Source organism: Myzus persicae, unplaced genomic scaffold (genome assembly GCF_001856785.1).
Source record: "Myzus persicae strain clone G006 unplaced genomic scaffold, MPER_G0061.0, whole genome shotgun sequence".
NCBI lineage: Eukaryota > Metazoa > Arthropoda > Insecta > Hemiptera > Aphididae > Myzus > Myzus persicae.
This window is the reverse complement of record NW_019103500.1, coordinates 71,627-215,805: the sequence shown is the minus strand read 5'-3', so window position 1 is coordinate 215,805 and position 144,179 is coordinate 71,627. Positions and strand designations below refer to the sequence as shown.

Here is a 144,179-nt window from a genome sequence, read left to right as displayed (position 1 = left end):
TGTGTACGTTATTGTACGGATTTGGCCTATCCTAGTCACACACAGATCTATTCACTCAAAATGGTCTCTTTGCGTGTAATAACTATACCTAATTTCAATACTTATAATAAATATAAAATATAAGTTGTTCGTTATAATATTATATAATATGGCTTTTACTTGTTCCATGGGTCCAAATGTACAATCGGAACGCATCGCTGGCCGCGAACGCACGTAGTTCATGCAGTGTTGCGATTCCTCTTTAAAAACTTTATCTTCATCCGGTATCGATATGGGCTTACAAGACTCTATGTTTTTTTTCAGAACATATTGAATACTGCTTTCTTCATGACAACATTTCACAGTCAAGTTCGTATTGCCTATATGAATTTAATATACGCCCACTTGCATTAGTTACGATCAATCATTATATACATATCTACGGTTATGAATATAATGTGCTTACCCAAGGTGGAAACCACCGTCTGTGATAGATCATGGCCTATGAAAATCGTCCAGTACGCCATCATCATCGTTTTTGCTGGATCAGTCAAGTTTTCGTCTTTGACAAGATTTATGCTCAGTGATCTAGGATTGGGCAATTTTTCTGACATATTGTAAATACCTGTATGAACGATTAATGAAATCATAGCATTAGATCCACAAGATTGTAAATTATAATACGTCGTATATAATTAACAAAAAGCTCGTGCAAGAAGGAGGAGTGTTATGAATATCTTAATGTTTTAATAATAAAAAGTGTGCAGATATAATATGTTACGTGCGATGTGTGATATTAAAGAAAAAATATTACCATCAGTATAGTTTGGAAACAGTAAACGTTTATATGGCGATGTGGCCTTTCCCAAAGAGGTACGATTCAAGTGGTTACAAGAACCGTCAGGACTCCGGTAATCTAAGTTTTTCCTAATGCACGAAGTTTTGTCATAATACTCAGACAAACACATATCACTCAAAGTTGTCCTGGTTAGTTTCACCTTCGTTAAGTCTTTGGCACATTCTATATCACTTAACCCATGCCTGAAATAATGATTTAATGTATGCATGTTATTCTAGTAAAAAATATTTTTTTTTATTGAAATATTTATAATATGCTTTACTTTAAACAATATGTATTCTTTAGATTGCGTGTTACTCCAAGAATTATTTCAGCTCTCCTAGATTCTGAAAAACTATCTTTGGATGGTTGAGAATCAATCAGTTGTCCATGGTTTGGACTTCCAAGTGTCCAACCACTGACATCCAATAGTATATTCTCCAAATCATATTTTTTTTCAAGTCCATTGACAGCATTTTGAATTTCTTCGTTTACATCAAAGATTCTGAGATTGGAGTACCAGTTTGTTGAGTTTATCTCCAATTCTATACAATAAAGGTGAACGCTATTTAGTCATTACAAAAAACTTGTTTTAAAAATATCAAAACTAATTTTGTATAATAATTTATACCTAGTTCACACAAATCACGAATTTGAGGATCTTGAGACTTACAAGGATCTTTTGATCCTGTCCAACATAATGGTACGAATACCAAGGTACAAATAAACAGTGGTACAATTTTCGGTATAATACGCATTCTGCCAATTATAAACTGTAATCACAATACAAAATATATAGTTATTAACTGCAACAGTAACTTTATTTATTCAACTATTTTAGATTTGTAATATTGATTGCATTAAAACCAATATATCAAAAATATCAGCAGGTACAATTTGTTAAAAGTAATCTATCAATACATTATGCGTGTGTGTGCGTGTGTGCGTGTGTGTGTGTGTGTGCGTGTGTGTGTGTGTGTGTGTGTGTGTGCGCGCGAGCGCGCGTGTGTGTGTGTACGTGCGTGTGTGTGTGCGCGTGTGTGTGCGTGTGCGCGTGTGTGTGCGTGTGCGTGCGCATGTGGGTGTGCGCGCGCGCGCGTGTGTGTGTGCAACAAATAAAATAAAAATATATACCTAATTAGTGATGACATCTAACGTACCTAGTAATAATTAAGTAATACTTTTAATGTTAAGCCCAAGAAACCGACAGTTGTAATGAATGAGTAGACATTAACAATAAGGGCTTAGAAGTCAAACCTAAGAATAGATTTCCATCCTCCATCCCTCGACCATAAAAGGAATCACAAGTTATGTTTAATTTAGCTATACACAAAGGTTAATCATACTAGTATCTCACAATTTATCACCCATCATACAAAATAATAAACTCACTCGTGAATAAGTAAATTTAGTACTGAGAAGGAAAACAATTTTATTATTTAAGTTATTTAAACCTGACGAACGACGAGTGTCGTTATAACATAGGTATAACTTATAAGTAAGTACCAACCTATTTTTATGTAAATAAACATATAGTACTTACCGAAAACTTATAAATAATTAACAGATTCTTTGCCAGCTATCTTGCAATTGAATTTTGATTGATCGTAGCGTTAAACACTGAAATTACTTATCCAATGGTTGTGAAAATGTAACCTCTCACGTCTACGTGTTATTGTCCCATGGTGGAGAAACGTACTATGTGTGCCTTTTTAGTAGATCAGCCGGACTTCTGTCTGGTGTGGTGGTATCACGCGGAACTACGGTCATCTATAGAATGATTTCAATGCTCAAGGAGATAGTCACTACTACCAGGGCATCGGATGAACGAAAATCCTATTGGTTGAACTGCACTCCCTCCCACCCTACTCCCTGATTGTCCTTCTGACCACCCACCCACCCACCAACCGGCCTAACAATCACACATGCATATATAACACGATATATATTGTATATAGTACTATATACAATTAATACACGGAGCACCTTATAGTATTATCTTATAATATATTTAATATTTGTCTTAAGGACTTTTCTGGTTGTTTCTTTTTTTATAGTTCTAAAATAAATTGATTAATTTACAGACAATTATTTTTCGTTTTTAATGTCACAAATGTATTTTTAAAGGCTGTTGAAGGCATCAATAACCGAATCTTAATTACTAGTATAAAACGACTAAAGGAATATTAAATTATTGAAAATCCAGAAATTATGTGTAGAACAACACTTGTGTTATTGAGTAGCATGTAATAAAATACTTTTAGATTTCTTAATGGAGTGATAAATTTATTGATTTCTAATTTTTTTTTTGTCTTTAAACACTTTTTATAGTAGAAAAATGATTTAATTATAAGTTTCTGAAGTTAGAATTTAGAAAAAATTTGCCACAATCGTGAAAAAGTTCAATTATTTTGTATTTACTCATAAGTTTTTAATTTAAAAAAAATTACCGGAAAATGACATCAATTTTTAATGACCCTTAAATATTTTCTAACTGTTATCATTGTTAACACATTTTTGCGGCTTTAATAAAAATTTCGTTGTTTTGAATATGATGTAATTGTTATCTTAATTTAAGGACTAGATTGTATTATGCTTTCAAGTTTTTATTGACAAATAAAAAATGTACAGTACATACATTGAAAAAACTAAATAAAAATGTCACTGAATGTCTGATTAGCACAAAAAGATGTTTTAGGTAGAAAATATTTTGAAGTTTATATTGTGTCCATAGTAAATTCTAAAATACGTAGATTTTCGTCGAAATCTAGTTTTTTCGAAGCTTTTCGGGTTTTTGTTTTTGCCCATTATTTTGAAATGTTTACTTTTGGCTTGCCATTGTACCAACTATATCTGATTTGCTACCAGAAAAAACATTGAAAATTAAATATTGACACAATAATAAGTAATAACACAGTTTTTTTAATAATTTATTTAAATTAATTCTAAGTTCAAATTTGGACTTAATCACATATTAAAACCAAGAATAACGATTCTAGCTATTTTGTTGTAATTTAAAAACATTAACTGTGCAAGTTACTTGAAACTTTTAGAGCAGGTATATTATTAAACTGTATGCACACAATGACATTTTAAAATTCAATATTTTTGACAATAGTGAATCTAACCTACTGTAGTAGGTACTAATGGATAATATTAAATATATTACTTGAGTCACAATAATATCATAAAATACCTCTTAGAATCGTTTTTCGTATAGAATTATTTTATATCACTAAATTCAAATTTAACTCGTCGTTAAAGTGAATCTCTAGGTATCTAAAGTATACTCGTCACCCACTTATCAGCTTTTTTTCTTTATTTGTGTTTGTCGTAGTATTTTGGAGCACTAAAATTAATTCAGTTTACTTTTTCAGCATATTTTGTAAAAATAAATTTAATCTAGTTGTTAATTTGGTAGCTGTATTTTTCAAAAGCGTCAAGAGAAACTAACAAAACTTATAGAGAACATTATATTGTGTACACACAATAACATTTTCAAATGTTATTTTTTTGGCAAAAATGAATTTAACCTACTGTAGTACTAATGCCTAATAGTAAAATAAATTAATATTTAATCACAATAATATCATTCATTTTACTTCGTAATATTATAGGCTCTCAGATGGTCTTACTCGGAATCGTTTTTCGTATTTAATAAATGATTATTTAATTCAAATTTAACAAATCCATTACAGTGACTTTCTTGAATAAGTAGACGCCTAATGTATAGCAGCTATCGTTACCATCTTACCTCCTTTTTTTAAATTTAACTCTTTATCCAAATTTATATTCTTATATTTTAAATACTAAGAATTTTAAAATGTTAATTATATAGATGTAACAAAATAATTTAAATGAAATATTCGTAATCAATTTTACTATTTTGTGAAACCAGAGGACACGAATACGAGCTAAATGCGAGTGTATAGGAAATTAACTTCTTTATGGTTTCTTACAATTTAGCTATACGACTAGAGATTAGAGTACCAGCCTAGTTTTTTTCATTCGAACAAAATCTCAATACAGAATATCAACACTACACTATATCAAATTGATAATCATAATGAATAATTTATTTTCTAATGTTTTTTTTTCTTAACTAAGAGAAAATATCCGATTTCAAGTTATTGTATTCACCACTGGTGACGTCTTAGTATAAAAAAAAAAAAATATTATTCCCTAGGAATTCGTCAGAACGTGTTTACAGGGGCGTACTCAGGAATTTTCAATGGGGGGGGTTGAACATTTTGTTTTTTATTACGGGGACTTTGTCACCTCCTTTTTAAAAATATTAAATATAAACATGGTAATGTACTCTACAGAAAATAAATTTCAAAAATGAAAAATGTTTATTTAAAGAACAAAATTAAGTTTTCTTGGTTTTTTAGCCAATTCATTTATAACTTCGTCGGCGGTAAGTGACACTTCTTTGTGTACTGCCAACATCGTCAAACCATTCAGACGAGTCTGAAAGAAGAAATATTTTTAAATTATAACAAGCTGTCCTTTAATCTTAAAATAAATATGGGAAGAAATACCTCTGTCATTGTGCTACGCTGATAACTTTTTAACCTTTTTAAACATGAGAATGTACGCTCTGGTGTTGCTGTCGATACTGGTAGAGTACATAAGATAAGCAGCAAACGATGAATATTTGGAAATAACTCCTGCTTGCACAGCCTCAATGCTTCCAAACTATTTTTTGGATCTTCTTCATTTTTTTTTAATATAGCACGCCACAAATGTAGTTCTGATAAAACAGTTTGTTCATTAGTATCAAGATAAAACTGTATGATTTCTCCAAAGTCATCAGAATATGAACCAGTAAACAAACTATGAAATCCTATAAAACGAATATTAATTAAATTGTATGTTATAAATGAAAATTAAATAACTAACCTTTAAATATATTTTTATGACACAAAAATCTCTCATTTAGTTGTTGAACAAACGAGTCAATGTACGGTATAGCTATCGTTACACGATAATATTCTTCAGGATCGTTGATATCAGGATTGGCACGATTTATACATCGTTTATTCAACCGTTTCATCGATATGCTGATATCTAATACATCGGCCATTTTCTAAAATAACAAGTGCATGTAATAGTTAATAAGTAACACATTTGTTTTTGATCTTTACCTCAGCTTCTCTAAATAACTTTTTGAACTCTTCACCTATATTTTCACGTACATTTTGCAAAGTAGTAATGCTGGCTTCACTACACGGTGTTTACGTATTTCCAAAGTACTGTATAAAGTATGTGTTTGTGGGCCCGTATCTACGGTGCTTTCAAATTGGAATTTAACCTTGGGTTCTGAGCGATGCGGTAACCAGTTATTTTCTCCGTCATTTTTGTCGCGGGGCGTACGACTCTTAAATTATGGTCGGAAATCGAGAAGACACAACCAGTTTTACGGTGCCGAGTACGTATTATGTAAATAATTTATAGTGCACGTGCAGCTGCATCGAACGCATAGATGACCAGAATAATAAACATGTTGACCTAGGGATAACGAGGAATAGATTTCTCGGTCCAAACTCGAAAATAAAACGTTCAAATCATTGTCGTACATTTTGATGAAGATTATGATAATAAAAATAATATAATAACTTTGCTCCCCGTGTGAAGATTTATTCGACAGGGAAGTGGGATAAAAAAAAGTACTAACCTGCAGGTAATTTATTTACCTACGCATAGGGAAAATATCCATCTATAATTAATTTTATGATAATGTAACAAGACCGAAGTTTCCCACGATAAAAACACTTAATGTATGATGTGTTAGAAACATATTTATAATAACAATTATATACTTCATACAGGTATCAATATAATAGGTACCTTACTACCTTACCAGACGTACCCGTTACATATTGCATTAAATAATTAAAAAACAAAAAATTTTATCATTGTTTTTCTTTGCTCACGGATCTCGTACCTACCTTTTAATATAGGTACTATAATTAGGGCCAGATTTAAGTGCCCTAAAAAGTAAAAACTATTAAAAACAATAAACAATTCCCTAAAACTTCCTATTCGACATAATAATAGCATTAAAAAATTACATTTTTTCAATGTACCTACATATTTTTTTTAGCTGTTACGCAAGGGATAGAAAAATGAATAATTTACTTTCGGCACTCGTAACGCCTTTTTATCATAACTTAACTAACAATTAAACAAAAACGAAAACTTAGGTTTGCAAAATAAATAAACAGTATATAATATTATAGAATTGTTGGTCAGCTTGTCTGTATAATTGTGTAGGAAAATTGCCTTCTCATTTTTATATTTTTTGTAATATTACCTATATTGTACCAAACGACCTAAATTGTCGCAATTCTGAATTTTTTTTACTACATATCACTCCAAAATTCCAATACTTTTACTTTAATATTAGTGTTGTGTCTGTCTAAATGTGCTAGGTGTGGAAAAGTAAGAGGTCGACGATCATTAATTGTAATTAATAATTATTATTATTTGTAATGCATTAATTTAATCAAAATCATTGAGTGATCATTATTATTAGATTATTTTGAGCCTTCGCCTTGGAATAATAATATTATTGTCATTTTACATTTTTTAATTGTATACGTACTGCTTATAATTATTTTATTTTTATTGTGTTAAGTATACTGATATTTGGGCTATTCATTCTTAATTCTTTTATATTATTGTAGCGGATCACATATGTGTAACACCATTACATATAGTGCAAACTAGGAAACATAAATATAAGTATTGATAGTAAATGAGCACCAAGACAATCGGAATAAAAAGAAAAACTCCATCACGTTATATTTGAAGCCCAAAAATGTTGTGGTTGTAAATATATATAATATTCATATTTATATTAAAATAATTATATCATACATATAATATGTTGAATTTTTTATCTATCACAAAATGTTATACTTTTAATATTTTATTAACAACCACCTCTACTGCCACAATTTTTGATTCATCGATATCAAACATATATAAGTACCTAACCTTTTTTAATGTGACTGTGTATACACAAGCAATTAAATATGCTCAATACGAATCCTAGACCAAAAGTTCTAGAAAAAAAGTCTGACAAATAGTCGGAATTCGTTTTTTTTTTTTTGGACAAAAAGTCCGATCACATTTTTATTGACAGACAAAAAGTCCGAAAATATAAATTGTAGTTCCATATTCAAATTTAAAAATAGAAAAATCGATGACTACAGTAATAATAATTCAAGACAATTCAATACAAACATCTTAGAAGTTTCGTAGAAAAGGTATACAGACAATTGTGCAAAAATAATTTTTTAGTATGTTTTGACTTCGGGGTGCCAGGCTGACCGACCTATGAACTATTTACGAAAACATTTTTAGGTACAACCATTTAATAAAAAAATCGATATCCAACTCCTATTAATTACATTCATTATAGTAATTACATATAATTATAGAGGAAAATTGAATTGAATATTTTAAATTTTCGGACTTTTTATTCAACTTTTTTTCAAAATAGAATTTTTGACCGATTACCACTCAATGCGGTAAACCGAAAAAAAGTCTCCGGTGAAAAAGTCCCCGGAAAAAAAGTCCCGCGTTAATAAAATCATACGAAAAAACATGATTGTACGTAATTATTACATTTATTACAACATTTAATAATTATATGATATAGGTATATTTTAAAAGTTACAAGTTAAGGAAAAAAATACATTTATTACAAATTTAATGAGATTTCATTCTTATGTCATGCCCTATATTTGTCAAGAAGATATCAATGCTCAATTTTCCCCTAATAAATTGTATCTGAAATAAATATCTGTTGGCTCGACAGGGTTATTTCCACTTCTTTGCATTCGGATAGTTCGTTTTATTGATTTTTCTGTAGGCATTTTCATTAAGACTTGTTTTGGTATTTTGTTAATTACTTCGTTGAAAATTTGACTAGGCGTAAAACCAGAAACCTTGGCAATTTCTTTTATTTCAGCTTTAGATTTTACGGCTTCGATATTATTTTGGTCGGCCGCATGGTTATACTCGTGATGAATACTTAGAACTTTGTTTTTGTTTATTGTTGTTTTTAATTCAGCTGGACACTTAAAAGTACTACTTTTTACGCATTTCCACCGAATAAAATGTGTACAATCTTTGTGTTTTGTATACATATAATCGTTTAAAGAAATTTTTAAACTGTTTTTATTAGACTTTAATATTTCCATCGCGAAGCACAAAACGAATAAAAACACGAATACCTAATTGATCAAATACAGACTAATAACGTACAAATAGTGAGCACATCAATATTTTCAATTTATCGATGGATGTTCGTACAGGCTCGTGAAATAGATAGATAAGTAAGGTGTAGGTACACTATTCACTACCCATACCTATTAGATAAAGTGAAAATATTATTTATATTACGTTTATTTCCTAAATTACCCAGGTAATATACTAATATATTATATAAATATATATAATATATATCAACTACTCGTTTTTGAAACTTACTCAATACCTATACCATGTAATACATTGTTGTCAAATATAGTGCGTTTATTTTACAAATACAATTAATAATTATGTGCAATCATGTTTTTCGTATGATTTTATTAACGGGTACTTTTTTTCTGGCATTCCTCAATGCATATCTACAATATTATATATGTCATATTTAAATACTAAACTATATAGTATAATATACTCATAAGCTCGTACTGTAATATCAATTTAAAACGAGTCTTCCTCAAAGGAATAAATATTTGCTTTGAATTACTTAAAACCTTCAGTAAAATATTTAGTTATTAAAATAATATGTTCTATGTTTTTATGATATTTTTTTAATCATGTCATCTCACATCGCCAGTTTATCGTAACTTTTTCACACCATCATTACTATTTTACATACACTTGCACTTTTTCAAAATAAGATAAAACTATAATACAAATTAAACAGTAATAATCTTCGTTTAAATTGTACAGGGTAACGATTAATTAAAATCATTTATTAAAAATATATCGAGAAACTTAATTAAAAATTGTAGGTACCTACAGCATAACGGGATTTCATACAGTTATTAGGAGTTGTATATATATATATTTTTTTTTATATTACTTTTGAGTCAGAGAGAATCACTGAAATAGATACCTTTTTCCCCTTACAAAACGTACATACAATTAATAAAAGGAGAAGGAGCATACACGGCGATAACGATCGCACTATAAGAAAATCAATATTTTAGGGCGTGTTGGTTTATGATTTAAAAGGTTTTTCTGGTAAAATAATCTCTATACTGGTAGGGTTTAATTGGTAATATAACTTATTAAATTCGGCCAGACGAACATAAGTACACCTAAAGTCAATTATAAAGGAATTCTGATCTGTACAGACCCCTAGATGTTAATCATTGTCTGTTCGGTCGTATATTATATAAACGCAGATAGGTACCTACATGACGTGTGCACCATAGCAAAGTCAGATTATCAGACCCCCCCCCCCCCCGGCAACCCGGAGCTCAACCGACGGTGCGACTGTACACAAAATGTATATAGTATTGTAATAGAACTGAGACGACTCCGGCGTCGGCTTGGCGCGTTTATCGTATACCTACAACGTACAATATTATAAGCGTACAACGTATACCTATATCCAACAGGGTGCAGCGGCGATGGCGAGAGGGGGGGGGGGCGAGCAGATGTATCTTAATAATAGCTATTCTAGCCGTCGGAAAAATGTGTACGGTCGTAGGTATAACATAAACGACAACCTGCTGGGTAAATCCATTACCAGGAAAATCGGGTAAATGAAATTCGTTCCAAACGGATTACTCCGGCGTGCTGGTTATCAGACAATTATCATATTACTGAGTCACGAGTTACTGAACGAGGGGTGGTAAGTGACCGATTTTAAAAGCATTGTGCTGTTTATAATATAATATTTTGTGTAGGTACCCGCCGAACCCGAAGACCTACAGATTATAAATCCGATTTCATACTAACTTTGTGAAATATAATAAACAATCGAACAGAATGGTCGTCGGGTCCGTTCACCATGAAACAGAATACTTCCAGACACATAATAGATAACGGAGGGTCGTGTCATAAACCAGAGTAAAACGTGACCATTTTCGAATGCCTCACATTATGTTATATTAGGTACAAGTATATAATATATGGTATGCGTTGTAGGTTTGTAACCGTCTGACGCCGACACCCCGCAAATTGTAAGTCCGTTTTTTTTTTGTCGTCGCACTGCTCTGAAAATATAACAAGCAACCGAACAGACGATTATCTTCGGGTCCGTTTACATGTATACAATACAACATGGACGACATCCGGGTCATGGCATGGGCGAGGGTGGAAAGTAGCCGATTTCAAATGCATTGTCACATATTATATTTTTGTATATACCGTATAATATAATAATATGAAGTAACCGACCGATGCCAACGTCCCGGAAAATCAAAAGTCCGCTTTTGTTATCGTCGTTCCAATATGCCATTATTTATATAATGCACCGCCGAACAGTCGATACCTTTGAGTCCTCAAAGAACATAATACACGTATAAAATGGATGTATATGATCTACCTACATGTGGTCAGTTCCGTCTCACACATGCCGTTCACATCGTCCGCTTTTTAATCCTATTATAATATACGTATTTTATCTAAGAAATTCAAAAATATCGATGCTGTAGGTCTATATTGTTGTGAAAAAGATACAATACTATCATTGGGGTCTCGAAAATGTATATTGTAAGTACATTTAGGGTTAAATATTTGTATGGACTGTATATTCTTTGAGCCCCGTTTCAATAGTTTCGACGCCACAGGTCATTGTGAAAAATATATTTAATAATAGACATTATTGGTGGCTCGATAAATGTTTATGCCAGAGTCATGGGCGTAGGTAAGGGGGGGGGGGGTGTTCAAACACCCTCCTAAATTAAATAAAACAATCTTGAGCTTTTTGTGAATTTGTTCGAGAATATTATTAACTCGCATATTATTTAGGATTTAGACAAAAACCCCCTCCGAAAATATTTCCTACCTACGCCCATGGCCAGAGTACGTTATTATAATAGTTAAAAAATATTTTTTCAACGTCTGATGATACGTATTTATGTTCTGTAGTTTTGTGAAAATATTTGCAAATTTAATTCGTATAACGTCATATTATATTATAGGTGATTCGTCGATATTGCATCCTAGCAAATCTAGTATTCCCAAACATATGCATTTCCAATAATAGAGCATAATTAATATATCTGTATTGCCGTACTACTTATAACTGGTTAGTTTATTCTGAGTTACAAGAAGGGGCTTTTTGCAAGTTTTGCTTGGTATTTGCAACTACTGGTGGTATATTGGAGAACCAAGTGAGGCTTACGCATCATACTTTCAAATACTTCCGAATTTTAATATGCCTGTCTGAAGTTATGTATATATGTATATTCAATAATTAAAATACGATATAGTTTGGAGTAACCTTTTAATTAATTTTATTAACGAAGTGCTATTAAACTCGATTTTAACCACGAAATAATATACAAAAATCGGAAAAACACAACGTGCAGTATAGTGCATGGTAAAATAATAAGATACATATTATAATTGATATTTCATTATTTCGAAACAACGCCAATGGAGTGTGTGAACAAAAATAATTGTAATGTCACTGTGGGGAAAAATATTCATCTGTCGCCATTCATTTTATTCTGTCTGAGTTCAATTTGCCGTGGGATTTATGTTATCGGGTATATATTATGTCAGTGTATACATAGTATTAGGTTAGGACGCATATGAATACTGAATAGTGTAGTTTGTAAAGTAAATATGTGTATACAATGTATATACATACTTATTGCAGCGTATACACTATAATATGTGCGTAGTAGGTATTATAATATATATATGTCCACAGTCTATGCACCCTTTGAGCAGGCGAGACCGAACATTTACTCTGTAAAGACCTGAGGGGACAATAATATGTGTATAAGTGTTATTTTGTGCTGTCAAATCTTAAACATACAATGGATGAGTGTAAAATAAATAATTCTTAAACGAATATAAGCATATATATGTATATATAATATGTGTGTGTGTGTGTGTGTGTGTGTGTGTGTGTGTGTGTGTGTGTGTGTGTGTGTGTGCGTGTGTGTGTGTGCGTGTGTGTGTGTGTAGTGCAACAAAGAATCCGAACATCTGGTAGAATTCGGGGTACACAATACGGTAGAGGAATTATAATAATATATAAAAAAAAAAAAAATAATAATAATAATAATAATAATAATATATTATGCTTTGTCGTACAAGCCACTGAGAAAAATATCTGTGTATCTGGGAGTTAAATACTTATACCCAAAGGATTCACTCCAATGGATGATAATAATATTTTATGTGTTTAGGTCGTTTAGGAATATAAGGCTGTGTGTACAAATTGTAATACTTTTATTATGGTCTTTTCAAGTTTACATAAATGTCGTTGCATAGATAGAACACAGAACCTATAAGATACATTTAATAAAAACTGCGTTAATATTCGTTTTATATACCTACTATTCAGGCGTCGCCAAGGTTTCCAACAAGTGAGCTACAATAAACATGTTAAATATTTATTAATTGTTCACTATCTATTTATGTGTATTAATATATTAAATTTTTACATGCAGCGTAATAATACATTTTACAATAATATTCTTATTTTATCATTTCTCCACGGAAAAATCTATTGTATTTTATGCCCTCGAAGATAAATGCTTTGCTTTGTATACATACTTATACTTATTTACATAATATAAAGCGTAGAACTGTTGAAGTGTGTTTGATATTAGGTACGCGGGTGATAAAAATATACCTAGCTATATAATTAGCTATATAATTCATTTTGTAATACGATCGACAATTATTCCTCCAGAGATCGACCAGTCGACTTGTTTTAGATCTATTCTTGTTTAATTATGCTGTTTGCAATTATTATTAATTAATAATATAATATATTTTATATACCTACAATATGCTAGGTATATTATTTGTAATACGTATACTTTACATAGCTGTATACGCATTTGATCTTATGACTTAGGTACCTCATAAACTATAACGTTAGTATTTTGTACGTTATCCAGTATTTATTATTATAATTTATAAGTCTATATGGTGTGCATATTATAGTGTCATAGTGAACAGGAGTCTCTTAGAGAAATATACCTAGACTAAAATCGTAAGAATAAAATAAACTATTTTAAAATTATCAAATTAAAAATATTATTAAAATAACTTTAAAGGATTGTAGTAAATAGTGATCGTATAATACAAAAAAATAAAAATCGAAATTATAAATTAATTAAAAGTTATTTACCAGTAGTATAGTATCTAATTCTTTTAATATTTTGTCATTTATTTTTTAAACAAACCTTTTCTAAAATTCATATAATGGTTCATGATTATGTGCCAAAATTGTTTTTTTTTGTAGAGTAATATTTTCGTTACCGACTTGGCCAATTTCTTATTTGAACCTTTCAATGTTTTCTTTAATCACTTTTTTTATTCATATTTTAATTTAATTTAAAATTGTTATTTTTTTTAACACTGTTAATTGTCCAGCACTCTGGCTATCGTACATTGTTTTAAATGTCATGTTATACCTAGTAAATCTGTACATTTTTTTCGATTATATCGTTGGTATATATTAATTCAGCCTTGTTTTTTCTGATTTACCGAAAACAAAGTAGTCTAGATATACCTATCATCGGCAACACTCACTGATGTTGTCCTGTTTTGCTAGAAATTGTGACTTTCAACGGCAATGGAATTATCATAGGCCACACCCGTTGCAGATGTTAACCGTTTCAACACGCACAGAGTGTAACAGGTACATAAGCTTTCTAGGGATAACATTTTCAAAACTGTGTTTTTTTTAAAAATATAGTTGTATAGAAAGTAATATGCAGCGTAATATTATGCCCTCAATTATGTGGTAAAAGAACTATAATTTCAGCCATGTTAAGAATACTTTCCAAATGTATTTATAAATCAAAATTCGTCATTTGTATTAATAATGCGTATTCGAATACTTCATTCTAAAAGTATTTAAATATAAATACAAATACTTTTAAATAATGTTCGAAATACTTTATCTTGAGTGCAATAAATTGGATATTTAAATATGTATACGTTATTCGTAGATAGGTAGGTACTTAACCTAAGGACTTGAAATCAATAACGTGATGATATGTACTAATTAATTAAACATTAAGTTAATCGCAGAAAAATGTCCTAAGTGCCAATCCCAATAATATTATATTATAGAACGTGCTAGAAAAAACTGACCACTAGATAGCGCGTGTGATATGAGATTTATTTATTCCGGATTTAAAAAAATAGTGAAAAACTGAAAATCGACTGTTCGACACATACGACTTTATAAATTTCAAGTCCTAAATTTATTTATAAATATTTGAATTAAAATATAATACATAAGTTAATATTACGTTATAGATAAGTCATACATTTAATAAATATTTTAAGTTCAAATTATGACGAAATTTGATACATAAAAGAAAAATTACGATCATAGTTATTTTGTTGTAATTTAAAAATAATATTATTCAAGGGTATTGAAAGCTTTAAAACTATATTATTAAATTGTATACACACAATGACGTGACATTTGCAAATGCAATGTTCTCACCAAAAATTAATTTAACTTACTGTATTCATAATAAAATATAAATTGTTTTTTTTTATAATATTACTTATATAGATAGTATTACTAATTACTATAAGGCTTAGATTATTATGCACGTATTATCAATGCACTCAAAAACTCAAAAGTATGCAAAAATATTATTTATTGTGTGTTAAAAAAAATTGAACATCTTAAAACAATTACAAAATTATATAGAAAAAATTACAATTTAAATATTAATTTTTTTTCTGCTTACAAATTTGTAAAAACTATCATACATTTATACCTAATGCTCAATTAAATAAATGCAAAATGAGTAACGAAAAATGTTTAATTATTTGGGAAAGAGCACCAACATGAAATTACGAAATGTGATTTTATTTTTTCAAATTCGAAGTTTCTACGATTGTTACGTAGCAACAATCGATTTATATTTTGAAAAAGAGTTTACTTTTGGCATTTTCCTAGGGAAAAATAAAAATTTGACACTAAAGTATATAAAATATTATTTTATACAAACACAAAGACTGCGGTGGTAATTTACACCAATAATTTACAGTCCCTAACTAATTGAAATACGCAAGCCGTGCATTGGGTGTATATTTAAGGTGCAGATTACACAAATACGTAGACTGTCGATAAAAATCGGCGATGGCAATTTCCCGATTAGTGATTAAAATAACTTTTATGTCGACAGCACACTCGCCTTATATATCAAAAAATAAAAAAATTCATCAACTATTTATAAAAAATGCAACTTCTATGCAATTATGTAGAAATGTGCAATTAATATGCATTTTCATTCAAGTATGCAAAAATTTGCAAAAAAAACTTAACCATAGATTCTACAGACCACAAAGTGTGGACATTTGTAATCAAAATTATTCTAAGTTAATTGGAGAAGAATATGCATTTGTATAAAAATATAAGCCCTATTAATTACTAATAGATTTTAAAATAAACTACTTTGACACTAACAATATTATCATAAAATATACGCTATAACACATCGTCTTCGCTCAGAATGATTTTTATCATTGAATTCAATTTTAACGCACTCATTATTGCAGTGACTCACAAGACATCTAATATTATACAGAAGAGAGATACTTACTTGACCGTCCAATTGAAATTATTTTATACCTTATAACACTTTGAGATGTCAAATGATCTATCGATTATTGACGAAACGTCGAAACGTCCGTTTACTATGTATGTCAATATGTCATACTTATATTTAATATTTCTAGTCATAAGTGTACATACCAACAGGCAATAGGTGCAACATATAATATTAATACTAATTATAAATAATAATAATAATAATAATAATAATAATAATAATACTGTTATAATGATTTTAATATTATTACATACGAACTAACACACCCGCCAAATCACACGTAAACGATCAGTATTTTCCCGAATTACCTACCCGAATATCGGTGATCCAGCCATACACACACACACACACACACACACACACACACACACACACACACACACACACACACACACTATACATCCCGCCCAAGCAATATATTTATGATTTTGAAACTCCAAAATATGATCAAAACCATACAGCAGGTGCAAGCGTATACGCTACAACATATATATATATATATATATATATAATCTATATGTATATTATTACTATCATTTTGGAATTTTGGATAGAATCGTGTGTGGGTGGCAGTGGGCGTGAAGACCTTTTCGTGCGGCTAACACGCACACACATATTACACACACAGAAACAGATATTTTTCTCTGTGCCTGCTAGCGTGTTAGTTTTTATGTGACTCGTTTTAAAAATACCCACGTCCTTTTGTACTCTGCGCAATATTATATTAAAATGTGCGGGGTATATACGAGCCGTGACGGTGACGAATTCAACTACCCGATTTTCGGAGTTTTCGTTATCCATTTGCGACGTTTATTATTACACTCGCAGATGTTAAAGTTTGTAGGACGTATATAGATAAACAAGCCGATATTTTTTGTGTGGACGATTTGGGCGTACAAAATAATATCCCACTACACTGCATTACTATATTGCACCCTCGACAGACAGCTGCACATGATATATAATGTTCGGTCCCCATGGTTGCAGGGGTGAAAAGGTTTGAAAATAAGGTTTAAATATAGGGGATACACTGCGCTGAATATTCTTCGCTCCGTAGTAAATGTGCGCCGTAATATAATATTATGAGTTCGGATTTTGGACACGAGCGATAATAAAATAGAATCTCATAAAGGTATGCCAGTGTAAAATATAATAATGCTGAAAAAGAGGGTCTGATATTATGTTTGCTCAACACCATTTTTCCCTACACTACATTTGCCCGACAATACATTTTATATATTTTTATTGTACGTATATAATAACATAGATTATAAATACTAGCATATAATAATAATATAATATCATATAATGCTAGTATTTAGTATTGCTTTATTATAGCATATTAATCAATAATAATACTAATGTACAATGTTTTATTATTATTATTATTGAAAAACACATTATATGAACAAAGGCCCACACAGACTGCAGCGGTGGCGATAAATTGTGTCCAGGCTCATTTTAACGTTCACATTGCAATGTCAAGAAATCTAGCTTCATTAACTTTCCCAGGTAACCCTCCTCGTCGCCTTAAGCGAAAATGGTGCAGAGACCTACTTAATCCCTAACAAAAAAAAAAAAAGGAATAAGGCTATAAACAAAATAATTAAAAGACGTAAGTGTCATCGGTGGGTGGCTTCTTCGTTCAAAATTTCATTCTTCCTTGTCATTAGCTCATACTCTTATTGTGCCGATTGCTTATACATTCTGTGTATATGAATAAAGAAAAAAAATCATTGCAATGCCAGTGTGTGGGACTGGGGACCTTAATAAATATAATTATTTATGATTTAATTAGGATTTTTTACACAGATTTATAATAAAACTTGATATTGTAATTTGTAGGACAAAAATATTATTTTAGTCTTATAATTTTGAATGTAACATTAATTTGTAAATAATATACCTAATCTAATATAATATGTTATTGCATTTTTTAATAACTGTTGACACCGATATTTTACTTATAATAAAACTTGATAATGTCGGGAAAATGTACTGTCGGACAATTGAATGTCGGGAAAGTGTACTGATCCCGAAAAAAGAAATGCTATAATAATATATACAGTACAATGCGCGGGTGATAATCTTAAATTAAATTACATAAATAAAATGTAAAATATAAACATGAGCAGGACACGTCGTGTTATTCCGATTAATGTACAATTGTTATGAAGAAAGTTGATTTTTTTTGATATAGTTCGATGGCATTTCCGGCGTCAACAAGAAGTGCAAAATATGAGTCAAATGAAAGTATGAGCAACGTAATAAAAGACAAAAATTATCTTTTCAACACCCATGTACACAAATAAATAATTACCTACGAATGTTTGATAATTTCGTTTGAATATACAAAAAAAAAAAATATTAAGTTTTAAATGTAAATTAATATATTATTGACAATAATTTTCATATAACCAATATATTTAGGCAAAAAATTCGTATTATTGTGTCAAACGTCGCTAACTTTAGTTTTTTGTTATCTCAAACTTCAAGGAAATAACATTAAAACTTCCATTACACTCATTATAACTCGGTATATAGTTAATAGTTTTTAGTTATCTCGAATAAATAATACAGATAATATCGATAATAATGAATCATTTTTTATAAATATGTTAAAAAACCAGAATGTCTGATTATGGTCCAAAAAATGTAATACCACAGACTATATTAAATTCACGATCATCGTGACCACTTTAAACTTCCCTTTTACATGCGTTTTCCGATTTACCTCCATAGATTTCTACGAAGTCTAAGCAGCATTTATACATGTCGAAAGGAATAACCGAGTAAAAAACAAACCATCGTTTATTATTCAAGTAATTACGCTCATTGAGATAATATTGTAATAGCCAATGTTATAAGGTAAAATCAATAATAAATGTGCAATTATGCAAATAATATTTAAAAATCGTTTAAGTCACCGTGGAGGCGTGGTTAAATCTACCCCGTAATTACAAGGAAAATTGCAAATACAATTTTTAAAATATGTAAGGCTCTGCTATACAGAAGTACAGTTGTGTCAAGAGTCAAGAGGATTAACTGTGATGGATGTCTTTAATATGAATTATGATGACATTTTTCAAAATTTGAAGTTAAGAATAATGATTTAAAAAATAATCATGCCGATATATTTTAATATTTTTTAACTGCAATAATTTTACAAAAAAAATGAGGAACTCTATATTACATTTTCAAGCATTTTGACCACAAAAAAGAAATTTAATAACATTTATAGATAAAAATAATAACAATTTATTTTACTATTCGGTATTCGTACCTACTATAGTAGGTTTGATTAATTTTTGCCAAAAAAAATGCATTTGAAAATGTAATTGTATTTTGTGTACACACTGCACCTATAAGCAATAAATTAATGTACTATAGAAGTATCTATGTACATATACCTATAGAAAATTATAAAATACAATTTGATGAAAATTGCAAATATCTGAAATAAGTAATTTTTGAAAAACAACAATATAAGAAAATCGTTGTATATGAGTTTGTTAATTTATGGGTGAGCACCAACGTATAACTTTCTATAAGTTATAACTATTAAACACTACCATCGCAGACAAGTATTCTATTAATTTAGTTATATTTAAAACGACATATAATCATTTCATGTATAGGAGAACAGCACCAGTTAGGATTATTATATTATACCTACCGATTTTAGTGTTTGATATTATTATTATCAAAGTAATTTATTTTACTATTAGAAATATTAGGTATTTCCGTATTAGCACTGGCGAATACGTCATATTTTCTGGAAAAATTGCATTTGAAAACATCATCGTGTGTACGATATACATAAAATAATAAACTTTAAAAACTGTAGGAGCCCATGAATAACATTTTTTAATTACAACGAAATACCTACCTCACTACCTTAAATCGCCATTCTTTTTTTAAATATCAAATTTCGTCAAAATTTAAACATAGAATCTATAGCGAAAAATATTATTTAATTTGTATACGAACTAGTAGATACACATCTTAAACGTATGTTGTAAAATCGATACCCATCAAAAAATTATCAATAATTTTATAATATTCGATCAACTATAGAATTTTATCATGTTGTCATACGAGGTAAGGTTCGGTTAGGTAAGTATTATAAAATAATGAGGACATAAATATAGGCATTTAGAAATACATGTATGTAGTCATATTATGACAATATGTTCTTAGTTTTTGTGGACAAATTCCAATCAAGTACTTAATACCTACTATTAGTGACCCACACATTATAGAACCTCGCACTATCATCATACGCGTATCCTAATTATTTAAATTGAAAACAAATGTGTATGTATGAACTCATTGACTGCAGTTCAAAGTTTCATTAATTAACGATATAGTTGCATGCCTAATAGATTTCTACTTTTTGTAAAACGCATATTTTGTGTCCTTCGCGCAAATTAAATTTAATATCATAGATTCATAGATACAATAAATTCCTATCTTAAATACAGTCACATTTTTAAGGACGGATGTGTCACATATAGGCTGTCCATTACATTAGTCGTTTGTAGACGAATGTTAAATAGCAATGATGTCTAGACGAGTAATTACTTTTGAAAGATATTAGGAAAAAAAAATGTTTTACGGTATGGTTTTCAGCAGTGGGCGGTGAGTTTGGTTACTCGGTGTTCGATAACAATTACCTACAAAATATTACATTATAATTTATGTTCATGGTTACGTTAAAAAAAAATTGTGCTCAGTACCTAAAGATAATACCTATATATTATATATTGTTATAACACAATATGTTACCACTGTATATAGATAGGTATTGTAGCAGTATAAATAAATGTTTGTACAATAATATGTATTATATAGACAAGTTATCATATTATTATATTATATTTTAACGAAAAAAGATGTGTCCGGTGGACGGGAAACAAATTTACCTTTAGACCTTACACTGTTTATTTTGAAAACTGCAGTGACACTTTGGACTTTGGAATTATATTATACTATATGTACTTATATCTCGTACCTACAGTCTAAAATGATGTATTTATATATTATAGTCACAGTATCATAATTTGTGATTCTCGAGGTTCTAAAAATGTTTTCGACCTGTGCATCCGGAAGGCCCTAGAATACGTTTTGAGTCTATATTATAATAATTTAATACCGGTATATACATTAAACAGAATGAACCAGAAATATCTGACACATTAAATAACTTGTTAGTTGCTGTATACTTGTATAGCTGCAGTATCAATATTTTTATTCATTTTTTATGTATTTTCTAGTTTAACCATAGTATTTTATAGTACCTATACAATTTGAGATCATATAGAGCATATTTTTTTGAGTAAATTAATTGGAGTACTCAATGTGAGTCAAAATATGGTAGAACCTTGTACTATTGTCATAAGTATCATTATCCCAATTAATTAATATAGAAAACTAATGCGTATGTATAAACTCATAGTCAGCAGTTCTAAAATACATTGATTAACAATATGGTAACATGCCTAATAGATTTCTTCTCATTGTAAAACGCATATTTCGACACAAATGTATTTTAATCGTGTACAATAAATTCCTATCTTAAAGACCGTCACATTTTTCCGGATGGGTGTGTCACTTATAGCATGTCCATTACAATCGTCGTTTATAGACTATAATGTTAAATAGTAATGATGTCCAGACAAGTAATTAATAGTGTTAACGTTTGAAGGATATTGGAAAAAAAATGTCTAACTATATAGGTAATACTCATTACTCGTGTACTTGACCACAACAATATTTTGCACTGTGTAAACTACAATATTATAAGTAATAGAATAAAGAGGATATCTCGAAGCCAACAAGACTTGATAATGCTTGTTTTATTTTAAGTTTTGACTATTGTCTATTGAAAACTACCACCGTAGACAGTTAATATATTAATTTAAACATATTTAAAATTACATACTAATCATCTGATAAAGGAATACACCAGTAAAGCCATTGGTTAGGTTTTCGTTGCTTGATATTTTTTGAGAATTATTAATACACCTATTTTAGCGCTTGAATATTATTTATATTGAAGACATTTATGTCAGTATAAGATATTAGGTGTAACCGCATTAGTACTATTAATGTTAAATACATTTTCGTCTGAAAAATTGCATTTGAAATCCACATTGTGAGTATAAAGTATAATAATATACTTTAAAAGATTCACGTGCCCATAGCCCATGATTAATATTTTAACAGTTTTCAGTACCTAGGTACTCAAGTAGATATTTGAAATGTCCAATAAATGTTTTTATAAGCATTTTTTTAAATAATTGAACTCATAATAATTAGGTATTTATATAATAAATGCAATGTTGTCAGCTAAAACTAACTCAACCTACTGCATATTAATACTAGAACTATATGTTACTGTATTATATAGCAATAGGTATAAATGTATCATAAAATATAGACGTCTATTAAAGTATTTTAGTGATAAAAGCCCACAGTTTGTCTCTGAATCGTTTTTTTGTATGCAAAGTGTTATCATTGAATGTAATAATTTTAACACAATTATACATTACAGTGAGTTGTGCAGTGTACTCAACGACGAAGTACACCCGACACTTACAACGGAATAGTTGGGCGGTTTCCTATTTCCCCCTTTTTTTGATTTGCCATAATAATATAATGATTCAAAATTAAAGTATTCCGATTATAGCCGGTATAATTGAGAATTAAAATGAGTAGGCACCGTATAGTGCGTATCATATAATTATGATTCATTTTAAATAATAATACATGCTATTCAGTATTATAAGTAATAGGATGACAGTCTTACGTGTAAAAGTACAGTGGTTTTCAACATTCACGATTATTTTTTAATCTGGTTTCATTTTATTTTATGATAACCAATTAAAAATGCAAATCTTACTTTTAGATTTAAATTCGGGCGTAGGTATTATCAATTAAAAACTTATTGAAAAAGGTACCTATATAGATTCATTATGTGTTGTTTAATTTAGGTAATACTTCGTATCATTATGCGTCAATCGAATAAAACGTTTAAAAAAATTTATATAGTTCATGACAACAAGTATAAATGATGTTTTTATAAAAATGTACCAGAAAAGAAAAAATAATTGTTTACGTTTGAATTCTGTCTATCATGTGCTGCGCTCTATATGTTTCGCTGCTGCCGCCAGGAGCTCGACGTATGTTATATTATTATTATTATTATTATTGTTGTTGTTGTTGTTGCGGTTGTTGTCGTTTGTCATCGCACCGTTTGAAAATAATACAACATTGGGCGCGGGCGGCGGCGGCGACGATCGGTCAACATTAACCGTTCGGCGATGGTGGCGCGGTGGTGGCATGGGACGGAATCAAGAGGACCAGTGACCGGCGGCGGCAGATCACATTCGAGCCGGTTACCGGTAGTGGCAGAATGCCGTCGGTACGGCGGTGGTGGCGGGGGGTGGTGCTTACGTTCGGTGCACTCCGACAACGATCATTGTAGGCGTGGGCCACAAGCGCGCTCTTGTCGTTGAACCTGGGCCCGAGCGCTGTTCCCTCCGTGGCCCAACCTGCGTGGACGTAACGCGCAGCGGGCCACTTATCGCGAGTAGGCCGCCGCCGCCGCCGCCGCCGCCGTGGAGCGCTCCGAGTGTTGGTCGCCGATGGGCCCGCCCGAGCTGCCGGTACCGTTAGGTGGCGCCCCCTATAGTCGGCGGACGCCAACTCAGCCGGCCGTCGATTTCGTCGACGGCGATGGTGATAAATAATAATGTGATAATTTCAGAGAAAACTGGTAAAAGTTTAAAAAAAAAAATACAAATTCAAGTATTCAACATCGACATTTTAAAATGATGTTACATTTTTTCCATATGAGTTCCAATTAATGAACAATAGGCCAAAGTATACACATTACACATCGCTGGAAATCCAACGTACTTATTAACAATTAAACGATGTTGTGAACTTGTGACCGAATATTTTATTATTCGGTAGTATAATACTGTAAATAAATACGATCGCGATGTACTCCAACTGACAAATTCATTGTTATTTGTTTGAGTAAGACACTCGCTTTAGTATATCTTGTACTATTATATACATGTTAGTAAGTCAAATAAATGTACTCAACAAATATGTTCTATTTAATGTAAAATGTTATATTATAGTCTATAGTTATGTGCAATAGCATCTTTTTATAGCGTGTTCTAAATCCTATAGAAACAAGCTACAAATCTAAATCAAGAAATGTAGATTACTTCAAAGAAAGTTTTATTGTGCACAAAATTGCACATTTTAGGTTTTTAATATATAAATGTACTATTAGGTAGTTTTGTACAAATATTTTTGTTCTATAATTTATGATAACGTCTTTTATTAACCGATGTACGAATTTATTTTGTAATCTATATTAGTATTATTTTATCATTTACTATGTTGTCGTAAGAAGTATTGGACTTTTATTTCTAATAATATACTATATTATTATGTATAATATTATATACATCGATATAATATGACGTACTTAAGATAATGAATGACAATACTACCGATATGTGAAGGGCTATTATTGACGAATATAGTATAGTTCTATGTATAGTCAATCCGCATCAGCCGTAGTCAACTTATATTTTATACAACATTTGTTCAGTTGATATTATGCATAACTTATGTGTAACGCAAGCGTCTGTGAAGGATATAAAAAAAAAATAAAAAACAATGATATGAATATATGTAATTTAATTTAATTTGTCAGGCGTGCGCACAGGGCGAGCCGATCTAGCCCCGGCTCGATCGAAATCTTTTAAGGGGCATTATAATATTGTATAGTTTCAAATTTATGTAGGTAAATATAAATATTTAATTATAACAATATGTTCTCGGAGATCATGACAATTTGACGATTTTATTTGTCGTAATAGTGAAATAAAATTAAAAATATTTGTGTACCACTAAATCGATTTTATTGATTTATTCATTTAACAAAAACGTTGTGCAAAGCAATATGTACTATGGTCTATGACTAATGACTATGGACATTAATAAGTTGGTTATACTTATACATAATATATCGTTTTATTTTTATAAACATTGCGTTTATTTAATACTAAGATAAGACGACCTGCACCAGAGGGCTTGTGGAAAACCCATACGTTTATAATAAGTTGCTTTCAAACGAAAGACCGTAGATTATTGGCTCTGCAATAATCTAATCGATTGACGATTGACGATTCACTATTTAAGGTTCATAGTTTTCAGTTTGTCACTTGTCTGCCGCTTGGTCAGTATTTTGTGACTGTTTACGGTGTTATTGTGTTAACTGTTTGGTAATATTTATATAATAGTGCCGTTAAATTATAATATGAGATATTGTTATAATTTATCATTTATTTTATTCTTCACAATATTGGGCATTTCATAAGTTTTTGTTCAAAAATGTCAAGTCAACGAAGTGGTTGTGAAAATAAGGTAATGTGTTTTCTTCTTTTTATACATAATATTGTATTTATATCATTTAATTTTTATATGTCTAGAAATTAGCTCATTAATGTTGAGTGCACGTACAACTTGATTTTATTTACTCAGTTTTTAATTCACAATTTTAATATAATTTAAAGTGTTTAAAAAAATATATATATAGGGGCACTATCCAAGTATTGGGGCATTAATTATTGACTAGGCTCGACCGGAAATAAGTCTGCGCACGCCTATGTGTATAGGTATATTGGTATTAAATTAATATAATATAGACTTGAAACTTATTGTTGGTCATTCCGGTCAGGTAGGTATACAAGTTTTATATACAGTAGACGCCACTTATAAGACTCACTTTGGGACCACCACTAAGTGAGTCTTATAACCGAATGAATCCTTTAGGCGAAGTGGAAAAAAAAATTAATTACGTATTTATACATTTTATTTTACTACATATTTTGCTTTAATTTTAATACTTTAACACATATTACATATTACATACTTTATTATTGAATAAATTTAATAATCCTGATAAAAAAAAACTAAAATTATAATAGGTAAATATTACATATAAAAATATTATAAAAATTATACATTAATAAAAAATTATAAAGGTTATATACGTATGTGTATTTATGTACCCGTAATTACAATAACTGTGCAGCCGCCAGATAATCAAATACCTCACTATAATAACAATAATCGTTGCGATAAATGTGAACTTTTATCTGCGATAAAAATTATTATACGTTATAAGGTACCAACAGAAACTAAGAATAATCAACACGAATATTATTTAATTTTTCAATACCAATTTATTTCTAAATTATAACCAAAAAAGTTTATTTTCTACTATTTATTTTACGAAATTTGAGTCTTATAACCGAAGCGTTGAGTCTTATACCCGATTTTTTTTTTTTAATGTATTTTGATGCGTCCGGTCCGTGCCAGACGATTTTGAGTCTAATAAGCGACTGAACCTTATATCCGTGAGTCTTATGAGCGGCGTCTACTGTACTTAATCAGACATCTTTTTTTCAATATCCTTCAAACGTTATTGCTATCAAATACTTGTCTGGACATCACTATTTAAGATTTAACATTCATCTATAAACGACTATGCTAATTTAGTATTTACAGGCTATAGCCTACAGGTGACACACCCATCAGTAAAAATGTGACGGTATTTAAGATAAGTATTTATTGTATACGATTAAAATTAATTTGTGTCGAAATATGCGTTTTACAAAAAGTAGAAATCTATTAGGCATGTAACCATATCGTTAATTGATGTAATTTAAACTGCTGCAGACTATGAGTGTATTCATATGCATTCGTTTTCTGTGTTAATTAATTAGGATTATGATAAGTGTGACAATAGTAGATAGGTACCATAGAGTCTATAATATGTGAGTCACTATTGAGTACTTTACCGGGATTCGTTCACAGAAAATAAGCACATACTGCCATAATATGACCACATATTTCTAAATGCCTGTATTTATGTGCTAATTATGTATACAGCCTGTATAATACGACTACACGATACAATTCTATAAAATATGATCGAATGTTATATAGTTATTAGTTAGCTAACCTAACCGATTTTACAACATACATTTAGGTATTAATACTGTAAAATCGATACTAGTTTAACATAATATTGTATTATGATAAAAATAATGAAAAATATATTGATAATAAATAATTTAAGAAGATTTATAATTATGTCCAAGAAATTCTCAAAATTAATTTTTTGGAAAAATTTTTAAGGTTTCAAATTAATTTACTCGACAAAAAAAAAGTCCGTTAGAATAAAACTCCGTAGATAAAAGTCCGATAAAAACTTATATTTATATTACACACCAAATTGACATGTAAAAATACAAACAAATTTAAAAAAATACATAAATGATGACATTACACTCCAAATATTACTCTACTCTATATTAAATAAAAATATGTCTTTAGCCTATGTGACTATAATGTTGGCCGTATCCTAATATTGTTATAACACGTAACTCCTGAACTTAACGAAATGTTCTCAGGCAAGGATGGTAAAAGCACCCACTAATAACAAGTTATTTCGTTTGTCGAATCTTTCTGGTAAACTCTATATTATGTATATACCAGTGTTTAATTAATATAATATAGAATTGAAACGTATTGTTGGACCTTCCCGCTGCAGAGGTTAAAAATAAAATTTCTAGGATCTCGTGTATTTCAAATTATGATACTAGCTGTGACTATAAATTATATAATATTATTGTAAGAAACACGACGACAATACATCATTGTACACCAGCTGAAGGAACTAGGTAAATATAAGTACCATATTATGTATTATAGTAATAGTTAGATACTGTAATATAATAGTATACTAAGGAAGTATTAGAATTTCAAATTCCAAAGTGTCATTGCAGTTTTCAAAATAAACGTTACAAGGCCCAAAGGTAAATTTGCTTCCCGTCGACTGGACATCTTTTTTAGTTAGAATATAATATAAGTTATAACAATATAATAATTTATATAATACATATTAGTATAATATTTATTTATACTGGTGCAATACCTATCTATATATAATGGTAGCATGTGTTATAACAATATATACATAATATATATATTATCCTTAGGTATTGGGCACAATTTTTTTTGCCGTGACCATTTATATAATATTATTTTATAGGTGATTTTTATACAACTCTAAATAACCAAGCTTATTGCCCGCTGCTTAAAACAGTCCTGTAACAGTCTATAACAGAAGTTATTCATAATAATGTATAATATGTGTTCTTATGACTTCCTGGTAATTGATTTAATACATTTATATTATATTATATTATTATAAGTATATATATTAGCTATATTTATAAAAAAAACCTGAACAATTATAAATTATATTAATAATTATTCAAAAAGCATCATTTATTGATCCAAGCATCAGTATTATAGTCATCGATCTCAATGATTATAATGCTGTTCAATTGCAGAGCATTCGTTGCTGCTCGTAGTCGTGGACACCAATAACGACTACTGAAAGCTTGCAAACGACATCTTGAGACCATGCTGTATACCCGTGTCTACAGTGGATACTGTCTAACGTGGAAACCCGTAGTAGTTGCATGTTTGACAATTCTTATGTGCATTCGCTCGAACAGCATGAACTACTGCCTACACAGCAACAATTCGTGAGAATGTAACCGGGTTCCGGTTTCCGAAACGGGAAATTAAATATTTTGTGGTTTGTTAGCAGTAGTTTGCGTTGTTCATATACCCCACACTCACACTAATAACCGTCTACACTACAACATACTCACAAGATCGTGCTACGGCGAAACGATATGTGAATTAGGTTGACAATATTTGCTCTTTAATAAATAGCCGGCACCGAGAGCCTTATATTACATATTTCTTGCCAATACAATCACCGTAAGTAACACCTCTGGCAGTCGAGGGATTCTGTCAAGTTTCCTTCGGCACAGCCAGAGGTATTATGCTACGTAAAGGGATTTGTATACGTCTTATATTTTTTGCCTTTTTTTAAATAATATTTTTTGTTCGATAGTAATACATTTTAGAAATGTATTAATTTATTAATTTATCTGTTTAAAATATTAATCGTAACTACTTGAAAATTATATTAAAAAGGAACACTACATTTTTTACCGATCGTTTCATTTTGTAAGTTCTTTTTACTTGACACAATAAAATATTTAAAATAATTAGATTAATTTTAATTCAAATTGGGTTTTTGCTTTTAAATATATAACTACTAGTCATATTATTTGAAATTATATAATACAATTATTAGTATACTATAAAATTATATGCAACAATTAGTTTACTAATGTATGATATTATATTTTTATACATATAATATTTGATATTCCATAGAGCTAGTTGGTTTCAAATTTCAAAATTCCCATTAACGTTCAGAGTAAAAATAACAATAAAAATGTTAAATAAGGAAATATACACGAAAAAAGGCGTCGGTGATTCCGTGTTTGCGAAGCCTACGTTGTAGCCACTAGTTTAGCGATCATCACGATCATACTCCTCTGTCACACGAGTGATTACGTCTCAGCATCATTTCTACTACGTCCCAACAATATTACAAAGTGAATTCTATTTCGATTTTTGTTCATGCTGTTTGAGCGGGTTCACATTCACTGGATATGTACCAGGGTCGCACGTGCTGGTCGTTACTGTTCTTCGTTTCTAGCGCCGGCGAAAACGGCATCAGTGGCCCTACGTTTGCGACGGCGGCATATTATGTTGTAGCCACTCGTTCAGAATTTAATTTTTCTCTCTTTGACCGTCTCGAGTTCACTCGCTCAAAGCATGTACCAGGATTGCACGTAATAGTCGTCACTGTTCGTCGATATTTGTGGCCGCGACGTCATCGGTGGGCCGGTCTCCTTCAAAATGAAAAAAAAAAACTGAAAATATTTATCGGATTTTGACCAGATGGGTCTACTTGCTTAGACCATGTACCAGGATCGCAAGTAATAGTCGTCACCGTTCGTCGATTTTTGAGGCGGCGGAATCGGTGTTGGCGACGGCGGCAGTAGCGACCGCCACGATCACCGTATATGATCCTATTACATTCGTTTAGTAATTTACCTCCGTCGTTATTTTACATCGTCCCTGCAACGTTGTTACTACGTCCTTGCTGTTCATAAAACATCGAATGAAACAACCGAAAAGAAAACAAACCGTCACACTCATCGTTTTCCATTTTTTTTTTTACTGTCCAATTTACGCTCATTGAGAACATCCAACACCACGACCGTGGCGCGAGTTTAAAAAAAAATATAGCTGCGGCACGTCAGTGCACTATATTATTATCTCAAAGCAGGAGTTGTCCTTTTAAACAGTGTTGGCTCTGTGTTTGCGACGGCGACATTTGTTGTAGCCTTTCGTTCAGCGGGGAAGTTTATTTTTCTTTCTTTTGACCCAAACGGGTTCACTTGCTCAGATGACTATATGTAAACAATAAACATAAGATTATGGTAAAAAATAACAAAAAAAACTATGTGCAACGGTAATGAAAAAAATACGAAATTCATTCAAAATACGAAAGATAGATAGATATGTATATTACTTTTCTACTGTAGAAATAAAATCGTAATTTAAATGACGGCGGTTTTATGCAACGTAATTGGATGGGTGATCGATTAATCTGTCTTATCTATATTTTTTACTTTTTTTTCATACAATTTTTTTTTGTTTGTAAGCAAAACGTTCTAGAAATGTAATACAAAATAGTTTATGTAGTAGCCCATACACGTATATAATTCCATAAATATTTTTTGTATGGACTTGAAAATTATATTTAAAAAAAAATACTTTTATACCAGTTGCCACACTACGTAAGTGTAAAAAACAAAGAAATCGAGATACGAATTTTTCCAACATTTCGATTTTGGAGATGCTGTATGTTGGGTTCACCAACACCGGGTATGAACGAGGGTCGCGCGTACGATTCGTTACTGTTATCGATTTTGTCAGCGACGACGGCATTGTTGGCACTGTGTGTGCGGCGGCGGCATTGGTGGCACTGTGTGTGCGACGGCGGCATGTGTTGTAGCCTCTCGTTCATCGGGGAAGATTTCGGGTTCATTTGCACAAACCATGTACCAGGGTCTCACTCGCTAGACGCTACTTTTTTCGATTTTTCACGGCGGCGGCGTCATCGGTTTCTAGTGCTTGCGACGGCGGCAGTAACGGGCATCACGATCTCCGTATATGATCCTATTACGTTCGTTTGGTAATTTACCTCCGCCGTTATTTTACAACGTTCCTGCAACGTTCCTACAACGTCCTTGCTTTATTATCACAACATCGAATGAAACAACCGAGTAAAATACAAACCGTCATGCCCATACGTCGTTCTTAACAACTTTGATTATCCAAATTACGCTCTCATATTATTTCCTTTAAAATATGAAATATTTTGCAGTCTTAAAGATTTTAAAAATTGTGCTCCTTACGGAACCAGATTTTAATTTCATCTATAATATTGTTCACAGGTGTTATTAGGATAAAATTAAATTCAAAATTATATAGTATACACGTACATATAAACATGTACAAAACTTATTTGTGGTGCTCGGTTATTTATCTTACACTACAGTGATATCCAATTTTCATCACTTACTGCGCACACATTTACAAAACCCACACGATCCAATTAGTAAATTGCCTATACTGAACTCCTTAAGAACTGTCCGTTTATAATCATGGCATGAAATATTATATTAAGAGGACGGAATACCCGAGTCCGTTGTCTCCGTCTTTCAAACGCATAACATAGCAAATTGTACGTTCTGAATAATTCATTTAACTTTTTTATGTTTGATTTTACCGTGTATTGTAAACTACATTGTATTATACTAGACCATATTGTGTATTGGTACATATACATATATATACATACACTAAGATGGTTGTAATATTATACGCATATCTTAATTTTTGAGCGTAATTCGGTTTGTAAGTTTGTAACAATTAAATATGTCTCTGCTGTGAAGTATAAAATACAATATATGGCATTACTTAGTCATCCCTAATGGTTTAATGCTTATTTACTTTTCTTTTTTCATCATTTTTCTACCTTTTGTATATAATACATATAAATTTGAACGTCCTTTTTTAAATATACTCGTGCTGTAATCTGTGTGTAGTATCTATATGAGTGTGGCCCTTTTCGAGGTACTAAATTCATCTAATCCTGGCCTATTCACACGACACCATTGAGGCACACACATGCATGATGCATTGAGCATAAAAATATAATGATAATCCCTAACCCGGAAGTTGTAGGTACACATCGTATACATCCTTACGAATAACCTCTATCAGATCGAGTCCGTTATAATATTAAAAGCTGTAAAAAAATGTGTAATTAAGACGTTCGAGCGTAAAGGTGAGTGCTTTATTATTTCACACGTATACACAAGTGTCCGTTATATATTATTCGGCGCGGTCAGCTTGGTTATTTTGCGTTCGATAAAAATAACCTATAAAATTTTATATAAATATTAAATAGTCACGGAAAAAAATTGTGCACAGTTCCTATAAATAATATGTATATTGTTATAACACATGTTTAGATAGGTATTGCAGCAGTACATATAAATGTTTGTACAATAATATGTATTACATCGATAAGTTATCATATTATTATATTATATTTTAACTAAAAAGATGTGTCCAGTCGATGGGAAGCAAATTTATCTTTAGACCTTGCACCGTTTATTTGGAAAACTGCAGTGACACTTTGGAATTTGGAATTCTATTATACTGTAGGTACATATATTTACATAGTACCTACAGCTGCATTGATATATTTTCGTTCTTTTTCGTATAATAATATAATATATATATTATAGTCGCAGTATCATAATTGGTAATACTCGTGATCATAAACAATTTTTTTTGACCTCGACATCAGGAAGGTTCAACAATATGTTTCAAGTCTATATTATATTAATTTAATACTGGTACATACATTATACAGAGTGTACCAGAACGATTTGACAATTGAAGGAACTTGTTAGTTGTTCTAGTCATATCAATATTTGTATTTATTTGTATGTACCTATCCTTTAGTATAACTATATAGCATAACATTTGAGACTATATAGAACATATTTATTTGCTCAATATAAGTCAACATGTGATAGAACCTTGTACTATTGTCATACTTATCATTACCATAATTAATTAATATAGAAAATGAATGCGTATATGTATAAACTCATAGACTACGGTTCTAAATTACATTAATTATCAATATAGTTACATCTTACATGCCTAATAGATTTACTCTTTTGGTAAAACGCATATTTTGTGTCATTCGCACAGTTAATTTTAATATCATAGGTACAATAGATTTCTATCTTAAAAACTGCCACATTTCTACGGATGGGTGTGTCACCTTTAGGCTGTCCATTACATTAGTCGCTTATAAATAAAATATGTTAAATAGCAATGATGTCTAAAAAAGTAATTAATAGTAAAAACGTTTGAAGGATATAGCGATTTTAGTGCTTGAATGATATTCCAACTAAAGAAATTTATTTCACTATCACATAGGCATAATTAGGTATCACTGCATTTGAAAACGTCATTGTGTGTATAAAATATAATCATATACTTTAAACGTTTCAAATGCTCACATTTTATGTGCAGCCACCAGTCAATATGTAAAACTGGAAATTAGAATGCAATATCGAAAATTGATGAAACCATTAATACCTTATTTGGGCCAAACTATACGTAAATTAAACATAGTTTTGAATAGCCGTTCCTAACTATTATCAACGAAGCTTTATTTATAACTTCGTAATAAACCAAAGATTAAATAGCAGCTAGTATAGTTCATTCACTGAAACGATTAAGTATGTATATTACTATATTGTTTGTATTATATCTCATTTATAATATTACTTAAACTCGGTGTTATTTCGTGCTAGGGAGCGACGATGCAACCTCACTTCCTTAGTACATATTATTTAAATACAATTATATTTTCAATTTCACTTCTTAAAGAACTAAATAGGAATCATGATGATCTATATTTCTTTCAGAATAATTTAAATGATTCAGAATCGTATGGTAAAATAATATTATTTGAAGAAAATTGTCATCTTAATCCAGCAATTATTCCAATACAATAAGAATAATCTAAAAATTAAACGAAAACAGAGCAACCAAAGCCTGTAGGCTGTAACAGTGTAATGTGGGTCACATAGACAAGGAAAATGGGTGGGTCACTTACTCGCGTGTATACCGTATACTGTATGGTGCGGCGGCCCTAGGCGCACAAAAATGTGTGTTGTACTTGTTTTATTACCTGTGTAATTTTTATTATATCGAGATGGGCCCCGGCGGTAGCGGCGGGACAATAATGTTATTTTAGTACGATAATTTCTCGTCGTATATTTTCGGCGGCGACCTGCGATTTTGTATTGACAGCTATACGAGTTCGATATTTTCGTCTAATAATATCTAAAGAAATTCCGACCGACAGCAATGATTGTGAAATACTTGTTATCTGTATAAATAAAATAAAAATATATTGCATTATTACTATTTATTTGTATAAATATTGTTTATCTTGTAATTAAATATATAATTTTATGAGTAGTATAAGTATTATTGCTGGTCAGTGCCCTAGGGGCGCCGAAGGCAAATTATAATCTATACAGGTATGGCTAATCATAGATTAGAGAATCATCTAAGATCGGAGGGGGTGTGAGGCTACTGCCCCTTCAAAAAAATTGTATCACACTAACATATCAAACTACCACGAGCCGTTATAGAGTTAAACTACAATTTATAATATTATTAAAAACATTTTTATTTACAGAGCGATTCAAGACGTATACAACCAATTTATCATATAAATATTCAAAGGGAGATAAATGTGTAATATGAACATTTTTGAGTAAGGGAAATCTTAAATTAATTATTCAATTTTTTTTTTCTATCTATTTTTTTTAGGTTATCGCAGTTTCAAAATTCAATGAAAATGTATCATTTTTGTGCAAACGTGCAAGGTCTAATTAAGTGTGTAAAGAACACAAAACCAGTGTTTTTACCAAAAGTAGAAATCTATAAGGTCTATTGACCGAAATTTGTCCACAGAAACGAAGCACATATCGTGTAAAATAATAAAGTCAAATGACTAAAAAAAAAATGGCTAAAATGAGGTATGTGCAAATTATTTATTCAAATCGTATAAAATTACAATAAGATTTAATTCTAAATGAAACGAATATCGGAATATGTATAATACAACAATTATTGATAGGTGATTGTTGTGTTTCAATCCATATATTAGAACTGTATAGTGCTCAACAAAACGTGATCGAAAATACATAATGTGGCTGTAAGCCCCATTGAGGAGTATGTGCCTCAGAATTGTTCGGTATTTCGTATATTTACAATCTACTGCAGTTCTATTATATTTATAGTTGTTTAAGAGCTGTTTAATTCATGTATAATGTTTAGAGTAAATTAATTAATTAGGTATTAATGTATTATAGCAGTTAGTAATATATAAACGCTGATATAATATTATTATAGGTAAGCCAGAAAAAGTGTTTCATTTTACAATAACCATAGTAATCTTTACGAGTATCTTTTTTGAATGCACAAATCTCTCATTGTTTTACCAATTATACGACATGGATGTGTGAAGTCAAATAAGTGCCTGACCCTCGAAAATCAATCATGGTACGCCACTTATATTGCTCACTTAGCATATTATACGATGAACCAGAATCATGGGAAATGTCACTGTTAAATGTTTAAGTCAATACGGTAGCCTGTTAGCACATTATTCATATAATAATTAATAATAACGCTTTTCGTGAAAATTTAACTTTCTATAAGTATGGTTAGAATTTACCGATGTTTATTGATTTTATCTGTTGTACATATTATACTATTTATATAAACTATATTTTAATACGTCATTTCAGCACATATATGTGTATGTGCAGGAACTGAAAATGAAACAAGGTGAACTGACCCTGCAACCACCTCCTAACCACCAAAAAATTCGATTGTGAAATTCTCGGTAAGCGACGTTTCTTGCCCTTTTCATCGAATAATAGTTATACCAGACGTGGCGAACTATCTCCATATAAATTGATGTGCCTTGTGCCTATACATATTCTATACATATTATAGGCCGACCAACCGTCGCCGCACCCCCGTTGCTGTCTTCGTATAATATGATGTGGTATAATGTGCACGGTGCGATAAACATGTCACAACGACGACAAGAATATAGTCGTCACGGTCACACAAATATATATCTTTGGCTGGGCAACAGATTAGTGACAAGGGTGGAAAGGGGATGATTTCAAAAGAGATTTTAATGTATATAAATGAACGTACCGCGTCGGCGCCGACGCCCCATAGATCGTAAATACGATTTAGTATTTTCATCTTACTTGTAGGTATGCTTTTAAAATAGGTATAATATACAACTGAACAGACAATTATCTTAGGGTCTTTTACCCATACAGAATAATATGATATACATGACATCCGGGTCATGGTATATGGGCGAGGGTGGTCAATGGCTGATTTTGAATGCGTCTAATTATATTGTATAAGATTGTCGTTCGTATAGTACGAATAATAGTTACCGGCCGACACCGATGCCGAGGCATATGAGCAGGGTATCCGCCGACGTCGACGCCTTGCTCATTGTAAATCTGCTTCGGCCACCGTACTTCCCTACTTTTGTAAAATAATATACAACCCAACACACAACTAATAATATCTTCGGATCCGTATAGTCTTCAGGTAGATACTGTGATGAGGGAGGCTCCAGGGTCCCTTGTCCTCGCGTATAAAGACTCCACTGTCAGGAATATTTGAGTTATCTATTGCAGAAATTATATTATACCGCATTTGAAACAGGCTTTTATACTGGCAATTTAATAAAACATTTAGTCTATACTATTACACCTCTCCGAGCAGACATTCTGATTTTTCAAATATGTTTGTAGAAAATGATTCATTACCTATTCTCGATATTATTTCTTATACATAACGAAAAACTCGAGTCTCGAGGAGCAAAATTACTCCACCATTCAGAATCGTTCACATTTGTTATCACTATTTGTGAAAATCATGTTTCTTATCATCCTTTATAACAATTATAATGTGATAATATAATAATCATCAATCATACAGGTTAATGATGGGTACTTTCAATTCATGTTAGTGAACTAATTCATGTGATTCAGCTCATTAAAATGTCATTGAATCACTGAATCAATTCTGAATTCATTATATTCACATTTTATAATTGTGACTAATGTTTCAAACCTAAGGGCTAATAATTATTTATATATAATTTATATTTACATATAAAATTAAATTGACAAACCTAAAGTATAATATTAAATGAAAAATGAATCACTTTCACTCTGTATTATTTATGTGTTAATATGTTATATTTATTTATATTGAAAATACTAAACATAAAATGTTTAATATGTTGTGGTTTTTTCCCTTTAATTATATTTAATAGTTATTATACCAATAATGATTATTTATTTATTTTTTATTTTTTATAAAATCATAAAACCAAACAACAGTATGATTTGTTGAGTACTAAAATGAGATTGAAGACAGAATATCTTTTTGTAAATTTATTTGGAAAATATACAGTACTAGAGTACTATAATATATATAGTTACATATTATTTTGAACCCTAAATCTCTGAAGGAAGGGTTGGTATTGGGAGAAGTACAAAACATACATACTTCCTACGATCATACTTACCAGTAATATATTTTAATATCCAGGTGATTTTTTTACTATGATTTATTTTTATATTTTAGGACTTAAGGTTTGACAAATATTTTAATGTATTTATTTAATTATGACATATTTGAATTTTACTGTAACTATTATAGATAGACTTAAGGTTGACAAATGTTATGTCATTTTTTTATTTACTTTAGGTTGACAATATTATATAAATCGAACTTTTTATAGCACACTTAGCACAATACTTGCCCAGTAACACTTGTCACTTATGCTTTATGATTATCTATTTATCTGTAAAAACCACGAATTAAGATATATTTTAATTCGTGGTAAAAACTAAAAATGTGCTTCTATTTTTTTATATAATATATTATTTATTATCTATGATAAGAAACGTGATTTTCACAAATAGTGATAACAAATGTGAACGATTCTGATTGGTGGCGCAGTTTTGCTCCCGAGACGCTCGTTCCCGAGACGCTCGTAAATATAATTATGATAATAGTGTAATCGTTGTTTTCCTACCCAGATAATATATTATAGACAAATTCTGTTAGCTTATATTTCTGTGTTGTTGAAAGACATGATATTTATCTGTCATTAATTCAGGATTCCTTTCATGAGGGATTGTCCATAAGTCCGTTGTCGTCTGTTGAAGGGATCAGTTAAGTCAAGAACTCGTTGATTTGTGATAACTGGTCAGTCTCAAAGTATCCTTGGCTATAGTCAGTTGTGGAGTCGCTAGTGTTGTAAAATTACCTAGTACACTTATAAATCGTCAAATCTAAAACGTTATAAGTTTCTTAAGTAACAAACTAACACATTGCTAAGAGCTTACTAGTGAATTCCTGTGATTCTAATTATTTCTCTATTATCATCTATACACGTTAAATTTGTTGCCTTGAAACATGAAACGGTATAATGACAAATTATTAGAAGATACCGTTGTAGACGATAACTCCAACCCAAATAAGGTAATGTTGTTTAATATTTTATCTTTACTATGTATCATATTTCTTAAACTACCTTATAAAATAATTTATTATAATATATACGGATTATACTGTATGCTTTGTTGATAGTGATTAATAACACAAATTGTAGTAAGTAGGTGATGTGCATTTACTTTTATAGTTTATTGTCGTTAAGGAGTAGATAGTTTTTACTCTTTTAGCTGGAGTAATAAGTTAAATATTTTATCTCTTCAATATAACTTTAAAAATACTTAAGGGGTCAATTTTTTTTTATTTTATTAGTTAGGTATATATTATTAAATAATATTATTTCAGGTATCTAATTTGTCTATGATTACTGATGTTTCAAAAATGAGTGTTGAGCAAAAATCTGACAATAATGTGACAAACAATATAATACCATTGCATTTGAACCATTATACTGAGCATTTTCAAGTAAGAATTGAAATAACCTTAATAATATTATTATTTTCAAGCTAACATTATATGAATTTTGCTTACAGACGGTAAGCAAGGACTTCTTATTTAATTACTGTGCATGTGGTTATTTTAAAAATGCTGAAACCATAATACATGAAGAAATCGACAAAATAAAATTGAAATTTGATACACCAACTAGAATTGAAGTTGTTAATATTATTAAAACTGAACTCATAGTAAAAAATATGAAGACAATTGTAGAGGTTAATATTATATTATTTTAATTGTATAAAACGTTATTCAAACCATTAACCATGCAGAATTCAAATTCTATATTTTTATATCACTATTCAACCATTATATCTTTCAGATGGAAAATTGTGGTGTTGTGTATATGTTGAAGAATAACCAAAATGATGATCTTAAATGGATGTATAATTTTTTGAGTTCTGTGAATGGTGGTGTAAAAGTAATGTTTGATGGTATGCGTCCATATTTTCGTGAAATAGGAAAATCAGTTGTACTTGGAACAAATAGAAATTCTGATGTTAATACTTGTATTCAGGTATTATATTTTTACAAACACTTAAATTTTAACAAATAAGTATTTTTATCAATTTATTAAACAATACAATCTCGTTAATCCAACACATCAGATCACGCTACTGCTGGATTAACGAAAACTGCGGATTAACTGGGGTTCATATAAAAACGCATTTTTACTTATTGAACTTTACATGTTTACTGATATAAACAAAAATGAATTATTATTATTTTAATTATATAATCTATATTATTATTTACTATTTATTTTTAACTAATTACTTAGTTTTATCATTAACGATAGTAATTGTATACATAAATACATATTGGTATGTATAGGTTAAAATAGCTAGATTACTGGACATATCAGACTATCGAGCGGCCGGATTACCGGGATTGTACTATATTTGAACTAACTAAATATGTTTTTATTTTCAGAGTTTATTGGATTTGAAAAGAAAGTTTAATAATTTAAAGGTGAATTTATTCAACAATGACACCTTGTTCGATGAAATTGTTGGTGAAGAATTTAATTATTTCTTAGAATTCAATCCTTTAGTACCTGAATATCTATCATTTTTCATTGATGAAAAACTAAGAAAAGGAAAGCATACGGTAAATATAATAATTCATTTATGATTATGTTTATATGTGCACTTAATAACACTTTTATGGCAATTTTATTGAATGAAAATTATAATCAATTTAATGATTCTTCTGTTACTAAAGGCTATTTATAATGCCATGTTGAAATCTTGGAATTCCGTTCCTCCCTGGTCATATTAAGAGAATTTCACGCCCGGGTGTGTTGTCTCCGACTTACAAGTGCGTAACATATCAAATTTACTCACCGCAGATCATGTTAACTCCATTAATTCAAAAATTATAGTGACTCAGCCTATACTGAAAGTTGATGGTAAAAGAATTTTTTTCTGTGTTCCTATTTTGGTTTTTTATGATAGTTCAATTTTTAGAAAGTTATGTGTAGGTATATAATATAGCTTAAATTAAAAATGTTCATAACTCACTTAAAAATTGACCTAACCTAAACAACATAGAAACACAGATAATGTTCTCACCATCAAGTTTCATAATAGCTCGATTTACGCTAATTTTTAAATGAACAGAACTAAATTTGCTGTGTTTTTGTAAGACGGAGACAACATATGCGGGTGTGGCGTCCTCTTACATATTTTCATATTGGCATAACGCTTATAACTAGAGTGCCTTGAAAGAAATAGTGTATCACTGTAGTCATACAGCCTAATTAGATAAAAAAAATTTAACCTCCTCTTGTATGGTAAACATTAGTACGGGAGGACCTCAAAATTGACATTGGCCCCAGTCTGGTTTTGAAAGCTGGATGATGCTCAATTGTTGCTGTTAAACAATTATTATTTATTGTTGAAAAAATAACTATTTTTTTTTTAAATATTGAGAAAATAATATAAAATTGTGAACTAGGAAATTATTGTCACAATGATAAATTGGTAATTAATAATTAATAATTAGAATTTATTAAATATGGATACGGAACGTGCATGTAAGTTGTTAGTTGAAAATCCTGGTCATTACAGTTAGTCTACAATATTAAAAAAATAAATTAATAATGGATTTGTCATTTAAAAACATTCAGTTCATAATAAAGATAAGGTACTTATATTTTGTACACATTTTCAAATAAAACCCATTGTTATGTTTGTTTATAGATTAATTTGTTTGGAATGTGTTTAATGTACATGTATAATAATACAATATTAATAATTGTATTGTAATTTAATTTATAATAATATTATTACAACATTTTGTTTAATCAGTTATTTATTGCTTATTGTATGAATTATTTTAGTACATTAAAAATAACCCGGAAGCTGATATTGACAATGTTATATACATGATAAAATATCTTAAAAACAAAGTCAAATTTGAACAATTTTATCGTATTAATTTAACCAATAGATTACTTCATTGTAAGTCTGTCAGCATGGACAATGAGAACAAAATGATCTCCAAACTTGAGGTAAGTTATACATTTTATGCAAGGTAATTTAAAAGAAAAGATGATCAACAACAATATAATTTAATTTCATATAGAATGCATATGCCAATGGCTATGGCAGATTGTTATTCATATCAAAAATAAAAGGTATGGTTAAGGATAAGTTTGTATTATCTAAAACTATCATGAGCAACTATAAACAATGTGCAAATGTTATCAAGTGTATTTTAGTAAGTAAAATTGTAATTTAACTTACAATGAATTAAAATAAATTACATATACATATGGCTACATTTTTAAATAATGTTTATTTCATATTTAGGGTACTACTGAATCTTATGCTTTTGATCTTAATGTGCAAGTCTTAACTTCAATCAATTGGCCAGTTGATCCAAAAACAATGCACGAAATTCCATGTTTTGGAAAAACTGTTTTTGATGAATTTCAAAAGTAAGCAAGTTTATATTATATTTTATATTATTAAAAAGAAATTTTTCTTACGAACCTTGAATGTCAGTTATATCAGAATAAACTCATATCCATCATATAAAATTAAAATAATTCTTTCGGTAGTTCTATTATGTACAATATAAAATAATGCAGTAGTTATCTTCTTATATTATATTAAAGGGATTCAATCCTGTCTCTATTTTGCCCACAGTAGACCCTTTTTTCATGTGGCATCACTACACGGGGAGCTGAACTGTTTTCTCATGTCTGTGTTTTCATATTTTTCGTACTTCTTGCACAAACTTCGTTCACGACCATAAATAAATAAATCTATAAGTAATTTGTATATGCTTATAAATAAGCAATTTATAAATAAATTACCTAATTTATATATAATATACTGTTTTCAATGATAATTGATCAATCTTTGTTTTCATTCCACAGACTTTACAAAAAAAATAACCAAAGTGGTAACAATAAAAAGTTAATACTGTTACCTCAATTTGGTACAGTTGAATTAAACGCAATTTTTTATGGCAAGCCTTGTTCACCTAAAAAATTATTTATTGATGAGTTACCTTCAATCAGCGAGAAACGTGATGCTCGAAAATTGAAAATCACTGTATCAACTAATCAAATGCAAGTCTTAGACTTGTTTAATGCACATAATACGTTGACTTTTAATGTAATTTATTTATCTTTATTTTTTATGCAAATTTTTTTTAAAAATTATTTTCATGATTTAATAATTTGTAGGAAATTCAAATTAAAACTAAAATTCCCAGATTGAGTTTAATCAATGCACTGCAAGATATGACAACATCATCCAATCATTTGCAGCATTTACTTGTCAAAGTTCCTATGGGCGAAGAAATCAAGCTCACCGATAAATTCAATGTTAACGAAACCTTTCAATGTATATAAGAAATCTTAGCATATAAGTATAATATTCATTATTCAAAAACAATTTTATAAATAATAATTTTACGGAAAAAGTTTAATTAAGTATAACTATATATTAACTATACTTCCATCACAGTTATAACTAAGAGAATTAATATTAGAAATAGTAGGATCTCCAGCCTTTTTACAAGGTCTAATAGTATCAAACCTGTATGATTCAAGCTCATATTCTTTTTAAAATGTTACATCAAGAAATGTGTACACAAATTTGATAAAATTAGCTCTTAAGTCCTAATAAACTAAGATTCATTAAAAACCAAGAGGTAGTTTTAAAAGTGTTTGATTTCAAATCCTACTTGCAGCATTTTCATGGCTTCATACACAACAGAAAATATACCAAATTGAATGTTAAGCTTACAACACATGATATATGTGTGCAATTATATTTTTGGTTTAAATATCACAACCTAATACCTATTATAAAATAACCTAATATCTATATAATTCTAATTTAAATTATTTAAATAAAAAAACTAAGAAACAACAATTAGTGATAGAGTAAATGACTAAAAATAGTTTTACTAATAACCAAACATTTTTATTTCTTAACCGATACATACTACTAAAAGGCAATGGTAGGAATGTAAGAAGTAGTAGTAATACTTTGTATAGTAATAGTTCTACTATATAAAGTTTTTTCATCAATTTTTTTTTTCAATTATGTATAAATTATGTTTTTCAACAATTTTCCGCCAATACCACCTACTTTGTATATCTACCATCTACCTTTAAAAAATGCTTATGAATACAATATATATTATTTGTTAAGTTAATTTAAGAGAAACAACTATTTTTTTTTTAATCGATGTCAATTTGTAGTTTTTTCTAAATTATTGAAACTTTACTAACTAAAAATTTAAAATATGAAGTAGTTAAAGAATTTGTTACAACCACTGTCATGCGAACACAAGGGGGTTGTTTTTGAAATGATATCCTACAAAATTTGCTTCATATTCTGTTGCATATCCTTTAATCTTGTTATTTCCATTTTTAAATAAGCCAAATAATTTAAAACCGTTTTTTTTGAAAATATAGCGAAAAGAATTTAATAAAAATTATAATTCATAGAAGTGTCAGATATAGGTACTAATTACTCTTTGAGCGGCCAAGCGGGGTTATTAAAATTTGGTATTGATATTGTTGTAATAAACTCTCAGTTAGGTCAACAGTAGGTATATGCCATTGTTGGGTGGCAGAATTGTGCAGTTAACAAGTTAATGACAGTTATTAACAGTTCCCACCTAACGAGTGTGATGTCCCAAAGACCTCTTTCACAATTAAAACATCCTTCTCAAATCAAAATAAACATTTCCTATAAAAAAAATAACATTTGGAGTAGAGGCCCCCGCTGCCGGCTATTTATTAAGTAGCATATTATTGGCAACTTAATTCTCAATCGTTTTGTCGTTGCATCATCTGATGAGCTTGTAGTATAGTGTAAACGGTTATTAGCATGAGTGTGGTGTACATGAAAAACGCACTCGGAAGTACATGTCATTAACTATCAATTAAGAACAAAATAGTTGGTTATCAGGCGTTTTGGCGGACAAAAAAGACTTCACGGTAATATGGATAATAACTCATCGACAAGTGCATATTTTTAGATAATTTCCTTTTTAGTTAATAAACAACGACATTTTACAGTCTACATTTAACTTAGATTTTTTATTTGATTTTAAATAATGTTCCAAAATATTTTGTAAAAAAAAGCTAAAATTGTCATTATTATTCAGTTTGAGATTAAAATAATGAAATTCAAAGAAAATATGCAAGCTATAGAATATTTTCCTCTATCAATTACAAAAAAAAAATAATCAAATTTGGTTGATTCTACAGGGCAGGATCATTATTCCTGTAAAGTTTGTTTTTGATGACTACGATTCAATCGAAATTCCTATTATGCATCTTTTTTTTATACGCTTTTCCTATTTTATTTAGTTCATCTATATTATACAGATTGTAAATTTTCTTTCATAAAAAATATATACATATATATTTATTTATATTTTGGTGGAATGATGAGAAAAATAAATTGTGTAAGTAGGTGCCTATGCTGTTTTATTTGCGCCTACTATATGATAACTTTATATAGTTATCTTCTATAATCCTACTTTATAATCGGCGTTCTTAATTCCATAGTACAGTTACAGATTTATCGGCATAGTGGATAATAGTTTAAGCCTGCACATCGCATTCACTCTCGCTGAAACGTCTGGCATGAAATTCAATACATCCATTATCTTTTTATCAATGCTTGAAGTATGTATAGCTTTTGTTTCAAAAATCATTTTAGCCACCTTTAAACAAAATGAGTAAGTAATATAATTGAATAAATAGAGTATACACGTATACATGGTAAATGTATTTTTTTTATTGGTTATTTAATTCCAAGTTAAAATAATTATATTATTATATAATTAAATCATTTTATAGTATTTTCATAATATCCGTGTTTAAACTGACGGTGAAAAAAATTTTTTTGCGAAAATCATTATTTTGGAAGTTATATCTTTCCAAAGTTTGAGAATTTACGTTTGTCCGCATACGCATTGTACTTATAAGCCCAAGGCCGAAGCCGGGGGGGGGGAGGGGGTCAGACCCCCCCTCCGAAATTTTTTTTTGAAATAATATTGAATAGTTTTAAATGCCTATTATATTTGATACGTGTCACTGTGATTACAATGTGATCACAATTTATATTGTGTTAGATAAGCGATAACTAATTTTAATGTACTTTTTTGTGAAACCTAATGTACAGCTCACATAATACCTACAGTAGGTATCTAATCTTAATTAAGATTAAACCCCTCCCCCCCCCCGCCGAAATATTTTTCTGGCTACGGCCTTGTATAAGCCCCGCGCGGCGATAATAACGAATTTTTTTTTTTACTACGTATTTTAATGATATAATATCTGTTTTAACGAACACCCTTTTTTTCAATTTTTGTTGTTGTAACGTACGTAGTTAAGTTTGCTGAAAACGACGGTGAATTTAGAATTCGACGGTCAGACTTAGTTTTGAAGTTTTGGCTACCTACCTGGTACCTAGTACCTACCTACCTATTTGAAGTCCTAGACCCAAGACGGTTTTACACAACAAACCAAGAGATGTTTTCGATTTTGATTGTCCGAGCGAGTGTAGAGAGCAAGGGACCCACGCCTGGTGTACCTATAATTGTGATTTTAATAATTTTGTTTTTACTTTGAGACCCACCCACGACCCACCCAAGCTGGATTTACATAACAAGTAAAGAAATGTTTTCGATTTTAAACTTTGTCCAAGTGAGAGTAGTAAAGAGTATAATATAATCCATATAATTTGTATAATATATATATATATACTCAACCACGGGTGTATATGAAAATACTATACATTTAAACTAGCTATACCTAACTTTAAAACTAAGTCCAACCGCCAAATTCTGACCTTACCAACGTTTTTGCATGCTTAACTGCATACGTCAAAACAACTTATTGCTGACTAGTGATTACTTACGAAGTGTACCTAAATAAATTATATTTAGATTAAGCCAGAAATTTGTTTATTTTTTAATAGAATAATTTAAAGTATTGTAGAAAAAAAATGACTCGCTGAATGTGAAAATTGTGATTTCTCAATTATTCTTGACTCGCTAGAACTGAAAATACGTATAAAAAAATCAAAAGTCGCTGTAAGCGTTGGGCGCAGTAGTAAAGTACAATGTTGTGAGCGTGAGGATAAAAGTAAAATCTCAAACTATGGAAGGATATAACTTACAAAATAATTATTTCGGAAAATGTTTTTGCATAATTGTCTAAAACTCGTTAAAGTACTTACGTTTAAAAAAAAAAATCGTAAAAAACGCTGGGCAGCTAAATTGAAATACGTTCCCAATATTATTATGAGTATACTGATTACTAACCTTATCCAAAAACACTATGACTCCCGGCACTTGAAGATTATTCGCAATTTCAATAGCTTTGTATAATATGTTACAACACTTAGGTTTATTGTCTAATTGAAATTCAATTGATACGAGTAAAATTAATGCATTCACAGTCCACGTATGATTATTAATTTCTTTAGCTAACTGTAAACATTTGGTGGTTTTATTTCGAGCTTTTTTAAGGTCACCCAAATCCAAATGACATTTAGCTTTTTCGTAGTATATGTAAATTTTTTCTATAATGGAATTCGTCTTTTCAACACGTGCACGTAATTTATTTATTGTTATTCTGTAAAATAAATAGGATAATGAATATTATATTATGAGTATAAAGAATTAACAAACTATTGATACATGTATGACTTATAGTCCATGAATTAAACAATTATTAAAGTATGATCATTTCGTTATTGGTGGATTATTTTAAAAAAATACAGCATTATGCTTAAATCTATCCTATAATTAAAAAATGTAAAGCCATAACTCAATAAATACATCAATTACCCAAATCTACGTATAACTCAAAAATAATATGCACATGATTATAAAGGATGTAAACTTGTTTGAGTAAGAGTAACAACTATTTATATATTTAAAATATCTTTTTTATTAAAAGTAAATCATGTTAGGTGTACTTAATTAATATTTTTAAGATTATAACGTATTATATCGTGTAGTATTAAGTTCTTATACTATAGAATCCTCACTAAATTTGTAATGTCTAAAAGCTATAAATAAACATATATTATAACAAGAGTATGAAGTCTAAAATAATTCGCTAAAGACTTATTATATATACCTAAAATAATATATAAGTTACTAATTACTATACAATCTCATATCCCTTTTGATAATTATATATTGCAATTAATTATAAGTTATAACCCTTGGATTTTTCATAATGCAACTATTTCATCACTTTTATGCTGGAGGAAAATCTATCTTAAGTACTATTATAAATTATAATCATTTCTTAAAAATCGTGTTATGATTTTAAGTTCTGTCATACTTCGGATTTATATCATATGGTCCAAATACAGATTCATGGAGTGGTATATTATTTTTAGCAGCTCCTAAAAAAATGAGCATTCTTTGATGATTATCTTTTATGCTCCACCGATTTATATTTTGAAATGATAAATATTGCGCTATTCCAAAACTTTGGTAAATCGCATCCAAAATTTTGTTGAATTTATATGATTTTTTTTCCATAAACTCTATCATTAGCTCTGTTCTTAATTTGGCTTCTTTTATTTCGTTTTTTGTTAGCAGTTGAATGATAATGTTTAAGTATTTGCAAATCATAAGATGTCCCATGTCTTTTACAAGTTTAGAATTATTGATTTGAGTTAAAAGTCGATCACCTTTCATTTTAGGCTCTTCACATTTATAAACAAAAATCTGTTTTCTTTTATAAAATTGTTCCTAAATTAAAAATTTAGAATTATTGACCGTCAAAAATAAATAATTTTATTGATAAATTGTACTTACGTAAGCTACATTTAGCGTGTCGACTACTCGTTTCATGTTACCTAACATTTTCTTTTCTGCCTCGTAAAACGGCCGCTTAGGACCACCGGATTTTAGTACTTTATCAAAGTACTTTTTATCTTGCGCTAAACGACCAAGATAAAATGATTGATTTTTTTTTTTGCACGTACGTTTTGTTTTAGAAAGTATCGAGTGCAAAGCTGCCACGTTATCCAAACCCCCTAGATTTGCCAACTTGATAACTGCATTTCCCAAACAAGGTTTTCTATATTTTTCTTTTTTTAAATTTGTCGAGCCGTTTATTATTTCCGACACCTAAAATTATTGTCGTTTATATATGTATACATTAACCTTATTCCACATTTTTAAAAAAAAATTCTATGGTACAATGCTTAATTTGTAAAACGAGAAGTACCTTAAGAACTCCCAATATAAAATCTAATGGCTGAATCCTTTTCTTTGCTCCGTTCAAATATGTTATTAAACTTTCTTCAAATTCCTCATTGTCTAGCATTATACTTGCTCTGTTCTCCAAGACTGATAATTCGTCAGGAAATTGAGCTTCTGCTAGCAAATGATTTGTGTAGGCCAATTTCGGTTGAAACAAGTTCTGTTGACATTTACTTAGAAGGATTCTAGTGCTTAAATCATTACCGGACACCGCCAATACTTTCTCACAGTATTGAGCAGCTAAAATATAATGATGAAGTTTTTAAAAATAAATCATAAAGTTATATTGTTAACAAATACATAATTAAAAAGTGGCAACAGTCATACACTATACACATACATGTAAAGTGTATACATACACATTATGTATTTATGTACCTGTATCATATATTTGTACAGCTGTTGTATACATTGATTATTATTCTTTATTTTCGTTAACGATTTTATGGTAATTTACCTATTTCATAATTATGCTTTTGAAATTCTCTTTTAGCTATAGATTTTGTAACCAATATTTCATTAAACCATAACTTAGGACCCGTAACTTCATTCCGGAACATTTTGATAAAATTGAAACAGTAATAAGATTAAAATATTTTACTTCAAACGTTTTTAAAACTGTAAATTTTGTAATTTTTTATAAGGACACAAAAATATTTGTATATATTGTTATTTGTCCATTGAATAACATGGCAACAATTTATTGTATATTAGATCACATAACAAAACTGTGTAGGTACATATATATATTTTTCAGATTTTTTAGTTGCAATATAAACTACTAATGAGTAATGAGAAACCTTCTCTTAGATTTTCAATCCTCAGCTATAAAAATTGAATATTTTATACATTTTTAGGTAAAAAATAATTTGCGCATTTTTGAAATGTTGATAGATTTTGTCAAGATTTTAACTTTATAAATACTTGTAAAAAAATGTTGCTTATTCGCCTTCAATAATTGCTATTTAAACAGCTTATAAGGAAAATGCATTACAATTTCAATCTTTTTGACCATCAAAAAGAAAAAAAAATTACTGTAGTCCGTTTGGTGCTCACAGAAAGTTTTGTAAATGATACTTTTTAAAAGTATTCCCTATTCAAGTACAGATACAAAATATTATAGTTATTTTTAAATTGAATTTATATAAGTATTTGAATCCAAATGCAAATAGGTAGGTACTTACAAAAAGTATTTATATAGATACCAGTGGCGTAGCTAGGATTTTTTTCGGGGGGGGGGGGGGGGGGGGGGCTCAATTTTTTACACAGCGGTGGTTTAGTTTTTGATCGAATACCATAGACCATTCAAATAATTTTTAAATTGTATTAACATTTCGGGGGGGGGGGCTACAGCCCCCTCAGCCTCCTCCCTGGCTACGCCACTGATAGATACCTATGTATACTTAACACTAGTTAACTTTTTTTTACAAAAACAATAAAATATCAATTGTATCGAATTTTATTTTGAATTTTTATGTTTTGTATTACTTTTATTTAGCATTGCGCACCGTATAATTTTGTGTCATAATTTCTCGTCTGTTTTCTTTGTCGATGTACTTATCTGTTTTAACTGAGCAATGAATGAAGTAACTAATTATTTTATTCAACGAAAAACGCACTTCGTAACTATTCTTTAGCTAATAGGTAAGAGTCCACATGGCATGACAAAAAAAGTGAATAATATAATACAGTTCAAAATCGTGAAACTCTGATACGTCACGTTGAGTAACACCTACGCGTGGAGAGGAGGCGGCGTCGGTGCGTCGGCTGACGAGTCGACGTCGACATCAGAAAAGAGAGGGGAACGAGTTAGGGCACGACGAGTGAGTACTGAATCCAGCTTTTATGATTTACAAGGAACAATATAACCATAGTATTTAATGTTATTAGATCAATAGCGTGCTAAGCTTTTATGACAGATGGGAGAGGGGAGGGGGAATGACCGATGAAGTTTTTATTCCAGGGCTTCAAACCGTTTACCGAATTTTCCTGAAAACCATCTAACCCGCGTAAATTGGAAGAACCATTTAGGTACCTCCTGGCTACCGATTCTATTGTTCAGCTTAGAAAAGGAATATCAGTAGCCGATAAGAAAAAGTTTATTAAGTCAAATACCAAAAACGAAGAAGCAAAATCTCTGAAATAGCTTTTTTAGCAATACCTGGTCACCGAGGATGCTACACACACATTAACTGTGGTTTTCGTCTTTCAAGTGCGTAACTACATAGTTAATTTACGTTGAGAAAATTTTATTTAGCTAGCCTCTTTAGTTTAAAAATTAGAGTAAATTGACTTATCATGAAACAATGATAAGAACACTATCTGTGTTTGTACTTGGGTTTTTTACGATACTTCAATTTTTCATCAAATTTACGTACATAATATTGTGCAAACAAAAAATGGTCATAACTCTATTGAAAATTGAATAAATCTTAAAAAAATCCACTTACTCACACAATTCATTTTCTAATCATTAAGTTTCATAATAGGTCCATTCACTCTAATTTTAAAACTTAAGACGGAGACACCAGATATGACTGGAGCGTATCGTCCTCTCAAATACTAATTGTACGATGTACTTATTTGATAACATTTGATAATATTAGGTTCACTAATTTTTATATCAATATAAAATTCATTGCGTATTACCTACCAATACGGCAATACCAATGTGTAATATCCAAAATATCGAATTATAATTTAAATATTATTAGATTGTAATAGTAGATATTAAACCAGTTCTAGGTAGTATAGGTATTTCTATGTACAGTTTATTGTTCAGTAAATGGATACTAACATTTTAATATTGAGCATTCTAACTATATTCTAAGCTACTTTTTTTCTGAAACAATTTATTCTTGTATTTAAATAGTATACAAAAAAATGTGTTTGAAATACATAGAGTGTCTCACCCCTCGAAAGGCGTGTTAATATTTAGGTAATATTATAATGTATAAAAAATTAGAGATTTTTATCTTTTCCTAAGATACGTCAGTAAGATGGAACAGCAGACCGTTATTAGAAAGTATGATTGTTATTACACCTATGTAAGGTATACCCATATAAGATGTCTAAAAGTCTAAATGTCTATAATTTTATTATCCTTATAAAATAAGCAAGTAGGTACCTATACGTACAATGCATATGCACGAAGTAAGTTTCAGTGATGGACTCACTTCCCCCTTGTTTTATTTCAAATAATTTAAATTGAGCAACTCGGAGATATTAATAAGACCAAATATGAATGAATATAGTAGTATGACGCGGTTTTTTTTTTATTATTTTCACGCTATATGTCCCAAAAATTACCTTTTTTGGGAGGGGGCGTACCATCCAATTAATCAAATATTATCATTATTATTTTGTAATCAATTTTGTAAGAAAACAATTTCACAATTTTATCTGTAGTTATTAATATTACATTGCGTTCAGTACGTTATCTACGATTTTAATTAACCTATAACTAATCATCTAATATTTTCTGAAAGACGTTAAAGATACTGAAAAAGTACTAACATTGTGATGTTATGTATAGTTAAAAATACAAATTATATAATATATATGATAAAAATATTTTAATTTTTCGCTTGCTCTCAAAATTTATTTGCTTGTCACTTCGGGTACGCGTGCCATCCCTGGCTTATATGTATGTACAAATAGTCTCCCACGTATTATGTCATATTTACATTTTTGTATTTCCTGTAGTTCAAATTTTATATTTATTCTCAAATTATGCTTCTTAATTTATGATAATGTTTTCAAAAAATTGAATCAATTATTTCCAATACGTTTCAAATAGTTATTCTCGTAATACTTAGGTTTATTACACTTTAAATTGTATAGGTGTACACAAAAAAGGTTTGACTTAGAAAAGGATTGTATCGCAGTTATATTATTATAGTACCTATACGTATTTTATAAAATAGGTTGTGGTCGTTCAGGCAGCGTCAATTGTTCGACTAAGAAGGTAGAAATAATTATGATATAAAACAAAAATAGGTACTATAAACTAATCAGGTGATTTATATATATGATGCCAGCTATTATAATTTATTTTGCACATAAAGTCGATACAATTACCAACACATTTTTAGCCATCACAGCTCTATTGAGACAGCCCCAAGTGTATACTAGGTGGCAAGGAATTTGTATTGTAAAAAATGGAGTACCTAGTTTAGAAATTGACTTAGGAATTTGTACAAAATGTGGTTGTTTGTTCACAAAGAGTATCGCCAAAATAGGCTTGATTTCATTTTGATTACTTTCGATACACACAATCTTATCGAGACAGTTTGTTACCATTGTTGGTGTATTAATTGTGTAATCTTGTCCATATGAGTAATGTGAAGATACTCATTATAGTTTGAGTACACCTTTAATAAATTAAAAACTTCCCATAAGTAACCCGAATAGAATGTTCACATTAAGTGTCATTTTTTTAATTTTGTTAACATCAGTATGCATATTATAACATATAAGCTATAGGTATGTAAGCATCTACAAACCCAATGATTTTAGTTAATTGTGCACCCACAAAACAACAAAATTATAAATTGTAAACAAAATAATAAATAATAAAACACATTTATTGACTAAAAGTATTAGGTACCTATATGCACTGCAGTACACTAATGATAATTCAATAGCATGCTTTAGTGACTTGGTAGACCACCGAGTATGAGTTCTACTCATAAGCCTAAGGGCTGACAAGCCCTTTTAATAAGTATATTAGTCATTATTGTAATTATTGCATTACTGTTAAATTCATGAAATACCTCTTAATTATTATAAGCAACAAATGAGTACACTTCAATATATATCTTTACATCTTAATTAGGAATGTTGAGTTAATTTTTTGATGAGGCATCTCAACCTAAATTATAAATTCGATTTTTTTTTATATATCGTTTTTTATATTCGATTTATTTTTAAGAATATAAATAAATTATACCATAAGTCTATTAGTAATTATTTAATGTTGATTGGTATAAATAAAACGTTTATGACTGTATTACAGTAATATATGGGGGCTCCTAATTATGTCGAGGCCAGCGTTAAATCCCCCCAGCCCCTCATAAGTATTACTCTTCACTTTGACCACATTTATCGAATAAAACGTATAAAACTAATATAAATCAAAATTGAATTAAAGTTTCTCTGTGTATCTCATTGAGTTCACACTGTAATAGATGTGTTAAATTTTAATCAAATAATGAATCATAATTGTTTATGAAAAAAAAAAATTAAAGACTTCAAATTGTCCGAAACCTGTATTTCTAAGAATATTTTATAATTTGTTGTATATTCTTATTTAAATTTCTATAATTATAATAATTATATTAGACTGCTAAATATAACTGAAATCTTATATGAAATCTCTATTTATATAAGACATAATATGTATTATTTGATAGATATTTTCAAACTTTCATACATTTTTATATTATTTAATTTTCTCATTTAAAACAATAAAAATGTTTTTATTTATTTATACAGTAATTGTATGCAATAATAACAGATTTTTTATTTTAGTATATGCTATATTATACTGTTAAAGATTAAGTGTTTTAATGGTTATTGAGCTTTTTAAGAATAAATATAATTTACGCTGTTTATCCTAATTTTTAAACATATTATGTATGCCAGTGGCGGAGGGATAAAATACTATTTGAAGCAATTGCTTCATAGCTTCATAACTTCAACATAGTGTCGTATATGCACTTTTCAAGTGGTATACCTTCACCGTTTAAACCTTAAAATCCAGATCGGATTTTAAAGAGTACGGTAGAATTGCGAGACTACTCAAACAGAACAAATAATTTTTGGGAGTCGGAAACACTTTTTATTAAAAATGAACATAAATAAAACACTTAGCAAATTCGGATCGCCTAGTCCGTATTACGACCGCCACACGGACGGTCGTCGTATTCGCGTCCTCGCCGAGCGACACCCAGCGACGACGGGCCTTGGGCCTGCGCTTACAGCGACGTTATATAGAAAATATTATTGCCACCTCAGCCAGGGCCGGATCTAGGGGGGGGGGGGGAAGTCAGGGATTTATCCCCGGGAGTATAATTTTCGTGGGCGTATCTTAAAGGTTTTAAATTTTAAAAATTAAATTTTTTAAATGCACTTTGAAACAAAAGTCATAGCCACAAAATTATATTTTAATAGAAATGTGTAACAATGGGTATATAAATAAAATAATATTATTTTTATTTTACATTTTAACAAGTAATAACAAAATTATTTTTAAATGGACAAATAGGTACGTATTGCAGTGGAAATACCCGTTCACGACTGTCGGCGGGATTGACTGTCGCTGCAGATCTAAAATAAAATAATAATTGTTCAAATAAGTGGGAAATTAAAATATTGTTGAATTTGATTTTATTATGATTGTATTGTGATTCATCGATTCGTGTGTCCGTGTTAAAGTGTTATTATTAATAATATAGCCTGTATTAGTTTATAAAATCAGTTTATTTTATACATTTTTGCTGAATTCCATTTTAATTTTGACCAGGGGCGTCATGCTAACGTCATGCTAACGCGTCAACCTAACCTGGGGAGGAGCATTGTGTGCAACAGCCCCACTAACTTCAAAAATGTTAAAATAAATATATTTAAAAGTGAAATGGCTTTAGCTGGTTGCTTAAATTACTTATAAACTTTTAATTCTTTGAATTGATAGCTATTTGAAAGTTGCATTTGTCGTTATGAGTTTCAATTATAAATTATAAAAGAATTATAAAAGGAAGGAAAGAATATTTACATATGTTTGCATAGGTTACCTACATTTATATATATAAATATATATATATTTCTTAATGGCCTGGTGAAATGTAAAAATTGGCCTGCCTAAAGTTTGCACACCCAGCGAATAAACTGAAATGACGCCCCCGATTTTGACACCGCAACAGTTAAAAGACGTCAGTGCTTAGTTAGGTTAGTAAAATCAAAATTAACAATATTAATAGTTTTAGTAATCTGTATGTAGACATGTAATCATGAGTTTTTTTGTTAAGAACATTTGTGAATATCTAGTATTTGTTATGGAAATTTATTAAGTCGCAGACCACAGGGCTACCTTTTTTTGGAATTTTTATTTTATTTTTCAATGTGTAAATGGCAATTAGTGATATAATGAAGTATGATAAATTACATTATTTTCTTGCATATAAATATGTATAATAAATATAAATACATATTAATAAATTATATAGGTATATCTTTTTTATGAATTATGTAGAAATTTAAAATTTAATATTAAATGGCTTCATTAATTGTAATTCATTGTTATGTAATTTTTAATTAACAGTTATTTATTTTTTAAATGGAACATTAAATGTTACTTACTACTGATTTAATTGTTTTAGATTATTTATTAAATTAAATATTTGTAGGTTTATAAAAGTCTTTATATTTAACAATGCCTTTTTACAAACTGAACTTTTTCATAAATATTATTATAGCCACTAGATAAATGAAAAAGAACAAAATTAAGCATTGTTACAGATACACCAAATACATTGTTATTTGCATTTAATATTTAAATACTATTTATTTTCTTGATAAACTTGATACTACAAAAGTACAACATAATTAAAACAAAAATACTATCCTATCGATGTTAAGCTTAAGTCAGATCGATCCACGATGAACCAAAACAGACTTACTAACTTGTCACTTCTATCAATCGAAAAATAAATGACTAAGACAGTTGATTTTGGTTCAGTTATAGTTAATTTTTCTGCAATCAAAGCCAGAAAAATAAAGTTTTAAATATTAAGTTTAACATTTCGGAAATTTGGAAAATGTAGAGTAATATATTTTATTTTATTATACATTAATTAATACATAAGTTATAGGTAATCATTATACTATTTCAATTTTCAGTACTAAGTTATATTTTTCTTTTATTGTAGTTTTTCTGTACCTAATAATTATGAAGTTTTGAGTGTAACAATATCAAAAATTGAAAATTTATAAATATTGTTCATTTACATAAAGCTTTTTTATGTTAAAACTTAAAGATAATCAATAAATAATTTAGATTTGTTAATAAATAATTTATAAATGTTATTATTACCAATATTATTATTTCTAAACCTGAAACTTAGAAATATTAACCATAGATCTTAGCTTTCAATCCACCATAATAATCTATGAATATTTTTTTGACAAACGGCTCTATAATATTGAATGTATATTAATTATATTAATTATAATATTATATTAATTTCAAAATTCGATATTTAGCCACAGAATATTGTTAAAGTGAATTATTGATAAAAAAATTAACAACAATTTTGGAGTTCTTAAAAATATTAATTTTGGCCATCTTAAATTGTTTTCTATAACAAGACTGCAGTAACGATGGTGGCCCGTATACCAACCGTACTGAAACTAACTATTATCATTTACCACTAACACAAAGACCAGGATCGGCGAAGGCAACGAGATTATATTTCTTTAATAATTGCCCCTTATTAAATAGGCAGACACTGTTCCTCCGTTGTACCTTATTGGGTACTTGAGACAAAATATATACCAGGATCCCATGATATGGTCGCGATTGACGCTGTTCGTGACAACCACTTTCGTTGGCGATCGTTGCTGATCCGATGGCTCTCCCTCGTCACCACCACGCCCCGTGCTAAAAATCGTAAATTAAAGACTCAAACTCAAAGTACTTCATAATTATTATCAATTATGACACTTACCTGACGACCACGGTCAGAGGAGGTGTTGAGATTAAATAATTGTACCTGAATATCAAAGCTCCTTCGCTTTACGCCGTTGTTGTGAACTGGTTGAGTCCAGGCATATACCAGGACCCCATGTATACGATTGACTCGGTTCGTGAAAACCGCACATTTGGCGGTCATTGCACATCACGCGCGCAGACCATCGTAGTTAAAAATTATATATAAAAATATTGACCTGATAATTAATACGCTTCATTAGACAGTTGTGTTTACAATATGTACATATTGTCGACACACAGTTACAAATTATTATTTACATGACTAACAATTTACATTCAATATAAAATTATAAAGTCCATGTCTCTCGATGACTCTTTCGATAGTAAACTAGTAAAATACGCAGTTCACAAACACACTTGATAATATTAACGGTAAAATATTAAAATGTCTAGTCATAATATTATAATATTCTCTAGCCATATTTTCAACGGGAAACGACAGTTATTATTTATTTTATTTTATTGCTTAGAATTGATGGATGTCGGCTTTTACAATATAGCATATTACTAGAATATAGAGTATAAATACAAAGATTAAAATTTAATAACAATTGTTTGATTCAAATTTAACTTGAACAACTAAATTAAAATAAAATAGGTTTTTAAATACTGTTACGAACCCTTGATTGTATTAAACGGACAATTTAACTTTAAGGTAGTGTCAGAAGTTGTAAGCTACGGCGTGTCTTTGGAAAAATAGAAATTCTCTGACAAATTCAAATTCTTATATAATGACCCTCAACTGAGTCAATACAGTATACAGCAAGGACAAGTCAGTCCATCGGTGACGAGAATAACTATAATAAATAAAAATCAGTATCATTTTCGTAAAATAAATTGTTTTAAATAAATTAGGTATAATGTAATCCTTAATTTGAGCAGTTTTTACTATTTAATTTTTTGTATTGTTGTGTTGGTTCATCTATTAACACAGTTATTTTTTACAGAAATCAAACAACACCACTGTGACTTTCACGATTTTTAAATATAATTTGCAAAATTTAATTATTTATTATAGATAATACGTTTTTAGCTATAAATATGATCGTAATAAGCATAAATTGGATAACAAAAATTGGTGAAAACAACGCGGGTGAGGGTTAATTTATTACTCAGTTCTTTCATTTGATATTATGATAATGTAGCAAGGAACGTTGCAGGAACGTTGTAAAATAACGGCGGAGGTAAATTACCAAACGAAGGTAATAGGATCATATTATACTGAGATCGTGATGCCTGCTACTGCCGCCGTCGCAAGCACTAGTAACCGATGGGCGATGACGCCGTCGTGAAAAATCGAAAAAAATAGCGACTAGCAAGTGAGACCCTGGTACAGTCACAGTAAGTGAAACGTCCCGGAAAATCTGATAATTATTATCATTTACCTTAAGTTTTTTTTCGTATTGAAGGAGACCGGGCCCGCTAACCCCCCCCCCCCACGAAATACAAGGTACAAAAATAAATTATCTGACCTACAAATGTATTACTAATAAAATTTCAAAAAAATTAAAATAAATTATCAGTTATTAAAAACTTTCCCTTCTCCTGTGGTTTGTTAATCAATGTCTACAGTAAAATTACCATTAAAATGTATGATAAGTATGACAGTATGTTATAATTTATTAATAACTGATCGACATCGGTGGCTGCCAATTGTACGTAATGTAGACAGATGACAAGTGTAATTTATTACTATCTACGGGAAATTCGCAAAAGACCCGTCTTATCTAGAATCTAGATAATTCTAGAAATTGTATCATTGTTCAATAATCAATATAATACATACCACACCACCAACGGACGTCAAACACGACATATCATACCGCATTCTCGCTGTACCTACCGCTATTCACTAAAGTTTTGATTGTCGACTGTCGTATTATACTCGTATTATATTATATTAAACGCAAATATTAAAAATGAGTTCAATTTTAAAGTTTTTTAAACCAGAAAATAAAAATGTTTCGAATGTTCCGATTGATGTAGATTCAGATAAATCATCCGTAGGCAGTTCACCAATAAAAAGACGAAAACCCGAGATGTCACAATCTGAAGCAAATCGTAATGTGAGTTTTTGACTTTTTGTTTACTATCTATATTCTATGTTATAAATAATTTATAAAAAATTAAAATCTATCTTTATGTTTATATCTATGATAATATATTGATATGTAATATGTATAATAAGTATAATGTAATGTGTATGGTGTAAGTGCCTAAAACAAATAGTTGAAGTGTAATACTGTATGAATAATTATGATATTAATGAATACCTACTTTAAATTTTTTCTTGCGTTCGCCCCTGTTTAGTGAGAATTCGTTTTTTACTCCGAAATGTCGAATTTCATCAAAATTTAAATTTCAGACTCATGTATAGTATTTATAGACTTACAAAAATGCTGTAATTTTGCAGAAAATGTAGCATTTATTATTACGTTATTAATATATAATTATTATAGCAGTATATATTTATATCATAATATACTAGACATTGTTATTTACTTTTAAATCCATTTGCAGACTTACCGTAGATCGGTGTAAATATATAGGTTTTTGATAATTATAATATAATATAATATAATTATTATTTTTTTTAACTGTCGATAGCTAAATTTTTTGCTTTGTCAAAATACTTAAAAATGTAATTCAACATTCTTCATACATTTTTGTAAGTGGAAAATGAAAAAAAAATCAGGGTTAACCCACAATAATTTTTAACAAAATACATTAAATTTGTGAAAATTGGAAAATTATTTTAAGTTAGAAATTTATAAAACATTGTATATTTGTAAATGCATTTTGAAAATTTAATGGCCCTATTATAGCTAAGGATTAAAAATGTAAAACAAGAATTCTTATAAATACTGTATCATTTAATATCTCGTTATTCGCATTTCACTTGAGCTTTACCGAAAACGAATTTTACAAGAGGAAATACGAATAAAGGCCTTTTATGTATTTTTTTTAATGAGCAAAAATATAGATATTTAAGAGAAATGTCCAATCGTTGCCTACTTACATTTTAGAGGTACACATTGATTCTAGTATACAGTAATCCCTCGTTATCCTCAGATTTTTAATCCTTGGTTTCGATTATCCGCGGTTGGGTAGGCGATAACATTTTCTTTAATACATACATAGGCGGAGATCGGGGGGAGGGGGGCTTACGGGGACTGAGCCCCCAAAATAAATAATTTGAAGTTAAAGCCCCCCTAAAAATTTAAGAAACAATAACATACTTGTATACAGATTACAGAATGTTCTAGGGATAATTTATTATTATTATTATTAAATAAATACCTAAACTGTAAAAAATAAGAATTTTACATCAAATTTATATGTAAATTTGTTTTTGTTTGGATCCAAAAACTATATTTAATAATTAATAAGGACTAGTCACTAGTATCTCACATAAACATGCTAAACGCTAAACGTCATACTAGGTATATCTATTCTGTGTACTAATCGAGTGTATTGGCGATTTGGCTATATTGCTACAATAATATACAATAACCTATTATACGGTTCCATAAATATATGGGAAAAATATTATTTCATTTCTTACTGTTGTTATTTCACGAGAAACGATAATAACTAGGCTGATACCTGATATCATAGTAAGCTATTCCGGCTATTATATACATTGAAAAAGATAAAACTAAATCGTTACTAAATTGCACTATTTTAAATATATTTGAAAAGAAGTGTAATAGGTTAATACAATTAAGTTAAAAATGGCAATTGTATTTTGTTCATTTTTCCTTTTTTGTGTGCATTCTAATTACTAGGTATAATAATGAGAATTTTTAATTATTTTAATGAGTTATTAAATATAAAAAAAAGTGTTGGGGGGTGTGGAGGCATAGCCTCCACGGGTTTGTTTGCTACCAACTATTTGAGCCCCCTCAATATTTCAATGGATCTCCGCCTATGGTCCACAGATGATAATTTATCATCTTACTTTTAGTTTATACTCATTACTCAATGTATTAAGTAAAAAGGAGGAAAGTAGATAACCACTGCCGTATAGGTACTAACAGCTTACTTCGTCATTGAGTAAGTCACTGCAATGTATGTGTTAAATTTGAATTCAAAGATAAATCATTGCATACCTAAGAAAACGATTCTGAGCGAAGGCGATCTATCCGTTTATATATTATTGGCTATTGCTATAACTACTATAAGTAGCTACTATAAGTAGCTACTATAAATAGGCACACAATTACTCAACTGATAATTAAATTATGTTTTAATTTCGGTATATTAAGCGACTCTTAATCTTAACTTAATTAAAAATTATAGTTCAAAACAAATATAAGTGTTAAACTTAGACTTACCTTGTATTTACACAATAAATAAACAGTACTCATACTGTAATGCGATTCGATGATTTCAAACTGACCACTCAGTTGTTACTTTTCATCATGCATTCGATAACCGCTGTAGGGAAATGAAGACGTCATCGCTTTCACATTCAAAACGATTGACATTTGGTATAGATGAAAAATACCTAAAACTTATTTTTTTTAAATGTATAAAAACAATATTTTTTGATGTAATATTTTGAATTTCTTAATTATACTAAAAACTCGAATAACGTATTTATATATATTGCATCACTAAAATTAATAAAATGCTAAAAAAAATCTGAAAACATCGAAAAATTAAAAATAAAAGTTTTACTTTTGAAGTGGTAATACTTCGTTTAATTTTACGAATTATGTACTTGGAAGTATTGCCTTAGATCAGCCAATAAGTAATGAACTTCCCATTGAAATCCGTGCTTTAATTATAAGATACAAATAAAATAATATGCTATACGTTTACATGCCTGTACAATTTCTTAATGTGAAAATGCAGAATTTGTCAATTTTATCTAAAAAAACAGTGGATATTTCATTGATTTTATTCGCATATTGTGCATGCTTCATATTTTTCTAAAAAATTGATTTTTTACTTTCTTAACCTGTATATTTCAATTAATATTGAAAATAAAACTCAAAATAATCAACGAAGGTATTTATTGCCATCTGTCAATTACAGTGTGAATAACAGCGATGTGATACGCATTTAGTCTATCACGCTAGTATGCCAAAATACTTTGTAATTCTATCTTATCGCCGATAAGTTATCGTAAATATATTTATTGTTTCTTCGTTTAACATTACCGTTGTTTGTACACGATTAGAGTTTGACAGTTTTATTTTTGACGAAGTCGTATCGTTAGTAGGTATACTGCATTTTTGTTCAATTTTATATTTAATATTAATATTTCGATTTTATTTTTATAATACGTTAATACGTATTTCATTAAAATACCATAAAACAATAATTTACAAAGATATTTAAGAGAGTACGGAGATGTATTTTCATCTGAAGGTGATATACCAACTATTTTGTAAAGCGTGTCCAGTTAAAGAGTAATAATACGTTGTTACAAATCCCGTTTAAAATATTTTTTATTTAAACATGTTTCATCACTTAAGTGCTGAACACAAGATAGTAAAGTTCAGGTCCCCCTCCTATCTTTTGCTACGCCACTTTCTGAGCAAATGTGACTTTTCGATCCTTGAAACGTCTGATGGCTGTATTACATTATTTTTTCCATATCAAAAACGTGCACTATCACCTTATCAGGTACTGTTGACAATAAATATGTAAAATATAATTGTTTGTCAGCTAATTTTATTGTGTTCATTATTTTTGGCCTGTTGACCTGTAGTCGTACTTTGTACGTTCCATTGTTTAAAATGCATATTATAGCGGATAATGTTTACTATTATTTTATACATTTATACATATAATGTATAGGTAAATATTAGTAGATAATTATTTCCATTTGTTTGAAATATTAACATAAGAAACAGTTTTGAACAGGAACAAGAACAATAACTATACACAAAGACCGGATGTAAGTACATCGATACACTGATAAGTTTAAATATAATATGCCCAATACCTATAGCAGATGTTGGTCTCCAAACATGAATAATTAAAAAAAAAATAAAATCGATAAAAATGTTGATTAAAGTGATTCAATTAGTAAATAATTTAAGAAATATAAGATTATGTCAGGAAATTCCCAAAAAGAATATTTTTAAAAGAGTTATTACGTTTTAAATTAATTTACTCTAAAAAAATATTGATATTTAAAAAATTTAAAAAATAAGCTACTTGACTTAGAGATATACGTATTTACCATCAAAATTTGTCTAAAAATAGATTTCTTATAAGCTATTTAATATTTTTAATTTAACAATTTAATAAAATGTTTAGTATTCAAAAATAATTTTAATTATTGATTTCGAACTTGAGTTGTTTAATTAATGGCCGGAAACTATGGCTATTAGCTATTTGTACGGGAGAACAGTTGGTTTGAAACATCTACTCGTATTGTATGTGGGGTTAGTGGCTACCCATCCGGGGACTAGCAACGCCGGCCGGAGTGTTCTCTCAAAGCATTTTTGCAGATTAGACGTACAACTGAGCCTCACCAAGCCACAGTTATTTAATTTGTCAGGTCTTTCTTTTACATTCTGTATGTATAACGTAATGTTGTAAGGTTCGATATGATATAAATATTATTTTTACAATTGTAATATATTGTACAATGTCAATTTAAAATCCATATCAACGATAATAACGCAAAAGATAATTTAATAACTTCAATGTCACGCTTGGGAAGTATACGAGTATTTATATGATATTGAATTATAATCGATAGGTGCATGTTATACCCAGGATTCCTTAATATGGTACGCGGAAAAAATCCCAGAAAAAAATTAAATATAAATGTGAACACAATATGTACCTCTACATATACTCTACTCTTAATATTAGTAATTAATAAATCATAAATTATTATAGCCAATATAAGCAATTTTATAAGCGGGAACTCAATTGATAAGATTTTTTTTACCAATTTATTCAATGAAAATTTCAAATATAATTAATTTTATGTCTGAATATGGTGCTAAACTATATATAAAAATCAACTTGTAATAATAAAAAAATAAAAATAAAAAATATTAATATAAATTTAAACTCATGTATACATAATATAAAGTGTTAAGTTAAGAACATCAGGGATATAAGTATAACATCTTAGGTATATATAAATGTATATGTGTATATTAGTATACTACAAATGTATACAAAAATTGCACATGATAATAATTTATGTCATTACTTTAATTATGTGTTATATTTTGTTATAGGTACACGCCACATGGCAATTACTAATTAGGAATATGAGAATAGGTACATGTGTTCACATTTATGTTTAATTTTTTTCTAGGCTTTTTTCAGTGGTCTTTTTTCCGTGATTTCTATATGTGGAATGTAAGTTACAGGTCGAATGATAGGTTCGCCGGACACTCGATTGCCCGATACCTCATTAATTGTCCGACACTACTTTTACCGGACATTACATAATATTTGTCCGACAATATATTTTATGTATTTTCATTGTGCGTAGTATACTAATATACGATATTTATTATTTTTATTACTATTTATTAATACGCAATATTAATATACACTAATTGAAAAAAAACCAAAATCAGACAAATACTTTATCATGGATAATATCGTTCTATGTGAAAATGTTCTATAGTACGGCCGGCATAAAGTGAGCCGCGAGCGTTACGTTCCTAGTGGTGTATTTAAAACGCATATAATTGTGGAGGACATGATGAATTCGGCCACCCGGAGCATTGGTATCGCCGCCCACCTTTCGCTGGTCGTACTATAAGTATAAAGTAGGATTCCTCAGAAAGTAATAAAGTAGATAAAGATAAAATGTTATTGCGTTGTCGGTCTACGACGAGCTAAACTGTCATTTGCGATAAGATTTTCATTCCCAAATAATAATATCGATAGTCGATATAACGACCGTAGGTTTTTGACACGACGCTTGATAGTTCAGTAAAGTATAGTTATAACTTAAAACACTCAACATACTATAAAAGTTACGAAAAATAACAATACAATAACAAAAAAATGCCATGAAAATGACGCGAAGAAAAAAAAACATGAATTTTTAGCTAACGAGTACATACTATACTATGTATGTGATTATTACTACATTATGACGTAAGATAGCATTATACAGGATTAAATCGGAAAAATCCTCTATTTCATTAGTCAAAATATATATATAGATAATAATATTAATATTAGGTACACTAGTATAATTATGCTAAACGGCTGTAATTCGTTATTTATTTTAAGAACATTTTTTTTTTTAAATGACCTTTAATCAGATTTTGGTAAAATAGATTAAAAATTACTTTAAACTAAAAAAAATCTTCATTAAGTATATACAGTAAAACCTCTGAATAGTGGACATTCAAGGGACCATACAAATTGTCCGCCATTGGGAAAAATGAATAAAAATGTAAGTTTTACTGACTTTTAAAAAAACATTTTATTCAAGATATAATATTAACTTTTATGATTATTAATTATTAAGGCGTATATACAATACATAGGTGTATATTACAATGGTAATGGTAAATACAGATAAATATGTGTATTTTATTATAACGGCTATGGTAAATATTGAAATACGATACTAACGGTAGATATGATATTATACGTATATCAAGTTGGGAATTCGTGTAATGTGTATTTTTGTTATTATCTATTGTTTGTTTCGGTCTATATTGATTCAAAATTCAATGCATTGCGCATAGGTACCTAACCGTATCCATTAAATCATCAAGATAAACGTCTTTATTGGAAATATAAAAATAGTTTATATAATTCATATGTACAATAAGTATAGGTTTTTATTTTTCGGTATAGCTGTTCGTTATTTAGAGGTATTTAAGCTCACCACTAAACTTACGCACGTCCGTTATTAAGAGGTGTCCGCTGTTTAGACGAGCGCAATTCAATAATTCAATTGGGGCTGTACCGGGACCGGAAAATGTGTCATTATTGAGAGTCGTAAGCAAATTGGAGGTGTCTGTCAAAGAAGGTTTCAATGTATACGATTTTGTACATTTTAGATTTTGATTTCCTAGACTAATTAGGTTAAAAGTTCTGATTTTGCTCTTACAAATTAGGCTGACGACTATGTAGGACGTAGGTACTTCATAAATTGTGTTTATCATCGACGACGATCGATGACGGTACGCAATATATAACACCAACACACAATAATAGTATAATACTCACTACACAATAAAATATAAAATGCTATTATTTTATTTTGTAATTTTATTATACTCTAGTCTGAAGTTATACATTTGTAATGAGCTACGAAAATAATCGAAAACCCCTATATATTATATACATAATACAAACCTATTTTTAGGTATTTGGGGATTGGAGTGTGCCAGATTCGATAATGACTTTTTTTAAATCTTTATTTGTAAATGCAAATTACAATCTATACCACTTTGGTACAATAAGTAGATGTGAAACAGATTAGTTATATACAAATTATTAAAAAAAAAAATACAACATATCCTCAAAAAATTGTGACATTTTTGAGGAAAGCTGCCACCCATAAGTAACACTTTCATTTACTATTTTTTTTTTCAATTAATTTTAAGTGCCAAAATATCACGACACCATTTCCGTTTTAACCTTCGGTAATGACTACAATTTATTTTTAAGCATTTTAAGTAGAAATGTTGACAAACTATGTTGTTAAAACTTGTTCGTGTTCAACTTAGGACGAAATTAGATATTTGAAAGGAGAATAACGATTTTAGTTATTTTGTTGCAAATTAAAAATATTATTTGTAAGTACTTGAGACTCTAAAATGCCTGTTATGTTTTTATGTAAACATACAATTTTCAAATACAATTATGTTTCGGAAAAAATTATTTCAACTTTCTGTTTTACTGATAGTAAAATAAATTACTTTATTAGCTGCAGTATCATATAATATTCATTTCCCCGTTTATTTATTTTGAAAAATAAAAGTATTCAAATTGGAGTATTAACACATACTTTATAGTTACTTACCATTTACCTCAATAATGACCAAGTACGCACTTGACACCAATATGTAGCTACTATACAGCGGAGCGGTTACTTACTTTGACCATTTTTTAATTATTATTGTTAGGTACCTACAGCCTACCTATTACCTATATTGGAAGGGTGATATTATAATTTTCAGTATTTTTTAAAATATTTTTTCAATTTTTAAAAATAGGTATTAATTACGTAATGTCTATACTTAATGGTTTTACGGCACGGACGGCATAATCCTGAAGTTTTCTGCAACGAAACTTCACTGACTATAATAGTATAGGTTATGTATAGTTATACATTTTATACGATATTATAATATTAACCCAATGCTTCTCAACCTTTATTTACACGGATATCCTAATCTATAGACGCATAAAAATGATGACAGACTTAAAACTGTACATAATGAGTTTTTGAAAAACTAACAATTACCTACTGTAACCCTATCTAAATTAAAAATGAAACTATCTTCACAAATATTTTTTTATAGCTTTTACCATAAATACTTACCATATAGTATTTCGACGGTACAATGTACGAATGATTTTATTTTATCGTGTTGTCGAATTATTTGAGTCTTGGGACGACCTTTCGAAGGGGTGTCTGAAGGAATATCGTGTCTGCTCAAACGTAACGTCAAATGACGATAAGACTGATAATATATAGTGACATAGTGGTATCGCAAGTACCTATGTGCTTTGTAGACCTCACAGAGACCAGGGGAGGTCTTCTTCCCCCGACCATTCCTAACCTACCATCAAATTAACAAAACGTGTTTATGAAATAGTTCTTACAAAACCTATACGTCTGAAAAATGTGCTAAACTCAACTCATTTATAAGTTAGAATTATCAAATCAAATAAATAAAATTATGTCAGAATCTACAATTATATTTTTGGTCGGTTTATTTGCTTATACACCACTATCCACCATCGGTGGTACACTTACCTCGTACAGTCGTACAATGCAATGGGTATACCAGATACCAACGCCAAACCCAAATTTACTCGATATAATAAATTTTATTACTAACTACTTATCTAATAAATTGTTTTGACTTTAAGCCTATGTAAGTAATAATAATAATAATAATAATACGCATTAGTTACCAAGGTTGTCCGGTTTTCCTGAAAACATAACCGAAAAGTTCAACCAATAAAATATTTTTTATGATCAAAGAGATGACTTATCAGCAGTATTGGGTAAATTACTTATAAAAAGTAATGGAATTACGTTACTCGTTACTTCAAATATTTTTATTTAAATAACATTTGCGTTACCTAAAATTATTTTTATCAAGTTACGTTACTTTTTCATGAATAAAGCAGTGCGTTACTAATAGCGTTACTTTTTTTTATCTCTGATCACAGTTATCATTTTTTTTAAAAACCATATTAAATTCATATTATGATGTGTTTTACAATCATAGACCTAGTGATGATACACCTATTATGTATAAATTACAAAATAATATTATGTAAATGTACAATCATTATATGAGCTTAAACTTAAGCTACACATGTCTATAATACTAGTAATAAGTAATGGTAATGCCTATGTTATTCGTATTCATATAATATGTTATATTATTAGTATTATTACAATTTACATTTTGGTTAGGTAGTATATATTATATGTATATAAACTATAATATAGTATTAATTATAAATGGTGACTGCAGTCTAGTAAGGTATTATTAACATCGATGCAGGTAGATATATCAGTTTAAATGTGTGTACAAAGATAAGCCATATAGGTAGACAGGAAGTATAGTAGTATATCATAAATCATAATTCATTTTAATTCAATTTTATTTTTAAGTCAAACTTTTGCTTTCTGCTAATGAAGTTTAATTTTTTAATTCCTGGAATGTTTAATAATATTGTTAACTATTATCGGAATCGACGGAATCAAAAATAAATAAAATTGATTCTGGATATCTTATCGGCTTGTTATTTGTAATACTTTTAAAACTATTATTTTAATAAATAACGCGGAAAATAATGCTTTAGTGCGTTACTTCATAGTAGTTAGTTTTAAAAAGTAATTGCATTACGTTACAGCAATTTGTAATTTGCGTTACGTTACTACCCAACACTGCTTATCAGATTATTATAGGTACAGTGTATTGCAGATGTATAATATTTTATTAATCATTGTTTATTACACAACAATTATTAGAATAATAAGAGTGATACATTAATTTGACGCATTATAGCTATATTAGCTACAAACATTACCTTTTATATTTGAATAACACCAATGACCAGTCCTTAACGTCAAAGTATCATCTGTAAAAATTGACTTATGAGCTAATCTATTCCATTCTATATTCTACAGTTTTACAATGATATATTGGTTTTTGCCCTAATATTAGATATAGTTGAAAACTTAGAAAATAATTACAATAATTTACCTAATACAATTAATTATTATTTATTATATGACTATCCATGTATACTATTCTACAATATTACAAAAATAATCATAATATATAGACATTTTATTAAGGGGCGGTTAATAGCTTTAGGCCTCTCCTTTTGATCCAATAGGTGATTGTAAATTACGCCCATTATAGTATCCATGTGACTCATATGAATTAATCGATTTGATACAATGTAGAACACTGTTGGTGTAAACAGTAAATCGTTTATTATTTTCTCTAAATTACGTGATTAAACAAATACAATTTTTTTTTTTAATAATTTGATATGCCCACCCTTAATTTAAAAAAAAAAATGTTTTCAATTTTGTACTAATTATTTAATTTTAACATAACTAAATTAAACCTCCTCGTGGTGCCATCTGAATAATGCTGCTAAATGCCTACCATACAAATAATATTCCTTACAATTAATAGTACTTATATGCTACGCGCAATTTACAATCTTTTCACTTCGTTGGGCGCAATTTACCTTTGTCAGATCCAATATATATTAGAAACTATAGGTGTATACATATATTATACCCGACTGACACTTAATCCATTACAGGTAATCTACTTACCTCGTACAATGCCACCCGTTTACTTGATATAATAAAATATTATTATTATGAACGGTTTGTTTTTCAATTCTAATCTGTTTTGAAGTCCGAATTGTTGACATACCTACTTATATTTATTATGTAATATGTACAGAGTATTTTATACGTAAAAAAAAAAATTATTACAATAAGAGTGACATCCATTTGAAGAATTATACCTATAGTGAACACCATGTAATCGGCAGATGCGTTGACATCAGGTGATCATGATGTATGGAGTTGATAATATCAACTGGCGGTGAAAATCGTTTTTCGTTCTGAAGTACCTACATACCAACTACTTCCAAAACTAAATCAAAAACACGTTTTGAAACTTACTTTGTACTAATGCACTGCTGCATACCTGTACGTCTCAACACTATGTACACTGCGCATATAAGCGTGTGGACTTGAATAATATACGATCTATTGTCGTAACGTTAAGTAAAAAATAATGTAATAATATATGGGATAGGTAAACCACATAAAGAATTATAAAACAACTATATAGACACAAGATACGATTTTGGTATATTAAAAAACCAAAAAAAAGTTATTATAGAAAAACAATATTATGTACACGGCGGACGGAGATTTGGCTTAATATGTACAATAATTATGCTAAAGGTATGCCGATAGCCAATAAACGACTTTAATGTAATCCGTCCGATTTATTTACATTACATTGTACAAAATTGTAATTAACCCCTTATTAATACGACTATATAATTATTAGGTACATAACATCAAAACAAGCAGGATAATTACTAACAAAAAAATAAAATGTAAACAATAAAAATAATAAAATCACCCAATTATGCACCCGATGCAACCGACCGTAAAAAACAAACAACCCGAGCCGCATCCGGGGTTGTCGCCTTGGTCATCGACAGCTTCAGTTCCGTCAGATTGTTCCACGGGTTCCTGATGCTCGTTCTGGACTATAATTTCCCCAGCATCCATGTCATCGGCAGGCGACATTGATGGTGGTGGCGGTGGTGGTGTATCTGGGACCTTCATCCTCTGATGCAAAGTCGGCACAACTTCCACTCTTCCGGGCAAGGCGCCGACATCACATCGCCTGGTTGGTCCTCCAGAACTGGTTTGGGTGGTATCACATACACGCCGGTACGTACGAACCTGTTGACGGCAAACCGTCAACGAGCTATTTATGGCTCGTGGTAGCGGCTGTGGAGGTGATGGTTTCTGGGTGACGGTGCGGGTGACGGTCATCTGCACCGCATTTCTGGGAGGCAGTGCGGGTGGCCTCGGCTGCCGCTGGACAGTGCGCTGTAACATTTTGCGATCGTACTTTTGGACCCGGTCAAGTACGGAGCCAGGTTTCGGTGTTTGCTGTGCTTCCACAAAAACTACTTGCGGAGGTTCTGGGTTAAAGGTAACCGATTTTGACATTTTTGGATTCCCGTTTTCCATATATCTACTCTGTTCAAATATAATTTTGAAAATTAATAAAAAAAATACAAATTATAAACAATAAATTATAAAAATAAAAATTACAGATTAACAAAAAAATCACTCTATAGCTGCAGCACAGTCCTATATAATATTTATTTCGGTAGAAGCCGATGAAACATACACGTCCGAATGTACCGGAGACCACAGAGCGACTAACAATTAATGTCCATGTTCAACAGTACATTGTGTAACGCTGTATGGTACATCGGAATTTTATCCATTGGATATTGAAAAACCCATATTATATTGGACGACAATACGTTCAAAATCCACTTCTATTATCATAATTCGTAACGTCGCATCCGGCTGGACCTTGCCCGTTATACCGTTATCGTTTACCTACTTTTTGACCTTTCTGTGGCATACACAAAGGGAGTGAAGGGTGTTGATCTTTCTTGATTTTTTTTTCAATTTTTAAAACCCAAATGTATATATATATGTATATTACATATATATTTATATTTAATATAATAATAATATATATATATATATATATCACATTTTAATATAGCACTCCTCCGATGCGGTACCGCAGCGATTCTCAACCGGGGGGCCGCCAACAATTATTTTAGGGTTGTTAATCCACGTGGGAAAAAAATTGTCTCACTTAGAATCTTATAATTAATAGTAAGTGTTATAATATATATATATATATATCTTTTTCGGATAGTCCGATAGTCGATAAAAACGTTCATTGAAGTGTACATAATATACCTTTTTTGTAAAATATATACACAAATAAATACAATAATAACAGTTGGTTCAATTTTGTAATGCTTACATTATAAAAGGGTGGGAACCGCTGCGGTACCGTGTACCTACGTTAAGGCATCCGGAAATGGATTTTATAATATTGATTTAACAATACGCTTGTATATATAGATACACATCACGAAAAATAAATTATTTTTTCTATGTTGTTTCCAAAGTCGGAGTACAATTTAATTTTATTCGCTTTCCGCTCATATATACACAATATAATTTTCTAAAATATTAATAGCAACCTTTGGAATCAAATGAAATGTTTTGTTTTTCAGGGAGTTTTACCCTAAACAATAATCGTTATTCTACAGGTACCGATGAGAGTGTAATAAAATAATAATTGGACAATGTTTTTCAAAATGTTCTTCATTTTAAACGGTAAATAAAAACGAAATTCAATAATCAGCAATACGGGAAAATATTATTGAAAGTATAATTTTGTATCATTACGTATACGTGTTACGTGCATAAACAAATAATAGATAAGTACTAAAAAATATTCCGAATGGAAATTATATAAACGAAAACGGTGCGTGTAACTACTTGAACGCTCAAATTTGACGTATCGATATTCGATACACTCCAAATTCTTTCTTGAAAATCTTGTGGGTGACTGACGAATAACAATCACTTCTTCGTAGTGATATACAATATAATTTAAAAATATAATGGAATTAAAATAATATAACTTTTTAATTATTTTAACCTTTATTATTATCATTATATAGACATATAATACGATGTTCAGGCAATGGAAAGTTTTTAGTTTGTTCTATAAAAACTGTTAACTATCAAGATTTTCAAGGAAGAATTTGGAGTGTATCGATACGTATCGCGGCAATTTTGAGCGTTCAAGAAGTTACACGTGCAGTATACAAGCGATACGTACCGACCCGTATCGGACTCGGACTTCGATACGAGGTGGTACGTATCGATACGTATCGAATTTTTCTTCTTGAAAATCTTGTATGTTTGGAAATGTTCGTTATTTAGAAGTGTTTATCAGGATAGCTTCACTGCGTATATTTATTTACATTTTTTGATAAGGTTATGAAAAAAAAAAAACATCTGCCGGAATTCGAATTATTACTCAAATTATTTTTATTGATGGTACTCAACGACTTTAATATAATATTTAGCATTTTCTGTACACGATAAAAATATAAAATATAAAAAATATTCTGAACATTTCTGAACTATACATATTATACTATTATAGACAATTGATTTTTAAAATATTTTTACTTAATGCCAATCAGAAATGTTTACATTTTAAATTGTAATATCTTGCTATGCCAACTGAAAAACACAGATAATGTTTTTAACTTCGATTTCAACAATAGGTCAATTCACTCAAATACTAAAGCAAATATCACAAGGTTGGTTCTATTAAACGAAAATATATGCTAAATTGCAAGTGGGTCAGAGAGATATAACAAATAGTGCATGGACATCTTATACTAACTACTAAGGTAATGTGTATAAATCTTTACATTCCGTATCTATAGTTGTAAAATACATTATAATTATTGTATTAAGCAATTCATCAATAGGCAATGACAATAAAAAAAATACTACAGTAGTACAATTCAATAAAAAATCTAAGAGATCTTTTCATAGAAGTTTGTATAGATTTATCGATTATTAAGATATAATAATTAATTACGAAAATATTCTGATTCGTTTTAAGCTGTTGATGGACATATTTTTATTTCCCTTTTTTTCATTTTTTTTCTATAAATGTCAATAAAATTATATAGGTTGGATCAAAAAGCATGAAAATTTAGTACATACCATAGCAGTTGAAAAATATTAAAAATACATAGGCACAATTTTTTTTATAAGTATTTAAAGTTAAAATTTTGGCAGTATTTATCTAGTTGAAAATGTATAAAATGTTCAATTTGTATAGCTAAGGATTAAAAATTTAAAACAAGGTTCCACTAAAGCAGCTGTTTCCATAATTTAGAAATCTAAAAAATATATGAATACATCGGTTTGGTTTAACCTAACCTTGCAACCTATGGATTGTGAAACGCTGGAGTAGATCCTAAGATATTATAAAATAAATGAGATCAGTCTGACATTAGATGAATACCGAATAATCGTAAAAAATCATTTTTAAGTGAAAGAACTGAAAGAGTCAAAGTAGATGATACCCTTAGTGAATCACTTAATATTAATTGTGGACTGTGGTGTTCCCCGGGGCACAGTACTAGGGGACAGTACACTGTAAAAATAAATTAAAATGAATCTACCTAAATTTAAATTTATTTGCTTCAAAATAAATTCATCAAATATTCTTATAAACTATAATTTAACTGTCCATTCTTTGAAAAGTGTATCCAATTCTAATTGTTTATTCCTTTAAAATTGTATTGATATTAGAGAAGTACAAGAAATAAGATATTTTGAATTAGTTTTAGATTATAAGTTCAAGTGGGATACACATACATATTCAATTAACAATAAATTACCCATATTTTTTTATAGGTACTTTCAAAGAAATTAGATACATATTTAATAATTCCTATAAAAGAATTATACATTTAACTTAAGGTTGATCTCTTTGTTCAACTGGTATATGTTTTTCACGAGGAACTTTGAATAATCATTTAAATATACATATTACGATAAATTGTATCATACAATTTTTATTAATTATACCTAATTCAACTAGTACAGCAATAATATTTAAAGCACTTAATGTGAAAAATCTGATATTTATTCATCATTTCTCTGTTTTAATCCAGCTTTTTAAAGATACTTAATTCCGAATTTTGATAATGAACACAATACTTGATTTAAACAAAATATTAATACATACATTTACCAAACTGTGTAAACGTTTGTGGGCAAATAGTGTATTTTATATAGATCTGACAATATGTTTAACTTTTAATATCAATATGAATAATTTTAATTATTTAGTTATTTTTAAGAAACATATTAGCTAGTGCTTAAATTTAATTTATTTTGCCTCATTTGTTTATCATACTTTCTAAAATATTTAATTAATTCTAATTACTATATTACATATTAAATGTGCAATAATTTATTTCTATTGAACATGATAATTTAAAATGGAACAATTCTAATAATTTAATAATTTAATGTTCTTTTCTTAAATATTTTGTACATACAATTATGATAACCTATATTGATAGAACCTAACTATATACCTACTTTATTTTAATTATATTACCATATTATCATACAAATTTTGGCTATAATTTCATATAAATGTGTTTTTTACTTATAATATTACTACGACTATATAGCAATGCTAAATAATTACCTACATGATTAAGTGTATGACTTGAGATAATTGGTAAATAAAGCTTAAAAGTATGTGTACTCTTGGTTATTTAAAATCATTAAATAAATAAAATACATTGCAATTTATTATTTGAATTATTTATAAGTTATATGGCCATATCATTCTATATTTTAAAAAGAAAAACTTCAGATTCATGATTAATATACTACTATTTTATAGTTAATAAGATTTTTTCAGTAATTTTTAGTAATTTTGTTAATCCCTAATGTTAAAACTTAATAATTGTATATTCTTATCATACATATAGAATTATTGAAATATATTAAACATAAAATAAAATATTATAAAGTCAAATTAATATTGTATCATAATATAGGTATATAAAAGCTATTGGTGCTTATGATTTACCACATTAGATAAGTTATCACTTCACAAATAAATATAAAATAATTAATTAAATATGCACGTACAATATATTTTATATTTTAAATATTACACTTTTACCAGAGTATATACAATTACGATAGTAAAAATAATTTTGTCCGACTATTTTATAATAGAGAGATTAATAATAATACTATATATTGTAAATAGTATAGAATTGTTATTTATTTGATTTGTCATTTATAATTTAATTATAATTTGGCCCATCCCTTTCAGTGCCCTGTCAAATGAAAAGATAGGTACTTTAACAGTAACCATGCATTCTTTTTTAAGTTACATACAATTTTTCTTTTCAATACTTTTTTTGAATAACATCCGGTAATCATTTCAACAGTGCTTGATGTGAGGGGGGGGGGCAAGAGGACATATATTCCCTATTTTTTGAGAAAGAACTCTAGGAACACAACTTTTACTAGTAAATTAGAGAACTATCAGTTTTTATAATATCAGTCATTATAGGCATAATATTTTTACATTTTACCCATGAAAAAAAATTAATTGTTAAAATGTCTTAGAACTATAAAATACAGTAATGAGAAATTTTATTATTCAACACAACATAAAATTGATGAATCAGTTCATAGCAGTTTTGGACTTAAATAAAGTGTATTCGTTGCCGAAGAGATGTGTGCGGCGAAGCCTCCACGGTAATGTGATAGTTAATTTTGTGTGGAAAGCTCTTTCATCCCAACATCCACTGAGATCCGCAATATCCCTCTTCTAATTTTTTTCCAAATCAAGCACTGCTTTTAAGTCATGAGTACCTATCATATAATATGTGTAAAAAAATACAAAATAGACGACAAGGAAATGCTATTAAAGTCGATAACAGGAATATGAAGTCGGCTATCTAGTATTTCTTATATACATGTGGTGTCTATATTTCAGTGCTCCTTAATGCTACCATTAGAGAGCAGCTACTTAAGAGAGAGTGGTACATGTTGCCACAAAAAATGGATGATTGGATTATATTTAAGTTAGAAGAGTGGTAGAACATTTCCAACTAAACTAAACAAATCACGGAAAACAAGGCATGTTATATCATATAAGATGATTATTGAAAACTAAAATCATATATATATATATATATATATGGATTGTGGATTGTCTCCATGATGAGGCCTACACAATTTTTGACATAAAAAAAATGATCATGAAAATAGTAAGTAATTTAACTTTTTAAACCTGGATTATTATACCTCAAACAACAAACATCATAAATTACACATATGGCTATAATATACTATATAGGTACCTAACACCTTTATATTATAACTTATATGCATAATACGTCAGCGTTACTTTGATCTTGACCAAACATTAAAATTAAAAATACATGAAACTTGTATCCAACACAGTGAAATAACTGCCTTATTACTTATTAGTCTTTGTAGACCGAAAATGTTGTCTCATTGAAACCCATTTGATTGTTTTACATTCTCATGACAACTATACACGCTAGCATTAACATAGGTAGTAATTTTTTTGATACATATTTAAAATATAGACAACTTACCACTTACAGTATATGACTTATGTAGAAGTACAAATTAATTAACAATACTACAACACGCCACACACGGCCGATAACATTAGGCGAATAACTTCCGAGTTCATGTTATCTAAAGACTAAAACCGATTTTCATCGTTATTTCGAACTGTTATCATCGGGAACCAATGAAAACACGACTAACCGTTGGAGGTAACAATTTTTAAGCTTACCTCCAAATATTAACAGTTATCTCTTATCTATATATTCAATAACTAATATTCAACGCACTGTGCATTAATCATAGTTTGATACACCTAGTTTTCAATGATGTATATTTTGCCTTATGATAATTCTAATGCAGTAAGGTATAAGAATTACCTACAGTGTACAGTAAAATCTCAAAGTTACAAAATATCCATAAGCTACAACAATTATAAAATAGAATTGTAGAAAAATAATAAAAGTGATAACTCTAAGTTGTATACTTGTATTTATACCCTCAGATTCCCTATTTAAGCAAAGAAATACATGAATACTTATTGATACAGAAATCCAGAAATACTATCAATTTTAGGACTAACTGATACAGTTTATAGAAAATATAATTTAAAAATAACAAGTATATCAACAGTCAATAAATACATTAAAAGAAAGTAAGTAGGTACTTCATTGATTATAACACATTAGCTTCAATAACTAGTCAATATGACAAAGTCGAAAGACAATCCTGTGAAATGTTTTGTTAGAAAATAGTTAAAAATACATACCTATATTATATAGAATTTTGCTATGGACTCTCTATTTCTTACTTAATATTTATTGGTCTGTATAAAATTAAAACTGATGAAATATCAAGTAGGTACCTACATATTGTTGTATAAATGAAAAAAAAATTAAATCACAAATGTTTTTGTATTTGCTTAGGTAATAATTTACCAATTTTACTATGTTAATATTATGCCATAAACTAAAGAAGTGTAAATGCAGTTAATGATTAACATGCTGATTCGACTGATGCACTTGCATCTTAATTATATGTACCCACCTGCCATTTATAAATTACAAATTACAATAGGTAAATATTTTGAAATAATATAATATGAAAATGTATGAAATAGTTACTAACGTTCATAACAATTATACAAATATATTGTACATACTTACCTGTAACTTTGTACCTATGTATATTTTATTTTTATATTTTGTGTAAATTATGATTGGTTTGATAATTTCTTATTTATTTGTTTGAAACATATTATTTAAATTTAACTAGTTGATGAATGATGAGTAATTTAAAATTATGTGAACGTTTTATGACCCCTGAAAACTTAATTTTGAAGAGTGCTTACCAGTTTTTCGCATTTTAAACTTCTTTTGTTATAAATTTTAAAAGCCGTACAAATAGTCCGACAACACAATTCGGTAACCCCATTGCCACATCAGCTGCTGAATTCTTAGTGTAGTTACCTACCTATTGTGTTGTGGCCGAAGTCCTTCAGTTATGAGATTCATTCATTTTGAAAACATTATTGTAATCATCATTATTATTATTCAAATTATTTATTGTAGTATAGGTATATAATATTATACTGCTAATTGTTTTATCCTGAGAGTATAAGTTCCCAGGGAGCCGGAGCTTCCCTACTATTTTAATCTTTTTTTTTTACTTGGACAGGGAGACTGTACATTTCTGAAATAATTTTTTTTTTCATTTGGATTTCAATTGTGCTAACTGTTGTTTTAACATAATGAATTTTACAATTTGTAATATCAAAAATAAATTATGTTTACCTGCACATGAGATCAATAGAATTTGAGTTCTATATTATATTTTATAGATAAGACTTCAAGTAATTTCTACCTGATCAATAGGTACGCATATGATATACCTAACCAAAATGATGACATCGCTGATCCTGACATAACTAAAATTTTAAAAAAACGGCACACAGTATCCAAAGACTTATGTTCTTTTTATAATTGTGCAAATAAAATGCTTTCATGCATACCATTAAACCGACTATATTGTGCAGTCAAAGTACCTTGATCATACTTCAGTATTATCATTGAATATATTATTATATTATATATACGATCACGGAGGATCCACCTCCCCCACCAATACATCATGGAAAGTATATAAATGTATTTACAGACATTTATAACACTACTCAAATATTTTATAGTATTTTGTTTCTTATTGTGATAAGCCCCTCCGTATCAAATTCCCGCCTATAAGACACTGTATAGTGTGTATACAATATAATATTATATACTCAATGGTATTATAAATGTACCAATATATTATTATACAGTCAATGTATTGTCAATAATCAATACAGACCGTAATCTCTATACAGAGTAAATTATTATGAAAGTATTGTGTAATTATATATTAATTTCGATATTATAATATAATAGTCAACTATAGCAAACTACGATGATAATAATAGTAATAAGACAACAAAGTACCTACTCTATTCTATATCTATTAAATTAAGAACAAAAAACAATGCAATTATAATAATTAGTACTTTTATTGTCAGTATTACTATATTTTTAAAATATGTAGACATTACAAAAAGAAAAAGTTTATAAATAGCTAAGCCACATTTATGACAGAAAATGGAATTAAAAGGTACCTCAAATACCTTTTTTATGGGAGGGGGATCAAATATGCTGCCCCCGGGGAGCTAAAAAATGTATTTAAATACTATTCTAAAAATAGTGTCTCTAAATCTAAAGGATTGACAATAAATCAAAGCATAAGATGGTGCGGTAAAAACAACATTGACAACAGTTTTTAGATTCCTGCTCTCCGTCGTGGTCCTCTTCTCCTGGACACCACTTAACTTTGGGCGGGTCGTCTGTGGACTGCGGCTGCCGTAGTTGTACCTTATGTTCATGAGATGGCGTTGGCTGCGATTCCGCTTCCACTCCGTCCTGTTCGCCATCATTCTGCTGTTTTGATGGCGATAGAAGTGTCTCTTCGTTCCAACTTCCCTCGGCCGGCGAAGGAACTGGCTCACCGTACCATGTTTCCTCGTACTGCGAAGAAACTGGCTCGCCGTACCAAGTTTCCTCGGACGACGACGCAGGTGGCTCATCGATACATTTTTCCGCGGACAGCGAAGGAACTGGCTCACCGTACCAAGTTTCCTCGGACGGCGACGGAACTGGCTTGTCTTCCAGATTTTTTAAACATTTGTTTGGTCTCAAAATCTCCTTTCTAATATCCATTTTCAATATTAGAATGTTCAGTTAGTCGATAAATTTTTTTTCGTTAGTGAAAAAAAAACGATAATTTTTGATAACGATCACGCACACACACGTCCTTCTCACACGAATATAATGCGTCGACTGGTGGCAAGTGGCGGCGGCTCCGGTCTCCTGACTGCAGCATGAGTGGGTACAGTGGTGACATTGCAGCTACAACAACCACTAGGGGATCTACAAGACGTGAGATCAGGTTAGAACTTTGGAAGGCGAACCGGGCCCACGGCGGTCCATTGTATGATAACAAAACATGTTCAAATATGTGCCTAAACTGCCTATAAACCGGAGTCTCGAGACCAGTGATTAAATAGTCGATAATGCATTACGTAACTGGTTATCTAAGTAGGTATACATTTGCTGAAAATAAAATAATAATTTGTATACGAGAGTTAAAATATTAAAAACGTTTTTTATGTTATCTAGTCAATAAATATGAGTTTTTTGATGACGTATGCGCATGGTATTTATTGTTCAAAGAAATGTGCGATCTCTATGAATAATTATAATATTTTTTATAACTAATTTCAAAAAAATAACGGTGAAATAACAAGGCACGTATTGTGTCTACTTTAATCGATTTAAGCAATATTCCGGCAATATATTTCAATAGACTCTGATGACTTCATAATTACTTCCCAACCAAAATCAGTAGCGTGTTTATGACGCTCTCGGTACACAATAAAGTAGCGATTCATTTCCTTTCATTAAAAAACTTGTATGTATTATAATACTTATTGACTTATTGTATGGTGCTAAGTAGCAATTATGCCACAATACCAAAAATTAACTGTCTAATAATTTGTCAAACGAAAAAACGTAGGAATTTTCAAACCATTAAACTGCAGCTGTCTCAAAAAGTTGGTTAAATTAACTTGGGCACTTATTACCATGGACCAAAGAATGATACTTTTAATAAAAAAAACCAACTAATCATGATTAACTGCACATTGCACGAAATCATAATTCAAAAATCATAATCAAATTGTAGACTTTTTGTTTTTTCTTAATTTCTAGGAAAATTATCACAGGTAATTAATTACTTGTTTGGTTTTTTTATATACATCTAATGTGTATGCTAACAACTAATTGTAAATTTTTGAACCTATAATAGATATTCAGATAAAAATATACAATAATATGTATTATACATGCATGATGAATAATATTGTTATATGATTTATATTTACAGTTTATGTGAATCAACCAATAATCAGCATTTAATACCTAATAATTATGATACTATTATAGGCTACAACAAAATGCATACAACTTTTTAAATATTATGTATGCATTATGTTTTTTATAAAATATTGACAATTTTCAATAGCTTATTTAAATATCAGTAGATTATTAAATTGTATATCTTGCATATTATTTAGTTCGTGAATTTAGTATAATTATAACATATAGTTATTGCTATCTCATTGGATATTAAAAATGATCTATGCAAACGGTGATAAAATGAACATATTTTTAATATTATTAAATGCTTAAACTTATAGTTCAATAAAACTATAACTGACTGCGGTGTTTAAAATTTTAAATGTCATTCTCCATACATGGTGACTAATAATTCTAACTAAGGTTACAAGGTTCAAACAACGATAACAAGCTGATAAACTTGACGTCCATAGTGAAAACACAATATATTATGTACTTTTCATTAAATTCATATTATATGTCAATATTGTCAAGCATAGGAAAATGATCTACCTCTATAGTATGTTTAAGGCTTAGGTAGATAAATAACTAATAATAATATTGACTAATTTTGACATATAATATGAATTTAATGAAAAGTACATAATATTGTGTTTTCACTATGGACGTCAAGTTTATCAGCTTGTTATCGTTGTTTGATCCTTGTAGCCTTAGTCAGAATTATTGGTCACCATGTATGGAGAATGGAGTTTATACATTGATCATTAATATTTATTAATATGTTCATTTCATCACAGTTTACAATTTACATAGATCATATTCTAATAGCCAATGAGATACCAATAACGATGTTATAATTACACTAAATTCACGAACCAAATAATATATGCAAGATATACAATTTTATTACCTACTGATATTTAAATAAGCTATTGAAAATGGTCAACATTTTGTAAAAATATGTAATGAAATGCACATATATTTAAAACAATGTATGCATTTAGTTGTAGCCTATATTCTATAGCAATATCATAATGATTAGGTACATCGAAAATCGTAGGCGAAATAAGCACTGAAAATTTTTAAAATATGCATACATATTTGGGTATAATAATAAATTGTTAATATACATTTTTGGCTCCTATAATTTCTGAGCACCAAAGTCTAATGTTAGTTTAATGAACTTAAGTGAATGTATACATTTTTATGTAATTTTTATTTGTGTTTAGTCCTCTTTTTAATAGTTTTATGATATTATATAATATGATTTTCATGATTTTGTTATTTTGTTAACATTTGAACTTCAAATAATCAAATTCTTATAGTATGTCGGTGTGTGTGTTTCTGCTATCTTTTATTAGGTGGTAAAAACTGATAAAAGAAACTCAAATCAAAACGATCTCTCATCTTCTAAATGCCTAGAAAATAAGAATGTCTATCTGTCAGAGAGAACATTTTTCCCCTTGTACGTTTTTACTTAACATGCCCTTCAATCTTATCACGACGTAATAATAATAACTAATGACTAAATCGAGGCCATAAGACGTATTGTTATATATTTTATTGTTTTTAAGTAAATAATTTGTCTAGTAAATATTAAAATATAGTACTTTGTACCTACAACAGTATAAATAACTGACGAGTAAATTAATAAATTAATAAGTCAATTAAATAAGAAATATATTACGTACCAAAAATGATTTTATAAAAATGTATTATCAGTTAACCTTTTTACAATTTAAATCAGCAAAATATATGTCAATAATATTATTATATTTTAGTTGGTCATCAATATTTATTTTTCTATAGATATTTTAGAAAGTTGGAGCTTTGGACAGAGTGCTTCGAACTTAGTTTTTTTATAATTTTCACCTTTAAAAATTGAATAGTTAAAATAATAATTTAGAATTATTTTAATCGTTAACTTTAAAATTTGATACATTCATTTGACGTCAACTGGAGGTAGATAGTAGTAGGTAGTAAAAACTACAACAGTTGAATGTATAAAATATAAGTGATAAATTCCTTTTTTGCTCATCATTCACCAACTTAACTTTTTTTATTGTATCTATAAAAAACTTGTCCAACTGTGGTGGAGGCGTCGGGTGAGGGCTCAGGACTTTAGGCTGTGATAATATAAAGTATAGTTCTAAATACTAATAATAATATTATTTCGATCTTGAAAACCCTTAACATAGCATTTTTTACGCCGTTATATACGTTTCACTTTGGGTATCACGTCATCTTAACAACCAAGATTTTTTGACTCACATCACGGTGAATATTTAAAAAAAAAAAATTAGTATCTTATAAGTTATAGCGATTTTAATATACTGTTATCTGTATTCTGTAATTACAAAATTAAATGTTTACTGTGGGCAAATATACCACGATTACGCACCAATCGAAAAAATATGATTGTTATTTCAAATAACAGGCTTAGAATTGACAAAACTATATTGCTTGGTTGAAAAATATTAATAAGTAATTATAATTTTTAATCATTTTTGTAACGTTAAAAAAATTAAACAATAAAAAACATATCAATAAATTGTATTAGGTTAAATCTATGTAATAATACATAAGTGCTTTTTTTGTTGTACTCGATTTGTCTAATTTGAATTATTTAATTATATGTATAGCCGAGGAAAAATAAATATTCCTTGGAAATGTATCGTAGAGTTAAATAGTAAAAAAGAAAATGTTAACACTGCAATATATTATTATGATGACAGGGAAAATACGATAATTGGAATACGTTGGGGGTGCAATCTGTCTAGTAAAATATAATTTAAGGAATTTTACTGGCCGAAGTCAGGTACTACGAAAATATATAAAAACAGTATGCTAAGCAATTTATACAACACAAGAAAATAGTTAAATATTGTTTGTTATTGAAGTGTACATCAAAAGGAAATTTTTGCAGCTTATATAGGTATAATACGTCTGATAGATTTACTTTTATTATATTCATATCTCTTATTATCATAATTGTTAACTTGGAAAGCAATGTTTTAGAAAATTCAGAAAAATATGCGATATGTATTTAAATCCACGCTTTAATTATAAATAATAATTTCTGGTGATGCATTGATGCCGAGAAGGATAGACTATCAGCCGAATCGAAATCTAAAATTGCAAATATCTATTATATAAGCAATATTTCACACTCATGCGTTCTGATATAAAAATACGAAAATATTTATAACTTATATTTATATCGATTATATTAAAAAATTATTTTTGAGCGGCGGCCTACGGAGAAAGTTACTAGCATCCCGCTGGTCAAGACCACCCTTGTGATTATCTCTACTGACTCGCAGAGTTTATCCGACCGAAAAAAAATAGGTCATCAATTTTGTCTTTGGGGTCTATTGTACCGCCATATGTTGTCAATTGTATAGTCATTTAACGTTAAAATTGGATACGCTCTCTACACGTCATTTTTTGACCGTCCTATAATACCGGATACATCTATAATATAGGGTATTGAGTAGGTACCACAGAATCAAATAATACATCTACAGAACTCGGTAGTATACTTTTACTGCTTTGAAATCTCCATGTGTGGATGTCACCCCTCGACCCTAATAAATCTCTAATTTAAAATAAAAACATTTGTAAATCTTCCGTGACTTCTTAGTAGTTAGTACTATATAATATATATGTATTTTTGTCACTTATTTATTCCCTTCACCTTTTTTTACACACGTTCAAACATGGATAAAGAAACCATACATTTTGTATCTATATAAAATGTTATCATTGTCAGTGATGATCTGATCTAGTGAACAATGAATATTTGCCGAAAACATTACATTTATAAATTTATAATATTACTACTAGTTGTTCTGCCTGACCCATGCCAGAGATTTGTCATTTTAAAAAATATATTTGTAAAAAAAATCTGTAAGCAATATTTCTACTAATTATTATATTATAGTAGGTAATGTGGTATGGAACCTATGACAACAATATCAATTTTAAAAAAAGAACAACGTTTTTTATGAACTGAAAGAAAACCCATGTGTTTTCTACCCTTCTGTTACCTATAGGGGCTGAAAAAGTCTTATGCCACCTTGTCCGTGATATTATACCCATATCATTTAAGAAAAAATCAATGAAATCGGATTAGTAGCTTCTGAAATTAGCTGTTACAAAGAAAGTAGATTTCACGTTTATGTGGTTAGATTAATAGGTATTTAATTATTTATTGTTCTAATAGTTATAATTCATGTCATATATTATTGTTATTAACTCTTTAGTCAATGCCGACTTGGCAAGGGGGAAAATACATATTATATCTTGTATTTCGCCGCATGGTATCAAGGCATTGAGTGCAGAACAGCATGTTTAGAACAGAAATCGGACGCAGTCGCCCACACTGGCTACTACATTTCGTAAGTTGTCGCAGATGATAATCGTACGGGTGTGCAATATATGCACACACACATGTCAATGACACCGCTGACCAAAAATGAAAAACGTGATTTTTTTGACTAAAACAACACGCTTATAGGAAAAAATATCAATATATCTTTTTTACTACTAATGAGTATAATTATGTGTATTCATATTATTGCCTATATAGGCAGTACCTATATCAAAATTAATCTTAAAATTTTAGAAATGTCATTAGCTATAGTAAAGTATAATAATGTACGTAAGACAGTTCCAAGCAGTCCCCTCGAATATTGTTATCTTACAACAAAACAACTAAAATCATTATAGAAATTAGCAGGTAAGTGCATTGTTTAAAACTTAAAGATCCAAATACGTAAAAATTTTAACATGAGATGTTTATAACAAAAAATCTTATTGAGTATTTTTTTGATTTTTTTATTTTAGTAAAAACTACTTATGAGAAACTTTGTAATAAATTTTAGCTAAAAAAATTGAATATTTTAAACATTTATAATTACATACCAACTTACAAATTTTCGCAATTCTGTCAAATATTAATCTTAAAACGTCTATAAAAGAAAATCATGCCTATATATTTTAAATTGCTAAAATACTTACTTATGGAAGGTTTCACATTAAATTTATAAGTTTTTTAAAAACACTTTAAAAAAAATTATTAAAATAAGAAAAATTTCGAATGTCAATAAATATTATAATATTTAAAAAAATGCATTGAGTATAGAAAATGATAATTTAAATAATATTGGAATGTTTAAGATGAGAAATCGTAATTTTACGCATAAATACCTATCCATATTTTTCAAAACTCTTACTTCAAAATATCATAAATTCGTAATTAATTATTACAGATTAAGATCAACTTCTTTTTACATTTCAGCATAGATAATAACATATGTGCAACCTTGTATTCAATTTTCTAGCTTTTCGAACATAATATTTTTATCGACATTTATAGAAAAAAAAATCATACATTTTAGACTAAAATAATATTATTATAATAGTTGGATATGTGAGGAGCAGACAGCCAGTAATATAATTTACAGACACACTTGTCATATTGCCTACACTTAACTCCTTAATGTGACTGTAGGTGAGCGTGTTTAATGTGTAATAATCATAGAGGCTCAAACGCATGTGTATTATAATATTGTATGTGGCTACATAAGCATATTTTAAGTATTATAAATAGTAATTATAATATAATAAGATCTTTTTAACAAATGTTACTGTTGTACACTAGTGATAAAGTAGAAATGAACGAATTCAATACAATGGTAAATGTTCTGATTATATTATTATACAATATACAATATTCATACATTAGCCAAACATGGTTTTTCATTAACCATAATTTACTTTATATTATCAAATTTGAATTATTTTTGAACCAAAATTTTAAAATACATATTTTAGGTATTATAATATTAAAGTTGATATTAAAACAAATGCGATAAATATAAATGATACGGAACCCTAAATAAAAGTATTTTTTTTTAGTATTAAATTAAGAAAGGATTTTAATATTAATTTAGAAATGTTATAACTCAATCAAAATGTATTAGAATATAATATTTTGTTTGTCGGAAGTATGTAAAATACACATTTTTGGGTTTGATCTATTTTTAATAGTGATTTAAGTTTGGTAAATTTGTATCTTGTAAATTTACCAATTATTTTTATTTTTTACCTTTATGAGGGGAATATTCATTACCGGTGAAGCCCGAAAGCGCAAGTCGACCTTTTTTTTCGATAACTCAAAAGCGCAAAATGAATTTGTGCTTTTGTACTTTGGTAGTGGGATAAAAGCGCAAAAATAAATTGTATAACCCGATACAATATTTTACTGACCTAACGCTTGACGTTCTACGCTTTGCATGTATACAACCCGTTTCACGACATAGTGCAGCAACGCGTCGCGACAGTCGTATCTCCGATACAAAAACTCGGACCATGTATCATGAAAAAAAAATTTCCAGATTAGAATATTTGAAGACAGTGGGCTTTAAATTTCAAATTTAATTTTAAAATAATATAGGTATTCAAAATAATATTCAACATTATATATTTTATTTTTACTATTTTTACTTAATTTTTTTATTACCAATTTTAATATCACTGTGACACTGTAAATGCTTAATTTAATATTAATAATAACTACGATTTTTATTAAATACACTTTTTTTATAAAATTGATTTGCGCTTATGGGTTATTAAAAAGGTAATTTTTTTTGCGCTCACGGGTTATTTATTTTTGTGCTTTTGGGTTGCGTTTGGGTCATATTTTGCGCTTATGGGCTACACCCTTCATTACATATCAATAGAATGGAATGGTTGATAGAAAATGTAAAATGTCTGAACGTTTACCCTCAACTACTGAGTACTGATAGTGGATATTGTATTATATGTGGTATATCACACTATTATAATATAACCAACGCTATAATAAATTTGATTTTATCGACATCGTGATCTATGGTAATGGTCTATGATAGTGTCACTGATTTTTGCTGATATTCATGGTACAATGATGACTAATTAATCTGATTTAAATGATTCACAATTTATTTTAGGAGTACATGTTTAATACTTATGTTCATAAAAAATATAATAATTTAAAGTATATGCAAAAGTCAATGATACGTTACTAAGTATGCCTTATAAAGTTGTATTAATATATAAACAACAGATGTAAAAACAAAGGTTATAAATGCTTACAATACTCATTTCAAGCGTATACAGTTTGGAAAAATAGGTTCAGGGTGTGTACAGAAATCCACACAGAAAATTAAAACTTGTTGAATATGTTTAAATATAATTTACCCATCTAAAAGTGTAAAATAATATTTATACAGTGACGTTATGTGTACGAAGTAAATTTATAATTTATGTATAGATATAAATATCATATACAATGTACATTATAATAATACGTATACATTATACATAATATACAATAATAGCAAAATATACTTTTGTTAAAAGTTTTTATCATCGTAAATATTACATTTTGTAAGCCAGAACAAAATATATACCAATCTATGAAATCAAAAACTACTAATATTTATTAAAATATTATTTTATACTCGTATATTATGTATATTATTTTAATTATGTGAAACTGTATTTTGAAAGTATCCTGAGGTACGAATATCACAGGTACAATATGTACTGTACATTATCTATTGCATACAATAATTACAAAAAATTAATTGTAGATAAACTAACATGGTACGGTCCAAATATACCAAAAATTATTTGTGGTAGTACTCAGATGTATGGTTTAGCCTACACACACACACACACACACACACACACACATATATATATATATGTATATAACAACGACTCACGAGTAAATAAGTGACACGTGGTGAAGCAATGTCGGTGACTATGTTAAACCCCGTACCCGCTCAACCGTGAGAGGGAGTGAGAGAGAGAGAGAGAGAGAGAGAGAGAGAGAGAGTGTGTGTGTGTGTGTGTGTGTGTGTGTGTGTGTGTGTGTGTGTGTGTGTGTGTGTGTGAGAGAGAGAGCGTTTCGATAACTAAATGTATACTCCACAATAAACTATTAATATTCGGGACAGTAAAACGTCATCGTGTCATAACATCAACTTGTGTAAGGTTCGATGTAGCAAATTATTGTTCACCAGAATCATTAACGTGCTGTTAGTTTTGATATTAGAGTGAACTGATCTATTATACAATTTAAAGCTAAGATTATTATTATTAGGGCCCCACGTTGCCTTTTATTGATATAATTATTTTTAAGTTAGTTATGATAATTTTAAAATGCACAGTTAAGATAACTTGTATAGTATTGTACCTACTAGGCTTGATTTTTCCAAATAAAATTTGAAAGTTAAATTATTAATTTCCATAAGTCAATATACATGAATATTTAAACTGGCAATGCAGTAAACATACTGAGTGATTAATTTAATTGTAAACATCTTGAAATAATTATCCAGTTTTGAAAATAATGGTGTACACTTTATTCATTCATTACAAAACAAAACATTTGATAAAAAAAATATAGTTCTCACTGCTTTTTATTGTTGTCTTAATATTTTTTTTGCTCTGTTGAATCGCACTATACATTTCATATTTAAAAATTGAATTTCGAGCTAGTGGCTAAACAGCTTATAAAAGCTGTACAGGAATTTAAAATTATTAAAAGCGGAGTAGTATTAAGTATAATATGTACTCTGCTCAACTGTATAGACAATCGACCGATACCGCATCGAAAGTCATTTGCACATATACCGATAAGTCATACAAACGTTACTAAAAATATATTAATATCTATGTCCTGTATTCTACATTGTAGAATCACTAGAATCTACAATACTATAGCTAGACTACACATTATTACTATACGTAGAGGTATCAGTGGCGGATCTAGGATGTTTTTCGTGGTGGGTAATAAATTTAAGAATAACACTCATTATGTAGTTTATAAGTACTTATAATTATACTTTAACTTTGGGGTAAGACACATTAAACCTATTCTGTGTTAGTATACACTGTACAGTCCATAATTAATACGTTTAGTGTGATGACTGATATTATCTAAGCTGTGATGACTGATATAATCTAAGAAATGTATAATAAAAGAAATGTTCAATATGTATGATGAACCATATTTGAGATCGTAGCCCACAGTAACTCGATATTATCTGCTATTCGAGTGCAGTTTATAACTTTTTATGTATATTAAACGTACCTATATGAACTAACATTTGCATTTAAATTGTATTATGTTACCTAAATTTTAGATAGAACATTAAAATTATTCAAATTCAATTTGAACTGATATCGCATTTTATTAATTTAATAATTATTTATTCTATTAATCCATCAAATATTATTATCTATACAATACAATTAATAGTCAATAAAGACATGACAATAAACTTAAATACTTATCCCATATTAGTAATTTCATTAACAATGACTATAGCTAACTTATAGTAGCCTGCTCAACTTAAAATTAAAACTTCACATCAATAATCATACCAATTTACAAATTTTGGAATAGAGCATTTTTTATTTTTATCTTATAACAATAAAAAATACTATGATTATTTTTTTTGTCCGGACAATATTTCAACAACATTTATGCACGCACCCGACTACAATAGGCGCTGCAGCTGTTGGTTGAGACATCTAGGAATCGACACCGCAACAGGTGTGTGTGTGTGTGTGTGTGTGTGTGCGTAGTACTCAAGTGGCTTATAAAATATATTATAATATATTCAGACCACGAGTCACTGACTTGCACACGAGACATCGCGTCGGCATAATACATTCGTAATATTTTAGGTAGGTACCATTATATAAAATATATGTAAATATAATAATAATTGTATATGGTTACTGTATAATGCCACGAGGCATGAGCCAATGACCATTGTTGTTGTGGCTTTAATCGAATAAAAAAAACTAGTAGGACCTACCCCACACTCGTTTTGGAAACTTAAACGGCAAACGCGCTTATGTATAATACGCTGTGCTGACCCTAACAACACTCATAATAATATAGACATGCATTAGAGGACGTAGCTAGGTCGACACGCGCACGGTGTTACTTTTGTCACCGTCGACTATTGTTCATCGGTTGATTCGGCTACGATGTTCTTGTTAACGTCATTCAATCGGGAAAAACACATTTTAATATATGTCGTATCCAAATACATTTACATACGTAAATAAATCGATAAGTCGGTATCCATTTTACGACACTTCTAGGTAAATTGTAATTTAGATTATTTAAAAACGGACTTTAGTGTAACCTGTAAAATATTACCCTTTATTAGTCAAAGAAAAAGAAAAAGAAAAAGATCAAATTTGGCTGATTCTATAGCCATTATTCCTGTAGAGTGTAATCTGTGGACAAAATGTTATTGGCGTAGGATGCCTTAATCAAAGAAGCTTCCAGCTTTGAGGATGTATCTATTAATGAAGTTTTCCGGATAATTTACTTATTGAAAACGTAAGACAGTGTCACAGTGATGATTCCGTTTGTACATGGTTGAAAGCGCTCTCGTATAATCCAAGGATCATCTACCGTGACGGGGCAAAAACATTTATTAAACACCTAAATGAATTATTTAAGCGATTTAACGATCTCGTTTCAAAACAATTTGCGAAAATAAGAAATATCAAAATACAAAACTAAACAAACTATCAGCGTTTAATATTTATAGAAAGTTCATGACTGAATAGTTAATGACGTAAGGTATCAGTATATTATAGTAAAGAAATTATCACACGATACGTTTTGCTTATACATACAATGGGTCAAGCGTATTATTAATAAGGCTGACATTTTTATTTTTATAGTTGTAATCTCTCTTTTGTTAATGTTTATAATACAAATATTATATTACTACATAAAATCGATATTTTCATAAGAAGTTGTACATTTTACTAAGTGGATACCGTGCGTATTTTTCATACTAATTTCATCCGTTTTGATCGAGTTATAATAAAGTAATCATATTAAATTTAAATTGTGTAGTTTTATTTTGTATTATGATGCATCATTTAGTACTTCACACTTTGTGAATTACCTAACAATTTCTCAAAACAGTCATCATTTCATAAAATGATCACTTAAAATAATTGTTTTCACAATGTGGTCCTTCACTTTTTGAAATAAGACATTCACATCTTCTTATTAATTAATTAATTAAGTATTTATTATTTAATACTATACAAGATTTTTACATATATTATATATAAATTTAAGTTATATTTATACTATATATATGAAGATAGGTAGGTACGTTAATAAGTTGTACACAGTAATATTTAAAAATGTTTATGCCTTATTAAATAAATTTTAAAAACTGGTGGACCACTTCATGAAACGGTAACCGTTTTATATTTCGTAGACTATGTAAATCATGTTTCATTATAACAGCAGTAATGTATGTAAATTGTAAACAGTTGAGGACACATTTAAATACAAAATAGCCGATATATTTTCATAAGTTGTTAATCTACTTCTACAGAGGTGTCAAGCGTTATAGTGTAGGCCGGAGGCCACTCTTATAAAACTTCAACACATATACAGTGCGTTATAACACAGTCACGGTAAAACATTTATCATTAAATGAAAAAAATAGTATAATAACATTAGGTACCTACATTGTATTATACTGAATACTAGTTATATAATATTTTTGAATAACCAAAGAGAGACAAACATCGTGTGAACAATAGAATACATTTTCACTCGAAAAATAATACCGCAGTTTACATCGTATATTGTATACCGATATAGTAATAATAAAAGTAATAATAATAATAATAATAATAACGAACAAATAAGTAATTCATACCTTTTCCAACGAATACAGGTGACAACCAACAGCTGATCAAACAGCTATGACAACAATCGAATTCGATGCAACTGACTTGAAAACCGTATAGGTGATATTGTACAAGCGATGGCCAAACGTATGGATTTCACGTCCGAACTGTAGAAGGCGTGAACACGATGTCCCTTTGCAGCGTGCGGTGTAGAGTTGTCACAAACAGTTGTAACCAGTCGGCGTCAGTGGCCATCCGCGCATACTGAATAAAAAATGATAGCGCCTATCCACTCTCCGCAAACAACAGTGTGGCGTCTACGCGTACGAGTCGGCTCCCCCCTCATATTATTACAAGCCGACACCGTCCATTTTATTTTTTTAATCGTCCCCCGACAATCTGTCCGGTCAGCAATAAACGGCCGCCGAAATATCCAATTAATAATTACTATTTTAAATCGACTGTCTCTCATTATAGTTTTAAGTCGTAGGCACATCGTCGTATATTCGATCCAATGCAGTTTAGGTAGGATGGTGACACGATCGGATGGTAGTATGGTACACCGATAACACAATACGACTATGCATAGTATTATGACTGCGGCTTCAAAAATAATTACACTGTAAATCATTTCAATGAAATGTTTAAATAATTTTGTTATTTTCTATGAATGAAAATAATGACCAGTTTACGAATCTAGTCAAAATAACGTACTTCATTTTAATTATTTTTCAATTTATTTTTTTACAATAATTGCGATGTGCAAAATATGGCTTATTCAAAACATTATAAGTCGTCCTTCAGCACCACTGCCCTAGTGCTGGCGGGGCGACTGGCTATACTATAATTATAATACCGAGGTTCAATCGCAGATTTATGTAAGAAATAATATAAAGAATTTTAAATGCAAGAAAAAATAAAAGTTATTCGTTACAATATAGCGACGATCGAACGTCCTACGCCCAATTGCCGCGTGTTAATAAATAATTATTGCTTCTGCATATTTTCTGCGAGATCAACAAGTTCAGTTTGCAATGAGTGGGGTAGGTGGGGATTATTATTGATATTTAGTAACGGTCTGAAGACGCAAGTTTATGCCATAAATTTACTATACATAATAAGTACTTATTTGATTTTCGTAGAATAGACACAAAAATAATTTAGTAATGAAAATATACAATATATTTTTTTAACAATGTCAATTTTATATTATACATATAATAGAACCAGACAGACGACTTCCTACATAATTACATGTAATGTAAGTTTGTTTAGTCGGGAAAATTGCTGACGTATATTATCGATAAGAGAACGTCTTTGTCTATGTTTACAATGTCATTATTGATAAAAACCGAATAACAATGAAATAAAAATTCCAATTTATTTATTTACTTCAGTTATTGACATATCTCATTTTAAATTTCAATGAACAAATGTAAACACTGATCTCCTTCGTTACAAGAGTCAGCCATATTACCAACGTCAACATTTAGGGGATTCGATCTTGTTTGTTTTTTATAGACCTATCTCATACCAACTGTACCGATTTACTTAGACCTAGTCATCGGATAAAACTTCTGAAAAAATGTTTGAATTTGTAGTTTATAAAGTTTACTTTTCCACTTTTTTGAATTTTTACTCCTTAACACTTTAAAACTAAATTAATTGATTTTAAATATTAAAAGTTTAAAATTTTAGTACCATTAAAGTTACACAATGTAAAAAAGTCGTTTTTAAGTAAATTTCATGAAGAATTTGAATATACGAGATATTTTGAGATATGTTACGAAAAATAAGCATAAGAAATTGCCTATCTTGTACTCCTTATAACAATGAGCAGTATTGAATCCATGTCGGTTTTCTAACTGTGTTATATATCTGTAGTTCATAAGAATATTTATCGCTACGCATTTATTATTTTAATACTTTTGAAGATTATAATATTATTATTAATACCTCTGGTCATTGTGGCGAATAAAAAAAATTGTTGTGTTTGCCCCAAGGATAAGAAAGTATTTCAGTATTATAATATATATATACGGCATGGTAGGTTTTTTTTTAAGTTATACAATTATTATATTCAACACTAAAATTCATTGTTATCTTTCTTCATTTTTAAATCTATTTAGATAACTAAGAAAAAAATTGACAATCGACTGCTATCCATTCTTAATTATATGATGTTATTTCAAATACAATATTAATATTAGATTTGCTTTTACAAATAACCTTATTTATTAGGCTGAAAGGAGTAATGCTAGGCATTTTTTATAGCATTTGTATTTCAACTGTGTCAATGTGTGCGAAGTATTTTTAATTACTATGAAATTCTATCATCTCTCTTCTTTATTATTAAACTGCCACGCACTGGTCACTATTACAAACTGTTTGGGAGTCTAGAAAATTAAATTATTTACTTTTTAATTAGTTGATATAAGAGTTATAAGTTATAAGGAAGGCGTGGATTTCAATAAAAATTCCTTTTTTTTTAATATATCATATTATAGGTAGTATTAAAAATTACAGCTTATTAGGCTTTTTTGGTATTTTAAAACGTATTTGTTCTATAAATGCATTTTTGTAATTGTAATCATAATTATAGATATCTTAATATACATTTCTATTTAGCATTTTTCAATCAATGAATATTAAAAAAATATCCCAAGTTCTGAAACAAAATATTGGTTTGTAATCAATATCAATTATGAAATGAGTAACTGGAAACTACGAACATTGTATTCTTATGTTTTGTATACACGTTATCGACGGTCGATAATAATATAGTATGATGCCCGTTTTTTCTTTCAGTTAATGGTACTTAATGTATTTCTAGAAATTCAGTCATTAAAAAACACTGATACTAAATATCAAAAACCATTAATTATTATTATAGGCAAGAATGTAAGATAATGATAACGGCGTGGCCCGAACTTAATCGTTTTGTAGAAACCTACTAAAATGCGTTAGTGAATGTGTGTTATTTTAGTACAACATTCGTATTACTTGTTAGCCGCATAAAACTTTTTTTGAATCTTTGTATTTTTTCTTAATACGCATGTTTCAAATCAAGCCATCTGCAGTATTTTGTATCATAAGTTAGTAGCTGTGTCTATCAAACGGTGATTCAGTTCAATAATTATCATCACCTTATAATTAAATTGATTAAAATACAATGTATTGTATATTACAAGTTATGTACCTATAATACAATATATTAAATATCTATTTAGGCTTTGTTTAATAAATGAAATAATATTATTAAACAGCGCTGATGTCTTGCAGTGATAGCCGGCGATAAGAAAGTCACTAGCCACCAAATATAATGAAAAATAATAATATGAATAGCAGAAAAAAGAATAATAGGTACACATTATTATATTAGTAAAAATTGTAAGACGCAAAATGTGATTTGGCCACCCCCGTTGGCTGTTATATAGCTATATAAATACAAAAGTGTTTTGTGAGAGGGTCGAAAATGTTCGAACGAAGTGGTCTTCGTGCACCGTGTGCTACGGTGTTGCTCGGTGATTGGAATTTGACCTTGGGTATATACGAGGCTTTCGGCGTCGGCGGCGACGATTCTCTCTCCCGCCCCCGTCATCGTTTCTGTCGAGGGAGTGTGCGAGAACGAGACGCCGACTTTTAAATTATTGTAAAAGGAACATGAATACACGGACCGGTTGCTTAGGGTGTGTTTTTGTGTGATTTATTATACTGCACGTGCACCAGCGAACACATCTATGTATATAATATATTCTACCCAAATAATAAACGATAGCAACATGCTGCATGCATGAACACAAACAAGTTGGCCTAGGGATAATGTGGACAATGTGGTGCCGCGGTGTCGGGCCAAACTCAAAAATAACACTCGTCGCGATCACGACGATGATAATAATAATAATAATAATAATAATAATAATAATAATCCTCCCCATGTGAACCATATCTATAACCGACAGCTAGGTGGCACACAAAGAGGCGCGGGTTCCAGTGCGATTTACGCACAAAGAAAATATTTAACCGTAGTTATTTCTTCTTATTATTATATGCCTAAAAATTCGGTACGACTGAAGTTTGCCGCACTATAAACGTCGTATGGGTACGTTTTGTACGTCGGGGCGTTCCTATAAAGTAAAATTGTTTTAATAACCTTATATGGTATTACTTTTGATTCGATTATTCAAAAATGATACACTTTCACACATTTAATCAACGCAGTTTTAAATGTATTCATTTGCTAACTTACAAAGAATATATTACCTACATAATAAAATAATTTTTAAACACATATAGGTAGGTATTTATAAGCAATAACGTCTGCATTTGGAATGTTGTGCTGAATTAATGTTCGACTGACTAAAGGTTCAAATAAACTCGAGTCTAGAAGATTTTCTAAAATGGCAATTAATACGTTTTATGGAAGGTGTCGTTAACAGTGGTAACACTAAATAGCTCTATTTTTAACATTTACATACCTATTGTTTATTAATATCAAAACTCAACCATGTTGATATTTACAATCGAAAGTGTGTTTTGTACTTTTGTGTAGGTACAAATATGAAATAAAATGCTATGGAATAAAAACATAAATTATTGTATGGCGTCCACATGATACGTATAACTAACAATGTAACTGTATCCATAATAATATCAGCTTTAGATTCTTAATTCGTATTTTTTCCCCCAAACAATAAGACTTAGTAAATATTTATAAAAGAACTTGTGTTGTAACAACATTTAAATCTTCTAAAGAATACTGTCTTAATATTGTAGAGTGCCTATAATAAAGTTAACCCTTCAAAATCATGATTGCAATAATTAATCATCCAAATAAATAAAACAAATTCATGTTAGTTATACCATTTGTAACTCAAAAATGACTGGACCAATTATCATGAGAGTTTTTTTTAAACTAAAGAAGACATCGAGGAGCGACTTTTAGTCATACTTTTTTTTTCGATAAAGCTGCTGTGGCGAGGATGAGCCTACTAAAAACTATAATGGTGGCGCCATCTGTCCAGAAAACCTAACCTTGCCATTATTTAACCAGGCATCGTCCGATTGACGGAGTGCCTAGCAGGATGGCTAAGTTGCACTTACAGCGAGTCACACCCAAAATGAGTTGAACAATCACAATATTTTAAGAGTTGTCATTTTTTAAATAAATCCTAGTTTCTCATAAACATCGGTGTGTCTGTACTACTATCTGTAAAACGTTGGCATACCAAAAGTATCTAGAATTTCTAATAAATACGCAATTGGAGGTTTTTTCTTTATTTGTTATTACCTGAGTGAGTATTACATAATATGAAGTGTTAAATTTACTAACTATTTTTTGTAAGATTTTCAATAAGCGCTATTACTACGAACACTTCATATTATAAGGAGTTCAATGTCGCTACTTAATGAATTGACTTGAGATGTATAAACACGATTCTAAAAAAAAATACTTATTTACGCTTGGATTAAAACAGTTAATGCAATAAAATTAAGCTTACATATAGTGCGAATTGCTATTACATATTATTCGCCAATAAGTATGTTTATTAAATTGCAACATCAAATTTTATTTATTTTTAAAAATAATCTAGACTATAATTCCTCGTATGAAAATATCGACATCAGTAAAAAGTATAGAAATAATTGCAAATGTGATTTAGAAATGTGTTCACAGTTATATATTTAATACAAATGAAGACAACTTATATCAACTTTGAAATAAAGAGGACATTCTTAATACAATGTATGTAAGATCAGAGTTGGACATGTTGGACCAGATGCATCTGCAAATGAACACAAATAAATTAAGTGTATGGTTATATATTAGAAACATTACGCTTTGAACAGCAGAAACACATATTTTGTAGCTGGAGGATCTACTCAAGGTTGCAAAATTAGTTGCATTTTTACTGTAGCCATTAATAAAAATTAAGTGTACTTAAAATCACATTTTTATGAAACACCTTTAGGTATAATAATTAATAGTATAACTTATATAGGTATTACAATATTTTATGGTATCGTTGAATATATAACTGCTAACACTTCAAAATTCTATGTAATACGTATAAAAATTTTGTTCAAAATTCAAATACAATTAAACATATTTAACTGTAATAAATAATAATCATATTAATTATTAACACATATATGTGAATTCGGCTGATTTGAATGTTTCCGATTTTATGAACGGATTTATAATAACACGTAAATTTCACCAGAACATTTTTTTGACCTATAAAAATAAATGATAACTCCGTTGGTACTAAATCATTGTAAATTCTACCAAAATTATAAAAACAAATCCAAATTAGTATGCTATGCTCAATATTGTATTAAATTTGTATACACTATTATGCACTGGAACTATACGTACAGTTTAATTACCTTTGTATTTTGCTTTATACGTTTTATTGGAACAGACGTAAACTTTACAAGATCTACCTATACAAACTTTACGTTTCATAATCCTCTTACACGATAATAACAGAAAAATCAAGTCCACCATTACTATTGAACGCGAACACGTTCACCACCTCTGCCGATCACAGGTCGGCGTTAATAGTAGGGCCCTTAATTTCCTGATCGTCACTAGTACACATTGAAAATTCACGGATATAATAATTCAGCCATAGAGGCACTGCTCTATTATTTATCACGGCCATTCAGAACGCATTAACAGAAAATTCTTTTCAGTCGGTTTTCGTTTCCCGTGTTTTTTCGTATACATTTAGAGTCCCGTGCATGTTATCACTTATCAGTAGATACTAGATATGCGGGGTGTGGCACCACTAGATTAGAAATATAGGTGTGGCGGTTTTTTTAAAACTTAAATTGGGAAGAAAAATATGTTATCATAGTCAAATTCAAAATATAATGGGGGAAGTAGGTAACCGCTCTGCTCTACGAGTCAAGTATACCTATATAATATATTATAATTACGTAAGTCAAAGATAAATATGGTAAATGTGTTAAGTTATAATTTAATAAAAAATCACTGCATACAAGCATGTCAGCCTAGTATATTACCTAGTATATTTTATGATAGGCAGAGTTGGGCAGTACCTATCTTCGATACAAGGATCTAAGATACGTATTTTAGATAGAATTGTATCTTATATCTCGATAATTTATATGAAGTATCGAGTATTTTGTTTCGCGATACATCTTCAGACAATGTATCGAAGATTTCACAAAATAATTTTGTCAAAAAATGCTCGATACTAATGCGATACTTTAAAAATTAATTTTTTAGGATTATTTTTACTCGCCTATCTACCAATCGTGACTGCTTGACTATGTTTTAGTATACTACTATAATATGTGTAAAATAATATGAGCGATGAATTTGGTTTATAAATCCATAATTTAATTGCAGTACAACTTGTACGAAATTATTTTTTAACCTATTAGTCATATTAAGTTATATCTGTGTACAGTGACGCACCACACATACACGTTGAATGGAACTTTACGTCTTGACAGTAAGTTTTTTGTCGTGTCATATACTATTCGATATGATATCTGTAATTTATTTTTATTATTATTTATTCATGCAATTTAACAATTAACTTATTATGATATATTTACACTTAATTAATATTTTAAATTTTAAAGTTAAATGCATTCAACGTTTTTCGTCGCGTCATATATACTATTCAGTATCCGATATTATGATAGATATCTATAATTTTTTTTTATTATTTATTTAATTTAACGATTGACTTATTAAAATATATTTATACTTAACTAATATTTGGAAATTTAAAGTTAAATGCAATTGTCTAGATTAACAACCTACCTAATTGTGTATAAATAACATTTAAAAAAAATCCTATGCCTCGCGTCGTAGGCTATAGGTATGACTAATTTTTTTCAAATGTATCGAGTATCGAGTATCTAAATATTTAAAACATAAGTACCTATCGAGTATCTAGTATCTCGATATTCCAAATCCAAGTATCTAGTATTGCGATACTGATTTTTAAGTATCTTGCTCATCCCCGATGATAGGCATAAGTATATTATGAATTATTTATAAATATTAAATTTATATTGCTAATAAAGTTAATATCTAGATGATAATTAATTTTACTATTAGGTACCTACTAATACTTCAGAAAGTTAAACTAGTTGGAGAAAACACCAGATTAATTTTAATATCCATATTTTATAATTATAACACTATATCTTTAAATCATATATTATCATATTGTTATTCATTTTTGATTCAATGCTCCGATTTGCCATGGATACAGTTTCTTTTACGTAGAACGGTGCCTAATTCAGTGATTGTATTCATAGGTTCGTATTGAGGTGTTGGTAAAATGGTATAAGACAATAGCATAACATCAATCTAAATATTTCGAAAGAGTTGTTGTGTACATAACACTTTGTGATGTATGTAAAAGTTTTAAGCGTGTATATTTAAATTACAACAAAAAACTTAAAAATCGTTATTCTTTATTTAAATATCTCATTTCGATCAAATTTGAACATCAAATGTCTATAGAATACAATTGTGTTCATTTGTTAATTAGGTATTTATATTTGTTAGTTCCAGTATGAAATATTTACGCCTTACCTATATAAATTAAAATTTTTATATTTTTAACTAGAAAACAATTTGAACATTTCTAGTAAGTACCTATATGGCTATACCGCCATTTAATCGTTTTTAAATTACATCAAAATAGGAAAATCGATTTTATCGAAAACTGGTTTTGCATATAAAATTATAATAATATATTTGTTGTACAATTATTATGTTAGATTAAAAAAAACATTTTAAATAATGTATCCTCATGTGGCCACAGCTATCGATATATTTTTAAATAATTATAATTAATAAGTACCTAATTCATCGGTCCCATACTTGCAATCAATTATTAAAGATTATTTGTTGTTGAATAGTAAAATAAAATACATTGTTTTTTGTTTATAATTTAATTGCCAAACTGTAATGTGCCATCACATCTCTAATACAAATTATTAACTATGAAATTTAAATCTCAGACGATTCTTATCTGTCTTGACCGGCGCGCGTTCTATAAATTACTTTTTAGTATTATAAAATTATCATCATATTAATAGGAAATCGAAAGCACTATTTGTTTTATCAGCTCTCTGTAACACTCTCTATACATAGGGATTCGGAATAAGCAATCTTGTGTAGTTGTATTGTTAGATTTAGTATTATAATGAATTGGCCTATTATACAAACTAGACGTTGAGTACATTATTTATGTTCTTGCGCTATACTTTTTTTACGATATTTTGATTTGAAAGCGAGAAATAACCATTTTTAAATTGAAACATTAGGTAACCACATTACGTACTCATAACTCGTATAACAATTTAAAAAGCGTAAAAAACACAACGTTAGAAGTCATGTAATATTTTTAATTTTAAGTTTTATAATTTGTAAATTAATTTTAATACTAAATAGCTATCAACACAAAACACAAGGTTGATTCTACTAAACGCAAATTTAATATGTGGCGCTTGAGTCAGGGAGATAAGGAGCAAACGAGTGGTTTATGAATAAGACAAAGTAGTGTAAGTTCTAGACAATTAGGACTGAGATCAAATATTGAGTAAGCTCATGTTCATGTAAACTGTTTGTATGTCAAATTCTGTTGCTACATTATTTTATGATAACTTCAAAGATTTACTACATCGTCTAGACTAATTAGTACGTCTCTGCACTTTGTAGTTTAGATAAGATGAATACAATATAGTAAAAGGTAATATGTTCTGTAAGGTCGAATCGGACGAGACAATGTTTTAGCTATAAAACTATATGTAGACAAAAATTCAAAATACTGCAATAATACTGTATCAGATAAATAATTTTTTCTAAATTTGTAATTATAGTCGGTATTGTAGGGTAGACTGCAACGAGACATTATTTATCTTTGCATACCACCTCTTTATTTAATTTAAAATGATCAAAATAAATTATACACAAATATATATTTTTAAATGTTAAAAATATTTTATTACAAGCGTATTGTTGGAATATGTTTATTAGATATGTTTATACATAGTGGGGAAAATTATTTCGATAAACTATTTCGATGGAATCAATAGGACTCATTACAAATCACCAATTATTTTAAAACGTTGATCAAATTAAATAAATTATCAAACAATGAATGTAATAGTATTTAATTATAAGCCAGTGATACTTATATACAGCTATACCTATAGGTTAAAATTTAAAATACAGATATTATATGTTTTAAAAAAACATTTTCAAGTTTTTATTTATGTAAAACTTCCACGTGAAGGAACAGATATATATTTTTTCTTAAATATTTCTGGATCTTCCGCTGTACCAGTGAAGTGGCTTTATTTTTAATGTCAAGTTGACTATATACATATATATTTAATATAGGCCTAGGCATCTAAAACGACGTCTTGCGCACCTCGAGTCCTTAAAATACTACGATTATATTATATGTGACGACTCTGTCAAGCGCGCATCCTATATGTTGTGCGTTTTGTATAATATCATAATATATTATTTTTGTTGTCCGTGTTCTTCTCATATATGTATATATGCAGTGTGTATGGACTTATCATTATAAAATATAAAAAGTGTACCGAACCGGCATCTCTGACCTCTTAACACCAAGAATGCGATAATAATATTCATCGTCTATATTATGTAGATAATATACATTAAAATAATCGAGTTCCAGTTTATACCTCGACCGAACGCTGTGTAGAAGCGCTGTGAATCGAGCATAACTACTGAGCATTATAACATAAAATATTATGTGGTGGGTCAGTGTCAGACACGTCGGCTGTCAAGGGGCTATATCGCCGCCCGACGACCGTGGGCCCGTAATAATAATAATAATAACAATAATAACATTGGTGCTATGCGCGTTGCCTGTTTACAACGGCTCAGACGCAACGTACACTACCCGTACATAATGGGCAGACATTTTGTTATGGTAATAGGTTTTTTTTTACTTTCTCTCTCACCCTCTGTTTGGATACACGGTATGTTTCTTACCATTTATTATTAAGTAGTTATCACACCAGTCATCGCGTTCGGTTTGTTTTTCTTTTCATATGTAACGACGTATAGTGTTACGGTTATAGGTACTATTATTATACTGATTTCAAATAAACAATAATAAAGAAATACGAAAAAAAAATACAATAATAATACTGTACAATGTGAATACTGTATAATGTGCACACTGCACACTGTACAACCACTATGATGGATATTATTGTCGTCGTCACGTCGAACGGTTCATTCTGGGGCCATAATATAGTGATGAATATAATTGTATATTTGTATCAGTTTAGAAATCATGAAACGCAGACAAACAAAACATAAAGAAGGCATAGTTGCTGTCTTCGTATCTTTTAAAATATATTATAACCTATGTATATTATTATTCATTATATCATATTATTATGATAATGCATGTGCCTGGCGTTTGAGTGAGGTGTTTTTTTTGGTTATCGACACATGCCCGTGTCTGCATTATCATATTTTTAACTTGTGATTCGACCTCGGACCTTGATAACGATAACATTAATTAGACATATCAAGTTTTACAAAAGCCTTTTATTTTTAATAAATTCTAATAAGAAAAACTTAGGAAGAACTTTGTTCTAAATATTGTCAAGAGTTATAGGTATTTAAATTAAGAACTGTATGTGTTCTCAACAACAAAATAATTTTAAATGTTTTATACATTTAACAGATTTAAAAAATTAATTTAATATGGACAAATCAAATAATAACATTCCCCAGTACATGATTTTCTACAACAATACTTCACAGCTCCGCTGATAATATAAAATAAGTAATAACATTAATTGTTAATAAAATATTTTAATAATCGAATACAAACGAGGTACACTATTAGGGCATACGATCTAAAATAATAAAAATTACTTTAGTGATAGAACCCAAGTTAAATTATAGTATAATTATTTTATACTATGCATAATTATTATCAAGGCTTACCAACTGGCGGACTCTATTTTTAAGAACCATTATCTGAAGTAGTTTTTGAATTTTTATAACATGAATGTAAAAACTATAAGTGTTTCATATAAAATATTACAATAACGAAATGATTTAAGTAATTGATATAGTTAATACAAAAAAAATTTAAATAAAAATGTATTAATTAACGATTGTAAAAGTAATTAAAACAATTAGGGACCGTGGAAAGTTCGAAAAGTTTCAAAACAGTCTTCCATAAAAATTATTTAGTGACCCCTGCGGTAGAATATATATATATTTTATATGGTTTATTTAACTTTATACTGAATTTTTGGTAGGTACATTTGAATATTTGACATTGACACTGAGTATAACTAATAATAATAGTATTTGCATTGTGTAGGTAATTAAATAAGATTAAAAAAATAAAAAGCATTTTAAATAGTGTATTCTAATGTAGCCACAGCCAAGGTTTATTTTGTTCAGTAGTAATCAATAACAAGAACAAATATATAAATGTGATAGCTGATAATGTAGATTTATAGAACTCTGTTAAGTGTATACCAATACTGCTGTGATAGACGCTACACTTATTTGTTATGTAATGCATGATACGTCGTAGTTATTATATTTTATTAATTATATCATTGATTTCTATAAATTTTAATTATTTTAATTACTTTTACAAGATTTCCAATACACATTAATAATGTGACATAATTATGTTTAATTGTATTATTCGTTTATGTTTAATTATTATTTATTTTAATCTGGTTTAAACCAGTATTCTTCGTCACACTATTTTATGTCAAATCGTCAAATAACACATAATTGGTTTTGGAGTCATATCGAGACAAAATAATTTATGCTGTATAAATTTTAAATAATATGCAAATGTATACCTCGCGTAGTTTAAACAACGATACTCTATAATGACGTTTTGACGTACATGGCAGCAGACGTTTATCAATAAAGCTATAAAATAATATCGTAATATTTTAATTTCTGATACTTAAATCATAAGTTGAGTCTATTACTATAATTATTATAATTGTATGTATAATTACTGCAAACAAAACTTGCTCGTTATTTGTTGGAACTATTTTTATAGTTGGGTGATTAATTGTATAACTTACTATAGTAGGTAATTATGAAAACATAAAGCAAACAATTCAGTTTAGTTAATTTAGGTAGTAATTATTATAAAATGTTTTCTTATTCGTTGATTTCTTGTCTCATAAACTCATTATACAAAACACACACAATTAAAATAAAAATACAATATTACAATAATTTATACTAATTATATGTCAAACGTTTAAAATAAAATGAAGCAAGACGTCAACTTCTAAAATTGAAATAGTTAAGTTAAGAATTGTTATTTTAAAATATTTATCATAACATCAGTGGCATTGTATGTAATTTTTAGTGCCTACAGCCGTAAAATAGATAAATCGATCTCGACTTACTCAATATAGATTATGTTAGTTGAAAGTTTAAAAATTAAAATATGGATAATGCGAGGTACAAGGTATAAGTGTAAAATAATATTGAATGTTGAAAAAAAAACTAAGTTTTTGTGTATAGGATATTATTCTATTATATATACTTAAATAATGATATAAAACATTGAACACGTTGTGGGTTTATGGGATGGTACACTGATACATTGATATTTATTTATTTGTATTCATTTAAATCGTATATAATATTACAATAACAATGCCATGGAAAATGAAAATGGCTGCCATACCGACTAACAAATAGTTTACGTTATTGTTGTTACACGCTACGTATATGTACGTACATATAGTTATTTTAAAATTAAATAACTATTGTATTGTACCTATATATAGGTACGTGAGGGTATCCAAACTGCTGCTCGCGTATTAACATTTTTAGATTTTATTAATATAGTAATAGGTATTACTCCTATTCCAGCACATCGTAATATTGTTCATTATAAAGAGCTATTATGTGCTATGTGCGATTCTCTTATAGTTGGCCATCTCTGCTATGTGCACTGTATGGTAGGTACCTACGTATATGTAGGACGTAGGTATCCATATGTCCAACGACAATTAACCTATAGGTACATAACCCGAACACGATAAATTTTATTAAAGGACCTTTATGTCAAGATTATACGTTAAAAACATAATAATAATATCATTTTTTTTATATATATATATTTAAGGTCTAAAATAATTTAAATGACGATCGATCAAATTTTGATACTTAAAAAATTCAGCAATGTGACTTTCGAGCAGTTCCTGAATTATGGGTTCGGATTATATTATTATACTGTCCGTCGAACGACGAATCTATACTATTATTATTATTGATTAGATATTTCTAAAATATATCAACCGCAACCAAGTTAGGTACCACTGATTACTGTTTTATTCATTGGTATAATATCGGTGTTAATGTTATGCGTGCATATTTGTACAGTTTCGAGATAAGTAATGTGAATAATATAATTTGCCAGTGAAAAATAATGAGCTCAACATTATCACAAATCGATTTGTATAGTTGACTGAGCGAAACAAGAAACACAAAGAAAATCGTAAAACAAACTGAAATTATAAAATTACATCGATGTTTGCATTATTAGATATTATTGAAAATATAACTATATTTTACAGGTTATGAACTTCAAACGCACACAGTCTTATCGCAGCCTTATCTCAGTAGGCAAGACGAAGTACACATTAATGATAAAATAAAATGTACTATGAACATAAAACTGAATTAAATTAATTAGTTATTTTCCTAGTATCCAATTTGTTATGTTTGAAATACCAATACACAGTACACAGCGGCAACATAAAATATGCGATTATATTATAGTGTTTGATCAATTCGATCGTTGTGTACTTCTTCTAATAAGCTATAACAAAATAGTAATTTAAACTAGATAACAAAAAACATATTTTAGTCTTCGTAATATGGTAAAAACAAATCCAATTAAAAAAAATAAGCAAATAAATATCCTAAATATTCTTAAGCTAAAATGCAATATGTTTCCGGTTAACAGCAGTAAGTTTATTCATTACAACAGAAGTTCTCGAACTTTTTAGGCCAGACCCCCCCCCCTTTAGTCAACCCCAGACGGCCAGACCTGAGCCCCCCTCATAAAAATAATTTTAATAGTCATGTTTAGAGTAAAAAAAGTTAAAAACAAACAACAAATAGGTATTGATATTAATATTAATATAACAAATTTATTTTAAAATAAAATGTATTTTTTATAAAATATTTTAATTAATAAGCCAATTTTAATGTGATGGGTAGGCTTGTTTTTTTTCATCACAAAGTTTGGTGAAACGAGGAGAGATATTTGGTAAAGCTACTCTCAATTCTTTGCTGACATCTGAATTTGTCTGTCCTACCAATGCAATGTTGATTTTTAAAATTGTCTTGCGCCCCCCTCCCCCCTATAAAGCTTTTGGGCCCCCCGGAGGGTCGCTCCCCACACTTTGAGAACCTCTGTATTACAATTTACAATGTATCTTGATCGTTAGTCGTAACTAATAACAACAATAATTTGTGTATGATTGATAGCTTACAGAGAAGCGTGTGAATACGTAAATAGTTTAATATCAAATAATTTTTCGAAAAATGCTTTTATGATACCAGTCTTATTATATTAAAATTAGATAGGTACATTCTATAAAACCGTATGTTTCCTTTTTGTGGAACATTTGAAATATCAGAATTGACTTGACTTGAAATATTTGACTGAATTTAACAAGTGTTGGGACCACAATATATTATCACTGTGACTTGCTAAATCACGAGGTACATCCATACCCGCTATATACGTACAAAGAGCGACTCCATCAGTTTGCAATTTACAAATATCAAATAATTAATTCTATATAAAAAGTGTTTTTCGATTAATACAGAATATTATGTGTATCTATAGTAGAACCTAACCTTGAGGCCTAACCTAATCTGATACCATAGGCCAAGGGTCACCAACTGGTAGACCGCGGTCCGGATGCGGACCTCGAACAATATTTTTAAGGACTCTTATCTAGAGTAGTTTTTAAATTATTGTAATATAAATATAAAAACTCTAAGTGTATCATACAAAATATTATTTCAATAACATAATTAAAAGAATTGATATAGTTAATACAAATACAAATTTTAAAAATATTACATTTATTAACGTGTGTAAAAATCATTAAAACTATTTGGTAAGTTTCAAAACGGATTTCCATAAAAAATGAGCTTTTGATCCCTGCCATTGGCATTTACAACATACAACTACATAATATTGGTAGTGATATTATGTGATCTAAATAATTATTTTTTAAATCTATGATGGAATTAGGTTCCGACCAACCAACAATTCAAACGACACTATTATTATAATCCATTACTTAGAATTTCTACAAATAAACACGTGTGCGAGTTCCTTTTCGGGGAATTCAATAACGATTTCCCTAGAGATAAGTTTGTCAGTAAGTGCCGCGGTTTTTAAAAAGGTTTTTGAGATATTATACACACAAAGGACAAACACTTGTATATTGTGTCGCCCGAGCAGAGCAAATACGTCTCACGAAGCCGGCTCGGTCCCACACTCGCTTATTATAAAACCGAGTTTCCAATTCATGTCAATAATAAATAATTGTCACCATCCCCTTATCTGGACATTTCATCCTGCACGTGTGGGTAAAGAAGAACCTTTTTCCTTTTGTCAATGTTTTTTTTTCTTTCGAAAACCGAAACTACGACGCAGTTCGTCGGCTGTCAGTATAATTTACGACGGTTTTAAAATCCCCGGCTTTGAGGAGTTGGTCAAATGGTTTTTTTTCTTTCCAAGGTTTTAATAACGATGGTCATGCCCTACCCTATAAATCTCAAGTCGACGGGGGTCTTAAATGTGTTTCCCATGTACGCATTTCCAAAACGTCTTCAGCTGTAATATGTTGTGTATATATATATATACCTATGTATATATACTCATATTATACATATGTACACATTATGGGCCTACCGACCATTATACATATATTTTATAACACATGACATTTACTGCGTCGTATTATTTCGGTATTTTAAGTCGAACAATTATTTTTCGACGCGCGGTCAGAGTGGATATTACTTTATACTTTAGGATAGGGATCTAAAATCTCATTTTCTCATCAAAAATTACCGCCGACTTCTATTAACCGCATTACAACTACATAGGTGTACATGTTGTTTATTATGATATTAAGAATGCAGGTCCTACCCATCTACATGTATATATATATATGACTATACCTATATGCCAGGTGTCTAACTAATACATTGGCCTTGAAATCGGTTCGCTTGTTACATACACAATGATTAAATAGTTAGGCGGCATCGTTGTTTGTCGATGGACCGGTTCACCACGGTGGCCCTTCATATTATTATGTGTTCGTTCAGAAAAAAAAACACATAATATTATCCACGACGCAGTTTTCGTTGGAATTTCGGTTTTCAATTTATTATACACCTGCACGCTGCAGCTACGTACTAGTCTGATTTTGAAGTAAATGATTGATGGTTTTGACTTTTTATACGTTAAAATGTCTCAAAACGCATTGAGGTAGGTGGATACTTGGTCTAAGTGTTAAGAAGTTAGATGTAGTTCAGAGAATCTATGAAAATTGGAATCTATCAAAATTAACAGTTTGAAATAATTCAACATACATCAAAAAAAGTAAAAAAATCATATGAGATATGAATTTGCAAGTTATTAAACGGAGAGACAATTACTGTAAATGGTGTGATTTAAAAGTTATTTAAGCACTATCAATATTGATTATTCTGGCACGAAATACGCACCATTAATTATTTATAATTACGTAATATTAAGAAACCATTATCGGAGTTGAAATATTTTGAATTCTAACCGATGGTCCCTACGAACATCGTTTAATGACATTCATAAATTGATTAATATTTTATTAAAAATTTTTTTTCAAAACACATTTTGTATGGCCATCGACCTATTGGTCTTTTATACACTGATTCCTAATATGAAGTTAAAAAATTTCGGACCGACTGATTTTGGGGTTTAAAATCATAGTTGGAATATTCTATTCATCGTACTAAAGTGAGCACCGCAGTGGAGTTTAAATCTGGTATCCAGTTTTTTTCAAATTTGCCTACCCAATAATTACTTTATTGTTTATGCATATATGACAATGGTCATTGTACGTTTTCTGCTACCAAACTATTTGCAACACACTTGAATAAATTTAGGTATATACCCAAGCATTAGTTGGTGTAAAACTAGGTAAGTGTATACAAATGTTCAATAAATAAACCACTACACTGACTGCCAATGGCAGAACATTTTAAAAATTACTCACATGCTATAAAGTACCTAAAATAGTAAAATCGATTACTTTGACGTAAAATGTATTAATATAAATTACCATTATTATCAGTACACATTAATTGACTATATACATACGAAAAGACAAACAATGCCCAACACGTTATTATATTTATTTAATTTTATTATCAACCATGCGTCACAAAGGTTACTCACAGTCAGCCGATAACTAATTTCACATATCGCATCACATTTAGTTTATGTAATAATGTCATACATTTTTTAGGGGAGATATAAATTTTTCTCTGGGAGAGGGGGGGGGGCGATTAATACCGCCAGAAAATGGTGAGGGATGAGTGACTTTTTTTAAAATATGAATAAAGTCAGCCGTTATTGTTTTGCGTAGTTCGATATGTGGGGCAAGTCTGCAGTCGTAAGTTCCTAACACTTTCACGAGCTGACTCATCACGGTTTAATTACATTTTCCTAATCTCATCAATACTAAAATTTACAATGTATAAGTAGGCGATTTTAAAAGAAGAATACATTTAGCGGTCATTATTCGTGTATTTAAAAAGCTAGTCGTTACAGCTTCTACCATTTTCGTGAGCCAACTCGTAACGATCTGATTACATATTTCTAATCTTCTCATTAACACCGACATTTTCATACTACTTAGAAAATGGCGACAAATGGAGGAAGTATTTAAAAAAAAGTTGCTTAAGGTGGTGTCTGGTATTTGACTATTGTTGCCGCGATAAGAAAATAAATACATTTGAAATGACAATTAAATAATAATATGGTAAACCTATGTAGGTAGTCGCATTTATAGAATATGATGAATATAGCAATATATATTGATTAGTATTATATTATACAAGATTTGTTTGTTGATATAAATCTAAAAACCGGACTTGGGTGTACCTACTACAATTTTTTCGTAACTTACTAGTTACTGCCTATTACTAATTTTTATGTCACATAATTATTAGTTATTACTTATTATTGATCTAAAGCAAGGCAACTCTATGACCATTAGCTGGAGCAACAAAATTATGATTATAAATTGTTATCACATAACTTCTATGTGATATCACATATGGAATTATCACATGTATACAATGGTGGAAAGTTATATTTTATCGGTATCTTAATGACACTTTTTTTCTCATACATTTATTTGATAATACTTAAAATATATGAAGTTATAAATTAGCAATCGGAATAAAAATCAAATGGAAATAAACCGATTGAATAAAACAAAATATTAAAAATTATAAAATGAAATGAATAATAATTATGGTCAATAAATTATGTACCGTTTCCTTAAATTGTTTCGATAATGTGAGAACTGATAAGGTGAAAACAAATGACGTAATAAAAAACAAAATAGTTTAATTAAAAAATAATAGCACAATTTGTATGATAGTAAATTAATTTTTTATTCAATACTTATTTTTAATATTAAATAATATATAGCTTGGTTTTCTAATTTCCATTTATAAATGATTTTTTTACACTCGATTCGAACTTTATTTAACGTTTAAATATGATATATTTATCGTAAGTACCTATACAATATATTTGTAATTAAATATTAATGATGATGTGTTTATTGAACGCTTTAAAAATATTTATTCGATTTATTTTATTGCGAAATGCCAAAATGGCATGTTTATAACATTACAAATTCCTTATTTTTTTACTTGGTTTTTATTCCACAATTAATTTAAATTACAATGTACCTAACCTCGGATTTTAGAATAAATACAGACGTAAATAGAATTAGCGTCTTCACACAGAATTGTACATTTTTACCTATATGAACCATATTATTATCTATTATTATATACCCGTGGGGCACAACGGGTAGCGGCAATTCCATCGAAAGGTGTTCTATGACGTAGTTAACGTTGTTGAAAAAAATAATAATCACTACGTATGTATAAAAGTTATTAATGCGTAGCTTATGACTGATTATTATAATTATTATAAAGTGTATAATTCCGTAAGCAACAGTGTTCGAAAGAATACAATTCAACATAACAATATATGCTACCGTGTTTTATCGATGTTTTATGAACGCACAACACATTTTTTTTTAACTTTATTTTATCATTCAGATTGATTTATAATGCAAAGACAGTAATGATGCATTTTAAAAACTTGTTATTAGATAAAAAAAAAATACCCATAAAATATATGAAAATATATATGAATTTAACTTCTGTAAAATAATATTATAATATGTAATGTATATTTATTGATCACTTATTGAATTTGCTATGGGGTTCGTAAATTATTTTATGGATTACACTCGGGATACATTTTGTAAATGTCATATATATTTACGTTTATTTTATATTGAAAATTAAAATTCAAGCAGTCTGTAGTGTACATACAATATTATGTTACATTTATAATTAACAGTAGTACAGTACATAGTACTGTAAATAGTCATATTAGCCTATCTATTGTACAGTATTTGTATTTTTTGTCCACAATGTTTATAACTATATATTATAAGACGTATTTCGTATATTGAACAAATATATAAATAAATACATAAATAAATACATTTATATGCGTATACCCGACAGTGAACATATATTATTTATATCCCGCGGCTTTCTGTAAAAGATGTTTACGGTCCGATTTTGAAAACGTAAATTCCAAGTATGGCAGTATTATTATTATCGATAATCCTCGAAGAATGGTCCTTTCTGTACCCATACCCCCATAAATAAATAGAGGGTTGACAGCAATACGTGAGATCGGCTCATTTTCACGGCTCAGTAGAAAAGAAATCCATTGTCGGTGCAGCGGCGGCGACCCACCCCAACATATTTCCAGTTCTTTTCATTTCCAATACCGCCCGTCGGCGTCGGTCACCAATTCGTAGTAGGTGGGTACAGTATCTTAAAATCCGTAGGTATTGTATTATTTTAATGCTAGCAGGACACGGGTACGACCCGCCAAAGCGACGCCTGCGAGTTTTATAGAAATAGCCGGGGTCAATTAATTGTACTTATCGCAACAGGGTAAGAATAAAGGAACAAAAAACGAAAGAAACCCCAAGATGTTTTTCTACCAAAACGTGTTCTTAAAAAGGCGATGCAGCTGTCCGCCAGACAGACGCCATATACCTACTGCGTATGCTGTCCGATTTGTGTTCGATGTCGTACAAATATATTGTCTGCCGAAATAAAAGGCAATATGGAGTCAAAGTAGATCCCTATCTATACCATTTTAAAAAGTTTCCGTAGAAAACCCACGTCGTGTGCGATGCCAACCGTAGATAATATTATCGTCACCGTCACGTCGTCCGAATTTCTAAACCGTTGTATTGTAGTCTAAAAGTGTAAAAACTCTAAAGTGTTGTTTGTACATTATTAATTATTTATTATTGTACTCGAATGGCGGTGGGTCTACATGATCGGCGCCAAGATTCTTAGTAGGTCTATACTACCCATTGTAGCAATAAAACTATTGTCGTGTTGCTGTGTGTAGGCTTTAGAGGGTAGGCACACCTTACTGAATATTTTTCTACAGGTAGATATATATACCTTAACGTATAATATCGTATACCTGTACTATATAACTAATAGTCAAATTACAGTCCCTGCAAATTCATCCGCTTTCCATTAAGCTTCTAATGGAAATCGTAGGTACTGCAGCACACTTTCTTTGTACAAAAGTGAAAATGTCTATATGGTAGGAACTATGATACTGTACAATTTATAGGAGTTAATATGATCACTTGGTGGACATTTTAATTTTAAACTTATTTTTAAAACACACTTTTTCAATTCATATTATAGGTATGAATTTCTTTACAGCACTTCAGAGGACGTAGGGGTTGAATTTAAATGCAAAAGATATTACTGAATTTGTTTGAAGCACACGGGTTTTAAAGGACAAAAATGTTTTAGTAATTACAACGAAGTCAATACCTATTGAAAATATTTTAAACTCACAACTGGTTTGATGCTTGTATAATAATTATGATATGACACAATATAAGTGGGTATCTTAAAAACGCTTTCGAAACATTTTATTTTATGCTATAAAAAAAATAAATAGTTGGTAGGGATACATAAATAGATTCTACGAAATAAATTTCAATCGTGAGTGTAAAAAAATAATATAGTTATTTGGTACCTACTCGTATGTACCTAAGGCTATCAGAGGTATACCTATACAGTTAACTAAAGGTGTTTCAAAACGATATATATGAAATACAGGTGGAAAATATTTATTGTTTTAATTTATCCGTAGTAAATGTATAAAAGGTTATGCGTTTTAACAATAATCATGAAATCATTTTAAGCGATCAATAATCTAGGTGCCGCCGCAACATGTCGATCGTATTGAGTAGAAATTAGAGAGTTGATTTACATGCTGGGCGGCCACGGTCGATCTGTCCGTCCCTACTCACGCGTCACGCAGTTCTCGTTTTAGTCAGAATCTACGGCTTCATTGCACTGCCGATAATAATATTTTAATTTTTTGTTCCTATTTTTCATACTATTATTTTAATAATCAAAAACTAACTTAACGTACCGAGGACACACCACCTGCGCCCGCGGAAAACCACGCACCCTTTCAACCCTGCAGTGAGGCTCAATACCCACCAGATAGCCCACAATCATGCTGCTCGTCGATGGCTGCGGTAATAGTGCCTTATATTCGTAAACTTTAATAATATTATGTGTTTTATCAGAAAGACACAAACACGTCTTGAAATGTTTTTACACCAATTAAATATTTAAATCGTATGTGATAAACTGGTAGTTAATATAAGTTACAACGTGTTTAAATAAAAAGTAACATAGTACAACAATTATCATCGCAGAGAATTATCTACTTTGTACTTTGACTTTGAAAAAATAATAACCACATTGATATAAAATAATACCTATTATTATATACTATTATAACGGCTAACTACTAACGAGCTAGATAAAATATTTATTTTACTGCTTTTTGTCGATAATACCTTTAGCATTGCCGATTGAAAAATATAATTTTCAATAGTAATATTTGTTGGTACAGCAAAAACAAAATGATAAGGCTTGCCAGCCGCAGTTAAAATTATAATCGAAAAGATTATATTATTCGACGTCCATCACGCGTTATTATTTTTTATTCGTCATGAAATTAATTGTTAGCGATGCTGAATTAGTATAACGACATTCATCCATAACATTTATTGACATTACACAGATCAATATTACAGTTCGCATACTTTCACACCTAATAAAATTTAATAATCGACTGTTCTACGCAGTATAAAATAGTCCTCCTATTACTAAGCTCAGTATTAAATATGATTATAAAAATGTGGCATACTGTAATTTATAATAATCATATGTAATAAAAAATGTATAAAAGTTTGTCAACCAATATTCTTACAACGTGGTGTTATCAATAAAGATTTTTATAGCAATAGCAATAATAATGTGATATAAATAATTATTACGCAACTGGATCATAAACACTTTCGCCTTGGCTGGCGCATAATTATACACGATTATAATATGTACAATATGCCTAATATAAATTACACATTCAACACGAAGCATAAAGGTACGGTTTCCCTGCAACGTCAGACGCGAGAACAGCATGGCTGCGTCGGACGCGGCGTCTAGACGCAACCTACGTCCAGACCGGTAGTGACGCTTGACGCTGCGTCTAGACGCTGCAGGGAAACCGTACCTTAAGAGCGTTATGTTAATTTTTTTAACGATGTTTGCACAAAAATGTGAAACTAACTACTATCAATTTTAGGTGAGGGAAAAATAAAACATTTGTATAGCGATAAAAAATAGTATCACAGGTGGACGGTGGTTATGTAAATATTTCTTTGGTGAGGAAACTTATTGGTTTAGAGTATAATATTTGTAGCTGCTGTGTTAAATTTGAATTTAATAATAAATCATCATTATATGGGTAGGTACAAAAGACGATTCTTACCTAAGATTGAATATGTCAGCTTTTATTTTTAACGATCTATGTTTATGATATTTTTTATATTATTATAAGTAATTAATTTTACTATTAGTATATGGTATATAGGTTTAATTCAAACTTATTTTTGACAAAAATGACAAATGTATTATTATGTTATGATTATTATATATTATTAATTATATTATCGTCTACTGTTGTTATTGACTTTTAAGTCATAAGATTATAAGAATACACTAATGTATCGTATAATGATGTAAATATATGTTAAAAGATCATGGTATAATCCATATAGTAAGTTATAGTAGCTTACAGTAACTTTAAATATATTGAAAATTACAATGTGTATAGTGATTATAAGTGTGGGGACAAGTACACCACAATTTGGCTGTTGACGTAATTATACTCGGACAGCCATATACACTGGATAGGCCCTTTTTGCGTTTTATTGAAAATATTTAAAAGATACACATGAAAATTGAACAAAAGCCGCACCACATAGGTTGACTTCACTTGCGAACAACTTGTTGAATATATTATATACTTTAAATCTTATTTAATACATATTATGTATCACTATTTCAATCATAGGCATTCTATACAAACATTTACCATACATATTGTATACACATTTATGGAGTATAAAAACAATTTTGGGCGGCATCGCTCTTCGGCCAGTCACGGTGCCTGGAGAGAGAAGCCACCACCCCCCACCCGGGCAAGGTAGAAACCTACGGGTGCCCACTAGAAATTGTGCCAAACACACGTGTTCCATAAAAAATTCAACCGTCCCCCCCTACAAACAGCTAATGGCCATAGTTACCGGGCTTTGGATCATTTAAAAATAAAAATAAATTATTTTAGTACTAAGTTACTATATATGTAATATGTAATTTATTATAGGTATAAATGTATAGTAGGTATAGGTATAGAAGTTTTCAAGACGAAATAGTCGTATTATGTTGGTGCAATTTATATTACTGAGAAAAAATGTGTATATTGGACACAATAATTATAACAAATCGATCTAATCAAAATTAATTTCAAATGATAATAATATAACTATGCGTCAACATTTTTTTCAGTTTTTATCACAAATTATTATCATTTATTTCATTAATATGCGTAAACAGTACTCATATCGAATATCGATGCATTATTATTAGGGCTCGGGACTTGAGTTTGGATGTTTTCATATTAAATAATCATTAAAACCATAGCTAAGTAGTATAGAAATTTGTTTCATAGCAATACAAGTTTATAATTAAAATTTATCGTTGCATATTTTGCATATTTGACCATATTTCATTTATAAGTGCATATTTGATCTTTTGATCATTTTTCATTTTATTAGTGCATATTTGACAATATTATTTATACAAGGAGTAAGTTTTTTAATTTTATAAAAAAAAGTTAATTTTAAATAGATTTCCTGGATCGGATATAAATATTTAAAAATTAATGTTTGCGTTTTTCTTGCCTATCATTATAATTGTATTGTTTCTTATGGGTAGGTATATCACACTCGTGATTCCCAATAGGCGATAAGCGGATAGTGATACAAAAAAAACATTTAATAGAATATGACTAGTTGTAGATAGAGGCCAGATAGTCCCGTGAATAGTAAAAGTTGACAGTTGGTGTCGTGCGTTCTTCGTATTTTGGTTTCGTGAAGTGTTTTTTCTTTCGAGTGAGCCTATAATAAAATAATTAAAAAATGTCTAGGCCTAAATCAAAACCTAATGATCGGCTTAACGATTTTGTAAAAGAATATAATTTTTTTTAAATGCATATTTATTGTTTCTTTAGGGCATAAATGCATGCATATTTTAAGGTTTTTGAAGTCCCTAGCCCTAATTATTACACTTTTTTAATATTGTTTTAGTGCCACTCACGGCGTCTTATATGCGTAACTTTAAGCAGTATCTATCGCAGTGAAACATAAAATAATATATTATATTATAATATTATTATGAAGCCCATGAGTAAAATTTATAATTTTTATAAAAATCACAAACTAAAATGAACTGGAAAATGCTGATTAAAAATTTGTTTATGTGTAGGTACTTTGTTAAATAGGTATGAATTTAAATAAGCTAAATTTTATATTACTATAATTTTTAATTAAAATAAAAAAGGTTATAATTGTGGCAAATGAAAAATGTTACATTTATTTTTTGGCCTTTGACATCAAAAAGATAACTGAATCCTGATCTACACTATATGTCTATAATTATGAGTACCTAACTACAGCAACGAATATTAAACATACTATGATAAAAAAATTATTTATTGATAATGAACACTTTTGATGAGAAACGCACTCAAAACATGTAGTTAAATATGCGATTAGAGTTGTTAACAATATAAATACACAATAAAATATTCGAGAATGAATTTTAAAATTAAAAATGTCTGTCAATCAGTGTACAAATTCGAAATTAAGCTATTATTTTATCTACAGAGCACAATAAAACAGAAATAGTTTTCTGAAAGCCACAAAGATGGTTATTAATTTATTATTGTATAGAAATAGTGAGAATATTTTTTTATCGATTCATAATAAACAAACAAAAGAAAATTGCAAATATAATTAATTTAACAAACATCAAAAAAAAAAAAATAAATAAATACATTTAATTAAAAATTAACTAATTATTGTTAATAGAACCAATATCAAAAATTTCTGAATTATTCAAATAGACTAGGACCGCAGGTAGTTTAAAAAATAATTTTTGACTTTAGTATAGTACCTATAGTGTCAAATACTAATTACTTACTACCTACTTGTTATTGTAATTACGACATAGGTTTTGAAAGCAAATCAAATGTGTTATGGAAAAAAGTCACAAAAATTAAAAAATGGCAAAACTCCGGACACTATACACTTGTTGTCACTGTCCTAAAAATGTACATTGCAAAAACCACTCAGCCTGCAGTAGTCCTAGTAGAGACACCAAATGTTTACACATTGTAGAAAATAATTTTTTTTGTTTCGTAGCAGATTTTTTATTTATTTGATATCATAAATAAAAAGAAGTTATAATTCTTAAAAAATCTGAAATTTTTACACTTTCCAATCGTAAATAACTTTTGATATATTGGTCTTATCGAAAAAATAAAAACACTTCGAAACAGTTGAAATTCTCATCTGTATTATGATGGAAATTTGATTTCTTAGTTATAACTTTGGCCTTTTCGGTTCTTTCTTGCACGAAACAGTTTTTTCAATGTTTTACATTTGTAAGACGGAGACAACACATATGGATGTAACGTCCTCTTAATGATTAGTGCATAATACAATAAGGACAGTGTACATCAAATATTCAAATATTATAAGGATCGCGGACAGGAATATTGCTGGATATCTTGGCGGCCACACACGCTCGTGCACCCAATTATAAAATTACACACAAACGCGAAAACATGTACTATTATAGTAAGTAGTAAATCGAAAACGCGTGCCTGCTTGTGCTGCAGAGTTGTTGGTAAAATATAACAGCTAGATTTTTGTACCGATCGCAAAAAACAATATATTATATAACGACGACGATCGAATTATCGAATTATCGGTCTGCGGTGTTCGGCGAAATATAACTGCGAGATATTTTCTCTAAAACTTCGGCCGTTCGCAAGACCAACTTCGCTTATATTATTATGACGACGACGGACGAGGAAAACTGGCGAAACACCACAGACGACCCCCCGATCAGGGGACACGCAGCCTTCGGAACAGGATACATGAACGCAGACGTCGCGGCGGTGTGCACCGGTGGCCGAACGCGTTTCAACTGCAGCATCCCAGGTGCAGGTTTGCGAATGTAGGTATAATATTATGCGCAATATATTATTATTATTATTATTATAATATTATGCAAGATGTGTTGCAAAATGAATGCGCGACGGTCTACTCTTTTTGCGCGTGCGAAAAATTCCAAAGTCGTCCGACTGGCCGGCGTTTCCTATTATTGTTGCAGCGTCATTGCATCATAATAATGCATTACCCGCGCTCTGCTGTCTTCTTGAGAACACTTTTCAAATGTAATCCTACTTCACAGATGCTTGTTGTCATTTGTATTTTAAGCTCGCGTATACCTATTCGAATACTTTCTTTCAAAGGTACATGTATTTCAATTTATAGATATAAAAATGTTTTTTAAAAGTATTATTTATACTTATCTTCAAAATACTTAACGAATGACAACTTCGTTTTAGTTCAACAAATTTGGTATTGAAATATTTATACCTATGTTATAATCACAAACAGATACCTACTTGAACTTATTTATATTTATTAATGTTAATATTATACTGCATTTTACCTAAAAGGAGTTTTTGATAATTTTGACATGTAGCTTTGACAGAGACGTAGTGACACTTATTAGCGACACTGCATATTTATTTTTGTTAGTACAGTTAATTTAAATATTGTATTATGATACCTATATTCGATAATGTATTTATAATTCGATAATATTATATTTTATTGTTATTTGACATTATATTTGACTTTACTCCCAATAAGATAAAACCTTTAATAATATTCAATTATAACTGTAGAACTAGATTTCCCGTGTTCTAATATTAAAACATTTCCACCATAGGTACTATTTATTTAACTATTAATCCATAATAAGCCTACATAATAATATGTACGAGTAAAATAGGCATACTCATGAACGGCTGCATACGAATATTTAAAGCATCTATATAGGTACACCGAAAGTATAGAAATAAAACACTATAAGATTTTTACATGTGTACACTGTACATAAATATAATTCACGTGTGTGCAACACTATGATCGGATGCCCCCACCTCCAAAAATTATGATTATGATTAATATTATTATTATTAATCATTGTATACGTAACTGCATGGTACTGTAAGCTTCAGTGATTGCATAATAAAATCATTTATTTATTAATTAAACTATACCTATTTGTCCTATTTAATATTTTATATTCATGTGTGTATTATTTTCAACCGTAGACATTATAGTATGAACAAGATTTCAATTTGTTTTTAAAATATGCCATTTTTTTTTTTATCACGGCCCGCTTGTTTCATATCACAAACATAAAACGGTCAAACACATTCTGACGTTGATTTTTAAGACTTTTTAAACTCTGGACGTTTGCCTACAATGTAATTTACAATTATAATTATTATTTTTTTACAAAGAAACGGCCTCAGCTCTGAGATATATTTCAAGTTTTTGTGACCCAGGGATAACAATTTTTGCCACCCCCATTCTTGTAATTGATGCCTGTACACGATATAATAATAATTTTATTATAAAGAAGACCTGTATAATTATCTTGTTATAATCATAATAATTGATGGACATTAATAACATAGCAATTAATATTTATTGATTTTTTTACAAACGTTTATCATATTTTGTTTATTTTTTTGAGCGATAAGTTAGTAAGCCACCATGCATGAAGGTGTTAAATTGTGGTTCTTGTGTTGCACACTATTATTACGATATAAAATATTGTATGATAACAATACGGATAATTAATCATTTTATAATTCACTGAATGTCCAGATTAAAGTAAATTAAAAGTAACAAACCTTTTTTTATTAAAATGTTAAGTTGTGTACATTTATATTGATATTTTATTAAAACGAAGAACATTATAATGATTTCCACACATTTTTTCATACGAACGAAAATCGTAGGTACCGTCTATATGTTTGTATGTATGTAATATAATGACATGTGTGCCATTAATTTTTGAAATTCCAATAATATGGTTTTAAATAATAGTAAAATATCCCAAGTTTCAGTGCTAAATATTGGAAATTTAAAATAAAATATCGAAAATCGACTCAAATACAGGCATAGATAAACCTCTTCTCTTCAATTTTGGGTGATAAGTGTTCATACTATTAAGTCACTCGGTAAACTATATTTTTGTAAATATGAAACTATGTATAAGTTTTTCACTGAAGTTCACACTTGTTGCTAGTGTAAGTTAGCTGCCAAGTGCTTCGTTATGAACATGTACGTGCACGTGCGGGAGCGCTCAGCTATTCATTTATACAGTCACTCACACTAATGATCACTTACTACGCACACATTTACAAGACCCACATACACACACATAGACGATTGTCTTTATTGAATTTCTAGGTATTGATGCTCTTTAATATTTTGATACAGGACATAAATTTAGTCGAATAATTACTGTAGTGAGGGATATCGTATATTTTATTATATGGTAGGTACGATACAAGACAATTAATTTAGTAGGTAGACAAATTCCGATCAAATGACTCACCACTCACATATTATTATAGATCATTAACGTACTATCAATGTACCATTGTGTTTACAGCTGACAATTCAAGTAAGTCAATACAGCGGAAATGCATTATTCCTACTATTTGTGTCTTAAATAATCGAATATTAATTTCCATGTGGATATACGCTTCTTTTATACAGTTTTGCAGTCATATTGTATTCGACATATTGTCCGTTCGATTTCCAATTCGTTTCGTACTCATGACTCAGCGAGGCACAACATTGGTTCCAAAGGTTACTATACTATGTATATATATATATATGTATAAATGGTGTTGTTTTCGTTATAATAGAAATTTAATTTCTGTTAAAAATAATCAAGACCCTGCACATTCTTGGGCTTACAATATCGCATTTGTTATCGCTTAAGTGCTGCTCACAGGATGTCGCATACATTGTTTCTTTTACACAAAACGGAATTTAATCGTATTAAATTCCTGTCCAAACTACCGTCGTGTTTTTTTGGGTGTGTCACCATGACTAGATGACGCATTAATCAAGCGATTAACGTATCGCATATTCGTATATTGTGTTAAATATGATATATCTATTAGAACCTACCAGATAGCAATATTAATGTCCTGACATTTATGTACATTATGGATATTTGTAAATTGTATTAAAATCCATTAGACTAATACCCTTACAACATTTCGATAAAAACACCGTCGCCATGACGCCAATGCAACCTTGGCAGGTATATATTATGTCTGCTGCGTCCACCTATCTGGTTCAAAAATACTGTCGGTGTCACTAACACATTTAGGAACTATGATGCATATATATATATATATATATATATTTATAAATACGTATCACACGTCCACACTCGCAGGAAGAAAGATGCTTTGACTGTTTTTTTTGTGTATATTATTATTCAAAACGTAAAACCACGCTACTATTAAAACCACCCCTATAACATGTACATAATATGTATTAATATTATTGATTCTATATATAATATTATATCGTCTTGAACAAAATCATTTTTGAAATGTACATATATAGTGAAAAGTGAAAAACACAGTTCTACACCCCCATCCCCCCCCATCCCCGACAAGTGTGGGCCTCTGTATCAAATGTTTTTGAGGGCCCTGTACAAAACTTCCAATAAAATAAAAACCATTATAAGTGATATGAGTGTCCCATACACGATTTTTACTTAAAGCCTAAAGGAGCACACAATACAAATAAAAAAATTCTTTACATTTTTTTTTAAATATTAAATTATTGTAGTTATGGCTAAATGAAATGTTTTGTGAAGATACAATGTAAAAAAAAATATTACTTTAAGAGATATTAAGAGATGTAGAATAGCCGCGTGACGTCACTGGGCCGGAGTCATCGTAATTGCCTATCTTATACGTGTAAAAGTTCCTTGCTTCACACAACGATTTATCAACCTAAACATTTTCTTTATAAAATTTAAATTACATGTAAATGTGTGGTTTTATGTGTTTAAGACGATGCAAGAATCAGAATTTCAATATGACGTTTAGTTTTTTAAGTATTAAAAATCTTAAAACAGACATTTTGGTTAAACGGCGGACCCGTTTTTTAAACGCCACGCGCCGCTCGCCATGACGGCTTAACCAAAATGTCTCTTTTAAGATTTTTAATATTTAAAAAACTAAACATCGTATTGCAATTCTGATACTTGCATCGTCTTAAACACATAAGACCACATATTTACATGTAAATTAAATTGTAAAAATAAAATGTTTAGGTTGATAAATCGTTGTGTGAAGCGAGGAACTTTTACACGTATAAGATAGGTAATTACGATGACTCCGGCCCAGTGACGTCACACGTCTTTTTTCAATTGCTCATAACTTATTGAATAATGTGAGTAGAAACGTAAAACCTATACCATTATCCTCAGAATTGAACATTCTTTCAAATAAAAAAAAAAATTTTTTTATGTTGTGTGCTCCTTTAATATATTTTAATACCCTATTCATTTGTGTCATAAAATATTATTTGATAAAAAATAAGTATTATTCTTATCAACATTTAAAAATTAAAAAAAAACAAATTAATTTCAACAGGTCCCTAAAATCCCCGGACCCTGTACTCCAGGTCCAACGAACCTAACTTAGACACTAGCCTATCCAAATTCATAACGTCTCTTTTCGTTTCGTTCTTCATCAAGACACAATAATTATCATTGGTGTCGGAAATAAAGTCCGAGGGAAAAAGTACGTAGAAAAAAGTCCAATTTAATTTTTCCGAAGAAAAGTTCGACTAGAAAATTATTATGTGGAAGTAAGGTTTGGTTGATTTTTTTTTTCGTAAAAAAATGTCTTGATTTATTAATAAATATAAGTATAATTTAATAATGATTAATACGGAAAAATTATTTGTTATCAATACTATAAAATATGATTCGTATGATAATAATAATATATAACTAATATTTATTTCATTTTCGAATACAAGGGCTAATACTAATAAACAATTTTCGTTAATTGCCACTCTATGTAACATACGTTTTCTAAACGTTCACCGGTGTTATCAGTTTTTTTAATGCTATAATTCCCTCACTTAATTCTCGTAACGCTAGCTTAGCTATCTACTCAAACTCTTAGATTATAGACAACTCTCACATAATTTTTTCATCTACCATCCTTCTATCACTGTATATTGTATACCTAACAACAAATCATACAGGAATTTTTTTCTGCATAATAATTTTCTAGTCAAATTTTTTTTTCCCAAAAAAAATTTAATCGGACTTTTTTCCATGTAATTTTTTTTCCGGGATTCAATTTGCACAGTAATTGTTTATTATACAAGGTTGTCTAAACACGTTATTATGAGTGATGACCGAAAGTTTCTACGCTATATGTTTCTAATTAAATATTACTTAAACAGTTATACATATATGGTAGGTATATGAAGTGAATATGCGGATAGGTAGGACAGATTTAGGGAGGGAGTGCAGATGGTGCTGCGTCATACAAGTTCACGTATGTTTAAAGGGCCCATAGTGTTGTTAGCTTAAAATTGTATTAAGAGGTAGTTTGTATTTTGTACATTTTATATTAAGAAATAAAACATTTTGAGTCTGCAATAATTAAAAAAAAAATGATTCTACTAAATTATTATGATATTATGTGAAAATATAGTATATACCAGTATACTATTACGGTGTCGTTACCATTCCATGTTTACAACTATTATCTGTTTTTACTATTAGAATTTTTATATTATCTTTTACTAGTGTGTCGACGATAACAACAATAGTAATAATTGTTCATTGTTAAAATTTGTTCATAATTGATTAAACCAGATATACACATTAGTAAATTACACTTAATTTCGTATACGAGTATTAAAATGTATTAAAAAATAATAAATATTGTCGTACCTAAATGTTTTAAACAAAGAAGAAATCCCGTCCAAGCAGAGAATAGAAAAGAATGAAAGAATTATGAAAAATTGTATTTTATTTGTTATAAAAATATCAAACAAGTAAAACTTAATTAGTAGATATATTAAAACCTATTTCTTATGTTTTTTTAAATTTTTAATAAAAATTAATTTTGGTATTTAATGTTATTAATATTTGTATACATGCAAATTTATTGTACTATCTATTAAATAATATTAAGTTATTTAAAATAATAATAATATATTAGTAATGTGCTAGTATAAAATACAACGAAGTATACATAAATACATACATAAAAAAAAAATTAGTACTGTTTTATTTTACCAATTATTTAAGTAATTAATTAATTTTTACATAATAAAAGACAAACTTGTTTGAATTTATCTTATTTTTAAAAAGTTAATAATATCCTAATATTATTCTTTATATTTGATGTAAGTACCTATAATGTGTTTGCCCCTAAACGTATTTGTTCGACAATACATATTCTCAATAATATTATGTTTAATAAACAATACATTTTCCTAACAATATACGTATCGACCAGTGATTGAAATTTATATCATAAATTTGTATCATATTTGTATTGAATAGCTTCTATGAACACATGTATGGGTCTGTAAACATACGTATATCATTATCGTTGTCAGGAAGACGTAAAATGAAGGATGTCATAATTTATATGGCGATAACAGATTCGATCCAAAATCAGCTGATAGGCTGTAATGGATGTAATCGACCGTAGTGCATTTTTGATTCAATAAATCGATTTAGTATTCGTTTAACTTCGGTAGTAGTACAACGAAGGTTATTCTCAAAACAAATATAACATTTTTATTTTTAAATTTCACAATTGTTACGAGTATATCTTCCGGTGAGTTTTCTACAGTAATAGTTATATTATACGCGTGTATACCTATAAAATATATCATATTAAAATATAAATGTGCGTTGTACATTATACTTAAACTATAAAGAACGCAAATATTTTCGATCAACAAACAGTTCTCCTGTTTAATAACTATTGCGATCGTCAATCGTCACAATTATCAGCATTGCAGTGTGCCGCGAAACAACCAATGACAAGCACAACTCACATATACGGAGTAGATTTTGATTTAATTTAAAGTACATACTCAGTAATTTGTTTTTACATTTCAAAATTTTTGTACAAATTATGGCAGACATATGTGAAATTGTAATGTCACATCAAGGTAATATCAAACTTGTTATTGACAATTACGTGATGACAAAAAATAGAAGTAGAGGTGTCTTATACTATTGGCGTTGTGAAAGACGAGTTTCTATGGATTGTCATGCATCTGCTCGTACTATTTTAATAGATGGTCAACATTATTTAAGATATATGGGAGAGCATAACCATATCTCCGATGAGTCTCGAAAATATATCATTAAAATGTTTGATAATTTGAAGCGAAATGCGCGGGAAACCGACCATACATCATCACAAATAGTACAAATGGAAATGATGGGTATTCCAAGCTCAGTTTTTTCGTCGTTGCCGAGTTTTAGAGCACTACGTCAAATTGTAAGAAGAGAACGTAAAAAGCTAAATATTGTAATGAATGTAAGTGACGGAGAAGATTGGTTAAGTAACATTGAACAGTAAATTATTAGGTATAATATAATCTATTACTCAATGATAATTTTTTTTAACCATTATTGATAAAAATCAATTTCATATAAATATATGTATTTATTTTATAGGTACTTAAATTTTTAAATTTAGAATTATGTGTATTATTATTACTATAATTAGTGAATAAATAATTAATTAAAAAGATAATACTGGGTTCATAAGCATGTATTAATTCGGGATTGTAATCATTATGTTTTTTGTGTATTGGGTATTATGCATTATGAATTATGGTTTACACCTTAAAATATATATTTCAATCATAGTATAAGTAGTTGTAGACTGTAGTAATAATACAACTATTATAATTTATGATATAGACTTTGACGTGGACGACATTTCCGCGATGCTAATGGAGACATAAAAATATTAATAATAATATGTGCAGTATAGCATATGTAAGCTACACACTTAGATGATTAAAAAATATGGGTGATCCATTTCTTCCCGAAAATCAACTTTTCCGTTTATCGCCAGTCCAATAATATAATATTATATTTCCCTTTTCCGCCACCACAGATTTCTGTTTTTTTTTTTATTGATCTTTAAATATAACACGGCAGCAAAGGCCATTAGTTAATCTCTTAAATGCTAATTACAATTTTTACAATTTTTGAGAAGCTTATATTATATAAGTTTACATTATCTTAACAGTTACACTTACAATTATATTTTATCGATACAGTTAGTTAGTTTTAAGAAAGTTTTAATTTTCATATTTTGATCGGAGTTTGGTCCGAGAATTTCACCGAGTGTTTCCGTTGAGTAGAGATTCTGAGACATTCTGTAATGATGTGTTTGACTGTGATCTGTGTATTGCAAGTTTCACAGATGGGGGGGTTCATTGTTTGATATAAGGAACCCGTGCGCTATCCTGGTGTGTCCGATTCTTAGGCGATTTATAGTTGATTTCTGTTTTATATTTAAGTATGAAAATGCATGTGAAGTAATTGGTAGTAAATTGGCAATGAGATAATAAAGTGTATACATATAAATCGAATAAGCAATAGGTTTAATATTAAAGTAGGTATAGCTATACAAACAAATTATATTATGAAATTAGGCGCTCTACTAAATTACACAAATTAGTATTTTTTAAGTATAATACATATTACTATTATATTCTATCGATCTTTTATGAATATATAATTTAAGAATGATTATTATCACTTTTTAATTATGACTATACGTATTAATTTAAACATAAATAATTTTTAATCATTTAATAAACATAATATTTCAATCCTTACGATAAGGGCTACCAAAAATATAAATATTGACATTTTTAGTGGTGAAAAATGAAAATATATATTACTGTACTAGGGGTAAACGAAAGGTTGATTCTAGTAGAAAACGATGAAGTTAAAAAATATTTTAAATACTGCACTTCATGCTTAGCAGCAGCAACAAGGTTCTATTAGTAACCACTGTAAAATGAGCCATGCATCCATGAAAATTACTTAAAAATTTAGATTTTGTAAGAATATTGACTTTAGTAAATTCCCAATAACAACCCAGAAGCTTCCTGAAAAATGTTTTTTTTAAATGTTAATTTTTTCAAAATGCATTTTATACATTATACATGATAATATGTAACGAATGTTGCTCGATAATGATCAATGATGTATTGTTATTATTTACTAGACATATATTATTTTGTATCTATTATATTTACTAAAAATAAAAATGTATTCATATCTCCGATAGTATTACTATGACAAAATATCACACTTTTAACTATTTTTACTCTGTGTAATGTGTATAGAATTTTTTTTTTTAAACTGTAACAACTGCCTATTGTCATACTATGTTTATTTTTAAACGATCATATCTAAACCAAACTGTTCACAAGATATTCTTGGAATATTTGCACATATAAGTTATTATATTATAATGTTTACGTAATTCAGATAATATATCAAAAACTTAATTGATACTTTACATCGTGTTTGTATTTATTTATTTATTTTTAGTACCTATCTATGCTCCAGGTAATTAAGATTTACAATCAGTGTCCAGTGATACCTAGACTATAAATGGTACGAGGAAAATTATTATTAATAAGACACGTCATTTTACTATTAATAATTATAGGTATGACAGTCATACAACATTTTCTATGTAAAAAAAATATTTATTTATCATTTGAAAACCTCAGAAGTTGCTAAGTATTTTATAGGTTTCAAGTAGATGTCTTCATTGACTAGGCTACTGTTGTAAAAGAGGGTGATACATTTATTAAGAATCATTGTACATAAAAAACTTGTGCGGCGTCTATTACTAAGGATATCTTACTATTGATCTATATTAATAGTATTGATACTATTTATATTACTATTAGTATTAAGGTAGTTGTACTATTAATTTTCAAAAACATTGAAAATATTTTATAATGAGTAATTGTATCATATATTATTGTTTCTAATTTAAAAATTAACATCGACGTACCTTAGAACAGTGTAAATAAGACTGTGGAATAAATAGCTTATAATTAGTCAAAATCTCTAAATTACGTAACTACCCTTAAATCTAATAACATGTGGACACTAATAAAAAGTTACTATATTATATTAAAAATAAAATAAAAGTTGTAGTTAATTAAATACATCTAATGGTATATGAATAGACCAACAGGTATACGAAGAAAATGTACTGGTACCGACTCAGATCACTTCGCAGGACCATAGCACTATTATAAAATATGAAATGCTAAGACACTGTGTGATAAAACCAAAATTTAAAAACTGAAATTTGATGTGGTGAAAAATTTAAATGTATATTATTACGCTGAAAGGTCGATTTTCTGAAAGCCCGTCGACCAGCAAATGCCTCAGACCTACTGTATTACCACTGTAAAGTCATTACTCATCACCTTGATATACTTAGAGTTCAATTATATTTACGTCTTAACTGAACGTTAAGACTAGAACACAGATTTAGGGTACAACTCGATATTAATTTCTCGATAATTATGTTTATAATATTCGTTTATCTAGAATTACAGAGTATTATATGAATAAATAAATTCTTAATACATAAATATATCGATGGCAATTGGGTAGGTATGTGCAGCAATCGTTTCTGTGTATAAATCCCATTCAGGTAACTCACATAATATAATATAGAACACATTAATGTCTTACCATTGTCACAGCAGTGGCGCCAGCTTAAAGAATGCTACTTACATTAAAAGATTTATTTCGATTATATTATTGTATTCGAAACGACCGTTTAATTTTCGCTGTTACTAAACGGAGACGTCTGCGCTCTTTAACAATAGTAATTTAATGTAGGTAACTATTTTTTTAGATTTTACCATTTATGGGCATGCGATTTAAGGACAAAAACGATACTTGATATTATCGTATAAAATGTCTAGCCTGACTACCATCGCGTTTCCATGGGTGTGTCTCCTATATAATATGCATTCAATTAGCAATGCGTTTTTTGTCTAGACTCATTACAGATAAGAAACGTATCAATTACACATTAAGACACGAGGAAATAAAATATAAATATTATATTGTATTATTAAATCAATGATAGGTAATTTTTCGAGCTGTAAAATTCATTAGAATGAACTTTTAGTAATATTGTAATAATACTAATATAATATCCTTTGGTACCTGTACGGAACGTTGACAAAAGCATTGTATTCACAACGCCAGTGCAGATTTGCCATTGCTATTAACTTATTATAGTTAAGACTTTCGTACATGTACCATTTACCTACATGTAGAACGGAATAATCAGTGTTCAAAGTTCGTAATTTTAAAATCTTAAATGTATCAAAATATTTCGGAAATTGTATTATAACAGTATCTATAGTAAACACTCAACAATAACATAATAAATAATAACAAGTAACAACAATAACAATAATAACAATGACACTATACGTATACCTGTAACCTAACCTATACACGCAAAGGTAAAAAACATCAAGTGCTTATGAATAATATTTTTTGAATCATACAATGTTTAGGTTATTTAATTTGAATAATTATTTTTTGATTAAATTTACAATTTTGTACAAACTTGAAGTTAGGATGTCTATTAAAAAAATGTGAGCAATTGAATTTTTATAATTTTTAAATTGATATAATATTTACTAACGAGGGACATAATATTATATTTTTTAGCTTCTTACTCAAAATAAGAATTGTAATCTACAACATCAAATTTGAAATTAAAAATGCATATAAATATCAAATAGCAATTGGTGGAACAATTGGTCACAATATTTTGAAAATGCCTTTGGGTGTAGAAAATAAAAATTCAAGTATTATGTACCTATTGACTATTTCAAGTTTCTACATTAATATTTTTTGTATTACTATAAAATAGTAAAAATTGTTTGAAAATAAATCGTTATTTACGTGTTTGGATATCGAATTTCGTTATGTTTTGACCTTCAAACTCCTATACAAAACTTATGTAGCTTAATGCTTAGCTTTGTTTTTTAATTCCAGTAAGAAAAACTTATGAGGAATTTAGTCTTAAATTGTCAACCCTAAAGTAGTTACCAAAATTAAAATATTAAAATATTTTTAACCAAAAAATAATTCACATCCCTGATACATAGCAATAACAACTTATAAGTAACCTTGTACTAAATTTTTTTAGTTGCTGTTTAAACGAAAAGAAATAGATTTTTCAATGTTATTAGAAAATATGGAGAGATTTAAAATTGCTGGTGAAGTTTGAACTTATTATACGCTAATACGATCAATCGATAAATATTTTGTGTTCGTATACAACATTTCTAAATCTGTTATCATTTTATTAATCACAATATTTAATATAATATATCATATGTAATTATGTATAAACATTGACCTATTGACATATTATTTCGTCCGGTTTCACTGGTTTTATATAACAAGCAACAATGCAATAATATACAAATTAGGCTTTCCATATTTGTTTACATAATGTCTGTGTAAAAAACTAATATCGTATTGTTGAATTAATTTTTCACAAAAGGGAAATAAATCAGCAATCACCTAATCAAATGACTATTTCCTAACGTAAGTTTGTCCTGCAGCGCTAGTTAATAAAGTCTATAGGGCCACGAAGTCTTATAAATGTCATCGAACCATCTACCTGGATAGGTAGAATAGGTAGGTTATATAAATCTTAAACACACACTTACCAACAAAAAAAACTAAGGAATATAATATTTACCAATTTCTTGTGATTTGATAACGTAATAACCTACATCGCTGTATAATATTCATAATGCGATATACATATAGTTAGAGATGTTTCAGACACTTACCGTTCCATCATATCTTCCTCTCACCACATAGCTGTATCGATCCGATAATGAACACTCGAATGTTTCGAAATAAATATAGATAACTATTACATAAAGTTAATGGGAGAAAAAAAATAATATGTTCAAGAGTTTAATATAATATTGTTGTGCACACTGTTACCTACATGTGTTCGAAAGCGTCTAGATCTCGAACAGAATTATCTCGCCAGTGAGCCTTTGACCTGTTCATCCGATAATGGTTTCGAAACGCTAATAAGTATTTGGAAAAACAAGTCCTATGCTACTGCTTATCGCGCTCATAAAATGTAATATTAATCTGTATTATATCCAATCGTACTAACTATAAACATTTTAACATTAAACTTATTTATATTATATAATAATAATGTTCTTGCCAACAGAAAATAACGTTTACAAATGTAAAAATATGATTATATGTTTTTTATGTTTCTATTCCAATTTATAGTTAACGATTTTAAATTGGACGAAAAACTGATGGCGTATAATATAATGCACATCCGTGATACGGCGTATAATAAAAAGGTCTATATTTTTCTTCATATGAAAAATAGATATAAAATAAGGATATATGTCGAACTAACGACACCCGGATGTAGGTACCTACACATTATATATACACATATGGACACATGGTACAGATAATATTATTTTGGTGGTTTGGAAATCGAAGATCGGTGCAGGGTTTATTAGACCCTTAAATATATATTATGGAACATGGCCACATGGGTATTATTTTTGTCGCCAAGTCTGTGTCTGCAGTGGCGTCGTGAAGACGGTGCCTCTGTCAACATTCAGCATTCCGTAAAATAGGTACTAATGGATATTTTATAACAATATTACTACAAGTTTCTTTCGTCTAATGTATTTTCTTGTGTGAAAAATAACCTACATTAGTTTTAATATAATGTATATCTTTTTCTTTGCCTCGTGTCTAATTGTTACATTTATCACTAGAAATGCGTATAGACTGGAAACGATCATAATTGAACATTTAATGCACATAGGATGCACACCCATGGAAACGCAATGGTAGAGGTAATTAAGATATTTATTTCCAATTTATCGAATATACAGCATTTTTTCAACTGGCGCCTTTTTTGCCACAATGGTAGGATGTTAATGTTCTATATAATGTGAGTCACCAGTTCGGAATTGATACACAGAAACGATCGTAGCACATATATAAGTAGGTACCTGATGTCCGTGCGTACATTTATTGTGTATTAATTATTTATTCAACTATAATAACATTGTAACCCTCAAGAATTTTAGTTAGATGAATATCATAAGAATCTTAGTACTTTCTTTACCTCCATTCATATATCTGTGTTGTTGGAGTCATTAAGCAAAACCCAAAAATATTTATTTGTCGATTATTGAATTCAATGCCGCTGAGGGGAGGAATTTTGCGGTACTTCGATTGTCCACTGGGACGTATTTACAAAATTTCTGGTTTTCTCAAATTAGGGACCTATTACAATTTTTTTTTTGTTTCCCTACTATAACTAGACGTTACCTAAAGTAGGTACCTACACTTTCGCTGCATACCTTTGTATCAACCATTAACCATTTTGAGTATTTTATTAATACTATATTTTCGAAGTAATTTTATTTTAATTTAAATTATGGAATATTATATATACGTTATTAGTATAATGCATTTTGGAGATTTTAAATTATTTTAATATATTTGTGCTTACCACAAAACTATTTACACTTCTCGTTCTGTTCAAATTTGCGGTACGCCAGTATGACTACCAGTATGAAGTATCAGTATGACTTAGGGTTAATAACAGTTATATACTATACGTAATAGTAATAACTATATGATATTTAATATATGGGATTTGTATAATATATATCTATTATACAGAGTGATTTTTTAAGCATGCTCACATCATTTGATTAACTTATGCATATATTCAAATTCTGATCATCGGAATTCTTAAGAGTAGTTAGATACGATATTTTGGTGTACTTAGACTTTTCACAACATTTAAGGATTATCCTGTGGCGATACTAACTTTTTTTTCAAATGACAACCTATATGTTTTAAAGCAATATTGACGAATATCTTATATTGCATACCGAATTATAATTATCTAGTTCATATCCATTTTACAAAGCATTTTAGTATAATAGTCTATCTATTATCCTTATTCCTTAGTATGTGAAGAAAAATAACTAACCAAGTTTTCGTTCAAATTTCGATTATAATACGTCAACATTTTCAGAAAAATTATCTGAATCACATTTTGCTTTAAGACATATAGGTTGTCATTTGGAAAACAAAAGTTGGTATCGCCACAGGATAATCCTTAAATGTTGTGAAAAGTCTAAGTACACCAAAATATCGTATTTAACTACTCTTAAGAATTCCGATTATCAGAATTTAAAATATATGCATAATTTAAGCATAGAAATTTGGTGATCATGCTTAAAAAATCACCCTGTATTTATGCGTTTGTGGTGTGTGTTTAGTGCTCCATAGTACCTATGTTTGGTCTCTCAATCATGCCTGTATTACTAATAATAATATTATAATTTATTACAATACTGGTGACAATAATTTATTCTAATATATTAGAATAAACCAGAATGCGGTCGTGGATGGCCTGATAGGTCCCACAATGGAGCTAATATAATTTGAACGCACGTCACCGTTCTACCTGCCAAACTTTATTTTTTAATAATTATTTCTTTGTAAGTCTATTAAGTCAACGATGATGTAGTAAACAACAAATGTGCATAATTCTGACAATTTGTTATACTAATATAATCGGTTTTAAGATTTTTAACGAATATTTGTTAATTTTTTAAAAATTATTCTGAGATAAATAATTTTAAAATTATATTGTTCTTGAATTACTTGTCTAAATATTTCATCAGATAAACCCTTTAGAGGTAGAATAAGCAACAAAACATTTCGTGCAGCATATAACTGGTAAGTGTATCCAAGTCGAGTTAAAATTAACCAATCATGCTCCTACTGCATTATCAAATTCAAGAAAAGACTTCCAACAAAAGTCTATAATTTTAAAATAAACACATACTTCTGAGGTCTTAACCGGTTTTTCAGACGTGATGATTACTCAATTATTATATTATATGATTATGATTCACGTTAAAATCATTATCAAAAATTATCAAATTCGCTAACTCGCAACACCTACGGTTATGCTTATATCTTAATATTTATACTATTGAACCACAATATTTGAAAATCATTTTGATTTAAATAATTTTAACTGAAATATTGTTCTGATACATACGGTCTATATCTATTTCGATGATTTGACGACTGCCTAGTCCCGATTTACACACACGAATTATTTTTAAACATCGATAACGTCACAGCAATTAATAATTAGACACCCACGTTTTTTTCTTTGATACCACTTCTACAATGACCCGTTGAGTCGTTATTGAACTAAATGTAGAGCTCTTGCAGATGTTTTTAAGTGAAGTTTTTTAAAAAAAAATCAATTTATACGTTATAAAACTCTAATCTATATATTATATTTATCTACATAAGTTGCAGTACCAAAAATCAAATAATGCAATCATATCTTCACACATAAATAATAATTATGTGATTCATAATATGCTCACATATAAATAGTTACTATTGTGACAAGCAGTATAGTATTAAGAATTTGTACTACTTTTTATATAAGTACATTTAGGTATATCGTATACGACTATATGAGGTATGAAAAAAATCGTTTATGTGTATGTAGATATTTATTTACCAACTGTTGAATTTTTATTACACATTTACATAATTGGTCTCTTCAGAACACTAAAATATAATTATTCCATACTGTAAAGATTGTCACAATTAAATTAATTTATCTTATAGCTGTGTTATAAAAATATATTGATTAATGAAATAGGTCTGTCACTTTTTTTCACTATATATAGATATTATACGCAATTTAATGATGACTTGCAATAAAAAAAAGATTTTTAACGTTTTCCTTGATCACAAATAATATTGTGTACATACCAAATCCGAAACAAGTCATAGCGCTTTTAAATTTCATATTTGTAGGTCTATATACATAAAGTGGCTATAGTTGAATATTGTAATTGTTACTAATATTGATAAGTAAACATATGATAGTGTTGTAAGGTTGTTTTCATTCACGTCATATGTTTAACTTGATACCACTGTACAGATCTATAGCATCCTATTATATTTGTTCTACATTTATTTTTTTTTTTTTAACTTTTATTGAACTTAAGCCCGGTGAGTGGCGACTAAGGCCATTAGCTGTTGTAGGGGTTATGAACTGTGGTAAGGGTAAGGTTGGTACAGTAGGTTGCTTTTTTTTTGCGATTGTAACTGTTGTTACGGTAGGTAGTAAACAAGTGTATGTGTGGCAAGGTGTTTAACTACTATGAACCCGGGTGGTCGCTGGTCACCCATCCGGGAGCTAGTAGCTGTGGCCTTACTTACTCCCAGTCGCATTCCGTGACTGGCAGTAGCCAACGTACCACGCCAAGCCACGTATTTATTATATTAAAGTTTAGGTATTCCTATATTGAATTGTTTCAAAGTATACCTACTCGAAGAAAGAGTTAATAAATAAATGGTTTTTACACTGTAATATAAGTTGTAGGTACACTTTTTGCTGTGATTCGATACCAGAATATATTATATATGTATAATAGGTATTTAAAAATATTTAACTGAAATGTTTAATACAAAAGTAGGCACGGCGTATATAGGTAAATTTACTGTAGTTTTAATTATACAGAAATGCATGTTATTGCTTTGCATTAATGTCCTATATGTGCTTCTTAAAACGGTTCCGAAACGACCAGTTAGTTTTAACGGCTTCGTTAAATAAATGCGGATTGCGGGCAGTAGATGTGCAGAGAGAACGCCGGGCGTGTCTATCTGGTGATGAAAAGCCAATTATCGTTCAGTACAAATTTAATTATCGCATTATTATTGATATTTATAATTATATGTGCATTAGATTGAACGCCGCTGCCAATGCCACCACCACCACCTGCACCGTAGCGCGTTACTGTGACCAATCAGCTGATAAACACACACACACATATTAAATGATGATTATGATATACAGACTATCAATACGAAACTATAATATATGTATTAGATAGAGATCGCTCGTGCGAGTTGGTAGGGACAGTCAGTTGTTCGCCGTTAACATGTGAACTGTTCTTACAAATAATCCCCCACGCTCAAAACATTGACATCTCTATTCAGTCCGGAGTCGACCCAACGACAATAGTTACAACGGCATAATAGTCTTTTTACAGTCCTCACACGAAGACGTTGTCGTTGGTGTTGTAAATTTTGTTTTCTTAGTGCCGTCTTCTCTCTTGACCACTGCAATAGTCACGACCCTCTGGCCATGGAATTACAACCTCTACTGAAATCCCGCGAAAGTTCGCAAAGACCGAGCGACGAAAGTTCAAAGTCGTCGAAAAAGGAAAGTCCCCAACGATCGGAAAGAAGCGGTTCAGAAAGGTCCGAGGACAGCAGCGAAAGTTCACAGCAGCGGGCTAATGCGAAATACGGTTCGCAACCACCCGAATACTTGACGTCGGACGCGGAAGTCTCAAAGTGGATTCTGGAAGCTGAACAGGTAGACAGACAGCTAGCCGCAGCTGAACGGGCGAAGAAACGGCGAATTAGGGCTGGACAGCTTAACGAGTTGCGGCCTTCCCCCGTCAAGCAGCCAGATCCAGATGTCCACCCACTTTGCCACCAAGGATGTAAATACAGGTTACCGTCGACTGACCCGATTGCCGTACCAACGATCGCATACGACCCAACGGATAAGATATGGCTAAACCAAGAGCTGAGACGCCGACGGGGCTGCTTGGTGAAAAAGGCCGGCAACAAGGCCCCCAAGAAGAACATCAAAGCTCTATGTGAATTGGTCGATGCCGGTTTCGACGTACCTCTTTTCAATGACTTGGATGACGATTCGGACAGCGAAATCGAAGAGCTGCAGCAGTGTCCAATTTGCAGTAACTCGCCCGAGGTTATCACGAGGGAGATCGAAATCACTGACAACCAGGTGATCAAGGTCGCGGTCGACCAGAAGATCGATGTCACGGGTGATCCAGCGATCGAGGTTGCAGAGGACGTGTTGGCGAAAATTACACCGACTGATTCCGCTCCATTTTCCTGCAGCACGACGACGAGCAAAATAAAATCGTATGTTCAATATGTCTTAAAATTTAGAGGCACAATTGTTTAATATTGCTACACGTCTAGTTGTTATTCATTCATACATCTGTTTTTATTAATTAATATAGGTATTTTTTATTTTTGTTTTATGTTTTAAATTCATATGATAATTGAATAAGTGATTGCACAATAGTAAATTTGTTTAAAAAAACGTGCACTTTCAAATTGACCAATCAAAAATTACCTGTCGTGTAGCAATATATAGGTATAGGTTTACCTATAGGTGGTATATTAATATGCCATCGGTTAGTGCGCGAGCTCGACAACGGCGGTAACTGATGCCCTGTGCCATAATTGTTTAATTATTATTTATAACACATTTTTGTTTGTGATTTCTTTCATTTTATTGAATTTAAAATTAACTGTGTTGTGAGCACTTCTGGTATGTAATTTTCCTTATTTTATCATTAATAATAATCATTTTAAAGATATGATAAACATTGATACCCGTTTTAATTAGGCAACTATATCGTATAATATAATATATTCTATGGTTGTTTTTTATTACTATTTAAGAAATTTTGCAAAAATAATATCACATTGTATTGTTTTTAAATAATTATATTCATAATAAAATGTAACTTTAAGTACCTACGGTATTTTTAATTTAATAATATACGTCACCTGCAACATTCCTCTTATATACTATAGTTACTATCGTGTGTTATATTATTTTTATACAGTTTTAGGCCAACAAGCGAGTATTATGCAGAGTTCGTACATTTTTTAGCGTAACAGAATTCTTGAGTGACACTGGACGACCTGCTGTGCACATTTATAATAATATTATTTACCCAGGTCAAGGTTGAAATTCAAGATTATGTATGTCGGTAATAATTTAATATACATATTGTTAAATATTTTGAAAAAAAGGGAATACTAATTTAACAATAAACTTATACTATATAATATTTGCTCTGGAATCGTATAGGCACACCGCCCGACCACATCGCTCATATAATAAATATTCACTATTTACATGTGTGTATTACATTGTGACGAAAAATCTGCAGGCCACATATTCCTATACTTAAATAGTGAATGTACATACAACGTCTAGTACCAGTGGCTCCGAACTCATAATATCATATGAAACGATCGCTTTACTTCTTAAATTTAGATGACTGGGATGACTGTGGACAGGTAAGTGCAGGTTAGATAAAAATTTTAGACTTCGCTTCACAAAAAATGTTAGAGTTCGGCGCCACTGTCAAGTACAATGTTATTTATGGTGGTTGATTTATGTGTGTTATTATATTCTGTTTTACAATATATGCATTATGCACAGCACACCGGCCATAGCGTAAAGGTATCGTTGTATACTCGTTGACTCGTATAATATGGGTGTACACAGGCATTATGTTCATTGGGTAAAATTATGACCCTTGACATTTCGTTTTTCGTTTGAAATCGAAATGATGGGGTCTGACTGTGCGAGGTTGGGAGCTAAAAATATACACTAAACACAATAAAAGTAGGTATACTTTGTGTAGCATATGGTAGATATTATTATAATAACGTATACGCATTCAACGGTTACTTATTGTGTAGGTTTACCTATAGTATCACTTGTTGCAGGATCTTGCGGGACACCAGTACCTACGCCCGGAATACACTTGTTTAAAATGGATTCTAAATTCACAGGGGAGACATTTATACGTTTTTATTGTTCGGAGTGTTCGGACCTATGTTGTAAAAGACACTGTATATCCATCACAATAGTGCTCAGTGCATTTTATTGTAAGTAAAGGTAAAATGAAGCAGTTCGAAGCTACTTATAATAATACCGAAATCAATGCGTTTTGCTGGTACGACCAAAAAGTGTATAATATTGACTTACTACGTGTGTGTATGTGTGTGTGTGTGTGTGTGTATGTGTGTGTTTATTTGCACTTATACCTACAAATAATATACATTCTCACACTTAGCTTGTGTTGTTCGTCTGCAGTGTGTATTAACTATATTATTCCTGTGCGT

General features: G+C 29.5%; 4 protein-coding genes and 1 long non-coding RNA gene across 7 annotated transcripts in view; 1 reads left to right on the top strand and 4 right to left on the bottom strand.

Moving 5' to 3' along the window:
- LOC111034614 (peroxidase-like) overlaps positions 1–2,558 on the bottom strand; it is a 4,941-nt gene extending 2,383 nt beyond the window's left edge. The window contains exons 1-6 of the mRNA XM_022315903.1: positions 2,361–2,558; positions 1,449–1,590; positions 1,101–1,362; positions 794–1,020; positions 446–604; positions 160–359 (exon numbers count right to left, since the gene is read on the bottom strand). Coding sequence (XP_022171595.1) covers positions 160–359; positions 446–604; positions 794–1,020; positions 1,101–1,362; positions 1,449–1,575 — 975 coding nt within the window. The 5' untranslated portion in view covers positions 1,576–1,590; positions 2,361–2,558. The remainder of the gene's footprint in view (positions 1–159; positions 360–445; positions 605–793; positions 1,021–1,100; positions 1,363–1,448; positions 1,591–2,360) is intronic.
- Positions 2,559–25,838: 23,280 nt separating this feature from the next.
- On the top strand, positions 25,839–43,980 carry LOC111034623 (cullin-3-like). Of its 2 annotated transcripts, XM_022315912.1 has the most exons (12): positions 25,839–26,073; positions 35,459–35,517; positions 35,593–35,801; positions 39,676–39,795; positions 39,864–40,043; positions 40,151–40,345; positions 40,762–40,938; positions 42,173–42,343; positions 42,418–42,552; positions 42,645–42,772; positions 43,217–43,457; positions 43,529–43,980. In XM_022315912.1, exons 4-12 carry the CDS (start codon positions 39,691–39,693, stop codon positions 43,694–43,696), a joined length of 1,500 nt encoding a protein of 499 aa, XP_022171604.1. In that variant the 5' UTR covers positions 25,839–26,073; positions 35,459–35,517; positions 35,593–35,801; positions 39,676–39,690; the 3' UTR covers positions 43,697–43,980. The 2 variants fall into 2 exon arrangements, with proteins under 2 accessions (XP_022171604.1, XP_022171605.1); XM_022315913.1 differs by lacking the exons at positions 25,839–26,073; positions 35,459–35,517; positions 35,593–35,801 and adding an exon at positions 38,797–39,360.
- Positions 43,981–45,879: 1,899 nt separating this feature from the next.
- On the bottom strand, positions 45,880–50,162 carry LOC111034611 (tetratricopeptide repeat protein 25-like). The gene is made up of 6 exons (XM_022315900.1): positions 50,060–50,162; positions 49,568–49,842; positions 49,153–49,467; positions 48,671–49,086; positions 47,638–47,950; positions 45,880–46,032 (listed from the first exon to the last, which is right to left on the bottom strand). The coding sequence occupies exons 1-6, from the start codon at positions 50,160–50,162 to the stop codon at positions 45,880–45,882; spliced, it is 1,575 nt and encodes a 524-aa protein (XP_022171592.1).
- A 5,633-nt stretch (positions 50,163–55,795) lies between these two features.
- Positions 55,796–58,481, bottom strand: LOC111034620. The gene is made up of 3 exons (XR_002604566.1): positions 58,329–58,481; positions 58,127–58,261; positions 55,796–55,932 (listed from the first exon to the last, which is right to left on the bottom strand). It is a non-coding gene; the product is annotated as an uncharacterized LOC111034620 (long non-coding RNA).
- A 13,699-nt stretch (positions 58,482–72,180) lies between these two features.
- On the bottom strand, positions 72,181–95,553 carry LOC111034619. 2 transcript variants are annotated; one of them, XM_022315910.1, is made up of 2 exons: positions 95,053–95,553; positions 72,181–72,833 (listed from the first exon to the last, which is right to left on the bottom strand). In XM_022315910.1, the coding sequence occupies exon 2, from the start codon at positions 72,822–72,824 to the stop codon at positions 72,198–72,200; it is 627 nt and encodes a 208-aa protein (XP_022171602.1). In that variant the 5' UTR covers positions 72,825–72,833; positions 95,053–95,553; the 3' UTR covers positions 72,181–72,197. The 2 variants fall into 2 exon arrangements, with proteins under 2 accessions (XP_022171602.1, XP_022171601.1); XM_022315909.1 differs by lacking the exon at positions 95,053–95,553 and adding an exon at positions 72,909–73,097.
- Positions 95,554–144,179: the final 48,626 nt, after the last annotated feature.

Coding starts and splice junctions, on each gene's coding strand:
- LOC111034611 (XM_022315900.1), bottom strand. CDS start 50,162: ATGTTCCGGAATGAAGTTACGGGTCCTAAGTTATGGTTTAATGAAATA. Junction 49,087..49,152: donor ACACGCTAAATGTAGCTTAC/GTAAGTACAATT, acceptor TTTTTAATTTAG/GAACAATTTTATAAAAGAAA. Junction 46,033..47,637: donor TCATAGTGTTTTTGGATAAG/GTTAGTAATCAG, acceptor TTTTGTTTAAAG/GTGGCTAAAATGATTTTTGA.
- LOC111034623 (XM_022315913.1), top strand. CDS start 39,295: ATGAAACGGTATAATGACAAATTATTAGAAGATACCGTTGTAGACGAT. Junction 42,773..43,216: donor GTTTTTGATGAATTTCAAAA/GTAAGCAAGTTT, acceptor TTCATTCCACAG/ACTTTACAAAAAAAATAACC. Junction 43,458..43,528: donor ATAATACGTTGACTTTTAAT/GTAATTTATTTA, acceptor AATAATTTGTAG/GAAATTCAAATTAAAACTAA.
- LOC111034619 (XM_022315910.1), bottom strand. CDS start 72,824: ATGGAAAACGGGAATCCAAAAATGTCAAAATCGGTTACCTTTAACCCA.